This window comes from Musca domestica, unplaced genomic scaffold (assembly GCF_030504385.1).
Source record: "Musca domestica strain aabys unplaced genomic scaffold, Musca_domestica.polishedcontigs.V.1.1 66, whole genome shotgun sequence".
NCBI classification, from domain to species: Eukaryota; Metazoa; Arthropoda; class Insecta; order Diptera; family Muscidae; genus Musca; species Musca domestica.
Genome location: NW_026712376.1, coordinates 1,052,158 through 1,196,336, shown reverse-complemented (window position 1 = coordinate 1,196,336; position 144,179 = coordinate 1,052,158). Strand labels below are relative to the sequence as shown.

At 34.5% G+C, this 144,179-nt stretch overlaps 6 protein-coding genes and 1 long non-coding RNA gene across 11 annotated transcripts; 6 read left to right on the top strand and 1 right to left on the bottom strand.

The window, feature by feature from the left end:
• Positions 1-50,532: 50,532 nt before the first annotated feature.
• Positions 50,533-60,376, top strand: LOC101891544 (solute carrier family 2, facilitated glucose transporter member 12). The gene is made up of 3 exons (XM_005188791.4): positions 50,533-50,803; positions 58,918-59,078; positions 59,142-60,376. The coding sequence occupies exons 1-3, from the start codon at positions 50,647-50,649 to the stop codon at positions 60,288-60,290; spliced, it is 1,467 nt and encodes a 488-aa protein (XP_005188848.2). The 5' UTR covers positions 50,533-50,646; the 3' UTR covers positions 60,291-60,376.
• A 2,401-nt stretch (positions 60,377-62,777) lies between these two features.
• Positions 62,778-70,625, top strand: LOC101892407 (uncharacterized). Its single transcript, XM_005188796.4, has 4 exons — positions 62,778-62,999; positions 65,033-65,193; positions 65,255-66,266; positions 70,594-70,625. Exons 1-4 carry the CDS (start codon positions 62,846-62,848, stop codon positions 70,623-70,625), a joined length of 1,359 nt encoding a protein of 452 aa, XP_005188853.3. The 5' UTR covers positions 62,778-62,845.
• Positions 70,626-70,956: 331 nt separating this feature from the next.
• Positions 70,957-75,771, top strand: LOC131800583 (uncharacterized). Its single transcript, XM_059129728.1, has 2 exons — positions 70,957-71,232; positions 74,308-75,771. The coding sequence occupies exons 1-2, from the start codon at positions 70,957-70,959 to the stop codon at positions 75,454-75,456; spliced, it is 1,425 nt and encodes a 474-aa protein (XP_058985711.1). The 3' UTR covers positions 75,457-75,771.
• A 9,095-nt stretch (positions 75,772-84,866) lies between these two features.
• Positions 84,867-93,131, bottom strand: LOC131805938 (coiled-coil domain-containing protein 102A-like). Of its 3 annotated transcripts, XM_059129730.1 has the most exons (11): positions 92,710-93,130; positions 92,524-92,634; positions 92,222-92,415; positions 91,969-92,165; positions 91,544-91,682; positions 91,393-91,486; positions 90,987-91,325; positions 90,816-90,923; positions 86,525-86,691; positions 85,588-86,356; positions 84,867-85,320 (listed from the first exon to the last, which is right to left on the bottom strand). In XM_059129730.1, exons 1-11 carry the CDS (start codon positions 92,764-92,766, stop codon positions 85,312-85,314), a joined length of 2,184 nt encoding a protein of 727 aa, XP_058985713.1. In that variant the 5' UTR covers positions 92,767-93,130; the 3' UTR covers positions 84,867-85,311. The 3 variants fall into 3 exon arrangements, with proteins under 3 accessions (XP_058985713.1, XP_058985715.1, XP_058985712.1); XM_059129732.1 differs by lacking the exon at positions 85,588-86,356 and having other exon boundaries at positions 84,869-85,320; positions 92,710-93,097; XM_059129729.1 differs by lacking the exon at positions 84,867-85,320 and having other exon boundaries at positions 85,342-86,356; positions 92,710-93,131.
• LOC101891889 (glutaryl-CoA dehydrogenase, mitochondrial) lies at positions 88,259-90,115 on the top strand. Its single transcript, XM_005188793.4, has 2 exons — positions 88,259-88,930; positions 89,082-90,115. Exons 1-2 carry the CDS (start codon positions 88,465-88,467, stop codon positions 89,873-89,875), a joined length of 1,260 nt encoding a protein of 419 aa, XP_005188850.1. The 5' UTR covers positions 88,259-88,464; the 3' UTR covers positions 89,876-90,115.
• Positions 93,132-96,408: 3,277 nt separating the features above from the next.
• Positions 96,409-106,411, top strand: LOC101892236 (small ribosomal subunit protein eS1). 3 transcript variants are annotated; one of them, XM_059129734.1, is made up of 14 exons: positions 96,409-96,815; positions 97,181-98,056; positions 98,244-98,322; positions 98,523-98,569; positions 98,757-98,809; positions 99,486-99,527; positions 100,607-100,697; positions 101,022-101,089; positions 101,285-101,346; positions 101,548-101,601; positions 101,851-101,893; positions 102,102-102,154; positions 102,335-102,479; positions 104,298-106,411. In XM_059129734.1, the coding sequence occupies exons 1-2, from the start codon at positions 96,475-96,477 to the stop codon at positions 97,644-97,646; spliced, it is 807 nt and encodes a 268-aa protein (XP_058985717.1). In that variant the 5' UTR covers positions 96,409-96,474; the 3' UTR covers positions 97,647-98,056; positions 98,244-98,322; positions 98,523-98,569; positions 98,757-98,809; positions 99,486-99,527; positions 100,607-100,697; positions 101,022-101,089; positions 101,285-101,346; positions 101,548-101,601; positions 101,851-101,893; positions 102,102-102,154; positions 102,335-102,479; positions 104,298-106,411. The 3 variants fall into 3 exon arrangements, with proteins under 3 accessions (XP_058985717.1, XP_058985716.1, XP_005188852.1); XM_059129733.1 differs by lacking the exon at positions 104,298-106,411 and having other exon boundaries at positions 102,335-102,616; XM_005188795.4 differs by lacking the exons at positions 102,102-102,154; positions 104,298-106,411 and having other exon boundaries at positions 102,335-102,616.
• Positions 106,412-113,856: 7,445 nt separating this feature from the next.
• On the top strand, positions 113,857-123,154 carry LOC131805941 (uncharacterized). Its single transcript, XR_009343905.1, has 3 exons — positions 113,857-114,325; positions 117,580-118,043; positions 118,099-123,154. It is a non-coding gene; the product is annotated as an uncharacterized LOC131805941 (long non-coding RNA).
• The last annotated feature ends 21,025 nt before the right edge of the window (positions 123,155-144,179 follow it).

The window sequence follows — 144,179 nt, the reverse complement described above, 5'->3', positions numbered from 1 at the left end:
CTTCCTCATATGAATTTAACATTGTATTTCCCTCCTACCATAGACATATCATTAAAGAAACCAGTCTAGCGGAATCAGATCTGAAAGTCATATTAAAGAGATACTTAAATCCTACAGTAGTCAACGGCATCAAGACCTCAGAGCCAGTTATGCTTATGATTCAAGCACTGTACCCTCATCACTTCAGAAACATTAAAGTACGTTTCGCTCGAACAATGGTTGAAGATGTTACTGATGAGGAGAGACAAAAACAAATCATTATTGAGACTCACAACAGAGCACATAGGAATAATGCCGAGAATAGGAGACAAATTTTAGAGAGCTATTACTTCCCTTCCATGACTAGGAAAATAAAGAATGTGATCAATATCTGTAAAGTATGTAAAGAAAATAAGTATGAGCGACATCCGAACGCTCCCAAACTTAATAAGACACCTATGCCAACTTATCCTGGGCATACAATCCACATAGATATCTTCTCTACAGACAAGTTTCGAGTTTTAACCGCAATAGACAAATTTACAAAATTCGCAGTAACCAGAATGATAAATGGCAAAGGCATTGAAGACATTAGGAAACCATTGAGAGAAATAATTTTCTACTTTGGGGTCCCGAAGTCAATTGTATTTGATAACGAGCGATCTTTCAATTCTCAGACCATTCGGTTTATGTTGGAAGACGAACTTGGCATGGAAATTTTTACGGCACCGCCTTATAAGAGCGAGGTTAATGGGCAAATAGAGAGATTCCATTCGACCTTATCGGAAATTATGCGTTGCAGTAAGTGTGAGCGACCCGATTACTCTTTTGAGGAGCTATTGCAAGATAGCGTTAACAAGTACAATCACACAATACATTCGTCAATTGGAAAGAAACCCGTAGATCTATTTTTTGGACGACCAACGACCTTTGGACCAGAGGACTACGAAAGGACTCGCCTTAACAACTACGAAAGACTCTTGAGGAAACAGGAAAATGATTTGGCAAATCATAATCGTGTTAGGGAAGAACCAAAAGAATATCAAGAAGGTCAGAAAATATTTGTCAAACAGAACAAGAGATTAGGAACCAAATTATCTAAACGTTTCAAAGAAGAAGTTGTAAAGGAGAATAGGCACCCAACTGTCCTGACTCAATCAGGGAGAATAGTCCATAAGAGTCATATCAGAAACTGACTTACTTATTTACCGGGTTTCCAGTTCTTAATTACAGGTTGCTTAGGGGTCACAGAAATATTGGACTACTCTCAATCAGAAGTGGTTCTTATAGAGAGTGGAATAGGAAAAATACAAACAGGGACATTCAAAATTTTGCATGTTATTAACATCAAGGAATATCATGACACTCTAGAGAGGATCAAGGACGACTTGGCCAAAGGAATTCCAGACAACCACCCACTACTCCCCTTCCTACATAATGACATCACTACCCTATCTCACCTTATAAATCGGCTAATGCCTGAAGAGAGATCTAAAAGATCTCTTGATGAGATTGGAACGGCGTGGAAATGGCTGGCAGGTAGTCCAGACCATGATGACCTTATGCTTTTGAAAAACAAAATCAATGAGTTAACAGACAACAGCAATAACCAGTTAATAATCAACAGAGATCTAATAGAAAGAATGCAGGAGATAACGAATGCGACAAATAGTATTTCAAAAATTTTAAAGACTAGTGAGGACTTCCGTAATACCCTCATATTGCAGGCAAAGTACAAAGTTGAAATTTTAAAGGAGGAAATAACGAATATTAATTCGGCCATTCATTTAACAAAATCCAACATTGTAAACACATTTATTTTATCGGAAATAGAAATTAGAAAAATAGAAGAAATATTTAATCAAGATGAAATCCCGTTTCAAAACATTGAACAAGCTTTAAATTTCGCACGAATAAAAATTGTAAACAATAGTACTAATATAATTTACATTATAAGCATTCCCAAAACTGTAAAAGAAATTTGTAATGTCATAACCATAAGACCTGTAAAAATCAAAATACTGTTTTAAATCTTGATTATAAGAAAATTGTAAAATGTGAAAGAGCAACATTTGGAATTAAAAGTCCTTGTCAAAAAATAAATGATATTGAATTATGTCTAGAATCTAATGTAGCCAATATAACAAACAATACATGTATTCCTAAATTAGTAACTAATAGCCCACATAATTGTTCAATAGTAAATGCAGATCACATTAATAATTTAGAGGAAATAGAACCTGGATTAATTTTGATAAATAACATAAAAGAAAATATTGTCATAAATGGAAACGAAAAAAATGTAACAGGAACTTATCTAATAAGATTTAGTAATTCTACAATTAGGATAGGCAACAAAAATTTCACCGTCGAAGAAGCTGCTTACTCCAAACCGTTGCCTGCGCTACTAAAACACTCAGCTAGAAACAACTACACCGAAGAAATACTATCTCTACAACTACTAAAAACGTTGCACGTGAAAAGTAATAAAAGAATCGAGCGTCTAAATACTGAATTCAAGACCAGTTTATGTTTTAACATCAGTCTCATATTAGCATTGGTCATCCTCCTGATGGCAGTAAAAATGAGGCAAAGGCGCAAAACTAGTATGAAAATTATAAAAATGACCCCACATGAAGGAATGTCTAGACCTCAAATAGAAATGACTGTGTCAGAAAGCCAATTGGCAGCCGGCACAACAGAATCTGTTATCAAAACAAAACAACTAGCAAACCACAATATTAACTTGAATCAACGCGGCAGTCTTTATAATCTGCCATATTTCTAAACACATCAATCGAGACGCTTGATAATTCGAGAGGGAGGAGTTAACGGCTCACCCTAATAAACATCAAACTAAATATGCAAACCAACTAGTAAACATTCCCATCATTATGCTGCGCAAGCAGTCCGACAAATCAACAGGAATATGACACCAGGGCAGTCATCCGCCACAAACACGCGCACTAATACCAGCGCACCGCAAGTGATGACTCAGCGTAATAACGAGCACGACCAGGCTGCAGTATAATATTAGTTTTAAGTTGAAAGCAATCATAATTGTAAATCCAACAAGAGAGGTGCATAGCACCGCAACATAAATGTTAGTAACAAAATAAAGAAACACCATAGCAGTGTGAAATAAACTTTAACTTCTAACATTAACTTATATATATATATATATATATATATATATATATATATATATATATATATATATATATATATATATAGGAGATATAGCTATATCTGGACCGATTTTCATGAAATTTAAAGTATTAACTTCTTGAATGAGTTCGCTTGGATGTGCAACATTTCACTCACTTTGGGCTGAAATTAGCCATTTGGTGCATAAGAAACCTAAAATCGGATGAAGATATATTATGGAGCTATATCCAAATCTGAACCGAACTTGATAAAATGTGATCTATGAATTGCTAGGCAGTATCTGATATCTGGTGCTAAATATCAGTCTTGTGGAGTGCATATAACGAATGTAAAGGACTTAAACACCAAAATCGGATGAAACATATACACGGTTGCCCATATTCGACGGACCCATGACTCTTTGGGCCCATTCCAATCGACGAGGCTTGTCCGCAGGCAACATTCTTTGCGTCAATTGAATTTTGTACGGGAACAAATGCAAATCAATGCGAATAATCCGTTGTAAAGTGGACCGAGCCATGCCCAACTGCTGAGAACGGCGTTTTTGGGATGTTATTGGGGACCTCTCAACACTGGCACGTACGGCAGCGATGTTCTCGGCTGATCGCCTTGGCACGTTAAGTTTTCACAATTGACTTCTTCTGTTGAATGTAAATTTCAACTATTTCAGAGCGCTCGCGTGGCGTGTATTGGTTCATGGTAAAAATTTGCTTGGACTGACGCTTCAAACGCGGTATATCATTAAGCGATGTGACATATGTGTCAAAAGTTATGGCGTTGTCAAATGGGTCCGTCGAATATGGGCAACCCTGTATATGGGAGCTATAGTTATATCTAAACCGATTTTCACCAAATTCGAAGCACATGCTTGTAGGCTGAATTGGGTCGGATGTAGCAAATTTCACACCATTTGGACAGATATTAGCCATTTGGTGCACAATAAAATGCAAATCGGACGATGTTATATATGGGGGCTATATCTAAATTTTTGGCCGATTTTCACAAATTTCAATACCAAAAAAAAGACGAACCTTTGAGCCAAACAAATGTTATTTAGAAAATGTCATCTCAATCGAATAAAAAATGCGACCTGCATTTTGTTTACAAAAATACATGGGCAGACCGACAGACAGACGGACATGCATAAATCGACTCAAAATATGACTCTATGCTGATCACCAAAAGGACCTATGGGACTATCTCGTTTCCTTCTCCATGTTACAAACAAATGCACAAAGATTTTTTTTAAAACACATACATAAATGGAGAATAATAATATAATAATTATATGGTACTCAAGAAAATGTTCGCATACAACATCAGCGTATCCAGGTCACAAGGTGAACGTGTTTGTATAATCAATATTTTCTTAATATTCATTTGGAATTCCTAATGAAAGGTACTTGCGTTCAATCTTTTGTGGAGTATCAAATCTCACCAAATTCAAATTTCAAGTAACAACACACATACATACATACATACAATCATACATTCCTACAGTTGTGTGTGTAGGTACTTGCAAGCAGCCACACAGTTTCAAACCAAACAGAAATGGTCTGCGTTTTTCATTCGCCGCTCGGAGGCATCCTTCAAGAATGGCCATAAGGAAGAAATAAACAAAGTTTATAGAAATAATTATTTAACATGTGTAAGAGTTGTTTTACTGTGTGTCAGCACACGAGCGCATGTTTGTGTGCGCACACACAAACACAAATAAATAAATGTATGAGAGTATGTTAGAGTTAAACAACATTTAACTTATAGCCTAAAGGATATGTTTGTTTTGGGGCGTTGATGGTTAGGACATAGATATGTGCCTGTGCAAGCTTTATATTAATGGCTGTGGAGGAGGATGTAGTCTTAATAAACTGTGAGAGGCTTTTGTTATGAGTCTAATATGGTCAGCAATGTATCTAATTGTTTCTACGCCACAAGCGTTACAAGACAATGTCCCGTGAGCCTATTTTTTGGCTAAAGATTAAACATTTATGAAAACCACTACCAATATTGACAGAATTGAAATGCTAATGTATATGAAACTGAAAAGTGTCCATTACTGGTAATTATTTTGAAAATAAAACAATTAAAAAGTATCAGTCGGTATTACCGACAGAGATAAACCTTCAGCCAATGTTCGATTATTAAAATTTATTTTAACTTCTATTATGATTTTTCAAATCCTTGACCCTCTATGGAGTAGGTTAAATATTGCGATACTGCGAAATATGATATAAATATTGCGATGTGCCGGGTTTGGACTATATTGGCTACTTCCTTCACTTTATATGAAACTTATGATAATTTTTATACCCTACACCACAAGGTGGTCAGGGTATTATGTCTTTGTGCATTTGTTTGTAACAGGCAAAAGGAAACGAGATAGACCCATAGTTCCTTTTGATGATCTGCATAAAATCACATTCTGAGTCGATTTATGCATGTCCGTCCGTCCGTTAGTATGTCTGTCTGTCTGTCCATGTATTTTTGTAAACTAAGTACAGTTCGCATTTATTGCCCTATCTAAATGAAATTTTGCACAGATCATTTGTTTGGCCCCCCAAGGACACACCTTATTGAAATTGGAGATAATCGGTCATAATTTAGATATAGCTCCCATATATATCTTCGTTCGATTTGCCTTATATTGTGCACCAAACGTGTAATATCAGCCCGAATAGTATGGAATACAACACAATTAGAATAGTATGGAATACAACACAATTAGGCCTGAAAATAAGTATGCCAAGTTTGAAATTAAAATCGGTTCAGATATAGCTATAGCTCCCATATATATTGTTCATCCGATTTGTTATAGTTGTTACCCACAACCGTAATATGCACTCCGTAACAACGATATTCAGGGAAATATATGAAATACAACTCAGAAATACCTTTGCTAAATTTTATCGAGATCGGTTCAGATTTGGATATAGCTCCCATACATAACTTCGTCCGATTTACCTTTAATTGTGCACAAAACGTCTAATATATGTCCAAATGGGATGATATTTGGCACTTACGACCGAATTGAGTCTAGAAACTAGTATGCCAAATTTGGTGAAGATGGGTTCAGATATAGCTATAGCTCCCATATATATTGTTCATCCGATTTGTTATAGTTGTCACCCACAACCGTAATATGCACTTCGTAACAACGATATTCAGGGAAATATATTAAATACAGCTCAGAAATATCTTTGCCCAATTTAATCGATATCGGTTCAGATTTGGATATATCTCCCATATATATCTTTATCCGATTTCAAATTAGTCCTTTGAACTTTAAATTATAATTATAATCAAAGCGTGTATGATTAAATTCTCCCATAAAAACTTTTAATTGTTATGTGGAGTTCTACTAAATTAGCAAAGTGGTGTAGGGTATCATAAAGTCGGCCCCGCCCCAATTTTGACACTTTCTTTACTGGTTAGAAAATGATAAAATGTGCGTCAAGTACCAGATATAATCGACAGAAGTATTTCATTTTCATACTTTATTTAATACAGATAAAACCAGTAAGGAGAGCTCAAAAGTCGGGCGGGCCGACTATATGACACCCTACACCACTATGCATATTTAGTAGAGCTCTCGTAAAAGAAAGGTTTATATTGGGAATTTCTGAGCTCTATGCGGTATCTGGTACAAAATATGATTATGGTAGAGTGCATATTCCGAAAGTTGTAGATTTAAACACCAAATCGGATGAAACATGTATATGGGAGCAAATTTGAAATGCTTGCTTCTATGCTAAATTCGTTTGAAGTGCGAAAATTTGGTCACAATAAACCTAAAATCGGACGAAGATATATAGGGAAGCTATATCCAAAATTTGAATCATGTATTGCTAGGCTGAATCTAATATCTGGTACCAAATATCATTTTATGGGGTCTATATTACGAATGTAAGTAACTTAAACACCAAAATCGGATGAAACATATATATATATATATATATATATATATATATATATATATATATATATATATATAGGAGATATAGCTATATCTGGACCGATTTTCATGAAATTTAAAGTATTAACTTCTTGAATGAGTTCGCTTGGATGTGCAACATTTCACTCACTTTGGGCTGAAATTAGCCATTTGGTGCATAAGAAACCTAAAATCGGATGAAGATATATTATGGAGCTATATCCAAATCTGAACCGAACTTGATAAAATGTGATCTATGAATTGCTAGGCTGTATCTGATATCTGGTGCTAAATATCAGTCTTGTGGAGTGCATATAACGAATGTAAAGGACTTAAACACCAAAATCGGATGAAACATATACACGGTTGCCCATATTCGACGGACCCATGACTCTTTGGGCCCATTCCAATCGACGAGGCTTGTCCGCAGGCAACATTCTTTGCGTCAATTGAATTTTGTACGGGAACAAATGCAAATCAATGCGAATAATCCGTTGTAAAGTGGACCGAGCCATGCCCAACTGCTGAGAACGGCGTTTTTGGGATGTTATTGGGGACCTCTCAACACTGGCTCGTACGGCAGCGATGTTCTCGGCTGATCGCCTTGGCACGTTAAGTTTTCACAATTGACTTCTTCTGTTGAATGTAAATTTCAACTATTTCAGAGCGCTCGCGTGGCGTGTATTGGTTCATGGTAAAAATTTGCTTGGACTGACGCTTCAAACGCGGTATATCATTAAGCGATGTGACATATGTGTCAAAAGTTATGGCGTTGTCAAATGGGTCCGTCGAATATGGGCAACCCTGTATATGGGAGCTATAGTTATATCTAAACCGATTTTCACCAAATTCGAAGCACATGCTTGTAGGCTGAATTGGGTCGGATGTAGCAAATTTCACACCATTTGGACAGATATTAGCCATTTGGTGCACAATAAAATGCAAATCGGACGATGTTATATATGGGGGCTATATCTAAATTTTTGGCCGATTTTCACAAATTTCAATACCAAAAAAAAGACGAACCTTTGAGCCAAACAAATGTTATTTAGAAAATGTCATCTCAATCGAATAAAAAATGCGACCTGCATTTTGTTTACAAAAATACATGGGCAGACCGACAGACAGACGGACATGCATAAATCGACTCAAAATATGACTCTATGCTGATCACCAAAAGGACCTATGGGACTATCTCGTTTCCTTCTCCATGTTACAAACAAATGCACAAAGACATAATACCTTTTGCACTATGTGATATAGGGTATAAATATTGTTATGGGCAAAATTACAAGAAAATCGAACATTTATATCTAATTTTATGCGAATATTCATCCCAGATTTCTGGTTGATAGAAATATTTAGATATAGCAAATTGTAAAGAATCGCTGTATTTTTTCGCAAGTTATGACAGAAAAGTATTGAAAATTGTGAACCTTGTGGGTGAGGGGTTCGCAGATATATAAATCATCTTCACAACAGATCTTGTGTTTGTGAAATTTGAAGGGAGTTGGATGCTCATTTCGCTTTATTTAAGCTTTTTGTTTTTCAAAATCTTGAACCCTATGTGGAGGAGGTACCAGAATAAATGTTTTGATCTCTACGATCTTTATAACAGATCTTGCGTTGATGGAAATATTGAGAAGTCTGAATGAAATCAGATATTAATTTCGTATTTTATGAGCTTCATAGATATTCAAAATATTGACCCTATGTGTGGGGGGGGGGGTTACCAGAAGGAGTGGACCGATATATCCCATCTTCACAGCAGATCTTTAGTTAGTAGAAATAAAAGGATGTGTGAAATATGAAGAGAACCGGATGCTTATTTCGGATTTGATAATCGTTTTAGTTATTCAAAACTTTGACCTTTGTGGGGAAGGTACCAGAAGATATGGTCGGACTTCTACCATCTTTATAACATATCTTATGTCAATGGAAATATTGAATGGTATCAGATGCTAATTTTGCGTTTTATGAGCTTCATGGATATTCAAAATTTTGACCCTTTTGGGGGGAAAGGAGTGGACCAATATTGTCCATTTTCGCACCTGACATAGTCCTAAAGCAAATATTAGGATTTGCAAAGTTAAAGCAAAATCGGAATATCCTTTCCCTTTCTGTGTAGTAAATTATGTTATTTGAAAATGTTGACATTTTTTGGGGGAGGTATCAGTAGGAGTGTTCACGGATAAGTGAACATGTTTTTATAATACAAGAGTATAGCGGGGCTACCTAGTGTAGATGAGAGGGATTTGTTAAACCGGGATCTTCTTAATACAGTCCACATTGAATAAGATAAGAAAATGTGATGAGCAGTTCGAAATAAATAATATTCGAGTTAGAAATAAATAATATAGAATTTTCAACCGCTGCAGGTGTTATGGTGGAGTTATATTACGGGATGTAGTCTTTACTCAGACTGATAAGCAAGTGCAGCATGTTTGTTTGCCACATGTGAGATAGCTTCGCAAGTTTATGACCTCCGCCTAAGATACTTCCTTCGAGAGTTATCGTGTGCACCAGCCAGACAGACAGACGGACGGCCGGACATCGCTAGATCGACTCCAAATGTTCTGAAACGGATATGGTCCAAAGAGACCTGGTGTCTAAAACTGTTATTTTGGTTAGGCACGTTTTGGCAGTATAAAATGATATACAGGGAAAGATGAAAACACTGCAACCAACTTCAGATTGTTGTCATTTCTAAGCGACACGTCCGAAAGCTGTTAAAATTATTTCAGTGAGCTCATTATATTGTTTACAAGCGTACAAAAGCATTTTGGTGAGAATTTTCCAGAAAAAAAGTTATTCGTGATAGAATTCAAGCGTGACAGTGTGATTTCTTTATATTTGGCTGTAAAACCACAAGTTGCTATCGTTAGAGCACTCCAACATTTAAAGGTGAATAAATCTTTTGTGTCTCGAACCATCGCTCGTTACCGTGATACTTGTGAGCATAGTCCGACGTCAAGGAAGTGAACGGAAGAAAACAGCAACATCAGCAGAAATGGTACGAAAAGTAAAGAAGCGACTTGATCGAAATCCGCGTCACAGTGGCTGAAAAATTGCTCGTGAGCAGAACATATCGCAATATTCCATTCGGAAAATATTGAAAAAAGAGCTCAGAGTAAAGCCATTGAAATTCCAAAAAGTGCAAGAACTTACATCGCAACAGAAAGAAAATTGACTCAAACAAGCTAAAGAGTTGCTTTGCTTGACCGAAAGTGGTGAACTGCCGAATTTTGTTTTCTTCGATGAGAAAACATTCGTTGTCCAGCAGTTTGTTAACAAACGAAATGATCGTGTTTACTTGCCAAAGAGGTCATCTGAAAATGTGCACCTTCGGCTGGTCACCAGAACTCAAGCGCCGGCCATGGTGATGGTGTGGGCCGCCATAACAGCCGATGGTCGCTCTCCGCTCGTATTAATCGACCGTGGCATCAGAATAAATGCCGAATATTATCGCGAAAATATTCAGGAGGGTGTATTAAAACCTTGGCACGCAAACATTTGGCCGCAGACCTTTTACATTCCAACAGGACTCAGCACCATCGCACTCAGCACGCACCACCCTAAGAATGGTTACAAAATAAGGTTCCTCGCTTCATTTCCAGCGCACAATGGCCACCAAAATCTCCCGAAACCAATCTGTTGGACTATTGTGTCTGGAGTATTTTGGAAAGCAAAGTTGGCACTAGAAAATACCAAAGTGTCGATCACCTCAAGCAAGCACTTCGCCGGGAATGGGCCAAAATACCGCAGAGCAACATTCGGGCAGCGTGTGACGGTTTCATTGGCCGTTTGAAGGCCATAATTCGTGCCAAAGGTTACCAATTCGAACAAATCTAAACTTATTTTAGAATTTGATGCCATTTCTGATATTTTTTTTTGCTTTCATTCAATAAAATTAAAAAAAAATGTAAAAATTATGGCTTTTGACTGTGTTGCAGTTTTTTTCTCGCCCTGTGTTATTTTATGTGGCTCATTAGTTGGTATTGTGTCTAGAATGATTGGAATTGAAAGTGGTCTTTATCGGCCCACTCTTTCTAACAACTACACTCAGAATCGGACTGAATTAAAAGAATTATTAATGCTGCCACGTATTACATCTCCTCGAGATTTAAATGTCTTTATTTTAAAAATCACTTGTTTTTCAATTTTCTTTATTTTGTGGTAAATGTGTATAAGTGTGTGAGTTGAAGTGTATGAAAAGTATTTGTTTCGTTTCCATTACACTGAACTGTATTAATCAACAACAACTTAAATAGGGCCACTCATATCCTTGTGCCATTGCAATTGTTGCATGCAGCAACGATCTTTGAGTTGAACTAGTTATGGTGCAATTTGTACAAATCGTTTGTGCGGCTTCACGTATGAACAAACATATGTACCGATGTATGTATGCATATGATTGTACTTGCCTTTAAATACGCACAGGCTGAGTTGGGGTTCGTAACGGATTCAAGTGAAAAAATTCAAATGTTTTTGAGTCAATAAAAAATCATATTATCAGACGCCGGCGCGATAGGGCTTTACAGTAGCTGGCATTTAAATTTTTTGTTTAGCTAATCAATTTTAGATTTTGTACCGACATTACTCATAACTTGATAATGAGGAAAGAAAGCTAATTTTCTTTGAAGTTTTTCAAGAAAATATACATTATTTTTATCCTACTTTTAATGCATTACCTTACCTTCGGCTCATACAGTCTTAAGATTTTGCTGGTATATTGTGTGAGCACTAAGAGTTTAAATATTGGAAGACCGTTAACCTTAGGAATCCTTTAATATCTCAACGTCTTCCCCTAGAATGTACTACTAAAATAGATTTTCTGGAGGAACTATCCGAAATCTGCGAATTAATTCTTCTCCGTCGAAGCATATCAACGACACACAATCAATCCATACATCGCGGTTGTCAAAGCCTTTACATAAAATATACACAATATCGGCGTGCAATAATTATTACTGGTTCTGAAGAAAAGCTAGTGGATGTCACTACCGTATGGCTAGATGTAGGTGGTAGTAACTACTACTGATTATATGCCTTATGAAGACCCGGTCCCAGTACATAAATATGTCCTGGATGTCCTACTAAAGGAAATGAGCAGTACATGGGACATCATCCTAGGATGTGAGGCAAACGCCCATCATTTTTACTGGGGAAGCAGTGATGCGAAGTTAGAGGTGAGTCAGTATACTATCAAACTTAAATCGCGTACGGAGATAAGTAATATCGAACTTCCCCACAAAACGTCAACATTTTCAAAAAAAAAAAAAAAACAAGTAAATTATGGGGGCTATACGAAGACGTGAACCTGCACAGACAATTTGCTGTCATAGGCTGTAGCACCCATTACGAGCATCAAATACCAAATTTGAAAGAATTCCGTTGAATTATGCCGCTAAAATCATCAAAATACCGAATATCGGGGGGTACTCTTATATGGGGGCTATAAGAAGACCTGGACAATTTTCTGTCATGGACTGTAGTATTCATTATACCCTACAACACTATGTGTTGAGGGTATTATAAGTTTGATTGGCCCAAAAATTATGTAACACCTCGAAATATTGATTTCCCATATAGGAAAGTATATATGGATCTTCCTAGCTCGCCGAGCTGAGTCGATCTAGCTATGTATGTCCGTCCGTCCGTCTGTCCGTCTGTCCGTCTGTCCATGTTAATTTGTAATCACTCTACAGGTCGCAATTATGGCCCGATCTTCACGAAATTTAAAATGGAGGTGGGACTGAGGTCAGAATAGAACCCTATTTCTTTTGGAGATGATCGCCAAATGTTTAGGGGTTGAAGTGGACCAAATACTGAAAAATTGTCGGATTTTGCAGTAGCTATACAGGTCGCAATTATAGACCAATCGACGCGGAATTTCGCATGTAGCTAGAGTTTAGGGCGGGGAAGAAGCCTACCAATTTGGATGGTCTTCGGATAATATTTAGCGGGTAAAATAGACCATATCTTTTGTGTTGAAAAAAATCAAAATTTTTCATTAAACCGCGAATATTTTAAATCACGGCGAAATCACAAAGCCATCACAAGGTTACTTCTGACCTTTGCATTGATGTTATTATCCAACAAATCGGATATATAGCAAAATATGTGCGATATATATGTCTATCAAAGGAGATATGCTTGAAAGATCTCTTACATGTCGAGAACGGCTGAACTGATTTCGACAGTTCTCATTAATTCAGAATGGCCTTTTGGCAGGAAAGAAAAAACGTTAAAAAAATCTCATAAAAATATCTCTCTAAAGATGAAAATATTGATTTTTTAAAATTTTCTCATATTTTTTCAATTTTGTCATATTTTTGGCATATTTTCATTTTGAATTAAACATTTGGTAATATTTCTACAGCTAACAAAACTAAGTAGTTAGGATATCAGGATGTCATATACAGATCGCATTTTTGGCCCGATCCTTACGAAATTTTGCATGGAGATAAGATGAGGGTCAGAATAGAAACCTACTCTTTTTGGAGATGATCGCCATATATTTGGGGGTTGAAATGGACCAAAAAACTGCAAAATTGTCTGCAGGTCGTAATTATCGCCCGATCCTCACGCACATTTGAATGGGGGTTACCGGACATTTCAAAAGCCAAGCAGTTTTGGATGGCCATCCAAAAATATTCAATGTGTGAACGAGTTTGCCAACTTTTGTAGACAAAATACGAAAATGTCCATTCCAGTGACTTTTTGGAGAATTCACAAATACAGGAAAGACGCACTTTTGACTATTTCGTTAACGCCGATTTCGTTGAAGAATATAGTCAAATGTCTGTATCTCATATAGATGCGTTTCAGTCAAAAACCAATAATAAATGTTAATCTTTTGCCACTTCTGAGAGATTATAGGTCTTTGGGAAATATTGGTTCCAGATCTAGGAAGACCATTTCAGTGCAACATCTACCAATAAATTGGAAATGAGCAAATTATTTTAAGTTGCTATTATTCGAAAATTAGAGAACGAAACCTGATGGTTTTCTTTTATTATTTGTCACAATATCTTGTGGAATTCTTTCGAGTATCTCGCCTATATAAACTGTATCGTTTATTATAGTGTTGTAGGGTATTCAACGGTCGGCCCCGCTCGACTGTAGCCTTTGCTTACTTGTTTTAAACTTCAAATACCAAATTTGAAGGAATTCCGTTAAATATTGTCGCTAAAATCAACAAAGAACCGAATATCCGGAGGTACCGTTATATGGGGGCTATACGAAGACGTGAACCTGCACAGAAAATTTTCTGTCTCAGGCTGCAGCATCTATTTCGAACTTCAAATACCAAATTTGAAACAGTCTCGATGAATATTGTCGCAAAAATCATCAAAATACCGAATATCGGGAGGTACCTTTTATATGGGGGCTATACCAAAACATGGACCTACATGGCCCATTTTCAATACTAAAAGTCCTTCAGACATAAAATACATTTGAGTAACATTTTATTAATCTACTTCAATTCGTTCGGAAGCTAGAGTGATTTCCACAGACGGATAGACGGACGGACATCACTAAATCGACATAGAATTTTATGCTGATCAAAAATATATATTCTTTGTGGGGTCTAGAATGTATATTTCGAAGTGGTTCAAACGGAATGACAAACTTAATATACCCTCCATACTATGGTGGAGGGTATAATAAATATTTTACTGTACAGAAAGAGAAAGGATAATCTGATTTTGCTCCAACTTTGCAAATCCTAATATTTGAATCAGTGCCATGTAAGGTGCGAAAATTCGGTTCACTCCATCAAGTACCTCCCCCACAAAGGGTCAACATTTTGAATAATTATAACTCTTATCAAATATGATGTAAGAGTCCGATTGTCGTCAAATTACATACAATATTTTTACTAACCCAAGGTCTGGCGTGAAGATGGACAGTATCGGTCCACTCCGTTCTGGCACTTAACCCACAAAGCGTCTAAATTTTGAATATCCCTGAATCTCATAAAACGCGAAATTAGCATCCGATTCCCTTCAGACTTGGTTCATTTCAATATTTCCATTAACACAAGATAGTTATAAAGATGGTAGAGATCGGACCCCTCTTTCTGGTACCGTCCCTACAAAGGTTTAAGTAACCGAAACGAGCATAAAATCCGAAATATGCATCCAAACATCTTGTTGTTCTTCGTCTTCTTCTAGCTTTAATATCTCTGCTATCCCCAAAAATATTATTCCTTCTTAGGATAAACACAATGGACGAAAGGTCTCTGAGTGTAGCAGTTGTTGAATTTGTGTAACTGCGTATCCTTTATCCAACCAATCAAGACAAATAAACAAATACACTCCTTTCAAGTTGGTTCCAATCGAACAACGAACTTAGTGTATATTACACTGAATTTATAGTGCACCACAACACTTCTAGAGTATAATGTGGTTTCTGGGGTTATTGCAATGGTAAATACGCGTTTCACACATGTATGTACATTTGTAGGAGTGCATTTGTGCGAACAACAATAACCAACCGCTGTGCTATACATCATGCAATTGCTCACCTGTAAAATTGAAAAGAAAAACACACAAAGAGATTTCTTCATCAAAAGGTCGAACAGGGGTAACACTCATAAAGGGGCGATTTTTAAAAAGTTCTTACTCCCTATTTTATTGCTAAATCATGATCATATGGATTTTAAATATATACTTCAGATATTTTATGATTAATAGATATTCTCCTAAAAATGCCAATTCATATAGCGTTTGTTTACCTAGAGGTCATTTTAAAAATTGATCGGATCGATTTGATTTTTTGAGCAGAGAATTGCATTAATAGGTAAAAACCCAAAATAAATTTCAGAATAGGTTCATGTTTTGAGTAAATTCCAGTTAAAGAAGTTAAAAAATATTATTTGATTTTGCCGACCTTTGTATACCCTCAGCAATTGTCCGTTCATTTATATATATTTTTACATCCATTATGATTATTGAAAATGTCGAGCATTGTGGGTGAGTTTCCGAAGTGTTTACCAATATTTTCCATTTCCAGTTTTTTACATCAAGCCGAGAGTGTGATGTGTAAATGGCCGCCGCCACAGTTTATTGTCATTTCAGCCCTTTTTATGGTATTTTCCATCACTTTGGCCAGAACTTCCGACAATGGGTCCTCACATTGTTGACGCATATTGTCTTTAAGAGCTGAAAGAGTCTGAGGTTTGTTGAGCTCCACAAAAAAAAGTCTGGAGTGGTCAAATCAGGTGAACTTGCTGCAAATCGCCAAAACGGGAGATTAGGCGCCCGGGAAATGCATTCTTCAGCATATTGATTGTGCCGTTGTACCGTCCTGTTGGTGGAATCACATGTTTTCCAATCCCAACTCCCAACTAGCTTCCGAACGAAATGAAATAGTTTGATAAAACTTCGCTCAAATGTATATTATGTCTAAAGGACTTTTGGTATTGAAAATGGACCGCATAGGTCCACGTTCTTGGTATAGCTCCCATATAACGGTACCTACCGATATTCGGTACTTTGTTGATTTTAGCGACATTATTCACCGGAATTTTTCAAATTTGGTATTTGAAGTTCGTAATGGATACTACAGCCTAAGACACAAAATTGTCTGTGCAGGTCCACGTCTTCGTATAGCACCCATATAACGATACCTCCCGATATTCGGTATTTCGATGATTTTATCTACATTATTACCGATTTTTTTAAGTTTCGCATTTGAATATTGTTATGGCTTATGACAAACGTTACATATGCAGGACCATGTCGTCATATAGATACTAGACCCTAATATGACAGCTACATTCGGTATTTTTAAGATTTTAGCAGCATTTTTAACGGATTTAATTGTTTTTGAGAATTGCCAAATTCGTTCCAAATGGTGGAGGGTATTCAAAGTTCGGCCCGGCCGAAAAAAGCTTATAGCTTTTTTACTTGTTTATTTTAATTTTAACAGAATTTTTAAGAAGAATTTTTTTTTTTTTTTTTTTTTTTTGAAAATTCCCAAATTCGTATTCAAAGTTCGGCCAGGCCGAAAGTACAGCTTTTATACTTGTTATACCCTACAACACTATGTGTTGGGGGTATTATAAGTTTGATTGGGCCAGAATTTATGTAACACCTCGAAATATTGGTTTCCCATATAGGAAAGTATATATGGATCTTCTTAGCTCGCCGAGCTGAGTCGATCTAGCTATGTATGTCCGTCCGTCCGTCTGTCCGTCTGTCCATGTTAATTTGTAATCACGCTATAGGTCGCAATTATGGCCCGATCCTAACGAAATTTTGCACGAAGGTGGGGTTAGGGTCAGAATAGAAGCCTATTTCTTTTGAAGATGATCGCCAAATGTTTAGGGGTTGAAATGGACAAAATACTGAAAAAATGTAGGATTTTGCAGTAGCTATAGAGGTCGCAATTATAGACCAATCGACGCGGAATTTCGTATGTAGCTAGAGTTTAGGGAAGAAGCCTACCAATTTGGGTGGTCATCGGATAATATTTAGCGGGTAAAATAGGCCATATTTTTTGTGTTGAAAAAATTCAAAATTTTTCATTAAACCGTGAATATTTTAAATCCCCGCGAAATCACAAAGCCATGACAAGGTTACTCTTGACCTTTACGTTGATGTTAACATCCAACAAATCGGATATGTAGCAAAATATGTGCGATATATATGTCTATCAAAGAAGATATGCTTGAAAGATCTCTTATATGTCGAGAACGGCTGAACTGATTTCGACAGTTCTCATTAATTCTCTCTCGGCAGGAAAGAAAAACGTCTAAAAAAATCGCATAAAAATATCTCTCTAAAGGTGAAAATATTGATTTTGTAAAATTTTCTCATATTTTTTCAATTTTGTCATATTTTTGGGATATTTTCATTTTGAATTAAACATTTGGTAATATTCCTACGGCTAACAAAACTAACTAGTTAGGATATCAGGATATCATTTACAGATCGCATTTATGGCCCGATTCTTACGAAATTTTGCATGGGGATAAGATGAGGGTCAGAATAGAAGCCTTCTCTTTTTGGAGATGATCGCCATATATTTAGGGGTTGAAATGGACCAAAAAACTGCAAAATTGTCAGCAGGTCGTAATTATCTCCCGATCCTAACGAACATTTGAATGGGGGTTACCGGACATTGCAAAAGCCAAGCAGTTTTGGATGGCCATCCAAAAATATTCAATGTGTGAAATAGTTAGCCAACTTTTGTAGACAAAATAAGAAAATGTCCATTCCATTGACTTTTTGGAGAATTCACAAATACAGGAAAGACGCACTCCTGACTATTTCGTTAACGCTGATTTCAATGTCTGTATCTCATATAGATGCATTTCAGTCAAAAACCAATAATAAATGTTAATCTCCTGCCACTTTTGAGAGATTATAGGTCTTTGGGAAATATTGGTTCCAGATCTAGGAAGACCATTTAAGTGCAACATCTACCAATAAATTAGAAATGAGCAAATTAGTTTAAGTTGCTATTATTCGAAAATTAGAGAACGAAACCTGATGGTTTTCTTTTATTATTTGTCACAATATCTTGTGGAATTCTTTCGAGTATCTCGCCTATATAAACTGTATCGTTTATTATAGTGTTGTAGGGTATTTAACGGTCGGCCCCGCTCGACTGCAGCATTTGCTTACTTGTTTTTTTTTATGAAAAATCATCTTCTTCTTCGTCTTCTTCCATGTCTTCCTCGGCTATAGCAGCAATATTGCCAAGCCTGCCAGCATCTTTGTTGTGCCAGTCTCTTCGAGGCGAGCGGTTAAACGTGGCAGTGTTTCACCAGTAGGCGTTGGACGGCCAGGAAATCTGCGACGAATTTCACGTTGTGCCAAAGACAAATAAATATTCCGTGTTCTGGAGCAGTGTACCGTAACATTGTTTATTAGCGTTTATTTCGCTTGTGTTCACTACAAAAATGTCAAAATATAACTGACATTTGGGGCCAATCGTAAAATTTATAGCAGTTTCTTATAAAAGGATCACTTTTGGGGTGATCCGACACATACAATTTTCACACCTAGTATTCTGTTTATAGAAATATGGCGATGTACCAAGTTGTGAAATAATCGGATGCTTATTTTATTTATATTTTTTCATATTTTTAATCGCATGCGATTTTTTCAATTTGACTTATAATATTGAAGTGTATATTTTGTAAAACTTTTTCACCTTACAACACAGGTTGGGGTTATTATATACAGATTGCAATTATCGTCCAATCCTCACGAAAAATTTCATAAGTACAGGGATAGGCTCAAAAGGGCTAGGCCTATTGGTTTTAAAGATGCCCGCAATATATTTGGGGGTTGAAATGGACCAACAACTAAAAATGTTCCTGTTATAAAGGTCACAAATAGAAACCAAAGAACACGAAATCTCGCATGAAGTTAGAGTTTAGGACAGTGAGTAGAATGGACCACTACTTTTGTGTGAAACCAGTAAGGAAAGCTCAAAAGTCGGGCGGGACCGACTATATGATACCCTACACCACTATGCATATTTAGTAGAGCTCTCGTAAAAAGGTTTATACAGAGCATTTCAGAGCTCTATGAGATATTTGGTACAAAATCAAAATCTATCTAATTCTATCGTGCATTTTACGAACTATAGCTATATCTGAACCGATTTTCACCAAGTTTGATGTATTTGATTCTATGCTGAATTCGGTCAGATGTGCCAAAACCCAGGACATTTGGGCTGATATTGGACATTTGGTGCGCAATCAACACGAAATTGGATGAAGATATATATAGGAGGTATATTCAAATCTGAACCGATATTTGTAAAACTGAAAAAGAAGATATTTCTTGTCTGCATCTGATACCAAATATTATTCTTGTATCGTACATTTTTCGAATTTGAGGGACTTAAAGTACAAATCGGATGAAAGGTATATATAGAAGCTATAGCTGTATCCGTCCGATTTTCACTAAATTTTATGTACTTGCTTCTAGACTACCAAAAGTCAGGTCATTTGAGCCGATATTAGCCATTTGCTGGATTGGATGAAGATTTATTTGGGAGCTATAGCTTTATCTGAAACGACTTTTACTAAAATTGGTGTCCTTGCTTCTAGGCTGAATTTGGGCAGATATGCCAAAATTCATGCCATTTCGGTTGATATTGGCCATTTGTTGCACAATTAACACGAAATCGGATGAAGATACATATGGGTGCTATATCCAAATCTGAACAGATTTTGATAAAATTAAAATCGACTACTTTTGGGCTTTATCTGATATCTGGTACCAAATATCATTCCTGTGAAGAGTATGCTTCGCTATACTATATCCAAATCTGAACAGATTTTTATAAAATTAAAATCGACTATTTTTGGGCTTTATCTGATATCTGGTACCAAATATCATTACTGTGAAGAGTATATTACGAATGTAAGGGACTTAAAGAGCAAATCGGATGAAACATATATATGGGAGCTAGAGCTATATCTGAACCGATTTTTACTAAAATGTGTGTACTTGCTTATAGGCTAGTTTCGGTCGGATTTGCCAAAATTCATGCCATTTGGGCTGATATTGGCCATTTGATGCACAATTAACACAAATCGGATGAAGATATATATGGGAGGCATATCCAAATCGAAACAGATTTTAATAAAATTAAAATCAAATATTTTTGGGCTTTATCTGATATCTGGTACCAAATATCATTCCTGTGGAGTGCATATTACGAATGTAAGGGATTTAAAGACGAAATCGGATGAAACATATATATGGGAGCTATAGCTATATCTGAACCGATTTTTACTAAAATTGGTGTATTGATGCTATTTGGTGGTCAATCACACGAAATCGGATGAAGATATATATGGAAGCTATATCCAAATCTGAACCAATTTTCTCCAAATTTGTTGTATTTGCTTTAAGGCTAATCTCGGTCACATGTGCCAAAATTCGGGCCATTTGGGCTGATATTGGCCATTTGGTGGTCAATTAACCCGAAATCGGATGAAGATATATATGGTAGCTATATCCAAATCGGAACCGATTTCGATAAAATTTAAAACAGCTTTTCCTGTGCTCCATCTAATACCTGGTACCAAATATCACGGTTGTGGAGTGAATATTACGAATGTAAAGGACTAAAACACTAAATCGGATGAAACGTATATATGGTTGCTATATCTATATCTGAACCGATTTTCACTAAATTTGATATACTTGCTTCTAGGCTGAATTTGGTCCGATGTACTAAAATTCAGTCCATTTGGACTTATATCGGCCATTTGGAGCACAATTAACCCGAAATCGGATGAAGATATATATGGGAGCTATATTCGAATCTGAACCGATTTTCTCAAAATTCGTTGTATTTGCTTTACGGCTAATCTCGGTCACATGTGCCAAAATTCGGGCCATTTGGGTGGATATTGGCCATTTGGTGGTCAATTAACTCGAAATCGGATGAAGATATATATGGGAGCTATATCCAAATCTGAACCGATTTCGATAAAATTTAAAACAGCTATTTCTGTGCTCCATCTAATACCTGGTACCAAATATCACGGTTGTGCAGTGCATAGTAGGAATGTGAGGGACTTAAAGATCAAATCGGATGAAAGATATATATGGGAGCTATAGCTATATCTGAACCGATTTTCTCCAAATTTGATATTCTTGCTTCTAGGCCGAACTCGGTTGGGTGTGCCAAAATTCAGGTAATTTGGACTGACAGTGGACATTTGGTGCACATTTAACACGAAATCGGATGAAGATATATATGGGAGCTATATCTAAATTTGATCCGATTCTCACCAATTTCAATAGGGTTCGTCCTTGGGCCAAAAATATATTGTTTGGAAAGTTTCATCTCAATCGGATAATAAATGCGACTTTCACAAGAATACATGGACAGACGGACGGACAGACGGACTGACATGCATAAATCGACTCAGAAAGTGATTCTATGAAGGTTCTCAAAAGTAACTATGGGTCTATCTCGTTTCCTTCTCCATGTTACAAACAAATGCACAAAGACATAATACCCTTACCACTATGTGGTGTAGGGTATAAAAATGCCAGGATTACTTACAGGCGATATCCGAAATACACAAAAGCCGAACTTCCGACTTTTTCATGCTGATTTCGTTGACGAATATAGCCAAATATCGTAGACAATTATATAGATGTGTCTAAATTTGGGGATACCGAGGGGCCTCTTCCTTTTGGAGATGATCGCAAAATATTTAGGGGTTCAAATGAAACAAAAACAGAAAAAAACTTCCTGATCACACAATTGAAGCCAATCGACACGCCTGAGAAGAGAGTTAAGGACAGGGAATTATTCTAACATTTTGGATGAAAAATGGACCACAACAACTAACAGCATGATGGAGTGCTTAAATATTGGGCCAATTTCTCTGGTCAATGTCTCGTGACATAATTTCAAAAGCGAAATCTTCCAAAGTCGATCTGGATATAAGGGGGCTTGTAACATATTGTAGTGTTGTAGGGTATCACATGGTCGGCCCCGCACGACTATAGCCTTTGCTTACTTGTTTTTATTTTATGATTGATTCTTCCAATTTACAGTCTCTATTTATATTTATCATAATAATTTATATTTTTGTACATAATTTCCAAATATTAGCAAAATTTTATGTGTGTAAGCTTGTGCGTTTTGACGCTTATATATTGCAACGAAGCTGAAACCGAAACAGCAATGGTGGTTTAGAGTGCAAATCCAAATCAACCACGTGAGCTATTCGGAGTAACTGCCCAGCGGCAAAATCAATAAATGAATCTAATGACACAGCACAGTGGTGTCAAACCTTGACAAAAATCAAAAATCCTGAATACAAAAAATTTCAACTTTAGCGCTGCAAACATTTTCTTAAGATATCAAATTCTAATAGTGTTGGGGGTATTATAAGTTAGATTGGGCCAAAAATTATGTAACACCACGATGTACAGGACCAGCACGCGGGGATGGATATATATAGACGGCCTATCTCACCGAGCTGAGTCAATATAGCTACATAAAAACGCCGAAAACTCAATATTTAAGGAGTTATGGCCATTTAAAAATATTCAATAATTCATGCCAAAGCAACTGATACATATAACAGCTAAAAACGCCGAAAACTCAGTATTTAATGAGTTATGGCCATTAAAAAATATTCAATAATTCATGCCTGAAAAAGTGATCACAAATAATAGCCGAAAACTTAAAATTTAAGGAGTTATGGCCATTTTAAAATATTCAATAATTCATGCCTGAAAAAGTGATCAGAAATAATAGCTTAAAACGTCGAAAACTCAATATTTAAGGAGTTATGGCCATTTTAAAATATTCAATAATTCATGCCTGAAAAAGTGATCACAAATAATAGCTAAAAACGCCGAAAACTCAATATTTAAGGAGTTATGGCCATTTTAAAATATTCAATAAATCATGCCTGAAAAAGTGAACGCAAATAATAGCTAAAAACGCCGAAAACTCAATATTTAAGGAGTTACGGCCATTTTAAAATATTCATGCTTGAAAAAGTCATCACAAATAATAGCTTAAAACGTCGAAAACTCAATATTTAAGGAGTTATGGCCATTTTAAAATATTCAATAATTCATGCCTGAAAAAGTGATCACAAATAATAGCTAAAAAACGCCGAAAACTCAATATTTAAGGAGTTATGGCCATTTTAAAATATTCAATAATTCATTCCTGAAAAAGTGATCACAAATAATAGCTAAAAACGTCGAAAACTTAATATTTAAGGAGTTATGGCCATTTTAAAATATTCAATAATTTATGCCTGAAAAATGATCAAAAAAATAGGTAAAAACGTCGAAAACTTAATATTTAAGGAGTTAAGGCCATTTTAAAATATTCAATAATTTATGCCTGAAAAAGTGATCACAAATAATAGCTAAAAACGCCGAAAACTCAATATTTAAGGAGTTATGGCCATTTTAAAATATTCAATAATTCATGCCTCAAAAAGTGATCACAAATAATAGTTAAAAACGCCGAAAACTCAATATTTAACGAGTTATGGCCATTTTAAAGTATTCAATAATTCATGCCTGATAAAGTGATCACAAATAATAGCTAAAAACGTCGAAAACTCAATATTTAAGGAGTTATGGCCATTTAAAAATATTCAATAATTCATGCCAAAGCAACTGATACATATAACAGCTAAAAACGCCGAAAACTCAGTATTTAATGAGTTATGGCCATTTTAAAATATTCAATAATTTATGCCTGAAAAAGTGATCACAAATAATAGCCAAAAACGCCGAAAACTTAAAACTTCAGGAGTTATGGCCATTTTAAAATATTCAATAATTCATGCCTGAAAAAGTGATCACAAATAATAGCTAAAAACGCCGAAAACTCAATATTTAAGGAGTTATGGCCATTTTAAAATATTCAATAATTTTTGCCTGAAAAAATGATCAAAATAATAGCTAAAAACGCCGAAAACTTAATATTTCATTCGTTATGGCCATTTTAAAATATTCAATAATTCATGCCTGAAAAAGTGATCACAAATAATAGCTAAAAACGCCGAAAACTCAATATTTAAGGAGTTATGGCCATTTTAAAATATTAAATAATTCATGCCTCAAAAAGTGATCACAAATAAAAGCTAAAAACGCCGAAAACTCAATATTTAACGAGTTATGGCCATTTTAAAATATTCATGCTTGAAAAAGTCATCACAAATAATAGCTTAAAACGCCGAAAACTCAATATTTAAGGAGTTATGGCCATTTCAAAATATTCAATAATTCATGCCTGAAAAAGTGATCACAAATAATAGCTAAAAACGCCGAAAACTCAATATTTAAGGAGTTATGGCCATTTTAAAATATTCAATAATTCATGCCTGAAAAAGTGATCACAAATAATAGCTAAAAACGTCGAAAACTTAATATTTAAGGAGTTATGGCCATTTTAAAATATTCAATAATTTATGCCTGAGAAAGTGATCACAAATAATAGCTAAAAACGTCGAAAACTTAATATTTAAGGAGTTATGGCCATTTTAAAATATTCAATAATTTATGCCTGAAAATATGACCACAAATAATAGCTAAAAACGCCGAAAATTTAATATTTCATTAGTTATGGCCATTTTAAAATATTCAATAATTCATGCCTCAAAAAGTGATCACAAATAATAGCTAAAAACGCCGAAAACTCAATATATCTGGAGTTATGGCCATTTTAAAATATTCAATAATTAATGCCTGAAAAAGTGATCACAAATAATAGCTAAAAACGCCGAAAACTCAATATTTCTGGAGTTATGGCCATTTTAAAATATTCAATTATTCATGCCTGAAAAAGTGATCACAAATAATAGTTAAAAACGTCGAAAACTCAATATTTAAGGAGTTATGGCCATTTTAAAATATTCAATAATTCATGCCTCAAAAAGTGATCACAAATAATAGCTAAAAACGCCGAAAACTGAATATTTAAGGAGTTATTGGCATTTTAAAATATTCAATAATTCATGCCTGAAAAAGTGATCACAAATAATAGCTAAAAACGCAGAAAACTCAATATTTAAGGAGTTATGGCCATTTTAAAATATTCAATAATTCATGCCTAAAAAAGTGATCACAAATAATAGCTAAAAACGCCGAAAACTCAATATTTAACGAGTTATGGCCATTTTAAAATTTTCAATAATTCATGACTCAAAAAGTGATCACAAATAATAGCTAAAAACGCCGAAAACTCAATATTTAAGGAGTTATGGCCATTTTAAAATTTTCAATAATTAATGCCTGAAAAAGTGATCACAAATAATATCTAACAAGTAAAAAAACATTAAGTTCGGCCGGGCCAAACTTTTAATACCCTCCACCCTAGGGTAAAAGAACATTAGAAGAAATGTGGCAAAAAACATTAAAATTCCGAATATCGGGAGGTACCGTTATATAGGGGCTACAACAACACGTGCACCTATAATTACAATGTTTCGCCACACGAACTAGGACCCATTATGACCCACAAATACCAACTTTTACACAAATCAGTGAAAAAATGTGGCATAAATCATAAAAATACCGAATATCGGGAGGTACGGTTATATGGGGACTATACCAGAACGTGGACCTATACATGCAATGTTTTGCCACACGCTCAGGGACCCGTTGTGACCTACAAATACCAATTTTCAGACAAATCCGTGAAAAAATGTGGCATAAATCATCAAAATACCGAATATCGGTAGGTACCGTTATATGGGGGCTATACCAAAACGTGGACCTATACATGCAATGTTTTGCCACACGCTCAGGGACGCGTCATGACCTACAAATACCAATTTTCAGATAAATCCGTAAAAAAATGTGGCATAAATCATCAAAATACCGAATATCGGGAGGTACCGTTATATGGGGACTATACCAGAACGTGGACCGATATATCTCATTTTCAATACCAACCATCCTAGGGACAATACACACACTTGTGCCAAATTTCAAAGGTCTACGTCAATTAATGTGGGCTCTATCGTGATTTCAACAGACAGACAGACAGACGGACAGACAGACAGACAGACAGACAGACGGACAGACAGACAGACGGACATCGCTAAATCGTCTTAGAATTTTATGCTGATTATGAATATATATACTTTATGGGGTCTACGACGAATATTTAGAGGTGTTACAAACGGAATTACAAAGTTAATATACCCTCCTACCCATGGTGGAGGGTATAAAAACGCCGAAAACTCAATATTTAAGGAGTTATGGCCATTTTAAAATATTCAATAATTCATACCTCAAAAAGTGTTCACAAATAATAGTTAAAAACGCCAAAAACTCAATATTTAAGGAGTTATGGCCATTTTAAAATATTCAATAATTCATGTCTGAAAAAGTGATCACAAATAATAGCTAAAAACGCTGAAAACTCAATATTTAAGGAGTTACGGCCATTCTAAAATATTCAATATTTCATGCCTAAAAAAGTGATCACAAATAATAGCTAAAAACGCCGAAAACTCAATATTTAAGGAGTTATGACAATTTTAAAATATTCAATAATTCATGCCTGAAAGAGTGATCACAAAACGCCGAAATCTCAATATTTAAGGAGTTACGGCCATTCTAAAAAAGTGATCACAAATAATACGTCGAACCTAATATAAAATAAAATAAAAAATAAAAACGTCGAAAACTTAATATTTAAGGAGTTATGGCCATTTTAAAATATTCAATAATTTATGCCTGAAAAAATGATCAAAAATAATAGCTAAAAACGCCGAAAACTTAATATTTTATTCGTTATGGCCATTTTAAAATATTCAATAATTCATTCCTGAGAAAGTGATCACAAATAATAGCTAAAAACGTCGAAAACTTAATATTTAAGGAGTTATGGCCATTTTAAAATATTCAATAATTTATGCTTGAAAATATGACCACAAATAATAGCTAAAAACGCCGAAAATTTAATATTTCATTAGTTATGGCCATTTTAAAATATTCAATAATTCATGCCTCAAAAAGTGATCACAAATAATAGCTAAAAACGCCGAAAACTCAATATTTCTGGAGTTATGGCCATTTTAAAATATTCAATAATTAATGCCTGAAAAAGTGATCACAAATAATAGCTAAAAACGCCGAAAACTCAATATTTCTGGAGTTATGGCCATTTTAAAATATTCAATTATTCATGCCTGAAAAAGTGATCACAAATAACAGCTAAAAACGTCGAAAACTCAATATTTAAGGAGTTATGGCCATTTTAAATATTCAATAATTCATGCCTCAAAAAGTGATCACAAATAATAGCTAAAAACGTCGAAAACTTAATATTTAAGGAGTTATGGCCATTTTAAAATATTCAATAATTAATGCCTGAAAAAGTGATCACAAATAATAGCTAAAAACGCCGAAAACTCAATATTTCTGGAGTTATGGCCATTTTAAAATATTCAATTATTCATGCCTGAAAAAGTGATCACAAATAATAGCTAAAAACGCCGAAAACTCAATATTTAAGGAGTTATGGCCATTTTAAAATATTCAATAATTCATTCCTGAAAAAGTGATCACAAATAATAGCTAAAAACGTCGAAAACTTAATATTTAAGGAGTTATGGCCATTTTAAAATATTCAATAATTTATGCCTGAAAAAATGATCAAAAAAATAGGTAAAAACGTCGAAAACTTAATATTTAAGGAGTTAAGGCCATTTTAAAATATTCAATAATTTATGCCTGAAAAAGTGATCACAAATAATAGTTAAAAACGCCGAAAACTCAATATTTAACGAGTTATGGCCATTTTAAAGTATTCAATAATTCATGCCTGATAAAGTGATCACAAATAATAGCTAAAAACGTCGAAAACTCAATATTTAAGGAGTTATGGCCATTTAAAAATATTCAATAATTCATGCCAAAGCAACTGATACATATAACAGCTAAAAACGCCGAAAACTCAGTATTTAATGAGTTATGGCCATTTTAAAATATTCAATAATTTATGCCTGAAAAAGTGATCACAAATAATAGCCAAAAACGCCGAAAACTTAAAACTTCAGGAGTTATGGCCATTTTAAAATATTCAATAATTTATGCCTGAAAATATGATCACAAATAATAGCTAAAAACGCCGAAAATTTAATATTTCATTCGCTATGGCCATTTTAAAATATTCAATAATTCATGCCTGAAAAAGTGATCACAAATAATATTTAAAAACGCCGAAAACTCAATATTTAAGGAGTTATGGCCATTTTAAAATATTCAATAATTCATGCCTGAGAAAGTGATCACAAATAATAGCTAAAAACGTCGAAAACTTAATATTTAAGGAGTTAAGGCCATTTTAAAATATTCAATAATTCATGCCTGAAAAAGTGATCACAAATAATAGCTAAAAACGCCGAAAACTCAATATTTAAGGAGTTATGGCCATTTTAAAATATTCAATAATTCATGCCTCAAAAAGTGATCACAAATAAAAGCTAAAAACGCCGAAAACTCAATATTTAAAGAGTTATGGCCATTTTAAAATATTCAATAAATCATGCCTGAAAAAGTGATCACAAATAATAGCTAAAAACGCCGAAAACTCAATATTTAAGGAGTTATGGCCATTTTAAAATATTCAATAATTCATGCCTATAAAAGTGATCACAAATAACAGCTAAAAACGTCGAAAACTCAATATTTAAGGAGTTATGGCCATTTTAAAATATTCAATAAATCATGCCTGAAAAAGTGATCACAAAATATAGCTAAAAATGCCGAAAACTCAATATTTAAGGAGTTATGGCCATTTTAAAATATTCAATAATTCATGACTGAAAAGGTGATCAAAAATAATAGCTAAAAACGCCGAAAACGTAATATTTCAGGAGTTATGGCCATTTTAAAATATTCAATAATTCATGTCTGAAAGACTGATCACAAATAATAGCTAAAAACGCCGAAAACTCAATATTTCAGAAGTTATGGCCATTTTAAAATATTCAATAATTCATGCCTGAAAAAGTGATCACAAATAATTGTTAAAAACGCCGAAAACTCAATATTTAAGGAGTTATGGCCGTGTAAAAATATGCAATAATTAATGCCTGAAAAAGTGATTACAAATAATAGCTTAAAACGTCGACAACTAAATATTTAAGGAGTTATGGCCATTTTAAAATATTCAATAATTCACGCCTAAAAAAGTGATCACAAATAATAGCTAAAAACGTCGAAAACTCAATATTTAAGGATTTATGGCCATTTTAAAATATTCAATAATTCATGCCTGAAAGAGTGATCACAAATAATAGCTAAAAACGCCGAAAACTCAGTATTTAAGGAGTTACGGCCATTCTAAAAAAGTGATCACAAATAATAGCTAAAAACGCCGAAAACGTAATATTTCAGGAGTTATGGCCATTTTAAAATATTCAATAATTCATGCCTGAAAAGTGATCACAAATAATAGCTAAAAACGTCGAAAACTCAATATTTAAGGAGTTATAGCCATTTTAAAATATTCAATAATTCATGCCTCAAAAAGTGTTCACAAATAATAGTTAAAAACGCCAAAAAATTCAATATTTAAGGAGTTATGGCCATTTTAAAATATTCAATAATTCATCCCTCAAAGAGTGTTCACAAATAATAGTTAAAAACGCCAAAAACTCAATATTTAAGGAGTTATGGCCATTTTAAAATATTCAATAATTCATGCCTGTAAAAGTGATCACAAACAATAACTAAAAACGCCGAAAACTCAATATTTAAGGAGTTATGGCCATTTTAAAATATTCAATAATTCATGACTGAAAAGGTGATCAAAAATAATAGCTAAAAACGCCGAAAACGTAATATTTCAGGAGTTATGGCCATTTTAAAATATTCAATAATTCATGTCTGAAAGACTGATCACAAATAATAGCTAAAAACGCCGAAAACTCAATATTTCAGAAGTTATGGCCATTTTAAAATATTCAATAATTCATGCCTGAAAAAGTGATCACAAATAATTGTTAAAAACGCCGAAAACTCAATATTTAAGGAGTTATGGCCGTGTTAAAATATGCAATAATTAATGCCTGAAAAAGTGATTACAAATAATAGCTTAAAACGTCGACAACTAAATATTTAAGGAGTTATGGCCATTTTAAAATATTCAATAATTCACGCCTAAAAAAGTGATCACAAATAATAGCTAAAAACGTCGAAAACTCAATATTTAAGGAGTTATGGCCATTTTAAAATATTCAATAATTCATGCCTGAAAGAGTGATCACAAATAATAGCTAAAACGCCGAAAACTCAGTATTTAAGGAGTTACGGCCATTCTAAAAAAGTGATCACAAATAATAGCTAAAAACGCCGAAAACGTAATATTTCAGGAGTTATGGCCATTTTAAAATATTCAATAATTCATGCCTGAAAAGTGATCACAAATAATAGCTAAAAACGCCGAAAACGTAATATTTAAGGAGTTATGGCCATTTTAAAATATTCAATAATTCATGCCTCAAAAAGTTATCACAAATAATAGTTAAAAACGCCGAAAACTCAATATTTAAGGAGTTATGGCCTTTTTAAAATATTCAATAATTCATGCCTCAAAAAGTGATCACAAATAATAGCTAAAAACGCCGAAAACTCAATATTTATGGAGTTATGGCCATTTTAAAATATTCAATAATTCATGTCTCCAAAAGTGATCACAAATAATGGCTAAAAACGCCGAAAACTCAGTATTTAAGGAGTTATGGCCATTTTAAAATATTCAATAATTCATGCTTGAAAAAGTGACCACAAATAACAGCTAAAAACGTCGTAAACTCAATATTTGAGGAGTTATGGCCATTTTAAAATATTCAATAATTCATGCCTGATAAAGTGATCACAAATAATAGCTAAAAACGCCGAAAACTCAATATTTAAGGAGTTATGGCCATTTTAAAATATTCAATAATTCATGCCTCAAAAAGTGATCACAAATAATAGTTAATATTATATCAATATTTAACGAGTTATGGCCATTTTAAAATATTCAATAATTCATGCCTGATAAAGTGATCACAAATAATAGCTAAAAACGTCGAAAACTCAATATTTAAGGAGTTATGGCCATTTTAAAATATTCAATAATTCATGCCTGAAAAAGTGACACAAATAATAGCTAAAAACGCCGAAAACTCAATATTTAAGGAGTTACGGCCATTTTAAAATATTCATGCTTGAAAAAGTCATCACAAATAATAGCTTAAAACGTCGAAAACTCAATATTTAAGGAGTTATTGCCATTTTAAAATATTCAATAATTCATGCCTGAAAAAGTGTTCACAAATAATAGCTAAAAACGCCGAAAACTCAATATTTAAGGAGTTATGGCCATTTTAAAATATTCAATAAATCATGCCTGAAAAAGTGATCACAAAATATAGCTAAAAATGCCGAAAACTCAATATTTAAGGAGTTACGGCCATTTTAAAATATTCATGCTTGAAAAAGTCATCACAAATAATAGCTAAAAACGTCGAAAACTCAATATTTAAGGAGTTATGGCCATTTTAAAATATTCGATAATTCATGCCTGAAAAAGTGATCACAAATAATAGCTAAAAACGCCGAAAACTCAATATTTAAGGAGTTACGGCCATTTTAAAATATTCATGCTTGAAAAAGTCATCACAAATAATAGCTTAAAACGTCGAAAACTCAATATTTAAGGAGTTATTGCCATTTTAAAATATTCAATAATTCATACCTGAAAAAGTGATCACAAATAATAGCCGAAAACGCCGAAAACTCAATATTTAAGGAGTTATGGCCATTTTAAAATATTCAATAATTCATGCCTGAAAAAGTGATCACAAATAATAGCTAAAAACGCCGAAAACTCAATATTTAAGGAGTTATGGCCATTTTAAAATATTCAATAATTCATGCCTGAAAAAATGATCACAAATAATAGCTAAAAACGTCAAAAACTTAATATTTAAGGAGTTATGGCCATTTTAAAATATTCAATAATTTATGCCTGAAAAAATGATCAAAAATAATAGCTAAAAACGCCAAAAACTTAATATTTCATTCGTTATGGCCATTTTAAAATATTCAATAATTCATGCCTGAGAAAGTGATCACAAATAATAGCTAAAAACGTCGAGAACTTAATATTTAAGGAGTTATGGCCATTTTAAAATATTCAATAATTTATGCCTGAAAATATGATCACAAATAATAGCTAAAAACGCCGAAAATTTAATATTTCATTCGCTATGGCCATTTTAAAATATTCAATAATTTATGCCTGAAAAAATGATCAAAAATAATAGCTAAAAACGCCAAAAACTTAATATTTCATTCGTTATGGCCATTTTAAAATATTCAATAATTCATGCCTGATAAAGTGATCACAAATAATAGCTAAAAACGTCGAAAACTCAATATTTAAGGAGTTATGGCCATTTTAAAATATTCAATAATTCATGCCTCAAAAAGTGATCATAAATAATAGCTACAAACGCAAAAAACTCAATATTTAAGGAGTTATGGCCATTTTAAAATATTCAATAATTCATGCCTGAAAAAGTGATCACAAATAATAGCTAAAAACGCCGAAAACTCAATATTTAAAGAGTTATGGCCATTTTAAAATATTCAATAAATCATGCCTGAAAAAGTGATCACAAATAATAGCTAAAAACGCCGAAAACTCAATATTTAAGGAGTTATGGCCATTTTAAAATATTCAATAATTCATGCCTATAAAAGTGATCACAAATAATAGTTAAAAACGTCGACAACTCAATATTTAAGGAGTTATGGCCATTTTAAAATATTCAATAATTCATGCCTGAAAAAGTGATCACAAATAACAGCTAAAAACGTCGAAAACTCAATATTTAAGGAGTTATAGCCATTTTAAAATATTCAATAATTCATGCCTCAAAAAGTGTTCACAAATAATAGTTAAAAACGCCAAAAAATTCAATATTTAAGGAGTTATGGCCATTTTAAAATATTCAATAATTCATGCCTGAAAAAGTGATCACAAATAATAGCTAAAAACGCCGAAAACTCAATATTTAAAGAGTTATGGCCATTTTAAAATATTCAATAAATCATGCCTGAAAAAGTGATCACAAATAATAGCTAAAAACGCCGAAAACTCAATATTTAAGGAGTTATGGCCATTTTAAAATATTCAATAATTCATGCCTATAAAAGTGATCACAAATAATAGTTAAAAACGTCGACAACTCAATATTTAAGGAGTTATGGCCATTTTAAAATATTCAATAATTCATGCCTGAAAAAGTGATCACAAATAACAGCTAAAAACGTCGAAAACTCAATATTTAAGGAGTTATAGCCATTTTAAAATATTCAATAATTCATGCCTGGAAAAGTGATCACAAACAATAACTAAAAACGCCGAAAACTCAATATTTAAGGAGTTATGGCCATTTTAAAATATTCAATAATTCATGACTGAAAAGGTGATCAAAATAATAGCTAAAAACGCCGAAAACGTAATATTTCAGGAGTTATGGCCATTTTAAAATATTCAATAATTCATGTCTGAAAGACTGATCACAAATAATAGCTAAAAACGCCGAAAACTCAATATTTCAGAAGTTATGGCCATTTTAAAATATTCAATAATTCATGCCTGAAAAAGTGATCACAAATAATTGTTAAAAACGCCGAAAACTCAATATTTAAGGAGTTATAGCCATTTTAAAATATTCAATAAATCATGCCTGAAAAAGTGATCACAAATAATAGCTAAAAACGCCGAAAACTCAATATTTAAGGAGTTATGGCCATTTTAAAATATTCAATAATTCATGCCTATAAAAGTGATCACAAATAATAGTTAAAAACGTCGACAACTCAATATTTAAGGAGTTATGGCCATTTTAAAATATTCAATAATTCATGCCTGGAAAAGTGATCACAAACAATAACTAAAAACGCCGAAAACTCAATATTTAAGGAGTTATGGCCATTTTAAAATATTCAATAATTCATGACTGAAAAGGTGATCAAAAATAATAGCTAAAAACGCCGAAAACGTAATATTTCAGGTGTTATGGCCATTTTAAAATATTCAATAATTCATGTCTGAAAGACTGATCACAAATAATAGCTAAAAACGCCGAAAACTCAATATTTCAGAAGTTATGGCCATTTTAAAATATTCAATAATTCATGCCTGAAAAAGTGATCACAAATAATTGTTAAAAACGCCGAAAACTCAATATTTAAGGAGTTATGGCCGTGTTAAAATATGCAATAATTAATGCCTGAAAAAGTGATTACAAATAATAGCTTAAAACGTCGACAACTAAATATTTAAGGAGTTATGGCCATTTTAAAATATTCAATAATTCACGCCTAAAAAAGTGATCACAAATAATAGCTAAAAACGCCGAAAACTCAGTATTTAAGGAGTTACGGCCATTCTAAAAAAGTGATCACAAATAATAGCTAAAAACGCCGAAAACGTAATATTTCAGGAGTTATGGCCATTTTAAAATATTCAATAATTCATGCCTGAAAAGTGATCACAAATAATAGCTAAAAACGCCGAAAACGTAATATTTAAGGAGTTATGGCCATTTTAAAATATTCAATAATTCATGCCTCAAAAAGTTATCACAAATAATAGTTAAAAACGCCGAAAACTCAATATTTAAGGAGTTATGGCCTTTTTAAAATATTCAATAATTCATGCCTCAAAAAGTGATCACAAATAATAGCTAAAAACGCGGAAAACTCAATATTTATGGAGTTATGGCCATTTTAAAATATTCAATAATTCATGTCTCCAAAAGTGATCACAAATAATGGCTAGATACGCCGAAAACTCAGTATTTAAGGAGTTATGGCCATTTTAAAATATTCAATAATTCATGCTTGAAAAAGTGACCACAAATAACAGCTAAAAACGTCGTAAACTCAATATTTGAGGAGTTATGGCCATTTTAAAATATTCAATAATTCATGCCTGATAAAGTGATCACAAATAATAGCTAAAAACGTCGAAAACTCAATATTTAAGGAGTTATGGCCATTTTAAAATATTCAATAAATCATGCCTGAAAAAGTGATCACAAATAATTGCTAAAAACGCCAAAAAGTCAATATATAATGAGTTATGGCCATTTTAAAATATTCAATAATTCATGCCTGAAAAGGTGATCACAAATAATAGCTAAAAACGTCGAAAACTAAATATTTCAGGAGTTATGGCCATTTTAAAATATTCGATAATTCATGCCTGAAAAAGTGATCAAAATAATAGCTAAAAACACCGAAAACTTAATATTTCAGGAGTTATGGCCATTTTAAAATATTCAATAATTCATGCCTGAAAAAGTGGCTACTAATAATAGCTAAAAACGCCGAAAACTCAATATTTCAGTAGTTATGACCATTTTAAAATATTCAATTATTCATGCCTGAAAAACTGATCACAAATAATAGCTAAAGCCGCCGAAAACTCAATGTATAAGGAGTTATGGTCATTTTAAAATATTCAATAATTCATGCCTGAAAAGGTGAGCAGAAATAATAGCTAAAAACGCCGAAAACTCAATATTTAAGGAGTTATGGCCTGACCAGTAAGGAAATTTCAAAAGTCGGGCGGAGCCCCATACCCCACACCACTATGCGTATTCGTTACAAACAAAAATATATATTTGGAATTTATGTGAAGTGGATTATACAAACTACGAACCAAACAACATTCAGGATCAGGATTATATAAAAAAAAAAAATTGGAGCTGTAGATATTTCGGACCGAATTGCTATGAATGGTAAAATTCGGTTTGGGCTGATATTAAATATATGGTGGGCAATAACCGTTAAATCCGATTAACTTGTATATCGAAGCTATATGAAATTCTATCCCGATCTCGATAAATTTTGCTGAGGTATTTTCAAGCAGTATTTGATGCCCTGATGCTCCCATATATTAGTTTACAACTCGCTTTACTTTCAGCTGACTGGAAACCCCTGCAAATTTAGCGTCTTCACCTACATATGGAAAAACTTTATTTTATTCGGTAATAAATAAACAATACCAAATTTACCTAAACTATCCCATAAATTTGATGTGTGTGTGGGAATGCATGTACCCCGACTTCTACTGTTTTCTTGAATACGCTACGTGATCGCTGGCCATCTATTCGGGAGAAATGGTTTAGCAACGACATAATTTCTTATTCATTCATTTGACTTAAAGCCAAAATGTTAACCAGCAAATCAAATTTTGTTAAATGACTTTCAAAAGGGCTGGAGTGGGTGGTGATGGTGGTGGAATGAGTAGTGACATGAGAAACAAAAATAAACCAATTTTCAAGTTGGTCACGGAAACGGAAACACAACACGTAAAAATACATAAGTTGTAGTGTCATTCTTAAGAAGACTCAAGTACTGCTTGGCACGAGTAACGTGGCCAACACAGTGACAATGGTTTGTTGCCATTGGCCAAACACTGTGCTCGCCAGTCATTCGTTCTCTCCTTCCTCTCTCATTTGACATGTTTGTTGATGAATGGGCTTTTCACAATGTCTACAAATTAGACACTGATATTAAATATTGACAGGACACTCTGTCATTTTTAGGCCAACGATAGTCGAACATGAGATAAATATAATTAAAATATGAATAAATCAACAAGCGAATACTCGGTGAATGTCTAATTACAGGGACACAGGCTCGGGGAAATAACGTCAGCAAGTCAAATTCCACGTGTCAAAGGTCAAATGGAATTGAGTTATGCAAATGTTTGCTCCTAATTGAATTCTTAAGTAAACCGTTCAAAAATTTAAAGGTTCCTTTGTGGAGAAAGTTTGCTTTGTATGTTACAATTAATTAATTGCTGATTAAAGATTACATGGAAATGGCGGCGATAAGTTTTCCCAGATATGACACCTTATTTACAATGGCGAACAGTTTTTTCGTCACCTCTGAAATGTTTCACATAAATTAATTTTGGCTGGCATTTCTTAGGTAAATATGTAAACCTGCTTAACTTTGCTACGCCCTCCACCACCCACCATAGGATAGAAGGAAAACACGTGGGCAAGATAAAACCGAAGAGATTCAAAACCACAAATAAAACCAGTAAGGAAAAGTCAAAAGTCGGGCAGGACCGACTATATGATACCCTACACCACCGTACATATTTAGTAGATCTTCCGTAACAAAAGAATTTATTTGAAGTAGATCATACCACCTATTCAAAGGGAACTAATATATGGGAGGCATATCCAATTCTGAATCGATTTTCACTAAATTTTGACGGAGAAATTTTAATCTTTTATACCAAATAGCATTGCTATAGAGTGAATGACATCACTTCGAGAGAGGTTAAATTAAATAAAGTATATATCGAAGCCGAGTTCCACAAAATGGAAATGTACGTCACGAAATTCACTTCATTTGGGCTGATATTAAGCATTATTTGAAAAAAAACCTGAAATCGGATTAAGGATATATATGGGAGCTATACATTTGGCAAATGTATTTCCGACCTACAAATCGGATAAAACATATGTATGGGAGCTATAGCTTTATCTGAACCGATTTACACCAAATTTAAAGTACTGATTTCTAGGATAAATTCAGTCGTAATTGCTAAAGTTCAGACCATTTGTTCTGATATTAGCAATTTGGTGCACAATAAACCTGATATCGGATATATGGGAGCTATATTCAAATCCGAACCGATCTCGACAAAATTTAAATTTTAATTTCTACGTAGCTTAAATGCAAAATTCGTTTCGAGTAGTTTAAATACCAAATCGATTAGGAAATGTGGTCAAGACCCTCAAAATAGGTAAAATCAGGAGGTGCCTTTATATGGGCGCTACTCCAAAACATTAGCCCACATTGAAAACTTTCTGCGAAAAGGTTTTCTGCCAAATAAGGACCAAATCAATTGAAAAATGTGACCAAGAGCCCAAAAATAGCTGAAATCAAGGGATACCTTTATATGAGAGCCTATATTCCGGCATGTGGGCCAATATTCATAAGAATTAAAATTACCAAAATTGGTATAAACAAGTTAAAAAGTGCCCGTCGGTTTTGCCGACAGATTTATATCCCCAGCCGATGTCAGTTTATTAAAATATATTTTGACGTAGCTTGTGATTATTCAAAAATTTCCCTATATATACAAAGTGCCCGATTTGGACTATATTAACTTCACTTTATACGAGATATGTGATACAATTTTGAAAATGTTGAAATATACCTGAGGTACCAGATATAGGGGACCAGATATACGGATAAATGTGCAAAAGTTAAAGAAAACAAGTTGGAAAGTATCAGTCGGTTTTGTCGACAGAAGTATACCCTCAGCCAATGTTCGATTATTGAAATATAGATGTTGACGTCTGTTATGATTATTCGAAATATTTTTGACCCTCTATGGAGTAAGTTCCGAAGGAATGGTCTAATATTGTCCATTTCGTATCGGACCTAAATAAATATGATATAAATTTTGCGACGTGCCAGGTTTGGACTATAATGTTTACTTCCTTCGCTTTATATAAAATATGTTTGAACTACCACATATAGTTGACCGAAGTATTCCATGTTCATACTTCTTCTAATACATATAATAATATTGGTATAGGCAAAATTACAAGAAAATCGAACATTTATATCCAATGTTCTGCGAAATCATAAAGTCCGTAGTCATCTCGGGAGTCACTGACTTGTTTCGCAAATTATGACAGATGAAATTATGACAGATGAAAGTATTGAAAATTGTGATCCTTTGTGGGTGTGGTACAAGAAGGATTTGGTCGATAAATCCCATCTTCACAGCAGATCTTGTGTTTGTAGAAATAATGGGATGTGTGTAATATGAAGAGAACCGGATGCTTATTTCGGATTTTATGATCGTTTTGGTTATTCAAAACTTTGACCATTTTTGGGGGAGGTACCACAAGGAATGGTCCGATCTCCACCACATTTATATCAGATTTTTTCCTGATAGAAATATTGAGATGTGGCAAGTCTGAATGGAATCGGATGTTAATTTCGCGATTTATGAGCTTCATGGATATTCAAATTTTTTACTCTTTGTGGGCGAGATACCAGAAGAAGTGGATTGCTATATTCCATCTTCACACCAGACCTCGGTTTAATGAAAATATTATGATGTGTGTAATTTTAATACAATTGGACTCGTTCACACATTTTATAAGAATTATAATTATTCAAAATGTTTACCCTTGGTGGGGGAGGTACTTGATGGAGTGGAACGATATTGTCCATTCTCGCACAGCAGCAAAATATTTTCTTTAAAAAGTTCGACCTTTTGTGGGGGAGGTACCAGAAGGAGTCGACCTATATTGTTCATTCCCAAACTCGATCTAAGTTTGATAATAATATTACGATGTACCAAGTTTGAAATAAATCCAATACTCCCTTCTGGAGTTATCGTGCGCAACAGGCAGACAAACAGACATACGGACGGATATCGCTAGATCGACTTTAAATGTTGACTTTGGTCCAAAGAGGCCTGGGGTCTAAAACCGTTATTTCGATGAGTCACGTTTTGGCCATATCAAATGATATATACCCTCTCTAGCCATATGGCTGAGGGTATAATCAGGCATCTATTACCAATTAAATAGAAAAATAACGTTTAACTTTTGCGGGGAAGGTACGAAAAGGAGTGAGCCGGGAAACTCCATATTCACTTCAGATCTATAGTTGAGAGAAGTATTTTGATATACCAAGTTTCAATACAATCGCTGACTAGCTTCCCATGTTAAGAGACATATAAATATTTAAGATTTGTTCAGAAGGAGTAGGTCTATATCTACAATCTTCACTCCAGATCTTATGTTGATAGAAATCCTGGAATGTATTTTTATATCATTTATATCACTCAATATAATTTTTCAAAATGTTGACCCGTTGTTGGGAAGTTACCCGAATATCGAATGGACATTTCGCGTTGTATGAGCTTTATGGTAGTTCAAAATTGTATCACTTTGTTCGGGAGGACTAGAAGGAGTGGACCGATATATCCCATCTTCATAGTTCTTGTATTACTAAAAATATTTCGATATGTGAATTTTGAGAAGCATCCGATTTTTATATTGCATTTTAAAAGAGTAACGATTATTCAAAATTTTGACCCTTTGTGGGTCAAATATTGGGATTTGTGAAGTTTGAACAAAATCGGATGATCCTTTCTTGTTCTATACGTAAATTATTCTCTGTAAAAAAATGAATTTTTGTGGGGAGGTTCCAAAAAGGAGTGGACCGATATTACTTATCTAAGTTTGACAATAAAATTGCGATGTACCAAGTAGTGATCAAATCGAATACCCTCTTCGAGAGTTATCGTACGCTCCAGACGGGCAGACAAACAGACGAAAAAATCAACTCCAAATGTCCTAAAACCGATTTGGACCAAAGTCGAAAATCGTTATTTCGATGAGGCACGTTTTGGCCGTATCAAATGATATATACCGTCAGTAGCCATATGGCTGAGGATATGAAAATTTCGCTAAAATGTAAAAAATTCTTGAAATCGGCGTATATCCTTATATGGGGGCCATACCAAACAGTGACCCATATTTTGCACACATGATTCTGCATTCAACCCATAAGTCTATATTAAATTTAAAGGCCTATATTAAATTTTGTGAAGCATAGAGTAAAATATTTAAGGTCCTTTCTGTATGGTTATATAGTGGTACCTAAAAAAAGTTTGGCCTGAAAACCCGAAAACCTTTTGGGATTATGATCCACTAACCGAATACTATCACCTCCACGCAGAATGTCGCATCTTTTGTGGGTGGTTGGGAGGTGTAACAAAGTTAACCAGGAAAGTTAAGGGAAGTGATGAGAAAAGGATAAGGCAGAGTTGTGTTAATCAAGTTCATAGTTTAGTACACCTGGTCCAGAACGTATGAGTGTTTTAATAAATTTTATATATTTCATATTACTCATACGAAGAGTTTTCAAACAAACGACCGGAGTCCACGGAACTAGTGCGTTCGATCGAACTAGATTGACACAACTCTAGGTTAGAGTTACATAATTGTAACAACTATGGTACCATTAGTATTGACTGATTGGAGGCGTACTTATAGTGTACGAAAAGTACAAAAAGATACCAAATATTGTACCATTGGTATTACAATTTAGGGCCTGTTTATGTAATGTGCTTCATCGTTGGTCTGGCTGGCGTCTCTCTCTCAAAGGCAGCATCCAATTTGGTCTAAACATGGTATATCGGAATAATACTGTCAAACTTAGTTTGAGTTCGGATATAAGGAACATCGATCCATTACTTCCGGCACCGCCTCCACAAAAGGTCAACATTTTCACAGAAAATAAATTTCCTTAAAAAAAGCAAACATTGTTAAACCTAATAGTTTTATCTGTGCTAGATAAGGTGCGACATTGGATATTATCGGTAGACTCTATCAAGTCCTTCCCATCAGAAGGGTCACAATTTTGAATATTTATAAATCTTGTAAAATGTGAAATGAGAGTCCGATTGTAATACCAAATGTAGTGTGTATATATAGGTATAGGTTCACTGCTTCAGGTACATCCCCCACAAAGGTCAAAATTTTGAATAATCGTTTCTCTTATAAAATGTAAAATAAGTGTCCCATGATTTTCAAATTTCACACATTTCAATTATTTTACAAACACAAGAGCTGGTATCAAGGACGAATAGAAACGGACCATTCGTTATGGTACCTCCCCCACAAAGGGTCAAATTTATGAATAACCAAGAAGCTCATAAAAGGCAAAATCAGCATTCGATTTTTTTCAAACGTGGCACATCTTAATATTTCCACCAACACAAGATCTAGCACGGAGATGGGATATATCCGCCTACTCTTTCAGGTACCTCCCCCACAAAGGGTCAAAGCTTTGACAAATTTTAACTCCTATAAAATGTGATATAAGAGTCCGATTATCTTCAAGTTTTGCACATCTCAATGCTATTACTAACATAACATCTGTTGCAAATATCGCGATATCGGCGCAATCCTTCTGGTGTCTATACGACCCTCACAAAGGGTCAACATTTTGAATAACAAAAACGCTCAAAAAAGCGAAATAAGCCCTTGGTTCTCCTCAAATTTTACACACCCCCTTTTTATACCCTCACCGTACATAGTATGGAGGATATATTAAGTTCGTCATTCCGTTTGTAACTCATCGAAATAATCATTTTAGACCCAACAAAGTATATATATTCTTGATCAGCGTAAAATTCTAGGACGATTTAGCCCTGTCCGTCCGTCTGTCCGTCTGTTGTAATCACGCTACAGTCTAAACGAATTAAGATAGGAAGCTAAAATTTTGCACAGATCTTTCTTTTGTCTGCAGGCAGGTCGAGATCGATGGGCTATATCGGTCCACGATATCATATAGCGATAGATATTCGGTATTTTGATGATTTTAGCCACTTTTTATTATCCCCCCATATATTGGCACCTTCCTATATTAGATATTTTAAAGATTTTGAAAGAATTTTTAATAGATTTTATTTTTTTGAAATTTTCCTATTTCGTTCCAAATGGTGGAGGGTATTCAAAGTTCGGCCCGGCTGATCTTACTGCCTTTTTACTTGTTTCTACTAACACAAGATCTGATGTGAAGATGGATATCAGTTCACTCCTTCTGGTACCCCTTATAAAACGTGATGTAAGAGTCGGATTGTCTTCAAATTACACACATTACAATATTTTTATTAACTCAAGGTCTGGTGTGAATATGGAATATATCGCTGGACTCCTCCGGTACCTCCCCCACAACGGGTCAACATTTTGAATAACCATGACGCTCATAAAGGGCGAAATGAGCATCCGATTCTTTTCAAACGTGGCTCTTATTAATATTTCCATCAAGACAAAATGGTAGAGATCGGACCATTTCTTCTGGTACTTCCCCCACAAAGGATTAATGTTTTAAAGAAGAAAACGCCCAACGAAAGCGAAATAAGCATCCAAATCTCTTCAAATTTCATACATACAAACATTTTTGCTAACACAAGATCTGTTGTAAAGATGTTATATATCTGCGAATCCCTTCTGGTACTCCACAAAAAATTTGCAATGCTTTTATCTGTCATAACTTGGGAAACAAGTCAGCGATTCTTTACAACCTTCTATATTGAAATATTTCTCTCAACCAGAAACCTGAATTTGTGGAAATTTATAATTTCGAATAAAATTGGACATAAAAGTTCGATTTTCTTATAATTTTGTCCATATCCGGTATTTTTATGATTTAAGACACATTTTTTAATGGTATTGTCCGAAATTCTACGCAAGGAGTCCTTTGTAAGTACTTTATCCCCAGGAAGAGGATTGTCTTTATGGGTCCACGATATCGTATGTCCCCCATGTAACGGTACTCCCGATATTCGGTCTTTTTACTTTACCCCTGGACTAGAATTGATCGGTATTGTTTCAAATTTCGTGTTTAAAGTTTGAAGCTCGTAATGAGTACTACAACCTATGAGGGAAATTTGTCAATGCAGGTCCACGTCTTCGTATAGCCCACATATAACGGTACCTCCTCTTAATCGATATTTTGATGTTATTAGCGACATTATTCAACGGAATTGTTTCAAATTTTGTATTTAAAGTTCGGACTCGCTACTACAGCCTATGAAATTACTTATGCATGTCCACGTCTTCGTATAGCCCCCATTTTTCATTTAAGTGGTACTTTTTCGACGGATTTTTTGAAAATTTTGAAGATCTTTCAAAATGGTGGAGAGTTTTAAAAGTTCGGTCGGATGTACCAAAATTCAGGTCATTAGGATTGATATTGGCCATTTGGCGCACAATTAACCCGAAATCGGTTGAAGATATATATGACAGCTATATCCATATCTGATGCAATCTTGATAAAAATTGACAGAGTTATTTCCGAGCTCTATAAGATATCTGGTACAATATATTATTGTTGTCGAATGCATATTACGCATATGAGGGATTAAAAACCAAATCGGATGAAATATATACATGGGAGCTATGGCTATATCTGAACCGATTTTCACCAAATTTTGTGTACTTACTTCTAGACTGAATTTAGTCGGATGTGGTCAAATTCACACCATTTGGACTGATATTAGCCATTTGGTGCACAAGAAACCTAAAATCGGATGAATCGGTTTTTTCATCTCACCCTCTATATATGGGACCTATATCTTAATTTTGACCGATTTTCACCAATTTCAATAAGGTTCGTCCTTGAGCCAAACAAGTGTTATTAAAAAAATTTCAACTCAATCGAATAATAAATGCGACCTGCATTTTGTTTACAAAAATGTGTGGACAGACGGACGGAGACGGATAAATCGTCTCAAAATGTGATTCTATGCAGATCACCAAAAGGAACTTTCTTTCTCCATGTTACAAACAAATGTACAAAGACACAATACCCTTACCACTATGTGGTGTAGGGTATAATTATTAAATTATAGCTGATTGAAAATACCGATATAACCTTTTTGAAATACTAAACATCTTGGATATAATTTAAACATTTATGCCAAATTGCATTTATTTATATTAAAAGACTGGAGGACATTGTTAATCTTGTTTCGAATTGATGAATAAATAACATGTTGCATCTCCAAAGAATATATCGAGGTGTTGCAATCGGAATGACATAGTCAATATAGTTTCCATCTTGTGTTGGGATATAATGAATATACCCTCCATGCTATTTCAGGAAAATAACTTCAATTTATGTATACCCCATAAATTGAAATTATTTTCCTGAGTTTACATTAAGACATAATACCCACAATATTTAATGGATACTTGTACATTTCATATGTACCTATGTACATCGTATGTATGTATTGAAACATAGCCACAACATTTGCACTTCTTTTGTTTACACTGCAAATTTTTGCAAGTGAACAACAAATTTCCTTTTGTGTTTCATCGGTGGGTGCTTAACATTCAAAGGCGTTTTTGGATACAACTACTTCTAGCTATTTTGTGGAATTAATGTTTGTAGGCGTTTCAAACTTTGACATCGCTTAGGACGATATGTCTTTGTTTGTATGCGACTTAAATACTGCAATGCAGTATTTGGATATTTCAACAAGATATGTGGATTGCCACAAGCATAGGGAAGGCAGGCGGGCGGCGGGCAGACGATGTAGTGTGAAATGGCTTTATTTTCTTAAACCAACAAAATGTGGCAAATATATTTACATGGGGAATACTTAAACAGAAAATTTATTGTCCAAGTTTTTCTTTGTTTTGGTTGGATCAACAAATTGACTTGTTCTCTTCACCTTGGGGTTTGCCATACTCGAAGATCTCTAATTTTAGCAAACGTTGAACATATAATGAGTTCTTCAAAAAAAGTTATTGTGGAATTAAAACCAGTAAAGAAAGTCCTAAAGCCGGGCGGGGCCGATTTTATGATACCCTACACCACTTTGCTAATTTAGTTGAGCTCCACATAACAATTAAAAGTTTTTATGGGAGAATTCAATCATACACGCTATGATTATAATTATAATTTAAAATTTAAAGGACTAAATACGCCGAACCATTTGTATCTTTTAAATTCGGACTTGTATTGTCCATTTGGTGCAAAATTAATTCTAAATCAGATAAAGATATATATGGGAGCTAAATCCAAATCTGAACCGATCTCGATAAAATTTGGCAAATATATTTCTGAGCTGTATTTGATATGTTTCCCTGAATATCGTTGTTACGGAGTGCATATTACGGCTGTGGGTAACAAATACAACAAATCGGATGAACAATATATATGGGAGCTATAGCTATATCTGAACCGATCTTCATACTACCTTCTAGACTCAATTCGGTCCATCCCATTTGGGCAAATATTAGACGTTTAGTGCACAATAATAGGTAAATCGGACGAAGTTATATATGGGAGTTATATACAAATCTAAACCGATCTCGATAAAATTTAGCAAAGGTATTTCTGAGCTGCATTTAATATATTTCCCCAAATATTGTTACTAGAGAATGCAAATTACGGCTGCGGAGGACAAAAATAACAAATCGGATGAACAATATATATGGGAGCTATAGCTATATCTGAACCGATTTCCATCAAATTTGGCATGCTTATTTTTAGGTCTAATTTGGTTGCATATGCAAAATTCCATACTATTCGGGCTGATATTACACGTTTGGTGCACAACAAAAGGCAAATCGGACGAAGATATATATGGGAGCTATATCTAAATTTTTACCGATTATCTCCAATTTCAATAGGGTTCGTCCTTGGGCCAAACAAATGTTGTTTGGAAAATTTCATCTCAATCGGATAATAAATGCGACCTGCATTTTGTTCACAAAAATACATGGACAGACGGACGGACGGACGGACGGACAGACGGACTGACATGCATAAATCAACTCAGAAAGTGATTCTATGCAGATCATCAAAAGGAACTATGGGTCTATCTCGTTTCCTTTTGCCTGTTACAAACAAATGCACAAAGACATAATACCCTGACCACCTTGTGGTGTAGGGTATAAAAATTATAGCAATTTTTCTGAAAAATACTGTTATTTCGAAATTTTCATATTTTGAAAACGGTTGAAGCAATGGAGAAAAAATAAAGGGCACTAGTTATCACAAATCAAGCACAACCCAGCACAACTCTTAGTTTTTCGAAATTCGAAAATTACAATTCTGGTATACTTTCGAAATTGTCGTTTTTTTCGAAATTGGTAAAACATATAGAAAAAAATTAAACGGCACAAACCGAGTACAATTCAGCACAACTGTTATTTTTTCGAAATTCGAAAATTGCAATTCTCTCAGATTTCTTCGAAAAAAATCTTTTTTTCGAATATCTCAGAAATTTTTTCGAATTTCAAAAAATAATGGCACAAATGAGCACAAACCTAGCACAATTCAGCACAACTTCCCTTTTTATACCCTATACCACAAGGTAGTCAGGGTATTATGTCTTTGTGCATTTGTTTGTAACAGGCCCCGTCCGACTTTAAGACTTTCTTTACTGTATTTTTTTTTTTTTTTTTTGAAAATTGTCATTCCTACGAACACCACATCTCCAGCTCAACAAGAGAGACAAAGCCACATACTGATCTATTTTCAAATCACTCAAATCGATTTAATACAACCAGTAAGGAAAGCTCAAAAGTCGGACGGGGCCGACTATATGATACCCTACACCACTATGCATATTTAGTAGAGCTCTCGTAAAAAGGTTTATACAGGGCATTTCAGAGCTCTATGAGATATTTGGTACAAAATCAAAATCTATCTAATCCTATCGTGCATTTTACGAACTATAGCTATCTCTGAACCGGGTTTCTCTAAATTTGACGTATTAGCTTCTAGACTGAATTCGGTCTTATGTACGAAAATTAAGGTGATTTGGGCTGATATTGGCCATTTGGTGCACAATTAACACGAAATCGGATGAAGATATATATGGGAGCTATATCCAAATCTGAACCGATTTCGATAAAATTTAAAACAGCTATTCCTGTGCTCCATCTAATACCTGGTACCAAATATCACGGTTGTGGAGTGAATATTACGAATGTAAGGGACCAAAACACTAAATCGGATGAAACATATATATGGGAGCTATAGCTGTTTCTGAACCGATTTTCTCCAAATTTGTTGTATTTGCTTAAGGCTAATCTCGGTCATATGTGCCAAAATTCGGGCCATTTGGGCTGATATTGGCCATTTGGTGGTCAATGAACCCGAAATCGGATGAAGATATATATGGGAGCTATATCCAAATCTGAACCGATTTCGATAAAATTTAAAACAGCTATTTCTGTGCTCCATCTAATACCTGGTAACAAATATCACGGTTGTGGAGTGCATAGTAGGAATATGAGGGACTTAAAGATCAAATCGGATGAAAGATATATATGGGAGCTATAGCTATATCTGAACCGATTTTCTCCAAATTTGATAAACTTGCTTCTAGGCCGAACTCGGTTGTTTGTGCCAAAATTCAGGTAATTTGGACTGATAGTGGACATTTTGTGCACATTTAACCCGAAATCGGATGAAGATATATATGGGAGCTATATCCAAATCTGAACCGATTTCGATAAAATTTAAAACAGCTATTTCTGTGCTCCATCTAATACCTGGTACCAAATATCACGGTTGTGGAGTGCATAGTAGGAATGTGAGGGACTTAAAGATCAAATCGGATGAAAGATATATATGGGAGCTATAGCTATATCTGAACCGATTTTCTCCAAATTTGTTGTATTTGCTTTAAGGCTAATCTCGGTCACATGTGCCAAAATTCGGGCCATTTGGGCTGATATTGGCCATTTGGTGGTCAATTAACGCGAAATCGGATGAAGATATATATGGGAGCTATATCCAAATCTGAACCGATTTCGATAAAATTTAAAACAGCTATTTCTGTGCTCCATCTAATACCTGGTACCAAATATCACGGTTGTGGAGTGCATAGTAGGAATGTGAGGGACTTAAAGATCAAATCAGATGAAAGATATATATGGGAGCTATAGCTATATCTGAACCGATTTTCTCCAAATTTGATATACTTGCTTCTAGGCCGAACTCGGTTGGGTGTGCCAAAATTCAGGTAATTTGGACTGATAGAGGACATTTGGTGCACATTTAACCCGAAATCGGATGAAGATATATATGGGAGCTATATCCAAATCTGAACCGATTTCGATAAAATTTAAAACAGCTATTTCTGTGCTCCATCTAATACCTGGTACCAAATATCACGGTTGTGGAGTGCATAGTAGGAATGTGAGGGACTTAAAGATCAAATCGGATGAAAGATATATATGGGAGCTATAGCTATATCTGAACCGATTTTATCCAAATTTGATATACTTGCTTCTAGGCCGAACTCGGTTGGGTGTGCCAAAATTCAGGTAATTTGGACTGATAGTGGACATTTGGTGCACATTTAACCCGAAATCGGATGAAGATATATATGGGAGCTATATCTAAATTTGATCCGATTCTCACCAATTTCAATAGGGTTCGTCCTTGTTTGGAAAATTTCATCTCAATCGGATAATAAATGCGACCTGCATTTTGTTCACAAGAATACATGGACAGACGGACGGACATGCATAAATCGACTCAGAAAGTGATTCTATGAAGGTTCTCAAAAGTAACTATGGGTCTATCTCGTTTCCTTCTCCATGTTACAAACAAATGCACAAAGACATAATACCCTTACCACTATGTGGTGTAGGGTATAAAAATCAAAACATTTCCCCTCTTTGTTATGTTTGTTATGCTTATCGTGTGCATTCGGACCGCGTGTGTATGTGTGTGAATATGCGAAAAACTTCGTCACTTACGCGAATCGTTTAGCAGACCCTGAATCGGAGCATGGTCGGCCAAAAAAAGATCAAGCACGCCACCGACTATTTCGTCATGCATAGGTTAGTGAGATTATTTCGTCATGCAGGGAAAGATATTTTGTTTATAGGGAGCTAGAATATATAAATATAGACTTTTGTTACGGCGGTAAACAAATTAATTTAACACCCTTCAAAAAACGCAAAAAAATAAGCGGCGATGTTATGGGGTTAAGGAAGTACCTGTATTGGGCCAATTTGTACTGGAGGCGTACCCTCATTATTTGAAAAATATTTTTTGGTAAAATATAAAATGGCCTTAGTTTGCTCTCAACGATTACGTGGAGATGCAGAGCATCTAAATTTCGCGGAGACTGACCCCAACACAATTTGTAACTCACTCGGCTATTTTAAGATATCCGTATGAATATGTATGGACGAGTATGTGTGTGTTTTTGTTTATGATGGATGCATTAATAATTTTACCATGTGATAAGAATCCATGTACATATCTACATTTATTTATTGGACGGTAACAAGCCGAAATGACTGACACATTCGAACAATGAAATAATTGCTTGTCAACGCAACAACAATACCTCGAATTTAATCAGTTATAATTCAAGCGTTGTTGCGACACGGTGTAGCGCGTCAATACTCTTCGTAACGAGAAATACTATGCAATAAAAATAAGAGAAGCGAAACAAAAAAAAAACATATGATGTGGACTACTTCATCGAAAAAAGACGAAATTCCCAACTACCCACCACAGTCTGCTGTACCAACATTTCCTGCACTGACACGGGCTGAAGAACCGGAAGGATGGTGCAGAAGAAATCACAAGAATAAACCGCAATCGAACTCGTCTGGAGCAGGTGCGAGTAAAAACAACAGCATACAAATGCTGGCTGAGGAAAAATCGAAAATTTAAGATTGACGAGATTCTTTAGTTAACAAGATAGTAGCAGCGTTAAAAAAATATGTCGGTCCCATTTCGTCGACAGCTGTAAAACTCTCAGTCTATGAAAGTTTTGGACTATTTCGGACTATATACATTAATTTCGGATGTTTGTGGTGATTTTTACCTTGACTTCATGAGAGTATGAAATATATAAGAGTTTTTTTTTTGCATATATTTACCAGAAGGAGTGGTCCGATATTGGCCATCTTCGAATTCGATCTCAGATTAATCGATCTGAGATGGGTAAAATGTGAAAAAAATCATACAGGCGAAGCGACAGATGAACACGGATTGTTCGACTCCGAATATCGTCTAAAGATACATGGGCTCGAAACCCCTTATTTTAATCGGAACTTTAATATAACGCAACTAATTTGGGTTAATTTGCAAAAAAAAAAGTTTCAAAGTGTCATTCGGTTTACCGATGTATAAACACACTTTGCATATGGTTCCACATAAGTTTGTTTTTATTGCAATTTATAAATTTTGGGCTAAATCAGTCATGGTCAAAAAAACACAAATTTGCAGATTATAAATTGTGCAAGTGTGGGTGGCAAAAAACCCGAAAGACCTCCATTTGAATTACACTCAAAAATTAAAGCTGGTCAGACTTAAACGAATTTTATTAAAATAATGCTATATCAGAAATAACATTTAACAAGTAAAAACCAGTAAGGAAAGCTCAAAAGTCCAGCAGGGCCGACTATTTGATACCCTACACCACTAAGCATATTAGAGCTCTCGTAAAAGAAAGGTTTATGTTGGGCATTTCTCTATGAGATATCTGGTACAAAAAATTATTATGGTTGAGGGCATATTCCGAAAGTTGGAGATTTAAACACCAAATCGGGAGAAACATATACATGGAGATAGAGCTATATCTGAACCGATTTTCACCAAGTTTAATTCACTCGGAAGTGCAACTTTTCACTCATTTTGGGGTGAAATTAGCTATTTGGTGCACAAGAAACCTAAAATCGGAAGTTATATCCAAATCTGATGCGAGCTTGATAAAATTTGAATCATGTATTGCTAGGCTGAATTTAATATCTGGTACCAAATATCAATTTTAATGGGGTATATATTACGAATGTAAGGGACTTAAACACCAAAATCGGATGAAACATATATATGGGAGCTATAGCTATATCTGAAGCGATGTTCACTAAATTTTAAGCATTAACTTCTTGAATGAATTCGCTTGGCAGTGCAACATTTCACTCACTTTGGGCTGAAACTAGCCATTTGGTGCACAAGAAACCTAAAATCTGATGAAGATATATATGGGAGCTATATCCAAATCTGAACCGAACTTGATAAAATTCGATCTATGAATAAAAAAAACCGACCTGGCCGAACTTTTCTTACTCTCCACCATTGGGTAAAACAAAAAAAACATTTTTATATAAAAGTATCTGAATTCAAATGTGTTGCACTTTAAACTCCAAATACCAGTAGGACCGTTTGGTCTTTCAAAAAAAAAAAAAACAAAAAAGTGGCTAAGGCCCTTATATGGGCGCCATACCAAAATGGGAGCCTCTATAGACAAGGATTGTCATGTACCAAATCTTCTTAAATACCAAACAATTTTGTGGCTAAATATGACCCGGCTTATCAAAATACAGAATATCGGTGGGTATCATTATGCCTGTGCTATAGGAAAACGTGGACCTAAATGTTCAATGTTCTGCCACTGAAGCTAGAACCTATTATGACCTACAAATACGAATTTTTAGACCAATCCGAGGAAAAAAGTGGCAAAAATCATCAAAATACCGAATATCAGGAATTTCCGTTATATGGGGGCTATACAAAAACGTGGACCTAAATATTCAATGTTTCGCCACCGTAGCTACAACCCATTATGACCAATACCAATTTTAAGACAAATCCGTGGAAAAATGTGGGACAATCGGTATATGGACCGATGTATATCATTTTCAATACCAACAATCCTAGACACATTACAAATTGTTTTGCCGAATTTTGAAGCTCTGCGTCAAAATAACAACAGACAGACAGACTTAAATTGTACGCCTATCAAGTATATACAGGGTGAGATAAAAACTTTTAATACCCTCCACCTTAGTGTAATGGAAACACTAGAATTCATTATGACCAACAAATTCCAATTTTTAGACAAATCCGTGATAAAATGTGACAAAAACCCATCAAAATACCGAATATCGGAATATACCGTTATATGGAGGCTATACCAAAGCGTGGATCTATACATAAAATGTTTCGGCGCACGACTAGGACCCATTATGACCTACAAATACCAATTTTCAGACAAATCCGTGAAAACATGTGGTAAACATCGTCAAAATACTGAAAATCGGGAGGTACCGTTATATGGGAGCTATACCAAAACGTGGACCTATACATGCAAAGTTTCGCCACCGGAGCTAGAACCCATTATGACCTACAAATACCAATTTTCAGACGAATCCATGAAATAATGTGGCAAAAATCATCAAAATGTTCAATGTTTTGCCGCACGAACTAGTACCCATTATGACCTACAAATACCAATTTTCAGACAAATCCTTGAAAAAGTGTGGCAAAAATCATCAAAATGCCGAATATCGGGATGTACCGTTATATTTTCAATACCAACCATCCTAGACACAGTACAAATTATTCTGCTAAATTTTGACGCTCTACGTCAAATAATGTGGGCTGTTTAGATTTGTTCGAATTGATCACCTTTGGCACGAATTACAGCCTTCAAACTGCCAATGAAACCGTCACACGCTGCCCGAATGTTGCTCTGCAGTATTTTAGTCCATTCCAGGCGAAGCGCTTGCTTGAGATGATCGACACTGTGGTATTTATTAGTGCCAACTTTGCTTTCCAAAATACTCCAGACACAATAGTCCAACGGATTGGTATCTGGAGATATTGGTGGCGAGGGACCTCATTTTGTAACCATTCTTGGGTGACACGTGCTGATGGCGATGGTGCTGAGTCCTGTTGAAATGTCCAAGGTCTGCGGCCAAAATGTTTGCGGGCCCAAGGCTTTAATACACCCTCCAGAATATTTTCGTGATAATATTCGGCATTTATTCTGATGCCACGGTCGATTAATACGAGCGGAGAGCGACCATCGGTTGTTATGGCGGCCCATACCATCACTATGGCCGGTGCTTGAGTTCAGCTGACCTCTTTGACAAGTAAACACGATCATTTTGTTTGTTTACAAACTGCTGGACAACGAATGTTTTCTCATCGGAGAAAACCAAATTCGACAGTTCACCACTTTCGGCCAAGCGAAGCAACTCTTTAGCTCTTTTGAGTCTATTTTCTTTCTGTTGTGGTGTAAGTTCTTACACTTTTTGGAATTTCAACGGCTTTACCCCGACCTCATTTTAAAATATTTGCCGAATGGAATATTGCGATATGTTCAGCTCACAAGCCTTTTTTCTTCTTTTCGAACCTTCTTTACTTTTGGAACCATTTCTGCTGTTGTTGCTGTTTTCTTCCGTTCATTTCCTTGACAAAATTTTGAATATCCATGAAGTTCATAAAAAGCGAAATCAACATCCAATTCCATTCCAAATATGGTACATCTCAATATTTCCATCAACACAAGATCTGTTATAAAGAAGGTATAGATCGGACCATTTTTTTGCTTCCTGCCCCACATAGGGTTCAAAATTTTGAAAACCATAACGCTGAAAAAAACAAATATGAATCCAACCCTCTTCAAATTTCACACATACAAACATTCCTGCTAACACAAGATCTGTTGTGAAGATGCTATATATCTGCGAACCCCTTTTGGTTCCTCACACGCAAAGGGACAAAATGTTCAATATTTTTTGTCTGTCATAAATTGCGAAACAACTCAGCGATTCTTTACAACTTGCTATATCTAAATAAATGTCTCTCATCCAGAATCCTGAGATTAATATGGAAATCATGATTTCCCATAAATTGGGTATAAATGTTCGATTTTATTATATATATGCCATATTTATTTAGGTCAGATACGAAATGGACAATATTGACCCATTCTTTCAAAACCCACTCCATTGAGGGTCAAGAGTTTGAAAATTCATAACAGAAGACAAAATATTTTAAAATAATCGAACATTGGCTGAGGGTATACATCTGCCGGCAAAACCGACCGATATTTTTTTATTTGTTTCTTAAATATATTATAACCATAAATTATCGAAACTTTATAATCAACTGATTTCTTTCATGGGATTGTTTTTGTTAAAACAATCCATTTGGCTGAATCGAACATATATACATTTTGTAAGGATCGAATACAGAAAAACAAACAAAGAACGCAATATATATACCAACTCAGATTAGATTAAATTTGCGGGAATTACTCTGCTATTGCTTTCGCATTTTGTAGCAAACAATCAATTGTAAACTCTTTCTAATCAAAAAATGAGCAAATCATAAATATTAATAATTTTAACATTTAAATAGAGACATATAAACAATCAGCGGAAATTTGAGTCAAATTAATCCGGCCCATGATATGAAATTATTTGTTTCTCTTAAAAGCCCTAAACATCAAGTTTTCCGCTTATTTTTAATGGGAATTGAGAGATTGAGTTTGAGCTTTAATTTGAAAACAGTTTTAAGAATGGTTCACTTAAGGCCCCGTATAACTTAACCGCTGTTTTGGTATTTACAGGCTTTAAGACTTTATTCTACACCAAATGGCTAAAATCAACCCTAATTGACTGAATCTTGGCAATTCCGACTGAATTCCCTGGAAACAAGAACTTAAAATTTGGTGAAAATAGGTTCAGATATATAACTTTATCGCTGTTTTGGTATTAACAGGCTTTCAGATGAAAAGTTCAAAGGCATTCTGTATTTATCATAAAGTTTGCAAAATATTCTTTGATTTTTAATTATTTAAACCTTAATTTTTTTTTTGCATTTGTTATTTTGGCGCTGGAATCTTTTTATATTTTTCGAAAAATACTTATTACTAATTTTATTACCAACTCATTGTCATAACGGGGACATTTTGTATAAAAAAGTAGTTATTTTCCGACCACCATAAGTCGATAAGAAATAAGGCTGGGTTTTTTGGAAATTCGAACTAGAGTTGTACTAAAAATACTGAAAAACACTTAATTTCATACTTTTTGGTATATCGCGAACGGATACAATTAAAATCTTGATATTTGGTAAAGCTGTCAGTTCGGTCAGGCCGAACTTTGAATACCCTTCACCATTCGGAACGAATTTGGCAATTTTCAAAAAAATAAAAATAAACTCAGTGAAACAAGACTGTTGCTTTTCTTAATAAAAAAATTTTCCCTGAAGATGACTGTCGAAGACAGTCGAAATATCGGAAAATAAAAATCAAAATTATAAAAACAAAACACTTATGTTTTTCCTTGACCTTTGACCATAAGCCCCAAATAAAGTTATTAGGAATTATTAAGAAAAAATAAAATCCGTTAAAAATTCTGTAAAAATCTTAAAAGTACCGAATGTAGCCATTATATTGGGGTCTATACGTCGACGTGGGCCTGCATAGGCAAATTTTGTCATAAGCCATTATAATATTCAAATGAGAGACTTAAAAAAAATCGGTGAATAATGTAACTAAAATCATCAAAATATTGAATATAGGGAGATACCATTATATGGGGGCTATACCAAAACGTAGATCTGCACAGACAATTTTCTGTCATAGGCTGTAGTATATATTACGAAATGCCAAATTTGAAACAATTCCGGTGAACAATATCTCTAAAATCATCAAAATACCGAATATCGGGAGGTGGCGTTTATGGGGGCTATACCAAAATGTGGACCTACATGGCCCATTTTGAATACCAAAAAGCAGCAGAGATAATATACATTTAAGTAAAATTTTATCAACCTACTTTAATTCGTTCGGAAGCTAAAGTGATTTTCACAGACATACAGTCGGACGGACATTACTCAATCGACATAGAATTTTATGCTGATCAAGAACATATATATACTTTGTGAGGTCTAAAATGTATATTTCGAGGTGTTACAAACGAAATGACAAACATAATTCACCCTTCATACTTTGGTGGAGGGTATAAAAATTAAGTTTGGGAAGTAGTCTTGATATAAGTATTATGTGTTTGTGCATTTGTTTGTAACATGGATAAAGAAGCTAGATAGACCCAAAGTTCATTTTGATTCTTCATAGAGTCACTTTCTGATTTATGCATGTCAGTCCCCCCTCCGTCCGTCTGTCCATGTACTTTTGTAAAAAAACTCAGGTCGCATTTATTATCCAATTAAGATGAAATTTTCCAAACAATATTTGTTTGGCCCAAGGACGAACCCTAATAAAATTTTTGAGAATCGATTCAAATTTAGAAATAGCTCCTATAGATATCTTCAACCGATTTCGGGTTAATTGTGCACCAAATGGCCAATATCAGTCCAAATGACCTAAATTTTGTCACATCCGACCAAATTTAGTTTAGAAGCAAGTACATCGAATTTGCTGAAAATCGTTTCAGATATAGCTATAGCTCCCATATACAGGGTGAGATAAAAAACTACAACAAAGTCAAACACCATAATTTTTAATTTTTTTTTTAATTTTATTGAATGAAAACAAAAAATGTCGGAAATAGCATCAAATTTTAGAATAAGTTTAGATTTGTTCGAATTGGTCACCTTTGGCATCAAACGGCGAATGAAACTGTCACACGCTGCCCGAATGTTGCTCTGCGGTATTTTGGCCCATTCCAGGCGAAGCGCTTGCTTGAGATGATCGACACTTTGGTATTTTTTAGTGCCAACCTTGCTTTCCAAAATACTCCAGACACAATAGTCCAACGGATTGGTATCCGGAGATTTTGGTGGCCATTGTGCGCTGGAGTGAAGCGGGGAATCTCACTTTGTAACCATTCTTGGGTGGCGCGTGCTGAGTGCGATGGTTCTGAGTCCTGTTGGAATGTCCAAGGTATGCGGCCAAAATGTCTGTGTGCTCAAGGCTTTAATACACCCGCCAGAATATTTTCGCGATAATATTTGGCAATTATTCTGATGCCATGGTCGATTAATACGAGCTAAGAGCGACCATCGGCTGTTATGGCGGCCCACACCATCACCATGGCCGGCGCTTGACTTCTGGTGGCCAACCGAAGGTGCACATTTTCAGCTGACCTCTTTGGCAAGTAAACACGATCATTTTGTTAGTTTACAAACTGCTGGACAACCAATGTTTTCTCATGGGAGAAAAACAAGTTCAGCAGTTCACCACTTTCGGCCAAGCGAAGCAACTCTTTAGGCCTTTTGAGTATATTTTCTTTCCGTTGCAGTGTAAGTTCTTGCACTTTTTGGCTTTACCCCGAACTCATTTTTCAATATTTGCCGAATGGAATATTGCGATATGTTCAGCTCACGAGCCATTCTTCGGCCACTGCGAAGCGGGTTTCGATCAAGTCGCTTCTTTACTTTTCGAACCATTTCTGTCCACTTCCTTGACGTCGGGCTAAGCTACCAGCATCACGGTACGAGACACTATAGATTTATTAAAATTAAAATGCTGGAGTGATCTAACGATAGCCATTGTGGTTTTCCAGCCAAATATAAAGAACCCTATCACTCTTGAATTCCATCACGAATAACTTTTTTTCTGGAAAATTCTCACCAAAATGCTTTTGTACGCTTGTAAACAATATAATGAGCTGTCACTGGAATAATTTTAACAGCTGTCGGAAGAGTGGCATAGAAATGACAGCGGTCTGAAGTTGGTTGCAGTTTTTTCATCTCACCCTGTATTAAAGAAATGTATTTTCAACTTTCAATGACCCAATGGTAGTGTTGTAAAAGTTAAGCCAAGTATGTTTTTGAATGAGTGTCGAAAAAAAATCACACTTGCTCCTTAAGAATGGACTGACCGAAATACCTCCAAAAGTGAAACTCACATTATTTGTTAATAATATCGGCAATGTGTTTTTTTTTTGTTCGATATTCTTATAGTAGGTTTACACACTAATATTTATCCGCGTTAAATCTTAATAATAATTTTTGTGTCTTTTGTTCTAGCGGCTTTAATATTCACCTCTGGTGGTATGTTCTTGGGTGATCCAGGTCCAAAAGCTTACTTTACCAACAAACACTTGCCAATGAGTTGGTTCATTGGAGCAATAGTTGGTGTTATTTTCGGTGCCATTATTTGTAACCGAATACCTAAGAAACTAATAACGGTAAGCTTCGCAGTTCCAATACATTTCTGTCGCATTTATTCAAACAAATTTTGATTTTTCCAGTGTTTCGCTTCGTTGTTGGTAACCGTCTCGGGCATACTGTTGGTGGCAGATCCACGCTCATTGGATGCCCTTTTGGCAGCACGTTACATCAATGGCTGTGCCTTGGGTCTGGTATTTCCCCTGACATTTGTTCTGGTGGGCGAACAATGTGTGAAAAGTTTGCGTGGCATGAATGCCGCCGCCGTCGGTTCGATGTGCCTTCAGTTGGGTGTATTTCTGCAGATCATCTATTCGTATATTTGGCCACAGGATGCCTCATTCGATGGCGCTCAAATGATGGGTATTCTTTCGATTTTCTGGGGATTCTTAAGTTTTTTCATGGCCTTTTTCCTGCAATTGGAATCACCGATTTTCTATTTAGCACGTGGTCAGGAAGAGATGGCAATCGACATATTAAGACGGCTACAGCGACCATTTACAGTCACCCACGAGACCTATGAACAGCTAATGGAACACAAACATTATTTGGCCGAAAGTAGGGAAAAGACACTGTTGCAAAGCGCCATTATCGGATTTCCTGCACTTCTGAAGTTATCATTTTACCGCGTATTTTCGGCTGCTAGTTCTTGCTTCTACACCTACTTTGCATTTTCCTATGCCGTATCGATTGCCTTTAAATACGACGCCACATGGGCCTATAATGTATATGGTTTCTTGGCATGGATCGGAACCATGATCGTTACCTTTACAATCGACTCAAAGGGTCGTAAAACTCCAATGATTTTTGGATTCTTTTGTTGTTCCTGCCTATGCTTCAGTCTTGCTGGTGTCCTTAATGACGAATTTAGTGTAAGAGACAGCGGCACAATGACAGTTGTGATGTTCCTAATGATGGCGTATCAGTTATTTTCCGGCATTTCGACAGCATCATCTTCGGTTTATCTAACGGAGGCATTTCCATTGGCCGTAAAACCCTATTATGTGGCCATTACCTTCATTGCGGAGATGTCTATTCACATCTTAGTCATAGCCGTACATTCTGAGCCTTGGAGTTACAATGTTTACGATTTGCCGCCATACTTCTACACTTTGGGTGGGCTGTCAGTGGTGTTTTTTGTCGTGGCCATAGCCGCATTGCCGGAAACAAAGAAAAACACCTTGCGTGAATGTTTGGCAAAGTTTCGAAAACTTGTCAATTGTCAATATTAACTTATCCCCAAATACTGCATTTTTAATTAATCTCTTAAGTGTAAATACATAAATACGTATAAATAAATATATAACATATGGCAGCATTTTTTGGTATTATAAAGATTAATGTATATAAGGGGACTCTTACCTGTTAATCCTTTGATATATACTATAAATACGCTCGAGGAAATTTTTTTCATTTTTATATTTATTTGAACATGAATGTTTCGCATTTTAAATTAAAACAAATTAATAATCAAAGTTGAATAAATCGGAAAAATATTTGTACATTAATAATCGCAAGAATAATATTTTTATAATATTTCCATATTTTTTAATAGCAATAAAAACCAGTAAAAAAAGTCCAAAAGTCGGGCGGGCCGACTTTATGATACCCTACACCTCTCTGCATATTTAGTAGAGCTTCATATAACAAAAAACAAGTTAGAAATCAGTAAGTCGAACTTTGAATACCCTCCACCATTTGGAACGAATTTGGAAATTTTCAAAAAATAGAATCCGTTAAAAATTCTGTTACAACCTTAAAAATATTGAATATGGCCGTTATATTGGTTTATATTGGCTTACCATACCATATTCAAATTCGAAACTTGAAATAAACGGTGAGTAATGTAGCTAAAATCATCAAAATACCATATATAGGGAGGTACAGTTATATACGAAGACCTGGACCTGCATAGAAAATTTTCTGTCACAGGCTGAAGCATCCATTACGAACTTAAAATACGATATCTCAAACAATTTCGGTGAGTATTGTGCCTAAATTCGTCAAAATACCGAATATAGGGAGGTACTGATATATGGGGCCTATACGAAGACCTAGACCTGCATACACAATTTTCTCTCACAGACTGTAGTTCCCATTACGAACTCTAAATACGTTAATTGAAACTACTCCGGTGGATAATGACTCTAAAATCATCAAAATACCGAATATTGGGAGATACCGTTATATAGGGGCTATACGAAGACCTGGACCTGCATACACAATTTTCTGTAACAGACTGTAGTTCCCATTTCGAACTTCAAATGCCAAATTGGAAACAATTCCGGTGAATAATGTCGCTAAAATCATCAAAATACCGAATATTGGGAGGTACCGTTATGTGGGGGCTATATGAAAACGTGGACCTACATGGCCCATTTACGAACTTAACCTGCCTACTGGCAAAAGAAACATGTGTGCAAAATTTTAGCCTTCCATCTCAATTTGTTCGTAAAATAGCGTGATTACAACAGACAGACGGACCTCGCTAAATCGACTTAGAATTTTACGCTAATCAAGAAGGGTCTGACATGAATATTTCGAGGAGTTACAAACGGTATGACAAAGTTAATATACCCTCCATAGTATGATGGAGGGTATAAAAACATCGAGCGTACGTCAAGTAATAAGTAGGCGTGTGAGGATCAATAGAAACCATTAAAGCCAGTAAAGAGGACGTTCAGTACATATTTTTATACCCTCCACCAAAAAAAAAGTATGGAGGGTATATTAAGATCGTCATTCCGTTTGTAACTCATCGAAATAATCATTTTAGACCCAACAAAGTATATATATTGTTGATCAGCTTAAAATTCTAAGACGATTAAACTCTGTCCGTCCATCTGTCCGTCTCTCCGTCCGTCCGTCTGTTGTAATCACGCTACAGTCTAAACGAATTAAGATAGGAAGCTAAAATTTTGCACAGATCATTCTTTTGTCTGCATGCAGGTCAAGTTCGGTCCACGATATCCTATAGCCCTCATATAACGGTACCCCCGATATTCGGTATTTTGATGATGTTAGCCACATTTTTCAATGGAATTGTCGGAAAATCCACACAAGTAGTTCCTTGTGGGTACTTTATACCTCGACAGAGAATTATCTATATAGGTCCACAATATCGTATAGCCTCCATATAACGGTACCACCTGGTATTCGGCATTTGGATGATTTTAGCCACATTTTTCAATGGAATTGTCTGAAATTCCACAAAAGGAGTCCCTTGTGAGCACTTTACCCCTGAAACGGAATTATATATATAGGTCCACAATATCGTATATCCCCCATATAACGGTACTCCCCTACATTAGGTATTTTGATGATTTTAGCCACTGTTTCCAATTGAATTATCTGAAAATCCACACAAGGAGTTCCTTTTGAGTACTATACACGCAGACATAGATTTATCTTTATAGGTCCACAATATCGTATACCCCCCCGTCCCGGCCGAACTTACTGCTTTTTTATTTGTTGAAACTCAGATTTATACAACCCTTATTCTTGGTTTTGATCAACTTTATGTTTTTTTATGCACATAGCATGTGTATTTGTATATAACCGTTACAGTTATAAAGTTAACTTATGATAATATTTATTTATCAATACTTTTGTTGATAACGTTCACATGTGACAAACATATTATTGCATTGAAACAACGGCTTGTCAAAACAACAACAATATCTATAAGGCAATCAGTCACAATTCTTGCATTGCTGTGATACGGTACTACGCTTGGATACTTTTTTCATAACAAGTCAGAACATGCCATAAGTATTGTCGAGAAAAAATGCAGGATACCTCAGCAAAACGACACACAGTTCCTAATTATCCACCACAGTCTGCTGTGCCCGCATTTCCGGCATTGGCAACAATAGAAAAACCAGAAGGATGTTTCAAAAGAAATAGCAAAAATAAACCACAATCGAACTCTTCTGGAGCAGGTGGGTGCAAGAACAACATACAAATAGAAAATTCCGCAATTGTAGTTTTAACAAACAAGTTCTTAAAAAACAAGTAAAAAACCGTAAGTTCGGCCGGTTCGGACGATTTCGGCAATTTTCAAAAATCAGTTAAAAATTCTGTGGACCTGCACAGACAATTTTCTGTCTTAGGCTGTAGTATCCATTACGAATTTCAAATACCAAATCATCAAAATACCGAATATCGGGAGGTGCCGTTATATGAGGGCTATAAAGACGTGAACCTGTGCGAACAATTTTCTGTCATAGACTGTAGAATTCATTGTGAACTTCAAATACTAAATTTAAAACATTTCCGGTGAATAATGTCGCTTAAATCACCAAAATACCGAAAATAGGGAGATACCATTATATGAGGGCTATACCAAAACGTGGGCATACATGACCTAGTTTTAATACCTGCAAAGTGAAGGAAGTAACCAATATAGTCATATGTATTTAGGTCCGATACGAAATGGACAATATTAGCCCATTCCCTCGGAACCTACGCCATGAAGGTTGAACAATAATCATAACAAAAGTCAAAAAATATTTAAAAAATCGAATATTGGCTGAGGGTATACATCGGTCGGCAAAAGCGACAAATACTTTTTAAATTGTTTTCAAACAAATAAAGATTTTTCTACCAAAATTGTGGAGGAACAACAGAATACTTTCTTTAAAATTGTATCTGTTTTTGGGATCTCACCAAACTCCACCTAACTGTTGTACTGGCGATTTGTGGAGTTCTTTGAAAAGACAAAATAGAAAAAAATATTAATTTGTTGGGGAACTATGTCTAAGACCTCCAAAATACAAGAAATACAGAGGAAACGTTAAGTGTTATTTGGGCCAATATCAAATTTTGGACACAACTGCACAATTTCTGGCAAAGAAGTATTATAAGTACACAGAATTTGATATTTCAAGTCATAAATGAATTGATTTGAAAATATGGACGAAAGCTTTAAAGAACCGAAATCAGGAGGTACCGTTATATAGAGCCCACATCTCTCTGCTCTTAACTTAAAATTATAAACGATTTGCTCTGAAGTTGTGGTCTAAACATTAAAATCAAGTAAAAAAAAAACAGAAAGTTCAGCGGGGCCGAACTTTGAATTCACTCCACCATTTGGAAGGAATTTGAAAATTTTTAATAAAAAAATCCGTTAAAAAATACTGCTAAAATCATCAAAATACCAAATATAGGGAGGTACCGTTATATGGGGCTATGCGGCTACCTGGACCTGCATAGACTATTTTCTGTAACAGACTGTAGCACCCATTACGAACTTAATATACGAAATTTGAAACAATTCCGGTGGATAATGTCACTAAAATTATCAAAATACTAAATATAGGGAGGTACCATTATATAGGGACTATACGAAAACGTGGACCTCTATAGCCAATTATGCCAGGGAAGATGTGGTCATATTACGAACTCCAATTACCAAGTTTAAGGTCATTCAGTTGAAAATGTAACTAAAATCCTTAAAATACCGAATATCTGGAGGCACAGTCATATGGGGACTATACCAAAAATTGGACCTATATAGACAGTCCTGTGAAAGGATGTTTCCTACATACTGGTAACACAAGCTATCAATCTACAAATTTGGCCAAAAATTATGATAAAAACAACCAAAACACCTTAAATCTGGCGGTACAGTTATATAAGGGCCATACCATAAGGTCCATACCTACTTGGCCCATTTTAATACCAAAAGTCCTGTATAATACGCATCTGAGTAAAACTTTATCAACCTACATCATTATGATCGGAAGCTAGAGCGATTTTCACAGACGGACATATGGACAGACGGACGGACATCTCTAAATCGACATGGGGCCTTAAATGTATATTTCGAGGCGTTACAAACTGAATATACCCTACTAGGGTGGAGGGTATAAAAAGCTAGGGAATACAAAAACAATAACGCGTAATCGGACCTAGAGTTTAATTAATAAAATTGTTTATTTCAATTAATAATATCGTTTTTTCTTTCTACTAGCCGCTTTAATATTTATCTCTGCTGGTATGTTCCTGGGAGATCCAGGCCCAAGAGTTTACTTCACCAACAAACACTGGCCAATGAGTTGGTTCATTGGAGCAATAGTCGGTGTTATTTTGGGCGCCAATATTTGTAACAGAATACCAAAGAAACTGATAACGGTAAGCTTCGCAGTTCCAAAAGATTTCTCGCATTTATTCAAACAAATTTTGATGTTTCCAGTGTTTTGCTGCATTGTTGGTAACCGTTTCGGGCATATTGTTGGTGGCAGATCCACGCTCAGAGGATGCCCTGTTGGCAGCACGTTACATCAATGGCTGTGCCTTGGGTCTGGTATTCCCCCTGACATTTGTTCTGGTGGGTGAAGAATGTGTGAAAAGTTTACGTGGTATGAATGCCGCCGCCGTCGGTTCGATGTGCCTACAGTTGGGCTCATTTATACAGTCCATTTATTCGTTTAGTTGGCCACAGGATGCCTTATTCGATGGCGCCCAAAAGATGGGTATACTTTCGATTTTCTGCGGATTCTTAAGTTTTATTATGGCATACACTATGCAATTGGAATCACCGATTTTATATTTAGCACATGGTCAGGAGGAAAAAGCAATCGATATATTAAGACGCCTACTGCGGCCATTTACAGTAACACACGAGACCTATGAACAGCTATCGGAACATAAACAATATTTGGCCGAAAGTTGTGATATCATCGGACTGCCGGCTCTTTTGAAATTATCTTTCTATAGGGCATTTTCGGCTGCTAGTACCTGTTTCTACAGCTACTTTGCTTTTTCCTATGCCGTATCAATTGCCTTTCGATACAATGATGTATGGGCTTATAATGTGTATAGTTTCTTGGCATGGATTGGAACACTGATGGTCACCTTTATAATCGATTCACAGGGTCGTAGAACACCAACGATTATTGGATTCTTTTGTTGTTCCTGTTTTAGTTTTGCCATTGGCGGTATTTTTAATGACAAATTAAATATCAGAAATCGTGAGACAATGGCGGTAGTGGTGTTCCTCCTGATGGCGTATCAATTGTTTGCCTGTATTTCAACAGCATCATCATCTGTATATCTTTCGGAGGCATTTCCATTGGCCGTAAAACCTTACTATGTTGCCATTACCTTTATTGTGGAGATGTGTATTCACCTCTTGAGTATTGTCATTTGTTCGAGGCCGTTGCGTTCCAACGTTTACGATTTGCCAGAATACTTCAACACTATGGGTGGGTTATCAATCGCATTATTGATCATGGCTATAGTTGCATTGCCAGAAACCAAGAAAAATACATTGCGAGAATGTTTAGCTAAATTTCGAAAATTTATAAATTATCAATTTTGATTGATCATTTCAATTAAATTTTCAAATAATCTATAAAAATATATATATACAATTAATAAATATGTATCAGCCTCTCGTGATATTTTAAAAATGTATGTTTTCTTTCAAATTTATAAGGTGTCACAGTTTTCACCGGAATTTTCAAGTTTCACGTTTGCTACTTAGTGTTGGTAATGGGTACAACTTTCTGTGACGGAAAACCTCCTGTACACGTCCACATCGTCGTATAGCCCCCTTATAATGGTACCACCCAATATTTAATATTTTTATGGTTTTAGCTACATATTTCAACAGAATTATCGTAAACTTGGTGTTTGGAATTTGTAATAGGCACCTCCTTTTCTGGCAAATTATTGGCTGTAAAGGTCCACGTTTTTGTATATCCCCATGTAAATGTGACACCTGATAATCGGATTTTTCATACCCTCCACTATACATAGTATGGAGGGCATATTGAGTTCGTCATTCCGATTGTATCTCATCGAAATAATAATTTTAGACATAACCACGTATATATTCTTGATCAGCGTAAAATTCTAAGACGATCTAGCCCTGTCCCTCCGCCCATCTGTTGTAATGGCGCTAGATTCAAAATGAATAAATATAGAAATTTAACATTTAGCACAGATGAGTCTTTTGTCTGCGGTTCTGCAGGTCAAGTTCACCCCCTATAATAGAACTTTCTTTTTAAGCACTTTACTACCTGGAAGAGAAATTTCTATATATCTAGTATTTGAAGTTATTAATAGGTACTACAGACTGTGACAGAAAGTTGTCTATGCAGGTCCAGGTCTTCGTATACCTCCCTATATTGGGTTTTTTTTGGCGATTTTAGCTACTTTATTCCCGGATTTTCGTATTTGAATATTGTAATGGCTTAGACCCCAATTTGATGGCTATATTCGGTATTTTTAAGATTTTAACAGAATTTTTAACGGATTTTAATTTTTTTTAAGTTTCCAAATTTGTTTCAAATGGTGCATTTAAATTTCGGCCCGGCCGAACTTACTGCTTTTTTACTTGTTAAAATTATAGCTGCATTTTCAATTTCCAATTGATTGAAATTGACCGGACCGGCGAATTTGTTCGAATTGATCACCTTTGGCACGAATTAGGGCCTTCAAACGGCCAATGAAACCGTCACACGCTGCCCGAATGTTGCTCTGAGGTACATTGAACCGTTCCCGGCAAAGCGCTTGCTTGAGGTGATCGACACTTTGGTATTTTTTAGTGCCAACCTTGCTTTCCAAAATAGTCCAGACACAATAGTCCAACGGATTGGTATCCGTAGATTTTGTTGGCCATTGTGCGCTGGAAATGAAGCGCGGAACCTCATTTAGTAACCATTCTTGGGTGCCTCGTGTTGAGTCCTGTTGGAATGTCCAAGGTCTGCGGCAAAAATGTTTTCGTGCCCAAGGCTTTAATACACCCTAATATTCGGCATTTATTCTGATGCCACGGTCGATTAATACCAGCGGAGAGCGACCATCGGCTGTAATGGCGGCCAACACCATCACCATGGCCGGCGCTTGAGTTGTGGTGGCCAACCGAAGGTGCACATTTTCAGCTGACCTCCTCCTTGGCAAGTAAACACGATAATTTTGTTTGTTTACAAACTGCTGGACAACGAATGTTTTCTCATCGGAGAAAACCAAATTCGGCAGTTCACCACTTTCGGCCAAGCGAAGCAACTCTTAACTCTTTTGAGTCTATTTTCTTCTATTTGCGGTGCAAGTTCTTGCACTTTTTGGAATTTCAATGGCTTTACCACGAGCTAATTTTTCAATATTTGCCGAATGGAATATTGCGATATGTTCAGCTCACGAGCCATTTTTCAGCCACTACGACCCGGGTTTCGATCAAGTTGCTTCTTTACTTTCCGAATCATTTCGTCCGTCCCCTTCCTTGACATCGGACTACGCTACCAGTATCACGGCAACGAGCGATGGTACGAGACACAAACAATTAATTCACATTTAAATGCTGGAGTGCTCTAACCATAGCCACTGGTGGTTTTCCAGCCAAAAATAAAGAAAACACACTATCACGCTTGAATTCCATCACGAATATCTTTTTTTTTTTTCGGGAAAATTCTCACCAAAATGCTTTTGTACGCTTGTAAACAATATAATGAGCTGTCACTGGAATAATTTTAACAGCTATCGGACGAGTGGCTCAGAAATGACAGCAGTCTGAAGTTGATTGCAGCATTTTTATCTCACCCTGTATAGATTTGCATTTTGTCCTAATTCCTTTTAAGCATAACTACCTTTATCACAACCATAAAGGTAGTTATGCTCAGATAATATGGCCGTAATATTCCAAATGTGACACTGAAAATATGGTTGATGTTACAATGTGTTTGTATATGTTATCTTCAAATATTAACATTATTTTTATACGGAGGGTATATTAACTTTGTCATTCCGTTTGTAACTCCTCGAAATACTCATGCCAGACCCAACAAAGTACATATATTCTTGATCAGCGTAAAATTCTAAGTCGATTCAGCCAAGTCCGTCTGTCTGTCAGTCTATCCGTCTGTATCACGAACGAATTGAGATAGAAGGCTAAAATTTTGCACACATGTTTATTTTTTCAGTAGGCAGGTTAAGTTCGTAAATTGGCAATGTGGGTCCACGTTTTCATATAGCCTCCATATAACGGTACCTCCCGATATTCGGTATTTTGATGATTTTAGCGACATTATTAACAGGATTTGTTTCAAATTTGGTGTTTGAAGTTCGAAATGCATACTACAGCCTAAGACAGAAAACTGTCTGTGCAGGTGCACGTCTTAGTATAGCCCCCATATAACGGTACCTCCCGATATTCGGTATTTTGATGATTTTAGCAACGTTATTAACCAGATTTTTTTTCAAATTTGGTATTTGAAGTTCGAAATGGATACTACAGCCTTAGACAGAAAACTGTATGTGCAGGTCCCCGTCTTCGTATAGCCCCCATATAACGGTACCTCCCTATATTCGGTATTTTGATGATTTTGGCGACATTGTTAACCGGAATTGTTTCAAATTTGGTGTTTGAAGTTCGAAATGCATACTACAGCCTAAGACAGAAAACTGTCTGTGCAGGTTCACGTCTTGGTATAGCCCCCATATAACCTCCCCATATTCAGTATATTCAGTATTCAGATGATGATGATATTGATGATGATATTTAGAGTTCGTAATGGGAACTACAGTCTGTGACAGAAAATTGTGTATGCAGGTCCAGGTCTTCGTGTAAGCCCCACATACCAATACCTCCCTATATTGGGTATTTTGACGAGTTTAGCTACAATACCCAACGAAATTGTTTGAGACGCGTATTTGAAGTTCGTAATAAATGCTACAGCCTATGGCAGAATGGTTATGATGATTTTTGCTACAATATTCAACGTTTATTTCAAGTTTCGAATTTGAATATGGTAATGACTTATGGCAAATGCCTATGTAGGCCCACGTCGTATAGACACCAATATAAAAGCTATATTCAGTATTTTTAAAATGTTAACATTTTTTTTAAGGATTTTATATCCAAATTCATTCCAAATGGTGGAGGGTGTTCAAAGTTCGGCCCGGCCGAACTTACTGCTTTTTAACTTGTTACAAATGTATTAAAACAATTTATTTAAAATGTATAAAAAATTTTATGCGATATAGGGGAGCTGCAAATCATTTTCATGGATCCTCTAAAGGCAATTCAAAGCAAATGTTTATTCAATTTAAATTGCCATAACGTCATAAGCAACAAAGGCAAATATACATAAATTTATCCAACACATTTTATTCCCTGCAATCGATATTTTGTTTATGGGCCACACTTCTGATAAGAAGTCCAAACATGGTTATCTTATCACTTAATATAAAAACAAATGTACTCAGGGAACACTGTACAGTGGCTTTAAAACGTTGAAAATTTGAAATTCATTAACATAGATAAACGGAATGTAGAATAGTAATATATTATGGATCAGTGAAAAAGCAATAGGTAACAATAAAATAATTCAATAGGATTTTAATGTGAGGTACCAAACTTTATTGGCAATCTCTAGATTATGTGTTATCAAAATCGGCTATATTCCTGGAACAGTAATCAACCATATATCTAAATATGGAATTTATACCTTTTTCCACTGAAACATAACTAATCTCACGGATCGACGGATATTAGCCACTGTATATCGTGTATTTTTTTGTTACCAATAGATTATGCACACGCCTCAGCAAAAATGCGGTAAATTGTCTGGCAACATTGAGGGGATATCTGAAACCAGAATGGAAATGAAGGGAACTCAATAATCGTAAATCGTTAATATAAATCAATTAATTATTGATAGCAGTGTGTCACATTATCTTCGACCACAATTCGTACTAATCTAGCCAGAGTTTTAGTGAATCATTCGTGGTCGGTAGCTGGACGGCAGTGTTCAAAATTCTTTAAATCGCGTAACAATAAATGGCAAAACTAAAAAAATGTGCCACTGTTAACATCATCACAAAATTGGCGAAAACCAATATTTCAAATTCTTAAAAAAAATACAAAAAAAACTGAGTTTCCCACAAAGAAAAATGCCCATATTACCCACAATCAAAGAGGAGGAGAGCCAAACATGGTTTCAACAAGTATGGCATGGTCGCATCCAACTGCTGCTGACAATACCAGCTTCGTTAATTCTCTTTGCGGGCGGCCTGAAGCTGGCTTGGACGGTGTATGAGGCTCCGCCAAATCGCTTTGACTACGACTATGACAGCAGTCTTTTAATTGTGGCGTTATTTGTTGGTGGTATTTTGGGATGCATTGCGGCCTCAACATTCGTTGGACGTGTAACAAAAAATATTGCTCATGTAAGTAATGAGAAGGAAAATGTTGAACTAATCGGCTGGGCGGCCTATATGTCTCCCTACACCACACCACAGTGGTGCAAATTTGTGTATAATAAATCGTATTGAATTCCGTTTTACAACTTTAGGACGACTGAAGTTTGAAATCAAATGAAACGAACATGTGGGAGTTACATATCTGGAACTAATTCCACTTAATTTGACAAAGGAATATTCATACCCTCCACCTTGAAAAGGAGGGTATATTAACTTTGTGATTTCGTGTGTAACACCCCCATATATTCGTCGTGGACCCCATAAAGTATATATATATTCATGATCAGCATAAAATTCTATGTCGATTTAGCGATGTCCGTCCGTCCATCCGTCTGTCCGTCTGTGGAAATCACTCTAGCTTCCGAACGAAATAAAGTAGGTTGCTAAAATTTTACTCCAATACATATTATGTCTGCAGGTCTTTTGGTTTTGAAAATGGGCCATGTGGGTCCACGTTTTGGTATAGCCCGCATATAATGGTACCTCAATATTTTCGGTATTTTGGTGATTTTAGCGACAGTATTCACCGGAAATGTTTCAAATTCGATATTTGAAATTATTAACGGATGTATAGCCTATGACAGAAAATTGTCTGCTCTAGTAATATTTTGTCATAGCTGTAGTAGCCACTACAAACTTTAAATACGGAATTTGAAACAATTCCGGTAAAAGTGTCGCTAATATCATCAAAATTCCGAATAAATGGAGGTGCAATTATATGTGGACCTAAGAAGACAATTTTCCATCAAAAGTTTTAGTACACATTACGGGCATCACGAAATTTGAAACAATTCCTGTGAATAATGTACCTAAAATCATCCAAATACCAAATACTGGGATATATCGTCATTTTGGGGCTATACGAAAACGTGGATCTTCATACGCAATTTTTTGCTATAGACTGTAGTACCCATTACGAACTTTGAATATGGAATTTAAAACGATTCGGGTGAATAATGTCGCTAATATCATCATAATACCGACATATTGGGTCTACACCACATTGTGGACCTATATAGACAATTCTCTTGCTTCTTTTGCTTTTTTTAGGCCATTCCATTGAAAATTGTGGCTATAATCATCAAATTGCCGAATATCCGGAGGTACTGTTACATGGGGACTACACGATATCGTGTACCTAAATAGACAATTCTCTTGCAGGGTGGAAAATACTGACAAAGAACTCCCTGTGTAGAATTTCAGACAATTCCATTGAAAAATGTGCCCAAAAGCATAAAAATACAGAATATCGGGAGGTACCGTTATATGGAAGCTATACGATATCGTAGACCAATATAGGCCTTCTTCAAACTTGACTTGCATGCAGACAAAATACTGATCTGTGCAAAATTATAGCTTCCTATCTTGATTCGTTTTGACTCTAGTGTGATTACAACAGACAGACGTCAAGGATGTGGACGGAAGAAAACAGCAACATCAGCAGGAATAGTTCGAAAAGTAAAGAAGCGACTTGATCGAAACCCGCGTCGCAGTGGCCGAAAAATGACTGGTGAGCTGAACATATCGCAATATTCCATTCGGCAAATGTGAAAAATTAGCTCGGGGTAAAGCCATTGAAATTCCAAAAAGTGTAAAAACTAGCACTGCAACAGAAAGAAAATAGACTCAAAAGAGCTAAATAGTTGCTTCGCTTGGCCGAAAGTGGTGAACTGCCGAATTTGGATTTCTCCGATGAGAAAACATTCGTTGTCCAGCAGTTTGTAAACAAACAAAATGATCGTGTTTGCTTGCCACAGAGGTCAGCTGAAATTGTGCACCTTCGGTTTGCCACCAGAACTCAAGCGCCGGCCATGGCGATGGTGTGGGCCGCCATAACAGCCGATGGTCGCTCTTAGCTCGTATTAATCGACCGTGGCATCAGATTAAATGCCGAATATTATCACGAAAATATTCTGGAGGGTGTATTAAAGCCTTGGGCACGTAAACATTTTGGCCGCAGATCTTGGACATTCCAACACGACACAGCACCATCGCACTCAGCACGCGCCACCCAACAATGGTTACAAAATGAGGTTCCTCGCTTCATTTCCAGCGCACAATTGCTACCAAAATCTCGGGATACCAATCCGTTGGACTATTGTGTCTGGAGTATTTTGGAAAGCAAGGTTGGCACTAAAAAATACCAAAGTGTCGATCACCTCTTGCAAGCGCTTCGCCGGGAATGGGCCAAAATACCATTGAGCAACATTCGGGCAGCGGTGACCAATTCTAACAAATCTAAACTTATTCTAAAATTTGAAGCTATTTCCAACATTTTTTGCTTTCATTCGATAGAATTTTGACTTTGTTGCAGTTTTTTATCTCACCCTATATGGGAGCTATATCTAAATCTGATCCGATTATTACCAATTTCAATAGGGTTCGTCCTTGGATCAAACAAATATTGTTTGCAAATTTTAATCTCTATCGGGTAATAAATGCGACCTGCATTTTGTTCACAAGAGTGCATGCACGGGCGGACAGACGGACTGACATGTATACATCGACTTAGAAAGTGATTCTATAAAGATCCTCTAAAGTAACTATGGGTCTATCACGCTTCCTTCTCCATGTTGCAAACAAATGCACAAAGACAAAATACCCTTACCACTATGTGGTGTAGGGTATAAAAATTGTGTGTAGTGCCTAAAATTATGCTACAAAAATGCTACAGATAATTTTTCAATTGACATTAATATACTCTAAAATCGTATGTAGTCTAGCCTTTAAGGCTATCCGATTTTTTTCGGTTGAAAAATATAGATAACCAGAGACAAAATTTTACCAAAGATAAATTTTTAAATGCTTTCTCTGAGCTCTATTTTTAAACGATACTAATATTAAAATATTTCCATTTTCAATTTAAATGTTAGGAACGACAATCTTGTTTCAGTAAAATCCATAGGTCATGATGATTAAAATCGTTAGTTGTTGTAATCTATGTACAGCCTTGCTACTCATTATCGAAGATTCTATGAAAAACAAATTCAACCAATTTTTACTTGCTTTCGTCTAATTACCACATTTATTTCCTCTTCACAGATACCTAGTGGTTCCCTACTTGTTTTTGGTGGGATACTATTCGTGATATTACCAAACTCTTTCATTGGCATGGCATTCAGTTGTGTGTTTGAAGGCATGGCCATGGGCTTGACACAGGTGCAGACGTTCGTTGTGGGTCCCGAAATGTGCAGCAAGGAAATGCGGGGTTTTGTGATGGCAACAGAACGATGCTCTCTCTGGTTCGGTATACTCATGCAACTGACATTCACATATTTGTGGTACGCACTCGAACCACCATCCGGCTACCGCAGCCTGCAACCCGATCAGATTCACGGCATTGTGGTGGCATGCTTAGGATTAGCAGCCATCGTTGCGGCTATTAAACAACGCATCGAATCGCCACTACTGCTCATCCAACAGCAACGTGAACATGCAGCAAGCAGTGTCCTGAAACAGCTCATCGGCACCCAATTGACCACAACGGAAGTGATGCGCGTGCGTGAGGACTGTGTCCAATTAATGGCAATCGATGCCGACCAGAGTGGGTGGTATGTCTTTCGGAGATTCAACGCCGGCCCATTATTCAAATTGTTTATTTTACGTGGCTTTGTTACGCTAACAATGTCGCAGCCATTCAATCGCGTGTATTTGTCCGCCAGTTGGTTAGGCTTCAATTGTGACACCAATTGTTTGTACACCATGGCGGCCACTGGAGCATGTGGCAGTTTATTGGGTTGCCTGCTAATCGACAGATACGGCCGGCGTAGAATGTGTGTAGCTACAATGCTGCCGGCCACAATATTTATGCTCATAACTGGTGGCATCATGGAATATTTGGTAAATACCAATGCAGCCATTGTTCAGCTAGATTTGGAAATTATTGCCCTCCTAATGCTGCTCTTCCAATTTATCATTTGCGTTGGGGTTTCCATAGCGGCCAGTGTCTATTTGTCAGAGGCATTCACCGTCACGCAAAAGGCTAAGTGCGTGGCAGCGGTATTGATTGGCGAGCACACACTCCAATTGGCACTAGCCTTAGTGTCGGCCTTGACGACCATCAATGGAACGGTTTTCTTCTTCATCATGGGATTTCTCTGCATGCTACTGGGATTGTGTGTATTCTTTTTGATGCCCGAAACAAAGTGTTTGACTTTATATGAATGTTTGCAAAAGTTCAAAAGAGCCTAGTTTGAACTGCTACACTATCGCGTACTCACTAACCCACTCACACATACGCACGCATAACTTAGAGCAGGCATTGAATTAGCCTTAATTAGAAAAATTTGCATTGGCATCGAGCGAATGGGGAGTCGTCGCATACCCCGCAAATGATTGATTAAATAATGGATGGCACTTGATGAAGATGTGACACAATGGCGGCCACAACGTACATGCATGTGTATATTATTCTGAGTCGATAGATTGATAGATAAACCTGTACATAACTATGTCTGTATGCATACGTATGTATGTTTTTTTACGTCGAATAAAGAATTGAATATCTATCTTCTTCTATATATATAAAAATCAATTGTTGTTCGTTGGTAATGGAATCAGTTGAGAACGGCTGAACCGATTTGCATGATTTTTTGTACAAACGTTCGTCATACCCCAAGTTAGGTTTTTAAAGAAAAAAAATATTGACCACGCCTCCTTTTACGCCCACTATTTCGATTTATCTAAAATCCTTATATTTCCCAAATAATGTCTTCATTATTCGGTTCGCCCACTATTTCGATTTACCTAAAATCCTTATATTTCCCAAATAATGTCTTCATATATCGGTTTAAAAATTTTTTCACGAGGTACTGTTGACTTTCCCTCCAACCCTAAGTATTTATTTGGGGGCTGAGAAACTGACCACACCTACTTTTTAATCTATCCATACATCTATATATATATAAAAGAAAGTTCTGTTAGTTACTACGCTTATAACTCAAGAACCGCCGGTCTGATGTTAACGATTCAGACAATTTCGGGGTTGCCTCTTGGCAGAAAAGGATAAAATCCAAGCAAATCGCGGAAAATGTGAAATTAGAACATTTTCATTTTGACTCTTAAAATGTACAATAGTAATGTTTTATATTGCATGATTTTTTTCATTTTGACTTACTATTTTCAAATGTACATTTGTAGTGTTTTTTCTTTTCGAAAATTTCGAAAGTTTTTGAAAATTAATATGATATGTAGTTTTTTTACGGTAGTATAAAGCGACAACGGACAAAAATGCTATTTATAGATTTAAGGTATTCAGAGGGGGATACAAAATAAAGAATTATTTCCACCATATAAAAGAAAGTAATGTTAATTACTACGCTTGTTCACGGATAAGTGAACATGTTTTTATAATAAAAGAGAATAGCGGGGCTAACTAGTGTAGATGAGAGGGATTTGTTAAACAGGGTGAACAGACCTTTGAGTTAGAAATAAATAATTCAATTGCTGCATGTGGTATGTTTGAGTTAGATTACTGGATGAAATCTTAACTCATACTGATAAGGAAGTGCAGCATGTTTGCTTGCCACAAGTGAGATAGCTACGCATGTTTTATGACCTCCCCTAGAATTTATGGCGGCATGGTGCACAGGCATGTGTAGATTTGTATCTCTCTATTTCTCTCTCTCTCTCTCTCTTACACTTTATGCTAGACTAGGTTAAGAAAAATTATCATAAGTAGAACTTAAGAATTATTTTAAATGAATAAAAACAGTGTAGTAACAAAAGTAAAACGGTGCATACAATTTCTTCCGCGAACAACGCTTAAAACGCAAAAACGGCTTGACGGACTTTAACAATTCATACAATTTTGAAATGGTGAAAATTTGCCAATAAAAATGCGACTGGCGATCGATCATGTATAAAAGTGGCATTTAGCTTTCAATTCCAGGACCTACATCGTGCTTCAGCTGGAAGATGCGAACATATTTTAAGAAACAAAATTGACCGACATAGCGTTATGGGACTCATTTCAAAACATGGACCTACTTCTTTCACATGACAATAATCCGTCCAATGAGAACTCAAAATGCAAAATTCATTGGGACTGCAATCAGTGAAATACGGAATATAAAGGATGCAAAATAGTAGAGCGGATTGGACATTTAGTCAAAAATGGATTTCTTCCTAAACTTTCAATATACCTTAAATCGCTTTTGCAGGTCATCATATGGGTCATAACCCCCGGATACTTTCCAGGTCTTGGCCACTTTTTTCATTTTTTGCCCTTATTTGAATTTATTAAAAATAGGTATATGCCAGGAGCAAGCGTATTATTAGCCAGAATAACATTTTAATGTACATTCTTTCTCAATGTATAGGGTGAGATAAAAAAAACTGCAACAAAGTCAAACACCATAATTTTTACATTTGTTTTTTATTTAATTTTATTGAATGATTTCAAAAAATGTCAGAAATAGCATCAACTTTCAGAATAAGTTAAGATATGTTCGAATTGGTCACCTTTGGCACGAATTACGGCCTTCAAATGGCCAATGAAACCGTCACACGCTGCCCGAATATTGCTCTGTGGTATTTTGGCCCATTCCCGGCGAAGCGCTTGCTTGATGTGATCGACGCTTGGGTATTTTTTAGTGCCATCCTTGCTTTCCAAAATATATAAAATACTCCAGATACAATAGTTCAACGGAATGGTATTAGGAAATTTTGGTGGCCATTGTGCGCTGGAAATGAAGCGAGGAACCTCATTTTGTATCCATTCTTGGGTGGCGCGTGCCGCGGCCAAAATATTTGCGTATCCAAGGCTTTAATACACCCTCCAGAATATTTTCGCGAAATATTCCGCATTTATTCTGATGCCACGGTCGATTAATACGAGCAGAGAGCGACCATCGACTGTTATGGCGGCCCACACAATCACCATGGCCGGCGCTTGAGTTCTGGTGGCCAACCGAAAGTTCACATTTTAAGCTGACCTCTTTGGCAAGTAAACACGATCATTTTGTTTGTTTAGTTTGAGTTTGATTTGTTTCTGTTGCGGTTTAAGTTCTTGCACCTTTTAGAATTTCATTGGCTCTACCCCGAGCTCCCCGATTTTTCAATATTTGCCGAATAAAATATTGCGATACATTGAACTCACGAACTATTTTTCGGCCACTGTGACGCGGGTTTCGATCAAGTCGCTTCTTTACTTTTCGAACCATTTCTGCTGATGTTGCTGTTTTCTTCCGTCCACTTCCTTGACGTCGATCTACGCTACCAGTATCATGGTAACGAGCGATGGTATGAGACACAAAAGAATTATTCACATTTAAATGCTGGAGTGGTCTAACGATAGCCACTTGTGGTTTTCCAGCCAAATATTAAGAAATCACATTATCACGCTTGAATTCCATCACGAATAACTTTTTTCTGCAAAATTCTCACCAAAATGCTTTTGAACGCTTGTAAACAATATAATGTGCTGTCACTGGAATAATTTGAACAGCTGTCGGACGTGTGGCTTAGAAATGACAGCAGTCTGAAGTTGGTTGCAGTTTCTTCATTTCACCCTGTTTTCACCCTAGATTATATTAAAAATATATATATCGGAGCCGAACCGATATCGGGAGCTATAACCAAATCTGAACCGATCTTGATAAAATTTGGCGGAGGTATTTGTAGGCTGTACCTGATATCTGGTACCAAATATCATTGTCGAAAGCATATTACGAATGAGAGGGATTTAAATATCAAATCAGATGAAACATATATATGGGAGCCATAGCTATATCTGAACCGATTTCCCCAAATGTTATGTACTTACTTCTAGACTGAATTCGGTCGGATGTGCCAAAATTCATTTGGACTGATATTGGCCATTTGGTGCACAATTAACCAGAAATCGGTTGAAGATATATGGGAGCTGATCCTGATCCGATTATCGCCAATTTCAATAGGGTTCGTCCTTGGGCCAAACAAATATTGTTTGGAAAATTTCATCTCAATCGGATAATAAATGCGACCTGCATTTTGTTCACAAGAATATACAGAACGGACGATATGCATAAATCGACTTAGAAAACAAGTAAGCAAAGGCTACAGTCGAGCGGGGCCGACCGTTGAATACCCTACAACACTGTAATAAACGATACAGTTTATATAGGCAAGATACTCGAAAGAATTCCACAAGATATTGTAACAAATAATAAAAGAAAACCATCAGGTTTCGTTCTCTAATTTTCGAATAATAGCAACTTAAACTAATTTGCTCATTTCCAATTAATTGGTAGATGTTGCACTTAAATGGTCTTCCTAGATCTGGAACCAATATTTCCCAAAGACCTATAATCTCTCAGAAGTGGCAGGAGATTAACATTTATTATTGGTTTTTGACTGAAATGCATCTATATGAGATACAGACATTGAAATCAGCGTTAACGAAATAGTCAGGAGTGCGTCTTTCCTGTATTTGTGAATTCTCCAAAAAGTCAATGGAATGGACATTTTCTTATTTTGTCTACAAAAGTTGGCTAACTATTTCACACATTGAATATTTTTGGATGGCCATCCAAAACTGCTTGGCTTTTGCAATGTCCGGTAACCCCCATTCAAATGTTCGTTAGGATCGGGAGATAATTACGACCTGCTGACAATTTTGCAGTTTTTTTGGTCTCTTTCAACCCCTAAATATATGGCGATCATCTCCAAAAAGAGAAGGCTTCTATTCTGACCCTCATCTTATCCCCATGCAAAATTTCGTAAGGATCGGGCCATAAATGCGATCTGTAAATGATATCCTGATATCCTAACTAGTTAGTTTTGTTAGCTGTAGGAATATTACCAAATGTTTAATTAAAAATGAAAATATGCCAAAAATATGACAAAATGGAAAAAATATGAGAAAATATTACAAAATCAATATTTTCATCTTTAGAGAGATATTTGTATGCGCATTTTAGACGTTTTTCCTTTCCTGCCAAGAGGCCATTCTGAATTAATGAGAACTGTCGAAATCAGTTCAGCCGTTCTCGACATATATGAGATCTTTCAAGCATATCTTCTTTGATAGACATATATATCGCACATATTTTGCTATATATTCGATTTTTTGGATCTTAACATCAATGTAAAGATCAGAAGTAACCTTGTCATGGCTTTGTGATTTCGCCGGGATTTAAAATATTCGCGGTTTAATGAAAAATTTTGAATTTTTTCAACAAAAAAGATATGGCCTATTTTACCCGCTAAATATTATCCGATTACCACCCAAATTGTTAGGCTTCTTCCCCGCCCTAAACTCTAGCTACGTGCGAAATTCCGCGTCGATTGGTCTATAATTGCGACCTGTATAGCTACTGGAAAATCCGACATTTTTTCAGTATTTGGTCCATTTCAACCCCTAAACATTTGGCGAACATCTCCAAAAGAAATAGGGTTCTATTCTGACCCTAGCCCCACCTCCATTCTAAATTTCGTGAAGATCGGGCCATAATTGCGACCTGTAGAGTGATTACAAATTAACATGGACAGACGGACAGACGGACGGACGGACATACATAGCTAGATCGACTCAGCTCGGCGAGATAGGAAGATCCATATATACTTTCCTATGTGGGAAATCAATATTTCGTGGTGTTACATAATTTTTGGCCCAATCAAACTTATAATACCCCCAACACATAGTGTTGTAGGGTATAACCAGTAAAGCAAGTCCTAACCACTTTACTAATTTTGTAGAGCTCCACATAACAATTAAAAGATTTTATGGAGAATTTAATCATACACGCTATGATTATAATTATAATTTAATGTTCAAAGGACTAAATATGCCGAAGCATTTGTATCTTTTAAATTCGGACTTGTATTGCCCATTTGGTGCAAAATTAATTTGAAATCAGATAAAGATATATATGGGAGCTAAATCCAAATCTGAACCGATCTCGATAAAATTTGGCAAAGATATTTCTGAGCTGTATTTGATATATTTCCCTGAATATCGTTGTTACGGAGTGCATATTACGGCTGTGGGTAACAAATACAACAAATCGGATGAACAATATATATGGGAGCTATAGCTATATCTGAACCGATCTTCAGCAAATTTTGCATACTACCTTCTAGACTCAATTCGGTCGTATGTGCCAAATTCCATCCCATTTGGGCAAATATTAGACGTTTGGTGCACAATAATAGGTAAATCGGACGAAGTTATATATGGGAGTTATATCCAAATCTAAACCGATCTCGATAAAATTTGGCAAAGGTATTTCTGAGCTGCATTTGATATATTTCCCCAAATATTGTTACTAGAGAGTGCATATTACGGCTGCGGAGGACAAAAACAACAAATCGGATGAACAATATATATGGGAGCTATAGCTATATCTGAACCGATTTCGATCAAATTTGGCATACTTATTTTCAGGCTTAATTTGGTTGTATGTGCAAAATTCCATACTATTCGGGCTGATATTACACGTTTGGTGCACAATAAAAGGCAAATCGGACGAAGATATATATGGGAGCTATATCTAATTTTTTACTAATTATATCCAATTTCAATACACATGGCATATTTTCTGTTTTATGCTGTAGTATCTGTTACGAACTTCAAATACCAAATTTGAAATAGTTCCGGTAAATGTCGCTAAAATCATCAAAATACCGAATATGTTATACCGTTATATGGGTGCTATACGAAGACGTAGACCTACATGGACCATTTTCTGTCTTAAGCCATAGTATCTATTACGAACTTCGAATCTAACATTGAAATAAAGGCGTGACTTCTTACTTCTGTGTTAAGTAAGGCAGACCCTTCTGTTTCATGAGTCATTATGGTCTTGTTAGTGACAAGTATCAGTCTTTTTTCGAATTCATCATAATACTTAAATTTCTTTGACTAACCATCTCCAATTTTTTCGAAGTGTTTGCAGGGAACTTCTGCCTGCATATATGCAGTCTAACTTAGCTATTATAAGTTGTGTTCCAGAACCTGCAAATTAGTACTAATTAGCACTAATTCTGCTACAACGCGTTCCCGTACTCCAAAAACTAGCAAAACTTGCAGCTCTCTCGAGAAAAAAATGGCGCTGAGTGGTGCACATAGGTGTGTCTGGTTACCCTAAAGTTTGTAACAATTGTTACAAATTGTTACTGGAAGTCGTCTGTTAACTCAAAAGTTCTGCAAAAGAGAGCGGTTGGAGAGAGAAATTTTGACAGTTCTTTCAGTGAGAGTTTGCAAATTCTTGCTGGAAAAATTTCTTCTTGCAATCACTTGCAACTCTTCTTCTTCTCATTCATCGACATTCAATCAGATGTTTTCTATTGTTTGTTTATTTCTTTTTGTGCTTTCAATTTGAAAATATTTTTTTGGAATTAGCAAGACTAATAGTTTTTGGAGAACAACTTTACAAAATGTGAAAAACGTAAATGTTAATATGCAATAAGAAAATAAACGACTATATCCAACATTTTTATTTAAAAAAACTTGTAAAATTAGTATTGCTTCCTTTGTTTTAATTCTCCTTATGGGGGACAAATTGGTTTGTTTTGACAAATCAGCTGATTAGTTGCAAGCTTCTGCAGGAATACCGTCTGTTTACTTTTCGCATTTTCCTTGCAAAAGAGAATAAAACTACCTTACTCTCTCAGAAAGAAGTTACTGGACAATTCCTGCTGGAAAAGTAACCAGACACACCTCATTTCTGCTTGTTTTAGCTACATGAATTTGGCCGAGCAGAAATGTGCATATTGTAAATTTGACATTTAATTGGCAGGGCTAACAAGGTTGAAAAATGTATTGATACATTTCAATAAAGAAAATGATCAACTTGAAAACTAAAGGAAAAACTAATATTTGTCGTGCAAAAAACAAAAAGAGAAAATATGGAGCAACTGATGTATTCACTTTTGGATGATTCCAGCAGTGAAGAGGACTGGCTGAATGAGGAATCAGATGATAAATTATAATTATAAATTATTAATTTTAACTTATCGTCTTCAATATTAATTTTTTAAATGTTGGCGCTCTTTTCAGTAAGGTTTCACCAGTCCGATTTAGGCTGTTTACTTTTGGAATTTTGAATTTTGACATTTTATCGCATTTCTGCTAATTTTCCGTTCCCTTATTTTTTGAGCAAACCTAAATGAGAATGACATTTCGAACTGTTCTCTCTTCTGCTAGTTTTACTACTAAAAAAGTACTGGAATACAACTATAACATCGAAGTTGAGAACTGTATTATGTGACAGTTATAAAGCTCTGACCTTTCCTCGAATTTTATTTCTAATTATTGTCACTGTTTGACAGTGACCTCCAATGCAAACGTACGGTTTAAATATGTCATATGAATATTGAATTCCCTAGGACTAATTGTAATATACTCGAATGTTTTCACATTCGGAGCATCTACTTTTAATTCAGAAATTTTTTGATTGAGCTTATCAAGTTGCTCTTGCAACTTTCTTTCTAATTTGTCCTTCCGGCTCACGCAGTGCATTACTAACAACACACGCTGCACGAATGTTGCTCTGCGGTATTTTGACCCATTAACGGCGAAACGCTTGCTTTAGGTGATCGACACTTTGATATTTTTTAGTGTCAATCTTGCCTCATTTTGTAACCATTCTTGGGTGGCGCGTGCTGAGTGGAAAGGTCTGCAGCCAAAATATTTGCGTATTCAAGGCTTAATACACCCTCCAGAATATTTTCGCGAAATATTCCGCATTTATTCTGATGCCGCGGTCGATTAATACGAGCAGAGAGCGAGCATCGACTGTTATGGCGGCCCACACCATCACCATGGCCGACGCATGACTTCTGGTGGCCAATCGAAGGTTCACATTTTCCGCTGGACTCTTTGGTAAGTAAATACGATCATTTTGTTTGTTTACAAACTGCTGGACAACTAATGTTTTCTTTAACCTCTTTACCTATTTTGAGTCTATTTCTTTTTGTTCTTGCACTTTTTGGAATTTCAATGGCTTACTCTGAGCTCTTTTTTCAATATTTTCCGAATGGAATATTGCGATATGTTCAGCTCACGAGCCATATTTCGGCCACTGCAACGCGGTTTTCGATTTAGTCGCTTCTTTACTTTTCGAACCATTTATGCTGATGTTGCTGTTTTCTTCCGTCCACTTCCTTGACGTCGGGCTACGCTACCAGTATCACGGTAACGAGCGATGGTATGAGACACAAAATATTTATTCACATTTAAATGCTGGAGTACTCTAACGATAGCCACTTGTGGTTTTCCAGCCAATAGAAATCACACTATCACGCTTGAATTCCATAACGAATAACTTTTTTCTAGAAAATGCTCACCACCAAAATGCTTTTGTACACTTGTAAACAATATGATGAGCTGTCAGTGGAATAATTTTAACAGCTGTCGTACGAGTGGATTAGAAATGACAGCAGTCTGAAGTTGGTTGCAGTTTTTTCATCTCACCCTGTATCTTTAAACATGTAAACATTATTTCTGTACTTACGTACCCCCATCTATTATTAAAAATGCGACGATGTTGTAAAAACGAGAAAGCTCATAAAAGCTCACAAGCTGGAGCATTCAAAGTTTTAACCCAGATCAACACACTAGAATTTCAAGAATTGTAATAAACCATTTGAAAATCTCATGCATATAAAAAGTAATTAATGTGGATAGTTAATATTTTATTGTATATTCATAATTCGAATTGGTTCCAATACACACATATTTTTAATATGTTTATTTTAATGTAAATTGCAGTTGTATAATGTATTTATAATTGTGTGAATAGTTATGAATAAATTAGAATAGGATGTAATGAGTTTCAAATGATTAATGGTAAATAAAATGCACACAGTTTTCTTCTATGTCAAATGGAAATGTTACGATTTACAAACTAATTTTGTAATACTTAAAGGTAGAAAAGGAAACGTATTCGGTAGTTGTGGTGGTCATTAAAATAATACTTAATAGCTGTTTACTTATATTTCTGAATATGTAATAGAATGGTTACACGCCATCGGTTAAGGAATGGTTATGCTTATGCTTCTAAGTAGCTTTATTCACTGTTTCCTTCCGTTTCTTCGTCGAGTAATAAACTTGTTGATCCATAATTACGGAGTCTATGAAAATGAAAAAGCAAAAAGAGTTATTGTATTTAAATATGGTTAAAAGCTTTGCTTTTAGTGAGTTAAGGTTACTAAAATGCTTACACATACTTACAAATATATCAGAAAGCATATTATTGTTAAAAATAAAAAAAACGTAAAAACATAACCATATATAACAACAAAAACAGGCATAATAATAAATGAAACATTTCAAAACTTACTAATCTTATATGCACTAAGTTAATGTGCATGGGCACTGGGTATATGTAAACTACTTACCTCGTCGTCCGATACCTTAAGCCCATCTAGATTTATACTGTTTCTGGAATAATTCCCAGATGGAGCCGAGTTTGTGTTTTCTTTGGCATACAATTTGGAATCAGCATTTCCACCACCAATACCGCTACCACCAACCGTCGAAGAACGTGAATGATCCTCAAATAATTGACGATTTATGTCGTCTTTTGAGAGATTTGATGAGTTCGTATTCAGATTCGGAGAATTTGAACTACCCATGCTGTTGCCTCCAATAGCTGTGCTAGATTTCAATGGCAATACTAAATTGGCTCGATTATTTGGAGCACTGGTATTTGAATTAGAAGCATTGCTATTGGTAGTGGATTGCCCACCATGCCTTCCAGATGACCGTTCACGTTGTTCGCGCTGGCGGTGATGATGTTGGTGATGCAAATGCGATGGATTATCAAATTTCTGTTTTGCCCTTTCAAATTCCAAATTACGACTTTTCGACTCAAATATATTCTCCTCAACGTGTGATGTTTTAGCATCAAAAAAATTACTCGATTGTTGCTGTTGCAGCAGAGTACGTTCAGTGTGACTGGAACGTTTCGCTGATGATGCCTCATTGGCACCACCCGTAGAATGACGCAGACCCACAACATTACTCTGTGCTGGTCCATCGTCGAATATTTGTCGCAAATCATTAATATTTGGTAGGCAATCGCTTGGTATTTCAACAGCAATTTTACTACGTAACTGAACCCCATTATAGCTCCCTCCACCGCGTAACTGAGGACTGGGCAAACGCCTAATATAAGGTGTAAGTATATATGGGTTATTTTAAATAAATAATGTTAGCAATAGCATTATAAGAATAGAAACCAGCAGCATTCCAAAATGTAAAAAAAGTTAAATTGATTTAGTCACATGTTTAGTCCACAATCCAAGTATAGTATAAAAATAGTGAATTTCAAACCTTGTTTGTAAGTGTTGTATTTGAACCTGTAAACCTTCATTTTGTCCAACCAGCTCATCATTCGATCTTTGTAAACGGCGCACTTGATTAACAGCAGAATCCAATTCATCTTCGGCTGACGCCAATTCGCGTTTTAGCTCTTCAACGCGTTGTCGTAAACGTTTAACCTGTAAAATAATAAAATCAAATTATTCTTCGCTGTATTGAGGTAAATATATGGTTTGTTCCAGAACTATTAGAACGTAAAAAATTAGACTACGATAACCAATTTTCCCTTTATTATATCGAAGAAAATTGCAAAACAAGTAGATTCTTGCAGGTACTGAAACAGATAATTGGTCTAAAAACATGTAGTAGATGTCAGGGCTAATGTGTCAGTGTAGGACTTTTGCATAAATATGTCGTTTCGGATGGTTTTCTGTATGATATTTCTGCATTTTCGTCCAGGGACCAAATTACAAGATTAGACATGAGATTTCAATAGAAATAAATTTGAATAGGCTCATGTAAGCATGATTTAATTGAACACTTTGGTAAAAACAAGTACAAAAGCTGTTAGTTCGACCGGCCGAACTTTGAATACCCTCCAACATTTGGAACGAATTTGGCAATTCTCAAAATCAATAAAATCCGTTAAAAATTATGTTAAAATCTTAAAAATATCGAATGTAAAAAAAAATAAATAAACCACTAGTTCTAGCATAGAAAATAAATACAATGTTTTTTGCGATTTCGAAGTGTATTTGTAAAAAATCGTTACATTTTGTATATAAAATCTTGTCGATTATATGGATGCAGAGTCAATATTGTCAAAAGACGACTGTATTTTTCATAACCCTTGGTAGGCATAAAGTAGTTCCATATTATTTGGCAGGGATCCTACAAATTTCAGGGCTAAAGGAATCTTAACATATGTGGAATCAAAAATGTAATTTGTAATAACGACCCTAAAACATACAGTGTGTTAGGTTAAATTTTCTTCATGGGAAGCAGTTTTTCTTTTAAAGCGCAAAACAGGTCTAAATCTGGCTTATGTGTATGTCCATAAGGACTTTAGGTGAATATTTCGCCCCTCTTTTCAGCCTAACCTAATCTATGGTAAATTTTAATAAACAAAATTTTTAATGTCATTCTAGGATCTTGTCAAGTAACTGAAAATTTTCCTAATACGATGAATTATAAACAAACAATCAAATCCAACTAAATGTTATGCGCCTTAAGAAATACTTAATTTCAAAAATGTTTCTTTAAAAACATTTCCTGTTTGGACATAGAACGCATTCCTTATGTTGTTTTGGAAATTTGCAAATTTGCCAACTTTTAGTCTAAATCCAATTTCAAAATAAAAAAGGACACTTGGAATTCAAGGTGTCATAATGCCCTTTTAATGCTCTTCTTGAAAACAATAAGAAATCCTAAAAAAAAAAACAAAACATAGCAATCTTAAATAAATTTATTCAAAACCACGTTTCACACATTTTTTTGTGGTGCTTTTCTTTTTAATTTCCGAATTCCGACTATATAAAAGTCTAAAATAATATGAAATAACTTATATATTTCAATTGTTATTAAAAAGAATTGACTGTACAACAAAAACAATCTAGCATGTGCCAGCATATCAAGTAAAAATTAGAATACCAAGAGCGAATACTGATAAGGTTAGTATTTTTATCAAGAGAGCTGGAAACACGCCATTGGTGTTTTGTGTGGTTGTATCGTCTTGTGTCTCCGTATCAACGCACAGCATAGACCCCCTCATTCAGTCAAGTGAGAACACTCTGGGTACGCGGATGATAGAGACTTAAGCAGCTGATTTTGTGTCATTGTGTGTGCCTGACTACTCGTCGTCATTGTCGTTGTTGTTGTGCGTGTTAAAATAAATAAATTAAACTTATCTAACGTAGATTTGTTCTTGTGCAAAATATAAAAATTAATTCATAATGATTGCCCAGAACTTGTTAACAAAATTGCGTCCATTAGTGCCCAGGGCAACATTTGCCACAAAATCTTCTGAAGCACCCAAATACAACTGGCAAGATCCATTAAATTTGGAATCGCAATTGACCGAAGATGAAATTGCCATACGCGATTCGTTTCACAGCTACTGTCAAACTACTCTACTACCCAGAGTGACCAAAGGAAACAGAGAAGAATTTTTCCATAAGGAAATAATGGAAGAAATTGGAAGTCTAGGTGCCTTGGGTTGCACCCTGACTGGTTACGGTTGTGCCGGTGTCTCCAATGTGGCCTATGGCTTATTGACACGAGAAATCGAACGTGTTGACTCTGCCTATAGATCGGCCATGAGCGTGCAAAGTTCTTTGGCTATGGGTGCCATTTATGATTATGGTACAGATGCACAAAAGGAAAAATATCTACCCCGCATGGCTCAGGGAAAATTAATTGGTGAGTTAAATGTGTATGCATGCTTTACTTTTTGCGAACCAAGTATCATCTGAAACATTAGAGTGTTAACAAATATTGAAGTGTTAAAAATAATCTAAGACAGATAAGAGATAACATTTATATTGTTTTTTTTTTTTTTTTTTTTTTTCAGGTGCTTTTGGTTTAACTGAACCTAATCACGGCAGCGATCCAGCTGGCATGGAAACTAGAGCTAAATACGATAGCAAATCAAAATGTTATATTTTAAATGGTTCAAAAACATGGATTACAAGTTCACCAATTGCTGATGTTATAATTGTGTGGGCCAAGGGAGAAGATGATAAGGTTCGTGGTTTCATTGTTGATCGTGAACAATCTTCAAAAGGTTTAGAGACACCCAAAATTCAGGGTAAATTTTCTCTAAGAGCCTCCCCAACTGGCATGATTCTTATGGACGATTTGCATGTTCCTGAGGAAAATCTTTTGCCCAATGTTGTGGGCTTCAAGGGACCTTTTGGTTGTCTGAATAATGCTCGTTATGGCATTGCTTGGGGTGCATTAGGCGCTGCCGAAGCCTGCCTTGAAATTGCCCGACAATATACTTTGGATCGCAAACAATTTAAACGTCCTCTGGCAGCTAATCAATTGATACAAAAGAAATTTGCCGATGCCAGCACTGATATTGCACTTGGTTTGCAAGCTTGTCTTCAAGTTGGCCGTCTAAAGGACAAGAAATTACATACCCCCGAAATGATTTCGATGATTAAACGCAACAATGCCGGCAAGGCTTTAGAAATTGCCCGTATAATGCGAGACATGTTGGGTGGCAATGGTATCTCTGATGAATATCATATAATACGTCATGTCATGAACCTGGAAGCTGTGAATACCTACGAAGGTACACATGATATTCATGCTCTAATTTTGGGTCGTGCTATCACCGGCATCGCTGCATTTGCAAATTAAGAAATCTATGATATTAAGTACCAGAGTACGTTTCCTATGCATTTATACAACCAATGTTTTTGAGTTCGTTGAATAAGATTCGAAAATAAGTGTGTCCATTTTAAGTGACAAAATAAAGTTTGAGAAATCTGACTTAATTAAAAGATGTAAAACCAAAACCTTTAAAAATTGTATTAAAATAACATCAATTGTGAACTGTAAATATATTATTTCAAAAATAAATAACCTCTTTTAAAAATATATCGTTGAACGAATTGCATTATTTAAACTTTTGGAAATCAAAGTTGAGTGAGATTTATTTATATAACTATAATGTCCAGGGTTTTGATCATTTTTGACTGTATAGTACAGTTTAATATTAAAAAAACACTCACTTTAGTAAATGTTTGCATGAAAAATATACGTATTTGGAAGTATCTGTCAGAAGCAACTTTTAAGGGATAGAAACTACGCAGTTTGATTCATGATGAATTTAGCTGTTTTAAGAAAAAAATATATTCAAATCTATTTTGTTATATTTTCCATTTCTATATACCCATTAAAATATTTGCATGTCTAATCTACTCCTACAGGAATTCTAACTTCACAAATTCCTCAATTTATATTGTACGACTTAAATGCTCCTAACCTGGACTAATAACAAATTCATCATCAAGGACTTAATGTTGTCTTCAGGACCCACTTAGAGATTCGCATATTTTTAATAATATTTCGCACATACGCTGTGATTACTGTCCTATTTGGACAGATCGAGCTTCTTTAGGCTTGTTTCATGATTGATGGTATGCATGTATTTTCTGCTCATTACCTCAATCGATATTTTTTGTCCCTTACAGATTTATAGTCATATATATGAACGCTGGAGGCACAAAAGTCTCTATAGCTGGCATATTTGTATTAACAATCCAAATCAGCTTGTTGTTGCTTAGCTAGAACTTACCTCAGCTTCATATTGTTCAGCCCGTCTCACAGCATGGCCCAACTCAGTATTAGTCTCAGCTAGCAATTTTTTTAACTTGGAATGTGATATTTTCATTTCACTTAATTCCTAAAATAAACACAAAATTTTAAATAATTATAGGCTTCGATATATAAATTTCACAAATAGTACCTTTGTTTTTTCAGACAATTCTTGTTGTAAAGCCCGAACTTCAACATCAGTAGCTGGCAGTGGACGACCCTTTCGATCAGATCGATCTTGCAAGTCACGGATTTCACTACGCAATTTTTTGTTATCCCTTTCCAGTCCTAGTTTTTCAGTTTCCAAGCGTTCACGTTTACCCCACTCTGATGCATTTTCTGCTTGAAGTCTTTCCAGTTCTGTACGTAGCTCTCCCAAGCGTCTTTCAAGATTTTCACGAGATGATACCTCTTCGGCCAATGAATTGTTAATAATACGCATTTCGGCTCTATGAGATTCTTGAAGAGTTAGCAATTCTCGAACAGCTTCCTATTTGTTTTTCATTTCACATTGATGTTAATTTTTTATGGTAGCGAAAAATTACTTATACGAATACCTGTTTAGCTGTTCTCAACTCTTCTTGCCGATCTCGTACCTCCTGTATTTCCAAAGTAAGCTTTTCAATGCTTTTATGTAAAATATGCTTTTCGCTACATACAAAAATACATGATTAAAATGTAGTTATGTGAAATGCTTTTTGGTCTTACTCTCTTTCCGCTTGAACTGTCTTCTGGGCTTCATCTAGGCGCAACTGCAACATAGAAATTTTTTGTAGCAAATAATCTTCGTCAAATTCATCCTTAGATAGTTGTTGTATTAAGCGTTTTTCTTCGGCAGAAACTTCATCTAAAACATGACGGGGAAATATTATTTTATGTAGAGTTTTAAGAACATAATATCTAAATATATAAGTGCCTTCAAAACATTTTACTTTATGTCCCATAAAACCAATGGTTATTTTGAAGATTATTGTCGTACATATTCTTTCATATCAATGTCCTCGCTGAATAAGCCTTTTTTTGGGCAGTAATTTCAGTACTTCTTTATAAGAATCTTTTTTGTTATATGAGTCGTAATATTAATGACAATCAAGTAATGCCTATAATTAAAATTCTTTATATAAAAAGTTTACCCATATCTGTTAAGTTTTTCGGCATTGCCCCCTTCAAAATAAATTCTTCGATGTCCAGATCTTTCAAATCGCCTCCAGCAGATTTCGTAACCAAACCATCTTCGCTATTAACATTTTTCAGACCATCGGAAGACATGTCTGGCGAATTGTTAGTATCTCGTACATTCCCTTCAGCTTCTTCACCTGTGTCAGCCACCCTAAATGAAAAACACAAGCATGAATTTGCTTTTCAAATTATTATTTTCAAACTTACCCGGTCTTATGAAATTGTCCTGCATGCTTCATCATAAGCGAGTGCACCTTCTCCATTTCTTTCTTAAGCTGAGAGATTTGAATTTCCAGATCATTTTTCTCGCGTTTGTAAGAGTTGGCCTCCTTCATTGCCATTTCCAAGCTTGATCTTAATTGTTTAGCTTCTTCTCTAGCTTTGTTGCGTTCATTGCGCACCTATACTCAAAATGCAAGGATTTATTTGTGTGTTTGTATTGACATAACAAAATCGTGGTAACCACAGAAATGCGGTTTGCGTTGCTGTGCTGTGCTAAAAGAACGTACCTTACTCCACTTTTCACGCCAGTTTGCAGTACAATCTGACCACCACTTCATGGTTTTCTCCATTTGAGCTGCCCGAGCTCGAGCTTCTTCCAACTCGCGCTGTCGCTGAGACTGCATTAAGAAAAACACAATTGTAGTAAATATAAATGTAATAAATGTATATCCTGGATAGTTGTTGACTCATACTTCGCGAGCCTCCCACTCGGTGTCTCCATATCGGGTGTTGTTTACTTGCTCCATCATACTTTAGTATACACTTTTCCAATTCCACTATTCGAATATTTATATAGTTATTTTTATTTTTTGAAACAGACCATTAGTACTCCTCATAAAAAGTCCGTGTTTAATGTTTACCACAGGCTAGATCGACTTGGTTGTTTAAGGTGAGAAAATGCTCCTATGCATGCTGCGGGCTCTCGGAAAAGATATCCCATATATACTACCATATACAAATAAGATGATGGAAAACCAAAATGAAAGACGTCCCCAACGAAACAAATATGAAGGACAAAAAGCAATAACCGATGAAAAATAAACAGAAAGCAAAATCCCGTGGTACTCTGCTGTTTACGAATGAGACATGAGAAAAACGCAATCAGGCTGAACACATTCTTTAAATGAGCTGCGGGACTAGCTTATAGAATACAACCCACGCCGAAATGATGACTCAATTAGCAAAATACCCAGGCCCAGCATTTTTCAATTCACTTAATTAATAATTAATTTATCCATTTTATTTGTATTATTCGTTTCTATTTTCAAATAGACATGTTCAACAAAACAATCTTCTTCTTCTATATGGCATGGCATTCAGTTTCAGTGATAGCGTGGTAGAAGAATACAGGTAGTCGCATCCACATAGCTGTTGGGACAATGAACTGTCAAACCGATTTTGGAATTGAAAATCTTGAATGAAAATTTATTGAAATTTGGGAAAATTGTTGAAAAATGCTTATTATAACAGACTCCGATTTGCGTCGTATAAGTGGTTTTCTCCCAAAGATTTATTATATAATTAATTTTACAATTTCCATTTATGTTTGCAACTTTTTATGTAAATGTTGACATTTTGAACATATTTTTGTATTTTTCTGTTTTTAAATTCTGCTGGAGAGACAGTTGTCAAACATTTTTCCAAAATGCGTACCTCGAATGAGAGAGAAAACAAAATTTACTTTCGTTTGAATGCACATTCGCCATTCAACATTGTAGTTTTCATTCATAATTTTCAGTCTTCCCGAAAATATTTAAAATTTCATTAAATTTTTCTATTTTTAAATTTCAAATGTTATAATTTATTTTTTTCGATAAATGCTCTCACTTGTTAGAGATGGCACACATTTTATCTCAGTTCTGAGAGGGTTTGAATGGAACAAAGAACAAAAATCTTTGTTCGCTCAGCAAATTTTTTGTGCGGAATTAAGTAGATATTTCTTAATAATGGTCGAACAAGGAATAGAGAGCGAATCACATGCCATGCGAACTTAGTAATAGTCACCTCCTATCGCTGTTAAGGCTCTATCAGACGTAATGTTTTTGTACCCTCCACCATATTACGGTTCATGGGACAATTACTAAGGTAATCTTATGCAATAAAACAATTCATTTTTTATTTAATGTACATCAATTGTTATTTTTTATATTTTGTCGTTCTTCCTTAAATGTTAGAGTACAGATAGCAAGAAATTTAGATTTATTTCCCACCAAATATTCTTAAATTTTCACGCCTTTTAACGTGTATAAAAGTCAAGGAAGAATATTAAGATAAAAATAGTCATGTAAGGTTTGATTAAACAATGGTTGAATTTTGCGTCAGCTGGGATAAATATGGGAACAAATAATAGAGCGGCCCACTTTCTATTATACTAGTAGAAGATTGTCAACCCAACATTTCAGTTCAATTGAACTTGATTGACTTAATTGCGTTGCAACAAATTGTCAGCTCGAGATTGCGTTTTAGTTCAGAATCCATATTACAGGTGAATATATTGCTAACATTTTCCAGCTGATTTTCCTGGGATCTGATCCTTAAATAGTGACCTAAAATAAAATGTCTTTCGAGGACTACACAGAATCTAACTACACCCAGAAAGTTTCCTTAACATCATGGCACAATTACAGAAGGTAGAACAAAGCTACCCCCTAAATACAGTTTTTCATCTTTTGGTGCCCTTATTCTGTCAAAAAATATACACATTTTGTGCATGTGTGTGTATTGTATGTGTATTTCAAATTCGGTTGCAAAATAAACGCATATTGCGTTAATGGGCAACACATTGTACAATTTTTGGGTAAAACTGCATTGTCCTACTCATGGTAGAACTAAGAAGGTAAAGTCATGTAATCATATATTTGCAACATTTTCAAATTTATACAGTTGACAATGAAATAGAGGTAACCTCATTTTAAATAAGCATTCCCAGCTCTGCATTTTCTGTAACTTACCTTGTCAAATTTTAATGCATAAAAAACAGTTCAAATCTCTGATTTTGTGTGTATACAATGGATTTATGAATATAGATTTTGACAATGAGATGTTGTCAAATGTACAAATTTGAAAAATTGTAAACCTATGATTACATGTTCTTAGATCTACCATGATATTATCATGAGATTACCTTATATTATATCCAACATTCCATTTGTTTTGTTGTTTTTTTTTTTTTTCAATTTAAAAAACTTGTGAGAATATTGTAAAATAAACAAATCCAATTGTCGCATACTTTAAGGGCCAATTTGACACAAAGTATCATTTTTCCGACTTCCATTGACATGGTTATGCCTTGTGCACAGCGAGATGGGACAGGTTAAAAGTATTTTAAAAATTCATCTCTAGAAGGTTTTGTACGTCCGTTTTACCCAAATACATCAGGTCTATATCTTAAAATCTAATAAATAATAACGTCTTAAAATTTGATACTTTTATATTTTTGTATTATTTATTTATATTTTCAACACACAATAAAAGAAATTGTTCAATTGTTAATGTTGAACATGTTCAACTTTGAAAAACGTTCAAAATTTGGGTAACTCTCATATAAATACATGTGTTTAAATTTTATGATGAGCAACGTCGACTGAGTAATTCGAATTTTAGGTAACGCGGTCAAACACACAAGAAAAGACATTGTTCAATTGTCAATGTTGAAAATGTTCAAATTTGAAATTTTGTGCGCCCTACGCATTTGAGTAGCTCCCGTAAGTACCCCGAATTTTAGGTAGCGCTGTCAAATGCAACCAGTTCTTTCGTCCATTTCACACTCTTTCATATATTTATAAATAAAAAACTCCAATTAAATTTTTTTTTTTTAAATTTCGAGAATTCCTTAAAACTTCTTAAAACTGCGAAATTTCTTCACCATGATTGTTGTTTATATGCATTTCTCTGTAAACTAAACTTGAAAATGTTCGAAATAGTTGTATCTGTATTTAAAACTATATAAACATTAGAACATAATGTCCTAACTTATAGTTATTGTATTATGCATTCCATTTAATAAGGTAAACGAACAAAGCCATTAAAATAATCAATGAGATGCCAGATTTTATGTATACACATAAACTCTCTACGCTAGCAGGGTTGTATTTTTGTACACATGTTGGGAAATGTTCAGAAAATATTCGTTAAAACTTTTGTTCGGGGTAGCCATATTGATTAATTTTCGTGCAAAATAAAATGAGTTATACTGAAAATATGAATCTCTTCCAACAAAAATAAGTAACCTTTGTAACCACAAACAAATTTCGAAGCTTTTGGTGTTCTTTAACTTTCTATTTATATATAATTTAGAAAATTCTTTCGTTTTGATATGGTAACACTACTGAAATGTGGCCGCAAACGCTGTCAAAACTTGACGAAAAATTACTGTTCAGTTGCCATTTTTCGGTTTCCTTTCTTTTTTGATATCGCAATCAACGTGACTCGTTCTTTTTCCGCTTTGAACTTTGAAGATGGCGGTCGGTAAAAATAAGGGACTCTCCAAAGGAGGCAAAAAAGGTGGCAAGAAGAAGGTCGTAGATCCCTTCTCCCGTAAGGATTGGTACGATGTTAAAGCCCCCAACATGTTTGTTGTCCGCCAGGTTGGCAAAACCTTGGTCAACCGCACCCAGGGTCAGAAAATCGCCTCTGACTACTTGAAGGGCCGTGTCTTCGAAGTCGCTTTGGGCGATTTGCAAAAGGACAACGATTCCGAACGTTCTTTCCGTAAATTCCGTCTCATCGCCGAAGATGTGCAAGACCGTAACATTTTGTGCAACTTCCACGGTATGGATTTGACCACCGATAAATACAGGTACGCGTGCTAAAGAAAAATGTGTTCAGTGTGATAAAAAAAACGTGTTTGCCATGGTGAATGCATGAGGAAAACACAATAAACAACACGCAGAAAAAGTGTAATCAAAAGTGCAATAATTATAATAAACAACAAATACATTAAATACTAATGCCAAGACGTTTTGTCCATCAAGAAGAAACCAATGGTGCGTCGTCGGGGCTTTTGGCATCATTGTCAATATAAATTGCATGTGTGTGTGTGTGTGTGGCGTTGCACTATGCGGTGTTTTCTTTGATTTGTTTATAGTGTAGACGCATGTTGTAGTTTCGCCAAAAGTGTTTTTGTTGTTACTAATCTATTGCCATCTACTTATTCCATTCCAGATCAATGGTCAAGAAATGGCAAACCCTCATCGAAGGTATTGTTGAGGCCAAGACCACCGACGGTTACTTGCTCCGTGTTTTCTGCATTGGCTTCACCGCCAAGGATCAACAATCCCAGCGCAAGACCTGCTATGCCCAACACTCTCAAGTCCGTAAGATTCGCGTTAAGATGCACGAAATCATCACCGAAGAAGTCACCAAGTCTGACTTGAAACAATTGGTTGGCAAATTGGCTTTGGACTCTATTGCCAAGGATATTGAGAAGAAATGCCAACGTATCTACCCATTGCACGATGTCTACATCCGCAAAGTTAAGGTATTGAAGAAGCCCCGTTTCGACTTGTCCAAATTGTTGGAATTGCACGGTGATGGCGGAAGCAAGAGTACCGAAGCCGTTGTCTCGGCTGAAGGTGCCGTCATTGACAGACCCGAAGGTTATGAACCTCCAGTACAAGAGTCTGTTTAAGAATTATTATTTTAAATGAATACCCCAGGAAGTAACATTCGTTATAGAAAATGATTTTTTCTAATTTTGAAGAAAAGAGAATGAAGGACAGAACTTTTGCAAAGTTTTGATTAAAAAAAAAAACATATTTTTTTTGTTATTTCAACAGTATTATGGGGGGACATGGTCATGCTGCCGCATAAATTTTTGTTGTTGTTTATTTTCTGAGAACAAACATAGCTATAGATAAGAGAGTGCACAATAGGGGTGACGGCGTACTCTTCGATGCAGTTGTGGCTTGTCATAGGTTAGAAGGGAAGTCGTTCTGCTTTCTTATTTTCTTTACAGATTTTCAGTTGGGCTAGACGCTTTGAAGAGAACACACGCATTAACCGGAGGAAAAACCAACCACATTTCAGACACATAAAGTGGTGAGTAATTTTGTCTTTTTAAAATTGTTGTAGATTTTAAATGATGTTCTATTATTTTTCGTCGCTGAAACTTTTTTGAAAACAAAGAAGAAATGAATGACAATTTTTGGCTGATAGTTAAACTAATTTAATTTTAAAATCCCCTTACTTAAACAAGATCTAATGGATATATATTTTTTCATTTTAGATACCAAATGGTTTTGAAATGTGTTGGTGCTTTTGTTTAAATATGACGTCACCACCCAAAGGAAACATTTTTGTGAAAGGTAAGCATTGTTGGGAATTATACTTTAGATAAATACTTCTTAAATTAAATTCCAACATGATGTTGATTCTTTCGAATTATTTGCTACTCTTGAAGCAGAATGATGAAAAACTATAGCTGATAATTTTGTTTACAATTTTTTTACTTTTACATAATTGTATTGATTAGAGGCAATATTAATAACAGTCTTTGTTTTTTTAGGTGTAAAGGGGCGCCGATTTGTTTTCAGATAATTCCTTTTAAATAAGGTAAGATTTAAAATGATTTAAACCTGCTTTACGATTTGATTTCTAAATGATGTTCATTCGAATTATTTGCTACTCTTGAAGCAGCTTGATGAAAAAATTTAATCTGAAATAAAAATTTTATATATTATTTTATAATCCATGTAAAATAGAGAATAAACTGATATTTTTCTTTTATCTTGTTTTGCAGACTATTCATATTTGGAATACTACTGATGCAACATAATTTCTCTATACACAAAGGTATGTATATGTACTGGTATTTTTATTTTTGTTGTTGTTGTGAAACATAGGAAGATGGCGCAATCGAATCCCATTGCTTTGTTTGAAAAATCTATTTTTATTTGCTTGTTTGTGTAGCATTCTCAATGTGTTTTAATAATTTGTGCAGTTCCTTATATTCTCTTACAACTTGTATAAGAGAGTTTTATGTGTATCCAATTTTTTGAACAAAAAATGCAATCAACTGTTGACCATCTCTTGAAGGAAGGACAATGCAAAAATCAATATTTCACAATAGCTAAGAGAATCCTGTTTTATGGCAATGCTTTATCTTCCCTTATTTCTAAAAGAATAATTATTGTGGTAGACAATGACAAAGAAGATGAAGCGCAGTCATTCTTTCTTAATCTCGACTGAAGGAGGCAGACTTAAAAATGTTAATTTTATAAATTTGGCTTTGGATGAGAAATAATGAAGTAACTCGCAAGCAATTTAATCTCTATAAAAATCGATTTGGCCATCTATCCTTTCACCAATTCTTTGGTTTTTAATGATGTATTTTTTTTGAAACTTGAAACCTATAATGTGAGCTATTTCAAACTAGATAGTAGAACTGAGAACAAAATAAAATTATTTTGAGTTTTTATTATTATTTTCTTCAAAATAATTTAATAAGTTTTTTTTATTTTTTTTTCAGTTTTATGAACAAATAACATGGACTCTAAATCTTAGTAGAAAGGTAAGCAAAAAATATTGTAAATTTAATATCTACTTACCTGTACAGGGTGAGATAAAAAAAACTGCAACAATGTCAAACGCCATAATTTTTACATTTTTTTTTAATGTTATTGAATGAAATCTAAAAAATGTCGAAAATTGCATCACATTTTAGAAGAAGTTTAGATTTGTCCGAATTGGTCACCTTTGGCATGAATTATGGCCTTCTAACGTCACACGCAGCCCTAAACTTGCTCTGCGGTATTTTGGCCCCATTCCAGACGAAGCGCTTGCTTGAGGTGACCGAAGGTGCACATTTTCAGCTGACCTCTTTTTTGTTTGTTTACAAACTGCAGACATAGGAGAAAACCAAATTCTACAGTTCCCCACTTTCGGCCAAGCGAAGCAACACTTTAGCTCTTTTGAGTCTATTTTCTTTCTGTTGCGGTGTAAATTCTTGCACTTTTTTGAATTTCAATGGTTTTACCCCGAGTTCATATTTCAATATTTGCCGAATAGAATATTGGGATATGTTCAGCTCACGAGCCATTTTTCGGTCACTGCGAGGCCGGTTTCGATCAAGTCCACTTCCTTGACGTCGGGCTACGCTACCAGTATCACGGTAACGAGCGATGGTACGAGACACAAAAGATTTATTCACATTTATATGCTGGAGTGCTCTGTCTAACGATAGACACTTGTGGTTTTTCAGCCAAATATAAAGAAATCAAACTATCACGCTTGAACTCCATCGCGAATAACGTTTTTTTTTTTTTTTTTTTGAAAAATTCTCACCAAAAAGCTTTTATACGCTTGTAAATATATTGTCAATATATTGAACTGTCGCTGAAATAATTTTACCAGCTGTCGGACGAGTGGCTTAGAAATGACAGCAGTCTGAAGTTGGTTGCAGTTTTTTCATATCAACCAGTATAATTTATATGATGAAAACTTTAACCCAGCTCGCTTTGAAAAGCCATGAAGAGAATTTTCCCATTTCCAACGCAAATTTAAAGGCTGATCCTCAAAATTTAAAATGAATATGACTTAATTGATTTGAAATAAATTTTATTAAATTCAATTTTTTTCTCTCTTTTGCAGATCAATTCATAAACACTCTTTGGCCTTATTAGCTCAGAAGAACTGACAATTTTTACGTTGGAGAATTTTGATGTCGGCCTGAAAGGAAAAAGTAAGCATAATAAAATATTTAAATTGTACTTAAAATTCAAATTATTTTGTATTTTCTTCTTGGACTTACTCATTCTTGTGAAAAACAGTAGAAGGAATAAGATACAAAAAGAATTTCCAAAATGTTTGATGTCCGATAATGTGACACCATACACTATTTAACTATTATTTATGATGAAAACTTTAACCCAGCTCGCTTTGAAAAGCCATGAAGAAAACTCTCCCAATTCCAACGCAAAATAACTAGCTGATTTTTATAATTAAATTTAGAAAATGTAACCAAACAAAAACGCGTATTAATTCGTATTATTATTTTACTTTACAGAAGATGTAAAACATTCACTGCAAGATGTAAATACCATATATGTTGGTCCGATACGGTTTGGGAAAATGGTAAGAATAAATTGTGAATTCAATAAAATATTATATGAATACTCATGATGAAAACTTTAACCCAGCTCGCTTTGAAAAGCCATGAAGATAACAAACCCTTAACCAACGCAAAATAAATTGCTGATTATCTATACAATTTAAAAGATTTTTTTAAACAAAAACAATGGACTTACTTATATATGTTTTATTTTACAGTGAAACTTCATCGACAACGGCAAACCATTGCGAATCCTCCCTGTGTGCCATATATTACAAAGGTAATTAAAAACATTTTATTTTTTAAATTATACCAAAATATTACAATGATGAAAACTTTAACCCAGCTCGCTTTGAAAAGCCATGAAGAGAACTCTCCCATTTCCAACGCAAAAATTAATTGCTGATTTTTTGCTACTTTCTTTAAATCCTAACAAGTGTTTAAATACAAGTTTTAATTTATTATATATTTTCAATTGCAGATCGTGAAATGCCGACCTGACCTAAAAATCATGTGACAAGTGCCCAAATCCAAGGTAAATATTGAAAATAAAACTTGAGAGAAAGAAAATTTTCTTGTTTCATTTTGAATATTAAGAATTTTTCTTATGCCTTTTTCCAATCCTTATGATGAAAACACTAACCCAGCTCGCTTTGAGTAATCATGAAGAGAATTTTCCCATTTCCAACGCATAATTAATTGCTGACAACACAGACATTAACACATTAAAACTTTATAAAAGGAACAATCAATAATATCTGTTTTTTTACATTTTCGATTTTAGGATGATTTCATTCTGACCCCCCTGGTATACATTTGTTAAAAAGGTAAATAAATTGTTTAATATGTAAATTTTCATAACTTATGTATTTAATCACTTTTCTAAATGATGAATTTGTTTCGGATTCCCCATCATTTGACCGTTAAATGACAATAAATCCATTCTGAATTACTAACAAATGTATTTGTTGGAAAAAAAACTATGGTTTTAGAAAAAGAGACTTAATATAATTATTATTTTCTTTCATTTTATAGATTCCCATTGTGAGAACGGAACAGGATTTTGGAAAATTTTCATGATTCAATAGGTAAATATATAATTTATACAATTTATAAAAAGCAATATATAATGATGAATTTATTTCGGATTCCCCATCATTTGACTGATAAATGACACAAAATCCACACTGAAATTTTGGACCTAACATTTTATTTCTAAAAACTTTTCTATGAGATGTGCTAATTTTCCATTATTTTTTTCGTTTTAGAATTTCTCAATATTGGACTGTGGCAATACGCATTTCGGTGGAGACATATTCAGCATTTCAAAACAGTTGGTGCCTATTTCACATAATTCAAAGGACCTTTACTAAAGCCACACACCTTGACAATGATTGCAAACTAGCTTAAGTTGTAAGTCATTGCTAAATATTTTTAAAATGTGTGTGTTATTACCCAAGCATTATTTATTTAATGGAATGAAACCTAACAATTGAGCGCTTTTTTATATTCAATAAAGATTTTAACATGATTGATTTTTAAAGCACAAATATTTTTTTTGTTTATTTTTGTTTTTATATAACCTTTCCCGGTCTGTATATACAATACAATCCCCCACCAGTAGTGGAATTCCCTCATTTTCTGGGTTACCGACAAAAGTCGGTAAAATTGAAATGCTAATAATTTCGGTAATTAACGAAATTTGGCGGTATGTTAGCGACGAAATGAAAGTACTCGCTGAGACCTACTGATAAATGCCAATGATGTCAACTTTAACTTATTTTTATATCAAAATTTTGGGTTTCAAAATTACCGATTTTTGTCGGTAACTCAAAAAATTAGCGAAAGAATCCCACTACAGAAATATATACAAATACTTGTGTATGTGTGTTCAAAAATTTATTAACACTGACCAACATACCAAAATGTCTTGAGAATAGTATTATATATTTACGATCACAATCCTTAAGCTTCATAAAAGTTTGAGAATATATTGCAAACAGCTTGTTCATACACTAATTAATTTAAAGACGAAGGAATTGCTTTCACGGCTTATCATCGATGGATGGATAAGATGTGCCTAACTATTTTTTATACTCTTCACCATACTATGCAGGGTATATTAACTTTGTCATTCCGTTTGTAACTCCTCGAAATACCCATGTCAGACCCAACAAAGTATATATATTCATGATCAGCGTAAAATTCTAAGTCGATTTAGCTATGTCCGTCTGTCTGTCTGTTGTAATCACGCTATTTTTCGAACGAATTAAGATAGAAGGCTAAAGCACATGTTTATTTCTCCAGTAGGCAGTTTAAGTTCGTAAATGGGCCATGTAGGTCCACGTTTTCATATAGCCCCTATATAACGATACGTCTCGATAATTCGGTATTTTGATCACCTTAGCAATATTATTTACCTGAATTGTTTCAAATTTGGTATTTGAAGTTCGAAATGGAAACTACAGCCTATGGCAGAAAATTGTCTGTGCAGGTCCACGTCTTCATATAGCCACCAAATAACTGTACCTCCAAATATTCGGTATTTTGACGATTTTAGCGTCATTATTGACCGGAGTAGTTTCAAATTACGTATTTAGAGTTCGTAATGGGAACTACAGTCTGCGAGAGAAAATTGTCTATGCAGGTCCAGGTCTTCGTATAGGTCCCATATATCAGTACCTTCCTATATTCGGTATTTTTACTATTTTAGGTACAATACTCACCGACATTGAGATGTCGTATTTGAAGTTCGTAATGGATGCTACAGCCTGTGACAGAAAATTGTGTATGCAGATCCAGGTCTTCGTATAGCTCCGATATAACGGTACCTCCCTATATACGGTATTTTGATGATTTTAGCTACATTATTCACCGTTTATTTCAAGTTTCGAATTTGAATATAATAATGACTTATGACAACCAAAGCTTATGTTAGTCCCCGTCGTATAGACCAAAATATAACGGCTATATTCGGAATTTTTAAAACTTTAACAGAAATTTTAACGGATTTTATTCTTTGAAAATTTCCAAATTCGTTCCAAATTATTCAAAGCTCGGTCCGGCCGAACTTGCTGCTTTTTAACTTGTTAATATTGTTCGCAAGTTTGTAGATTTATTTTTGGTATGTTGGTCGTACCCGAGATTAGCAAATTGTTTTATAGCTTGTGTATACTGGCAGAATTATTTAAGGATTGAAACAAATATTGAATGGTAATCCTTTTTTTCTAGATATCCATGCAGAAAAATAAACATGGAGTTGCGTTTGAAATTCATCGCATTTACAATGAAAAGATAAGTCTTGTAACATGGATATGCAATTAATGGTTTGATGAAAGGAATAATTCATTTGAAAGTTAAAATTGACAATGTTACCATAAATAATTATTTTAATAAAATGTTAAAAAAATATATTGTATATAAAATGCGAGGATTTTTTTAATTATTATAGTCGAAATAGTTTAAAGGCATTGCTCAGGAACTTCAAGAATGTAAAAGTTCTTACAGCCTGTTTTTGTAAAAAAGTTTTTTCATCGAATCGTTCGTATTCAAACGTATTCGTTGTGACATGTGTTTTTATGTTTATAAACATTTTAAAAACTTTTCTTTCCGAAAAGCTTTGATATGTCAGAAAAAACATGTACTACAAAAACCCAAAATATATTTTCTTTCGCCAAGACTCCAAACGAATGAAAAAAAAACTGTTACAAAAACAGGTTGTTACTGCGTTAATCGATTTTCCCTTATGATATCAAAAAAATTGCAAACCTAGTAGATTCTTGAATTTTTTTTTTGTACAGAGCAAATATAGACTGGGAAAGTTTAGAGTTGTTAAAGGGTTATTTTTGTTAGGGTTATTAGGGAATCAAAGAATCTTCACATAATTGCACACACGGATTTGATAGGTTTCATAAAACATTGAATTCTGCTTTAATGACTGTTTAAAACATCAATTAATGTTTAAAAGGATATTTTAGCAAAAAAGATAAAACTATAACATCTAGACGAGACATAATATCAAAGCACAACTTTCAAATGAATATTTAAAGAAACTATACTTTGATAAATACAAAATGTAATGATGAAAAAACAACATATGATTATATCATGATATAACTTTCCTTGTAACCTGAAATTGCATATTTATTTAAAACGCATGGACAATAATTTTTGTTAGGGTTATTTTTGAACAGCACTAATTTTATTTCTTTGCATATTTGTTTCTTTATGTCTCTTCCTGACAAGTAGGTACGATGGCGAGGAATACGAAATGGAAGATCCCAAGTCCAAGGATAAAGATGAAGAATTCTAATTATAGTTACATGGCACCCGGAACGATATTGGAACACTCGATTATACGACAACACATTTTAAATATATAACGAGTTCTTACTAACATTAGTGTATAAGGAAAAGTAAAAAACGCAATTTAAGTATAAAGAATTAGTAGTGACATAAATTTCAAGTGGCTTATTACATGGAAACATGTAATTTTTTATTATATCTCAATGATTGTATGTTCTCCGATTTTCACATCTTTTTTCCAAACGATAGACATACACAACACTTGTTGTTTACCAACACTGTATGAATCTCAAATCTTAATAGATGCCAAATTTTCTCTACCTAAGGAATATGCAGGAATTTTTCAATGTGTCACTACTACCTGCCTTCTTGTTAGTTTTAAATATTTGAGTTGAAACTAACCCAATCTTTAAATTTTTCTGATATTTTTCAATTTGTTGTTTAAATTTAAAGTTTTTAGATGTTACATTTTATATGCACGGCAACATTTTACAGTTGAATTGTAGACCCTTCTATATCATTAAAGTCTCTTTGTGCTGACCTATTCGATTCTTTGCAAGATATTATCATATGCATATTATATTCTCATATGGGTCACATTCAGAGTTTCAACAATAACAATCCGTGGAGAACATACAAGTTTGTCGATTTTCGAAATTCTCTATCCAGTTGATTTTCTTCCCTGTTATCAATTGTAAACTTCATATTCTCTTAAAAAACTTTGCAATTTAGTTTTATATTTCTAAGATTACATGTATACCATTTAAAACTGTTATAAAAAGAGGTGTTGTGTTATAATTTTCTTAGCGGATAAAAAACTTATTGGCCCAGCTTGAAAATTATGAACACGAATAAACCGTTTTGCTACAAATATACCTTCTACAGTTATTAAATTTCTTCGGCAAATGGAATTTGTTGCACACCTCTATTCGTTGCCGTGCTTATAGTCTATTCTGAATATAAAAAAATTGTATCGAAAATTTCATTGTTACGAGTTTTTCAATTTTTAATAAAATTTGTTATTATAAATATGCATTAAATCATTTTTTTTATTTTTATTGAGGTATTGCTCTTATCTTCAATACAATGTTCAATAGTAATGCGATTGCTTTAAGGGATTATATACAGATCATTTTTTCATACATATTAAAATGTTTCACAAATTCAGAAAGAATATTGAAGTGTCGATTGAAACTATTAGTCTAGGCTCGAATGTCTCTGCTTTTGCCGAATTCTTGATTGAGTTGGTATCAATTAATGGAACTGATGACGGCTATTTCACGTCTAATGTTCTCACAAAAAATATAATTTTTAACGTAAATCTAAATATACGGCTGAATTTGACATGTTTTGAGAAAACACAGTGTTTGATATGTTTTGAGAAAACACAGATTTAGTTTGATTACGTGTAACTAAAAGTATAAGTAGTTACATATTCTCCATTTGGACCGGAATTAATTTTTTCTTTATGAAACCCTACACCACTATGCATATTTTGCAAAGCTACTCATAATAAATGTATGGGAGATATATCGTAATTTGAATTGATTTTCCCATACCAAATATCATTGATATAGAGTGTATTTTACGACTTAGAGAAGACTCAAACATAAAAAAGGGCTTGACATATACATGCGAGTAATAGCTATCCCTGAACCCATTATCGTTGTTATGCAGTGCATTTTACGGCATTGGGTAGCTAAATATTAAATCGGATAAAACATGTATATGGGAGCTATAGCCAAACTTTAAAGACATAGCTATGATTTTCGCTCACAATCAACGTGAAATTAGACGAAGATATATATATGAGAGCTTTATCTATACTTGTACCGATTATTATCAATATCAATTGAGTCCGTCGTAGGCCTTCATGTCCGAAGGACAGACGGCCATACATAAATTCACTAAAAGAAGTATATCATCAAAGAGACTATGAATATATCTTGTCTTCTTTCACTGTTTCAAAACCATTTGTGTCATGATATTTTTATGGAATGAAAAAAGTTACCAATGATATATTAAAAAATAATTTAAAAATAAATAATTCTTTTTGTTCCATATGTTTGCAGACGAATGTTATTATTTTTCTAGATGTCATCTAAGCGGAAACTGATGAATCTCATGCAGAATATTTACTACACATGTAGTTGGGCAATAATACAATTTAATAGTTATAATGAATAAAGATAATATACACATTTTTAACTCTGGAACAATAACACGTCTCCTAAAAACTGTTGTATCAAATTTACTGCATTTTGTTCTTCATCCAGGTAATATGCTTTTATTTAGTTTGAAATTTCAAAGGTAAGCTAATCCACGAATTATTAAAAGTAGTAATATTTATTTTGGACACATATTAACACGAATATATTATAATCTTAAGATTTAAAAATAAGTCTTGATGCAATGAATTCAAGGTACCTCAATTTAAGTAATAATAATCATGGGCTGGATTCTTGTTCTATAAAAATATGAAATGAAAAATATTTCCTTTATAAAATTTTTCATTTGACATTTCTTTCCTTTATATAAGTTTTCATTTCACATTTTCATTGAACAAGAATTGAGGCCCAGATCCGTAACCAAGTCCAAATGGTTCGCTCCGGAACTACAAGAATGTAAAATTATTTCCTACGATAATGGATTTTTCCATTATGATATCGAAAAAATTTTCAAAACTAGTGGATTCTTGCAGGTTCTGGAGCAGAGCAATCTCGACAAAGAAATGAAATAGAAGGTTTAATTAAGAAAATTGATCCATTATTTGGAACCGATCTTTTTACACCTTCCAACATTTGTTTAATAACTCATATATGTAGACAATAGCTAAACCCGGTGCGCATAGCTACTTTTTTATTTTATATGCATTCAAAATTGTATATACGAGTATTTTGTGATTTTAAATAAAAAAATGATTTCTAGAATCTAAAAAATGAATTTATAGTAATGCTCATGGTAGAATTATACAGATAACAGCAACAATCACATACAAATTTGTTTTTGTACGTAATAGAGGTGTCAGTTTATGTGTCCAAAAATGTAAACAAAATAATTAATTTTCAATAAATTATTTTAATTTCTAAAATATACCTTTTTGGAATTTGGATTATTAAATTGAAAAGGCAGAAGAATACTTCTTGAAATATTTAATTTTATTGCTTTGACATCATTACCCTGAATGTATAGTGGTTAGCTATTGGTCCTAATCTCTCAACACTTCAAGCAATCTCCAGAAATCGCGGAAAAGGCAACATCCCTTTCAAGATGAAACCAAACAGCATACATACATAAGGTATTCTACATTTTGCAATTTTAGGAAACATGAAATATACGAATATATTAACGTGGTGTCGCTGTTCCTTAACTGCAAAAAAGTTTCCGAACCATCGCCTTGACGTTTTGTTAAGTACAACGGCGATTTTTTTCTATTATTAGGCAAAAAATTTGTTCACATTGCCCTGCAGGGAAATTTTATATCAAAAAAGGGTATACCTACTGTATATCAAGAAATGGAATTAAATCACAAAACGTTTAATCGAGTTTGACACTAGTATTATTATAGAATCAAATCAGCTGGGACTTACTGTTACCAGTAATAATTATACCATGAGTAATACTTTAGGATATTCAATATTTTTATACCCATGGTATTACTAAGAAGGTGAAGTCATGCAATTTTTCAAATTTATATTTTTGTCAAAATTTATATTCATAAATTCATTGTATGCACACAAAATCAGAGATGGGATGTTTTTTATGCATTGAATATTGACAAGGTAAATTACAGAAAATGCAGAGCTGGGAATGCTAACTGGAAATGAGGTTACATTTTTTAATTGTACCATGTTCATACCCTTCACTCTGAAAAGGAGGTGTCTGTCTATTTGTCTCTTGAAATCGCGATACAGCACATATTAAAAAATAAAATAAAATGTTGCCAAACAATTACCTCCTGATATTCGGTATTTTGAAATTTGACACATTTTTATGATTTTGTCTTAAAATTGGTATTTGAAGGTCATAATGGGTTCTCCGGTAGTTCCGGTGGCGAAACATTGTATGCATGGGTCCACGTTTTCATATAGCCGCTATATAACGGTACCTCCCGATATTCTGTATTGTCTAAAAATTTGTATTTGTGGGTTATAATAGGCTCTAGCACCGGCGGCGGAACATTGTGTGTATAGGTCCAGGTATAGCCCCCCATATAATGGTATCTCCCAATATTCGGTAATTTGATGAGATTTGCCACATTTTTCTACGGATTTGTCTAAAAATTGGTATTTGAAGGTCATAATGGGTTCTCCGGAAGCTACGGTGACGGAACATTGTATGTAGAGGTACACGTTGTCGTGTAGCCCCCATATAAAGGTACCTCCCGATATTCGGTAGTTTGATGAGATTTGCCACATTTTTTAAGGATTTGCAAAAAAAAATTGGGATTTGTAGGTCATAATGGGTTCTCCGGTAGCTCCGGTGGTGGAACATTGTATGTAGAGGCCCACTTTGTCGTATAGCGATACACGATACCAACCGATATTCGGTATTTTGATGATTTTCGCAACATTTTTATGGATTTATCTAAAAATTGGTATTTGTAGTTCGCAATGGGTTCTAGCTCTGGTGGCGAAACATTGTATGTAGTGGTCCACGATTTCCTATAGCCCCCATATAACGGTACCTCCTGATATTCGATGTCTTTATGATTTTTCCCACATTTTCCAAGGATTTGCCTAGAAATTGGTAATGAAAATGGTACCTCCGGATATTCAGTATCACGATACAATTCTTTTTCAAGAATTGTTACAAATTTGAATAATTTTTTTATTCAAAATCGATTTGACAGTTCTTTGTCCCAGCGATGCGTCTACCTGTATTCTTGTACCATGTGTACCTAGTTGTATTTAAATCGCTAAATTTTCAATCAGCTGATGATACTGGAAAGTTCTTAGAGTATGTTCATATGCAAACTTTTTTCCGTGCTACTGGCCAATCACAATATAGGTAGACGCGTCGACACAGCTGCTGGGACAATGAACTGTCAAACCACTTTTGATATTGAAAATCGCAAATGAAACTTTATTTAAATTCGTAAAAATTTTTGAAAAACGCGAGTTATAATAGCCTCCGACTGACGTAGTATAAGAAAACAAGAAAAATCTACTTATATTTGAAAAAAAAAAAACATTTAATTTTTTGAGATATCAATGCTCCCAAGCGTTGATGCATCTACCTGTATTCTTCTGCCATGCAAAATATATTTGACTATGCATGATCAAAACCAATCACCGTTCATATCACATCGCTTTACAAATTTATGCATACGAACTCTTCGTAACTCGACTGTCCAAATTGCTCTCTCAACTCGTTCTTATGTACTGGATCTTTGGATTATTGAAAGACATTCGGTAATAATTTTTAAAAATAGTTTCAAACCCATGTTAGTCAAAAATAAGTAGATTTATAAATGTTTTCTTATACGATGCAAATCGAAGGTTGTTCAATACTTTTTCATTCAACATTTTCAATTCCAAAATCAGTTTGACAGTTCATTGTCCCAGCAGCTGTGTTGATTTGACTACCTGTATTCTTCTACCATGGTACACACACAAATCAGAGATGGAAACCTCTTTTTATGTAGTGAAATAAGACAAGGTAAATATCAGAAAATGCAGAGATGGGAATGCTTATTTGAAATGACCTTACCTTCTCATAAAAATATTTTCAATATAAACATAACCATATTATTTTGTCAAATGTTCTAACAGCATTCGATGTTTTATTCTTTTCAGATACTAATGTCTGTAGATGACCCCAAAATGAGTTTCAGCACTAAAGATAAGTGAATTTTAAATGTTATATAAATTTATAAAAATACAAATTATGATGATGATTATTATTTCAAAAAAAAAAAAAATGTTCACATACGTTTACGTAAGGGATTGTAGTTTCTTTAATTAATAATTGAATTCTAACATAACCTGTATTATATTGAAATTTTACATTGGTGAAATTTTTAAAATCCTATTATACAGAGAGATAATGTAGACCACACCCACCTTAATACTTCTTTAAATTTATGCTACGTTTACCTTGCGTTTGTACATGACAAACTACCTTACTCATCGTTTTTTCATATTGCAAACAAATTGTGGAGAAGATGGACTATTTGACATTAAAGGTTCTTGATATAAAGATTTTCACCGTAAAGGGTTAACGAGGCCTTGTTTTTTGAATAAAAAACAATCTATAAAAGGTCTATATTCACCTGTGTAAAGTTTGTAACATTTTCCACATTTAACATTCTTCTTTTCAATTAAATTCACTTTTCTTTTTCGTAAACTTTCCCGTCCGATTATCAATATATTTCAAATTTGTAAATATCCAGTATGTATTCAAAATATGTATGTTGAACATTTGTAATTTGTAGAAATAATACTGAAGCATGCTCATAATTATAAATATTTTCCTTAATTTGTTAATTATTTAACAAATTCTTTTCTGTTTTATTTATTTTCAGGACAATTGGCAAATAATTTTATGTTACAATAGTTTAGCATTCTTTAAAAATCTTATATTTTTATTTCATTTATTTACAACAACTCATTGGGTTTAGTATAAGCAAGTTCTCTATTACTCCGCATATGATCTGTTCGCAAAATGTTCTACCAAATTATAGCGCGTTTAGATACAAAATTTTATACGGATTTATTCAACCTGATTTATTTATTTTGAATCCGGTGCGGAATCTACATGGTATAGCATTAGTACTGCAAATGTTTCCACAAAGGCGTTCTTATACATATTTTTTTTGCTATTCTTGCACTCTCTTTTGGTTGTGTATGTATCCGTAAACAAACATCAGCTGAGCAGCATAGGTATCACCCTAGAGGTGCATATTAATATTAAACCCAATGGGTTAATCTTTAATAGTAAAAATGCGTTATAAGAGTCCAATTCAAAGGAGAAATATAATACGAAAACATCTTAAAAATCTTTCGTCATGGAATTTTTCTCCCAGGCTTTGCAGAAATTTTAAAGTAACTGAAATTGAATTATTAAAGTGTGATTCTATGACATACAAATCGGTTTATTATAAGCAAAGAAATACATCACAAAGCATACGGATATCGATATCGTAATATTTGTGTCTCGCTTAACTCTCCTTCCTCCAGAGGTCTTGATTTTGAATAATAATAGCTCGTATAAAATGTGAAACCTTCAAAGTTCGCACATCATATTGTTTCTTTTCGTACACTAAAAAAGGCCAACATTTGGAAAAATCATAAAAAAAAAAATTAAAATCAGTATAAACAAACTAATGTCAAACCATATGCTGAGTAAATTTATCTGTCGGCAAACCGACTGATACTTTTTTATTTTTTTCGCCTCATCGTCATAAGTGCCCAACTTATTTTAAGAAATGGAAATGTTCGGCCTGAAATATCATTTGAACATGAGACCGGTATTATTATTTTTTAAAGCAAGTATGGCATATTCATCATAGGTTCACATTTCTAATGATTTAAATGAAATAATAATTCATACATGAAATATAAGTGCATCCCCCCAAACAGAGTTTAGACATGTAAATAAATATCTTGATGGCACATGTGAACTCTGCTAAGGGGATATAGAGATAGACTTAATGTTGTCCATCATATGAATAATAAAATAAATATTAATACTCTTTAAATATATAATTTTGCTCGTAATGCCAAAATGGGAAATAACAATAATAAAAATAATAATAATAATTAATAATAATAATAAATTGTATCCTGTGATTTGAATTGTTTTTGTTTATTATAATTTGATGGACAATCCTAAAATTTTTATTATTTCGGACAATTTTCAACTTGGTTTAAAACACCTCCAATACAAGGCTCCTTGGACACCTGAATCCTCAATCGTTGCCGCTTAGATATTGGAAGCCAGATAAGTGATGTATTGCAGATAACCCAAAAATGACACATTTTATTAAAGTGTAAACGTGCTTAATTTTTTAATTTTAAACGAGGGGGATTAACATATGCAGTTGTCCAAATTTTCCCGCGCTAAAAATTGCTGACTGAACTCTTCTAAAATGGATTCTGTTGAAGAGACGCATGGTGTAAGGATTTATTTTTTGATGTCAGAGAGAGATGATACTGGATGACGAATACGGAGTGTAACATCGTTTTAGCTGATACGGTGAAACGAAATGTAACGTTTTTTATTATAATTTGCTAAAAACAACACGATATTAGATAAAAATTGAGATTATTTGTGCCGATGTGTAAAAATCAATTAGATTTCCCCATGGAATCGAGACTTATTATTTGGTCGGAATCAGCGACAGCGTCTGTATTATTTATGTTTCTCAAATCCACAGTATGAATTCATCAGTACAAGCTCCTTCATTGATGATTTCCGGCAAAATTTGGACCAATTTTAATTTTACATGGTACATGATTCTCCTACAAGATCGAAACGGTCCCGGAAACATAAATTAAATTTAAAAAAAAATTAAATTAAAATGTCTCATTTTGGTATCTACAAGCAAAACTATATTAAATAATTAAGATATACTTAACAGACGTAAATTTAGAAGTGTTCAAACATCAGACGAATTCAAAATCCAAACACACGATCTTGCATCTGGGCAATATCGATATGGGCAATATAAATATAATAATCAAGATGCAATTAAGATCCTAACTGTAAGTATAAATTGAATTCGTCACTTCGACAACGAATGATGAAATTTTTGGTGATATTTTCGTATGGATATAAGCGATTCGTGGGTATGGCAATATGGGTAAGAATTTATAGACAGAAATATGTACGTCAAAACATACGAAAATGGTGATATATAAAAATAATGTTCAAATGGTGATATCAAATTGGCGTTACAAAGAAGGAAGCAGAAATTCATGGAATCTACCCCCAGGTGGTATGTATAAAAGGTAATTGAGAAAGTATGTATGTGGAAAGTATGAGTAGATTTGATGACATATATACACTAGGGTTATGAGCAAAAAAAAAATATCCCTCAGTACCATGTTATGTCTTGATAACGAAAACTCGTTTTTACTAAAGTGCTTGCCAACTTTTCTTATTTTCCTTTATTATACCCTCCACCTTGGAAAGGATGGTATATTAACTCTGCCATTCCGCTCGCAACATCCCTAAATATTCGTCGTAAACCCCATAAAGTCTATATGATCAGCAACGAATAATCAGTATAAAATTCTAAGTCGATTCAAGGATGTCTATCCGTATGTCTGTCTGTCTGTCTGTGGAAATCACGATACAGCCCACATTATTTGACGTAGAGCGTCCAAATTTAGCAGAACAACTTGTATTGTGTCTAGGATGGTTGGTATTGAAAATATAACGGTACCTCCCGATATTCGGTATGTTGATGATTTTTGCCACATTTTTTCACGGATTTGTCTGAAAATTGGTATTTGTAGGTCTAGTTCGTGTGGCGAAATATTGTAGGTATGGGTCCACGCCTTGGTATAGCCCCCATATAACGGTACCTCCCGATTTTTGGTATTTTGATGATCTTTGCCAAATGTTTTCACGGATTTGTCAAAATTGGTATTTTTGTTCATAATGGGTTCTGGTTGCGGTGACGAAACATTGTATGTATAGGTTCACGTTTTTGTATAGCCCCATATAGCGGTACCTCCCGATATTCGATATTTTGATATGTCTAAAAATTGGAATTTGTGAGTCATAATGGGTCTACTGTTCCCTTTACCCTAAGGTGAATGGTATTAAAAGTTCGGTCTAAATTTGGTATTGGATGAAGGAATATAGAAATCCTCAAATTTGATACTGTGGTCTCTGTTGATATCTGGAATTGAGATATGGAGGTAGTTTCGGAAATGTCTTTCATAAATGTACGAAATGTAGTAACTTGAACTAAATTGAGTATTTGGTGAAGGGATAGATATGATATTGATCTCTCTATTGGTATCTGGGTATAGTATATAGGTATAGTTAGTACTAAATTTGGTCTTGATTGAAGGAATATAGATAAATTTCTGCAATTTGATATATAGATAACTGTAGGTATTTCAGGTTGAGATATAGAAATTGTTTTAAAAATGTATCCTATATTTGTACGAATAGTACTAAATGTCATAAAACGTGCCGTTGGCTGTTGGGATAGAGATAAATTTCTAAAATTTGGTATTGAGATCACTGTTGGTGTATAGGGTGGAGAAGGAGGAAGTGTGTACTATAGTTGTTCGGAAAGTACTGAATTGAACTAAGTTTAGTATTGGAAAAAGGGATAGAGCATAAATCGTAAAATTTTATATTGCGATAACTGTTGGTGTCTAGGATTGAGATATGGAACGGTTTTGCAAATGAGTACTAACATATGGCGACGTTGAAATAGTTTTGGAGAAAAAACAAGTTAAAAAGCAGTAAGTTCGGCCGGATCGAACTTTGAATACCCTCCACCATTTGGAACGAGTTTGGAAATTTTAAAATCCTTAAAAAATTATATTGGGGTCTATACGACATGGCCCTACATAGGCATTGTTTGTCATAAGCCAATACCATATTCAAATTCGAAACTTGAAATAAACGGTGAATAATGTAGCTATAATCATCAAAATATCGTATATAGACAATTCTCAAATACCAAATTTGAAACAATTCCGGTTAATAATGTCCCTAAAATCATCAAAATACCGAATATCGGGAGATACCATTATATGGGGAATATATGAAAACGTGGACCTACATGGCCTATTTACGAAACCTGCCTACTGGTATTTTTCCAAGTGTGCAAAATTTTAACCTTCTATCTCAATTCGTTGGAAAGATAGCGTGATTACAACAGACAGACAGACGGACGTGGCTAAATCAACTTTTTTTTTTGATTTTTCGCTGATCAAGAATATATATACTTTGTTGGGTCTGACATGAGTATTTCGAGGAGTTACAAACGCAATGACAAAGTTAATATACCCTCCATAGTATGGTGGATGGTATAAAAATTAATATGCAATGACACTATTAATATCATCCTCGGTAAACTTCAAAATTAACTCTTTTATGTTAATTGTAAATATTTGCCTTTTATTCTTTCCGAACAAGGAAAAACTTAAATAATATATAAAACTTTGAAAAGTTTAAATGTTTAGTACGAATCTTGAACGAATCTACATTTTTAAGGTAAACTTTTCGCTGACGAAGTTGCGGTCTCTTGCTAGTCGTAGTAATATTTTGAAATTTTGCAGGATCTGAAACAGAAGGTAGTTTGTAAGTTATTTTTCTGCACATATATATTACATTTGGTACCGCAAGTTGAGTAGTATATTGCATATATACTACTCAAATACTAGAGCTTATTACTCTAGTCTCTTGCATTTAAAAAAAAAGTAGCGCTTGGTGGAGGATATGAAAAGTTCGGCATTTTGCATGGTTCGTTACGCTTTTGCATATAAAAACTTTATCCGATTTAACCGTGATAACTGACCAATCACAAAATATATTAAACGCATGTCTTTTATCATAAAATTTAAACGGATTATGCCGTGTTTATATAGGAGCTTATTCATGGTAGAAGAATACAGGTAGTCGCATGGACACAGCTGCTGGGACAATGAAATGTCAAACCAATTTTGGAATTGAAAATGTTGAATGAAAATTTATTTAAATTTGTAAAGATTGTGGAAAAACGCGATTTTTAATGACCTACGAATTACGCCATGCAAGAAAAATATAAAAATCTACATATTTTTTAAATAATATTTAAATTTTGTTGACATATCAATGCTCCCAAGTGTTGATGCATCTACCTGTATTTTTCCACCATGACCTTATTGTAGAGGTAACCTACTTTAAGAGGATTTATATGTAATGGACATGATAATTTTAACCAAATACAGTGACAGTGTAAAGGGGTTAACTTTATGTGTAAACGTACTGTTAGTCAATTATGAGGAAGGTATTGGACTTAAAAATATTGTATGTAAACTTGTTATTACAGGCAAATATTTTGTTAATTATGCTATGTTTACGTTAGAACTTTTTGTAAGGTTAACCTACTTTGAGAGGATTTATTTGAAGTATAAATAATGGATATGACAATTTTAATCCAAATCCAGTCGGTTAACCCATTTATATATAAACGTACTGTTATAGATTTAATTTAATAAAGAAAACATAAATGTTATTTTTTTATTTTGAACAGGTTTCTATATATTATTGGATTTTTCGAATGTGAACCATTTACGTAGAGAGCAATGTTGGCAGAATATCGAAAGATAAGTATAATTATAGGGCAGGTGTATACAACAGCAGTTAATGTGTAAAATATGATGAAATTCGGAATAAGTCTATGTATGACTTTATATTGGATGAAATAAACATAAAACTGATTTTCTTCACAGCATCAACAGCACACATGTGTACCTCTAATGCTGTATTGTGAGAGAAATTTTTTAAGTTAAATTGAGCTTGAGTTAAGGTTGCACATATACACTATAATCATTGTATCTTTTAGATTCAAACCGGTGTAAGGGAATACTGCAAATAATTAATTTTGTACGAAATATGGTGCACCAAAAGGGGAAAAAAGATTTTTTATGATGCAGATCGAGAAATGATTTTCTAATCCATAGAAAACGATTAAAGTGTGGAGAACCATGTCATTTGGTAAATATGAAGGCAACATTTTTTTTTAATAATCCTTTTAATTTCTTCAAATTAGCAACACTTGGATTTAGATAGGTTTCAACATTTATGATCGGAACTAAAATGACGATGAACTCCTAATATCTAGCAGAGATAAGTGATCTGCTCGGACTATACAATGAAGACAAGGTAGACTAAGTTATGGCAAGTTGTAAGTAAAGAGGATTGCCTGTATGCACCGTTACGTCAGAATTACTGTCAAAACAAATGCAACAAGTGACTTTGTATAAAATAAACAAAATAACTTATTGCATTTACTTTGAATAAATAAAGAATAACGGCGAAAACTCAATGAATACATATCTTAAATGTATTGTAATTGAATAATTACAATTAAAAAAAATATATAAACGCGATATTACAAATCAGGTACTGGAGTTGTAGTAGATACTTGAAGGTTCTGCAACAAAACAATAATTTATATAGTTTTTCAGAAGCTATCATGATTATTTCCTACGTTCATCATTGATGGAAAAATTTTGGTACGTATTTACTAAATGAATAAAGCATACTTCGTTATTTTATCCCATAACATATACTTTATTGTCTTTTTATTTTATTTCCAGGAAGTTTTAAATATTTTCAAAGGCTACACATTTTCTACTAATGGCTAGTTAACACTACGTGTTAGAGTCATATGAACTGTCACTCTTACCATCTTTGAATGCTGTACGTAAAGTTCAACCCATGGTAGAAGAACAATGAACTATTAAACAATGCGTTGATGTATTTACTTGTATTCTTCTACCATGGTTCGACTCATACAACAAATATGGTACAATAAGAAGGTAGAACAGCTTCATAAACTACAGAAATACAGCTCTGTGGCTATGACCGCTTCCTGTCAAATCTTATTTATTAATATTTCTATGTTTTCAAAATCATTTAAACAGCGCCAAAAATGAATGAAATATGATCTAAATAGTTCGATCTTTGAATTACATGGCAAAACTGGGGAATATCTTTAATGCGCGTTCCGCAATGTTTCAATCATCAGTCAAAAATCAATCATTGATTTTGAAAATATTTTGTTTTTATTTTTCAAAACAATAAATACATACACAAGATTGGCAGAAGTCGGGCACACTTAGAAAAAAAATTGTGATCAGCTGGTAGCTCTACCATACCTTTTTATTGTACCATGCAAGAAAGTAAATCTATTTAAACAACATGGCAACACTCATGGCAACACAAACGTATTTTTCCCTTAAATTTTTGTATTCTTCTTTATACCCTACATCATATAGGGGAAAGGGTATTATGTCTTTGTTCATTTGTTTGTAACATGAAGAAGGAAGCGAGATAGACCCATAGTTACTTTCGAGGATTTTTATTGAATCACTTTCTTGGTCGATTATGCATGTCAGTCAGTCCGTCTGTCCATGTATTTTTGTGAATAAAATGCAGGTAGCATTTATTATCCAATTAAGATGAAATTTTCCAAATAATATTTGTTTGGTTCAAGAACGAATCCAATTGAAATATAAGAATGGTAAAAATCGGTTCAAATTTAGATATAGCTTCCATATAATCTTCAACCAATTTTGCATTAATTGTACACCAAATGGCCAATATCAGTCCAAATGACCTGAATTTTGCCACATCCAACCAAATTCAGTCGTAAAAGCAAGTACTTCAAATTTGGTTCAGATATAGCTATAGCCCTCTATATGTTTTTCATCCGATTTGGGGTTTTAAGTCCCTCACATGCGTAATATGCACTTCACAACAATTCCACAATCTTTGACCAGATATCAGATACAGCTCAAAAATATTTGTTAAAATCGGTTCAGATTTGGATATAGCTCCCATTTTTATCTTCAACCGATTTCCGCTTAATTGTGCACCAAATGGGTAATATCAGCCAAATCGACTGAATTTCGGCAAGTGTTTCATATTTTCGTGAAAGTCGGTTGAGATATAGCTATAGCTCCCATATATATGTTTCGTCCGATTTGGTGTTAAAGTTCCACACATGCGTAATATGCACTCCACAACAATGATATTTGACACCGGGCATCAGATACTGCTCGAAAATACCTCTGCCAAATTTTATTGAGATAGGTTTAGAGTTTTACATAGCTTCGATATACATCTTCGTCCGATTTTACGGTTATTGCTCACCATATATGTAATTTTAGCCCAAATTGAATAGATTTTTTCATATTTAATTATTTGGTTAAATTCGGTCCGGTGTATATATTGCTCCAATAAATATTTTTTGATATAGTCCTTATCGAAGTCATATCATGCACTATACAGCAATGTTATTTGGTTCATAGTTGATATAATCTACTTCACATAAGTTTTCAGTATAAACTTTTTTGTTTCGTCCGACTTTTGACCTTTCCTTACTGGGTTTATTGCATTCATGTTAGAATCAAGAAGGTAAAGTCATGCAAACATGTGATCACAATTTTTTTCAAAATATTTCATTTGGCAACATCTAGTTGTTAAAATATATATGTGGCAACCTTCAATTACAATTTACTGGTTATAGGCCGGTTATTACATCTTGCCGATAGATAAAAAAGTTATGTTGTCGTACACATAAATCGTTTTTCGTTATTACAAGTTTCATTTGAGTATGAACTGTCCGATAAGCAAAAGGTCAGACCATCTTCCCCATGGTAGAAGAATATAGGTAGACGCGTCGACACAGCTGCTGGGACAATGAACTGTCAATGAATGAAAAATTATTTAAATTTGTAAAAATTGTTGAAAAACGCGAATTATAATAGCCTCCGAATGACGTAGTATAAGAAAACATATAAAAATCTACTTATATTTGAAAAAAACATTTAATTTTTTTGACATATCAATGATCCCAAGCGTTGATGCATCCACCTGTATTCTTCTACCATGATCTTCCTTTTATCTTTTAACATAAAGTTTACTGAATTCATGTTGCCATATTTTTTATTGATAGTATGGTAATAACAGTAAAATGTATTTACATAAAAAATGAATAACGCTAATCGTTTATTTTATATTGAAGAACTGAATTATAGATTTATTTCACGAAATTAATTACAAACTCGTTTTGTTTATTTTTTTTTAAACTAAAATGAAGATGCCATTGTGAAAAAAAAAACTCAGCTACTACCAGTTACTTTTACAAAAACCTTGCCATATCTCTGTAAAAAATCATTTATTTTAAATGAAAGATATAATAATGAAAACTTGATAATGTGAACTTTATCGTTTACTTTACTTAAAGTAATGTGGCGTTTCCACTGCACTTGATTCACTCTCTATTCGTTGTTTGACCCTTAACTATGAAAAAACTACACAATTCTTCACACAAAATTTCCTGAGCGAACACTCATATTTGTACGTAATCAAATCACTCTCAGAACAACGAAAAAATATGTCCCATCCCTAACAAATGAGAGTATTTATCGAAAAAATAAATTATGACATTTAAAAATTAAAAATAGAAACATTTTATGAAATTTTTAAAAATTTTGGGAAGACTGAAAATTATGAATGAAAACTACAATGTTGAATGGCGTATGTACATTCAAACGAAAGTAAATTTCGTTCGAGATACTCATTTTGTCCACGAGTTAAAATTTCCACAGAAAACGCAAACAAAAGAGGCAACATTTTCAAAATATTTCTATCGGCAGAAAAAATGTTTGACAAGTGTCTCTCCAGCAGAATTTAAAAATGGTAAGACACAAAAATGTGTTCAAAATGTCAACATTTACACAAAAAGTTGAAATCGTGAATGAAAATTGTAAAATTAATGATATAATAAATCTTTGGGAGGAAAACAATAATTTCTTCAATTCATATTAGTGAGAATTTCATGTATTTTCGTATAAATTCCCATTAAAATCAACAAACAAAATTTTTGAAAAAAGGACTTAATTTACTATGAATTACGAATCGTGCCGTATGAACGGGTTAATTCATGTACCTAATTCTGAGAGCGAACAACGTTGTTCGGTTTCCAATGGAAACATGCTATAAGGGATAACAAAAGTGGACTATAAAGGAAAGAAGTAATAATGGGCCATAGGGGCCATTTTATAATCGGTATTGTTTCCACAGAGGCTTTATTTATTTCACATAGAAACAATAACAAAAAACTTAACATTTTATTTGCTTATGATAATACTTTATTTTCCTTGCAAAAGGCGGTTGAACACTTATTTTCCAACATCAATTATCTCTATTTTAGGTTTTCTCATACATCACGTTTGGCCATTTTTTGCACACCTTTTTGGTTGTGTATGTATATCAGCTGAGCGGTATTCATATCCTCCTAATGGTGTATTTAAACACACAAGGTTAACCCGCTGGATCTAATACTCTTCAATGGTATAAATGTTACCTTTCTAGGTAACAAATTATTCTCAAATATATATTTTTTTTATAATATTAAATATTAATTCTTCAAATCGCCTTTCTTCCATATGAAAAATAATATTTCAAAACAGAGTATATATAAAATAAATATTGGATTTCTGTTTTAATCAATGAAAATGATTTCTTGTTAACTATTTTTTTTATTTCCAGATAATGTTGAAAAATTATACGGTTAATAACAAGATATTGGTTATTCGAGACCTCAAGAAATTTGAACTGATAGCTGAAATTTACCGCGTAATTTACACACATACATATATAAGAAATACAAAACATTAAACAAAGTAAGAAAGTTGGAAAATAATTTACTATAAAAATGTTCAGTCATATTCAGGGTACGTATATATTATTATAGACAATACTGCTTAAGTCATAACCCGAATCAATGTGATTTATCATTCAGTGTACAATTAACAAGTTAAAGTATGTTTACATACAAAATCTCTATCTGTGTTATTTGACTAATAAACATGGTTATAACTTGTTAATTGTATAATAATATAATAATTAGCTTAAAAAACAGTGCTAAATTTGTAGAACTAAAACATAAAATAGGTATAAATTAAACAACACTTTATTCATATAACACATATATATATACATAAATAATTGAAAAATGTTTATATTACAATTGTTTATGTATTGATGAATTAACACAACTCATATTATTAATTGGCTATTAAATTGGACTGATACGACTGATGAAAAATTATATATTTAAAAATTCAAAAATATAAACAATAAAATCAAACAAAATTAATCATACCATTAAACTTTCTTTGTTTCAATAAAAATTATTCAATATTTTTTTTTTGTGGAAAAATAAATAGAATGTTTGACTATTATACAAAGGTAAGTATTCGTGTAAGTTAAAACACCCAAAAAATCAAATTTTAAAGATTCTAGGATGTGCATGCACCTTTGCAATTTACATTAACGTTGATGCCGATCTTTTTATGTGAAAAGTTGAGTTATGATCAAAATGGCATTCCTTTAAATCCCTAAAAGTTTCTTAAGGCTAGGATTCACATTATGGTATAAGAATACAGGTCGCATTGACACGGCTGCTGAGACAATGAACTGTCAAACCAATTAAGAAATTGAAAATTTTGAATGAAAAATTGTTCAAATTTGTAAAAGGTCTTGAAAAACGCATATTATAACAACCTCCGATTGGTGTCGTATAAGAACATTTTTAAAAATCTACTTATTTTTGAAAAAAAAAAATTTATAAAAATGTTGTATTTTTTTACCATAGACACACATAATGTTATAACCTTATGTAAAACTCCATTTTTCTATTGCTTTTAACTATTTTTATGCCCTACACCACATAGTGGTAAGAGTGTTATGTCTTTGTGAATTTGTCTGTAACATGGAGAAGGAAGCGCGATAGATCCATATTTACTTTTGAGGATCGTCATAGAATCACTTTCTGAGCCGATTTATGCATGTCAGTTCGTCTGTCCATGTATTCTTGTGAACAAAATGGCCAATACCAGTCCAAAAGTTCTTAATTTTGGCACCCTGTAATGTAAGTTTCTTCCAATCACTGATTTTAAAAATTTTCTGTTTCAGAATCTGCCAGAATCTACTAGTTTTGCAATTTTTCCGATATCATTATTATCGTAGTGAAAATTTTTATATTGTATATAGAGAAAATTATTATATTATACTAGCTGAACCCGATGCGCTTCGCTACCCTTTTTGGTATTATATGCATTCAAAATTTTATATACAAATATTTGTTAATTAAAAAAAAATTAAAACAAATTCAAAATTTTTTAAAACGTTACAACTGGAATACTTTTATGCGTAAACAAACAAATAGCTACCAACGCGTGAATATGCCAAGAATTGCTGATCATAAGAAAAGCAGGAACGCGCCAAATTTAGTCCGCATATACGAACGGTTTGTCCTTCGGGCTTATTAATTTCATAGCAAATTCCAAGCGTTCGGGAAACTGCAATCTTTTGAAATTGAATGGCATTTCTGCCACTTAGAGAATTCGAGGTAGCAAAATACTTCCCTATAATAATCGTATCATCAATTAAATTGTTGTGTAGTTTTTTACTGTTAAAGACGTTGCAAAGACGTTGTGGGTCAATCCCTCTTAATAAAATCATATCCCAATCTGAACCGATTTCAGTTTAATTTGCCAAAATTTACTTTTACTCCGAATTCCGTCACACTTTCATATTTCATACAAATTGGTGTGTCAAATACGTGAAATTATTATTGTTACCAAATTCCGCCACACATTTTGAATTTCACTAGAATCGGTTATATATATCGTGTTTGGTGCATAACATACATAAAATCGGCCGAAATATATATGTGGTGGCCATATCCAAACCTCAACCGATTTTAATGTAATATGGAAAATTTTTTTGGTACCAAATTCCGTCTCTCTGTCCGAATTTTTTTGGAATTAGACATACATATCGCGTTGGGTCCATCAAATATTTGAAACCGACCGAAAAAATATATTGGAGCTATATTCAAATCTGAACCGATTTCAATCTAATTTGACAAATTTATTTTCTGATCAAAATCCCGTCACACATTCCAAATTTCATTGGAATCGAACATACATATCGTGTTTGGTGCATCAAATACATGAAATCGGCTGAAAGTGTATGTGGGAGCTATATCTAAATCTGAACCGATTTCAATATAATTTGGCAAATTTATTTTTGTTTTAAATTCCGTTGCGCATTCCAAGTTTGGACACTGTATTTTTTAATCGATCAGTAGATATGTGCATATAAAATCTAAATTTTTGGGAGGTACTTCCGGAAAAAGTAAAAGATTTGCAAACGAGGTTGCATTCTCTTCCTAGCTACATAAATTTATTTAAATAATAATTGTTTACTATTTAGATTTAATAGAATGTGTTTAATTTTTTTCAAAATGTTTAATTTGACATCTCATTGTCTAAATACTTGTAAAATTTATACACAAATCAGAGATGAGAACCTGTTTTCAGTGCAGTGAAATTTTACATGGCAAATTACAGAAAATGCAGAGTTGGATATGTTTACTTGGAAAGACTTTACCTTCTTAGTTTTACCATGGGAACATGTAACGTTTTTTTTTTATTTGCAGATAAGAGGTTGGAATACATGGCAAATTACAGAAAATGCAGAGTTGGATATGTTTAATTTAAATGACTTTACCTTCTTAGTTTTACCATGGGAACTGGCAACGTTTTTTAATTGCATATAAGAGGTTGGAATACAGGTAGACCCATGGTAGAAGAATACAGGTAGATGCATCAACGCTTGGGAACATTAATATGTCAAGTTTTTTTTAATATTTCTTTAAAAATAAGTACATTTATATATGTTTTCCTACACGACGATAGTCGGAGGTTGTCATAATAGGAATTTTTAACGATTTTTTTATATTCTTCTACCATGGCTAGACCCAAAACTTATACTTCAATTTACACTTTCCACAGACTCGTTTATAATGTTTTCCATCCTGAAATGCTTCCATTCCATTTAAATCTGTTTATATTTTTCTTTTAAACATCGCACAGATACTATTCCCGAAAATGAAAGTGGTAGTGTACACGCTCCCAAGACATGGATGGATGGTTGTTTGTGTCGTGTACTTTATGACAGATCTCGACTGTTTTTAGTTAAGTACTTATGAATTGCTGATGAAATTGAATATTTAAAATAACATTATTTTAAATGACGAGTAACATGGATTTACCCATCGTTCATTTGTTAAATGATACGAGTCCATACTGATTTTTATAAAAACCCTAAATCGCAAGTATTGCCATCGTGTGCTACAAATTTACCCCCTACTGTTTGTGGCACATATTTTCTGTGGCTGATTAATAATGTGTTTTGAATAAGTTTAAATTATCTCGTCCGTCTGGTAAGATGAAACATAAGAATAAAACTTAACGCAATAAGCAATAAGTTAATTTATTTTTACTTCCAAAATATATGTTGGTAAAGTTATTCGAAATTGGGCGATGGTTCTCATTTCTGTATTTATATGGTGGTTGAAATCCCTTGCTGTCTATGTTTTCATTGCAAAAATATTAAAGTACTCTCTTTTAATTAAGAGCGAATTAGTATTTATCCAAGGCAATACACAAAAAAGCTTTATTTAATAAAAACAATTTATTTCTGACTTAGTAATGGTCAAATAGTGGTACTTTATTCAAAAATGTCTTTTTTACTTCTTCTTTTATCCATCACCATTAATGTGACATAAAATGTGGTAAAAATGCTTAAAACATATACAATGTAAACCTGACATTTGAGTGCAGAAACACAAATACAGTTTCATGAGAAATTTGGCACCAGTGTTTTTGAATGGAATGCCAATCGTTCTCCTCTCCTCTCTCGCACATTACTTTTCAATGCTTGCCCATCGACTCACCATTACTAGTCGATATGTTCTTCTTATAAATTGATAAAACTTGCGATTTCAGGTTATCGGTCGGTATTAATAGACCTTCACTTTTCTTCCGTTTTCCTTTTTTCTCCTTCTTTTCTTTCCGTTAATTCTTGCTCTTAGAAATTGAAAATACTTTTAACAAATGTTTTCTATGCTTTTCAAATGTTCCTATTCAGAGAAACACAGCCATACCAATAGAATACGTGTCGCAGTGGGATCAAATCAAGTCATTGGAATGTGGACAACCCGGAAAGTTTACATGACATGATTTTCTTTCAAACAAGTATTTTGCCACTGCTATTGAGAATGCAACAAGATGAGGCCAATGTTAAGGTAGTTGTTTTAAATCATTTAAATTAAGCCTGGTGTTAGGGTCAAGCATTGTATAATCTATGTAGGTATATAGTATGAATAAAGATCTTATAATATAATTTATTATTCAGTTTTTTTTTCTGATAATTTTTATTGAGATTATTTAAAGGTGAAAATACATAAAACTGGCTTAATTCATCGGCTGGCTTCTTGGTAGAGGAACAAAGGAGTTTTAGGTTCACTTAGATCACTTGGCCCTACGCTCCTTTGTTCTTTTCCGAAGAAGCCAGCCGATGACTTAAGCCAGTCAGAAAAGCGTTTTATGTATATTCACTTTTAAGCTGCGCACAATAATTTAAAAATGGAAATTATTGTAATACTTTAATGCGTAAACAAACAAATAGCTCGGTCTACCAACGCGTGAACATGCCAGGAACAGCTGATCATGAGAAAAGCAGGAACATGCCAATTTTAGTTCGCATACACGAGGGGTTTGTCCTTGGGATTTATTAATTTTATTGCAAATACATATCGCGTTGGTGCCATATCCATACGGAGGCATATCCAAATCTGATTTTAATATACAGGGTGAGATAAAAAAAAAACTGGAACAGAGTCAAACGTCATGATTTTTACATATTTTTAAGTTTTATTTAATGCATGCAAAAAATATCGGAAATAGCATCAAATTTTAGAATAAGTTTAGATTTGTTCGAATTGGTCACTTTTGGCACGAATTATGACCTTCAAACGGCCATTGAAACCGTCACACGCTGCCCGAATGTTGCTCTGCGGTATTTTAGCCCATTCCCGGCGAACTGCCACTGGAATAATTTTAACAGCTGTCGGATGAGTGGCTTAGAAATGACAGCAGTCTGAAGTTGGTTGAAGTTTTTTCATCTCACCCTGTATTAACTTTGTCATTTGGATTGTAACTCCTCGAAATACTCATGTTAAACCCAACAAATTATATATATTATTGATCAGCGCAAAATTCTAAGTCGATTTATGTCGGTCTGACTGTTGCAATCTTGCTATCTTCCTAACGCATTGAGATAGACGACTAAAGTTCTGCACACATGAGTATTTTGTTGAGTTCGCAAATGGATTTAAAGTTCGTAATGAGTACCACAGCCTATAACAAAAAATTGTATATGCAGGTCGCCGTTTTCGTATGGGCGCCATATAACGATATCTCCCTATATTTCGTGTTTTCATGTTTTTAGCGGCATTTTTCGAATTTCGTAATTGAAGTTCGTATTGTCTCTATATAAGGGGTGCCGTTTAATAGGTATTTTCTACGGTATTAATGTTCATCCAAATGGAGGAGGGTATAAAAAGTTCGACCCGGCCGATACTAGCTGCTTTTTATATGTTATATATTAAATAGCAAGTGTCCGCTACTTCGTCAGCGGATGGTACATCTTACTTTAAATTGAGTACTAACTCAAAATTTATAATTTGTTCAATTTGACAAAAATGTTTAATCAAAACATCATGCATCGTACCATGGTACAATGATATCAAGGTAGGGCTATGATACCATATGATTTTAATTTTTTTATTTTCTTGGCTTAATATGTCATCTTTATTTGTTTATGTATGTGTTTTCTTTTCAATAACAAAAAAGTTCTTCAGAAAATATTCAAATTCGGGTGTTTTCAAAATGTTTATTTCAACGTATGCATCGCCAAAATCTAGAGTTTTTGTAGCGAAATAATCCTTTAGAGATATATAGTACATGATTTTGAAAAGAAGTGTTGACCTTTCATTCAGTTATCGCGGTTTTCAATTATTTATTCAAAATAAATGCAACAAGTTGTTTGATTTTTTATTGTTTTGATACTAATTCTGACATTACAAGCCAAACAGGTAGACCTCTATACTTGGAATTTTTTCAAAGTTGACCTACCTTCTCTTCATTGTACCATGCATCGTACTAACTTTTTTAAAATTTTCATTTTTTTGGAAAGAGTAATATGACTTTTTTATCTTTCACATAAAGGTGAGAACACATAAAACGCTTTTTTGACTGGCTTAAGTCATTGGCTTGCTTCTTCGTGGAGGAATAAAGGAGTTTTAGGTTGACTTAGTTCGATTTTGGCCCCTACGCACATTTGTTCAGCTCATGATTTAAGCTAGTCAAAATAAACGTTTTATGTATTTTCACCTTAAGAAAATCTTGAAAATCGTTCCAATGCACAATGGACCCACATAGAGTTTTCCTGTACAAAACTATTTCAACGTCTCCGAATATATAGCCTAGAAACCAACAGTGGCCTCAATAATATCCCTTTAACCAATAACTAAATTTGGTAACATTTAGTACGCATGTCCAAAATAATTTACATCACTCCATCCTAGTGACCAAAATTAGCACGATTTAGCACTTTTTAAATAATTATTGTACACATTTCCAAAACCTCCTCCATATCTCAATTGCAGATACCAACAAGACCTCAATTACACATAATACATAATACTAAATGGTACCTTTTTAGAACTTTTCGTAACCTTAAAGTTCGAATTATCAAAAACCCTTTGGCACATCCATCCCGCACTCCATCAGTGACTTTCATTCCAAACTTCAAAGTACTAGCTAATTCCGTTTGACCTCGTTTGGCCCTCGTGCAAAATGTCAAGGTTCTAGCCAATTTAAAAAGAAAAATGTAACGGACGACACGCAATAACGGGTGCGTTTGTTTTTGTGTGCTTCCGTTAACGTATTTTCTTCTGGATTTCGTTTTAAATTAACGATACACGAACATAGTTGCCAATTTTGGCAAAAACTACGAATGTTGCATATTTAGGAGCAAAAAGCAGTGTTGTGTTCCAAGATACGTTGGATTTAAAATAAATCCAAATTTTAGTTTGATTTAATTATGTATGGTAAATCATCGTAAATTTGGGATGATTGAGCACACAAATCAACAAATTGTCCTTAATATCCGTTAAGGGTATAATCTAAATGGGCTTTTATTCGAAAAATTTTTCCAGTAAATGTTTTTAAGCTCAAATGGGTGTCTTTTTCAAAATAATTTTAAGAAAATTTGTTGAAATCTATTTCAGTTACCACATGGTATAATTATAAAAAGGTAGAAGCAAAACCAATCCTATACTACACACAGTTCAACAACAACCACATAAAAATTTGTTATTATAAGTAATGCTACGAGGGCGGTTCGGAAACTCCTTAGCCTATCAATGAAAGAGAATAGTTAGATTTTCAAAAATATTTTTATTTTTCAATATAAGCTCCTGAAACGTCAATACACTTAGTCCAACGCTTTTCTAGTAATTCTACCCCTTGATTAAAATAGTTTTTTTCAAGGTCTTTAAAATAGTGGTTTACAACTGTAATGTATCTTCATTTGAGATAAAACGCTTGCCAGCAAGGATTTTTTAGATTTGGGAACAAGTAAAATTCGCTGGGAGATAAATCAGGAGAATAACGTGGGTAGCCAAAGCAACTTGTACTTTAATTCCTTGATTTTAGCCATTGTTAAAACACTCTTGTGGGCTGGTGCATTGTCTTGATGAAAAATTATTTTTTTGTGTTGTAAGCCAGGACGTTTTTCTCGAATTTGTACATTTAATTGGTCCAAAAGGTTGCAATAGTACTCTGAATTTATTGTTTTACCCTTTTGCAGGTACTTAATCAATATAATACCTTTGAAGTCCAAAAAAGCCGTTGCTATAACCTTACCAGCCCATTGAATTGTTTTTGCCTTCTTTGCGGCACTTCCTCAGCTTCAATCCATTGTTTGGATTGTTGTTTTGTTTCTGGTGTAGTCGTATAGTGGTGGATCCATGTCACATCAATAGTTATGAAACGACGCTCAAAATCCATTTTATTTCGCTTAAAACGATCTAATCAAGCTTGAGAAATGTTCATTCTTACGCGTTTTTGATCGACTGGTAACAAATGTGGCACCCATCTTGCAGAAAGCTTTTTCATCTGCAGTTCTCCATGCAAAATTAAATGGACTCGATCATTTGAGATGCTCATGATATCAGCAATTTCATGCAATTCTATTCGTCGATTATTTAATACGAGTACCATATCATGCACTTTGGCTATAATTTCTTCAATGCTTCTACGACCACGTTTAAATTCAGCAACCCAATTTTTTACAGCTGCATATGAAGGAGAACTTTCGCCTCACATATTCACCATATCATTATGCATTTATATACCATTTCTATGTAAATATTTAATGACAGCACGCATTTCTTATTTGTTCGTCTTTTTTGAACACCTGTTTCAAATGAAGGAGTTGCCAGATCGAAACTAAATTTAACATGTGTTGAAAATAGAGATGGCAGCAAGGTAGATGTACTAGGTAATCGCATCAGCCCAGCTGACGGCACCATTAAATGTCAAAACAAATTGTTGTAATGAAGAATTCGCCCTAAATGAATGCAACAACAAATTTGTTTATGTTGTCTTCCCCAAAAGTACCTTTTTATAATATTTCAAATAATTTAAGAGCAAGTTAAGAGTGAAACCAGTAAAAAAAATTAAGAGAAAATGAAGGAAGGAGGTTAGAATGGAGTGCAGCTTTAAGAATTAGGTTAGCCTCTACATCTTAGATTCCCAAAGCACATCATGGGAAGTAGTGCCAGAATTCGACTCTTGTCATTTGCAGTTCCGGAAAACTTTCGGTTTAAACCAGTAAAATATAGTCATTATAAGTTTCTTGGTTTAAAAAATATCGCAATACTACAATTAATACTTATTTTACTCTTATTTGTTTTACAATAAAAACTTTTATTGCGACGTTCGTTTACGACGAGAAGCACACAAAATAAAATGTAAACAAACACCTCGTTTCTGATTGGTTGAAAAAAATTTGCCGCAACCTTTAAATGTCATGGCGAATCTATGTTTTTCGCCTTAGATGCCAATTTTGACATTTGAGGGGACCACAAAAGTTGCTTTGTTGTAGCAATTCGCCGTTGCGGTTACCTGTTAGATCTACCTTGGATGGCAGTTTCCAAAACACTTAACTTTTTTCTGTTTATACCGCGCTATGTATGAAACACTTGGATTTTTCTTTCAGAAATATAATCCAAACTATTTAATATTTCAATTCTATAGCAAAACTGGTTAAGGTACTGGGTACTAAGCAGCCCTTTTTTTATTTGCAAAATAATTGAAAGACTTTATTTCAAATGATTGATAGCCAATTTAAGGCATTTTTTAAAATACATTTAATCAAATGAAGCTTAATATTGAGATAAATAAACCCATACACCAGGCTCAAATCATCAGAAGTATATATATTTTACATTAACATATTACTCTTTTGCTTCTAGGATAAAACCTAGATCTATAAACGCACGCTGGACAAAATGATTTGATCCTGCAACTATTTAAAAACTTATTTAACTTTAAGTAAAATGTTATGGAAACAAACTTCGAGTCATGCAAAAAATATCTAAAATATAAATGTAATCATTCGTAATCAAAATTACTATAACTTCGATTAATATAACGTCACAACTTTGCATTTTGTTAAGGCATCTTCAATGTTATAACAATGAGAAATATATTAACTTGCATATTTAAAATAAAATCTAAAATTAAAAAGTATTAAATAATCTCTAACATTATAGTTTATTAATATACAAATTATGATATAATATATTATATAACAATAATCAAAAATTAACAATACACTATTAAAAACGTAAAAGTACGTTCACATACAACTCTTTCCCGGCTTCACATACAATCTTTCTGAAGCGATTGACCGTTAAAATTGACCAACCACAATAAATTTAACGCATATTTTTCTTTGTTGAATTTATTGTGATTGGTCAATTATTACTTTTAACCCGGAAAAGCATTTAAATGTTAACGTACTTTAATGTCAGTGAGAACAACATGTAGTGTTTATCAATATAAATGTGCGGTACTCAATAGGTATGTCTTTCTGCGTTTACACGACAAACAAAAACCAGACCTCCAAAAAACTCTCTCAAATTCGAGTAAAGGATGAAACTCGCTCGCGGGAGCACTCCTGGGAGTAGAAAACACAAAACGAGCAAACTCTGTTTTTCAGTTTCGCCCAAAGAAGACTTTTAGTTTCAGAGTGGGAGAAAAATTCGTTCAAAAACAGAGCAGAATATATTCTTGGCGAGCACTCTTTTAATTTTGGTCATATCGTTGTTGCGGGTCTATATATGTGTATTTTCTCGCAAACTAAGCAAAATCAAACATGTTGAATCAATTATTGCCAAAATCGAACTACGTTAACCTAAAACTCCTTTGTTCCTCTACGAAGAAGCCAGCCGATGACTTAAGCCAGCCAAATAAGCGCTTTATGTATTCCCACCCTAAGCCCCTTTGTTGTGATAGCCTATCCAATATGTCAACCGAGAAGACCAGATGATTTCACGCGAATTGTCAAAATTAATGCCAATTATGAGGCTCTTTGGATCTCAATTGTAGCTATTATACCATCAGCTATATGGCTAGTTATACACATCATTTGATACGGTCAAAACGAGACTAGTCGAAATACCGGTTTTAGACCCTAGGTCTCTTTGAACCAAATTCGTTTCCGGACATTTGGAGTCGATTTAGCGATGCCCGTCCGTCTGTCTGTCTGGCTGGCTGGTGCGCACGATAACTCTCGAAGGGAGTATCCGATTTGGTCCAAACTAGGTACATCGTAATATTTTTTATCAAACTTAAATCGAGTTCTGGTACCATCCCCACAAAAGGTCGAAATTTTCAACAAAAAAATTCTGCGCAGAAAGAGAAAGGACCATCCGATTTTGCCCCAACTTTGCAAATCCTAATATTTGCATCAGTGCTAGGTCAGGTGCGAAAATGGAGAATATCAGTCCACTCCATCAAGTACCTCCCCAAAAAGGGTCAAAATTTTGAAAAATGTTAATGCTTATAAAATGTGATGTAATAGTCCTATTGTCTTTAAATTTGACATAATCCAATATTTTTATTAACCCAAAGTCTGGTGTGAAGATGGAATATATCGGTACACTCCTTCTGGTACCTCCCCCCATAAGGGGTCAAATTCTTGAATATCCGATTCCATGCAGACTTGGTACATCTCAATATTTCTATCAACACAAGATCTGTTATAAAGATGGTAGAGATCAGATCATTTCTTTTGATACCTCCTCCATAAAATGTCAAAGTTTTTAAAAACCAATACGAAATAAGCATCCGGTTCTCTTTTTATATTTCACACATCCCCTTATTTCTACTAACACTACTTCTGATGCGAAGATGGAATGTATTGGACCACTCCTTCTGATACCTCCCCCGCAAAGGGTCAAAATTTTGAATACCCATGAAGCTCATAAAAAGCCAAATTAACATCCGATTCCATTTAGACTTGTTACATTTCAATATTTCCATCAACACAAGATCTGTTATAAAGATGGTAGAGATCAGATCATTTCTTCTGCTACCACAATGGGTTCAAGATTTCAAAAAACAAAACGCTCAAGGATGCAGAATAATCAGAAACCTGAGATGAATGTGGAATTTAGGATTTCGCATAAAATTAGATCTAAATGTTAGATTTTCTTGAAATTTTGCCCATACCAATATTTTTATCTGTATTAGGTGAAGTATGAAAATGAAATACTTCGGTCCTGGTACCTCAGTCACATTTTCAAAATTTTCTAATATTTTCTAAAAATTATCACATATCAAACCTGACACGACGCAATATTTATATCAAATTTATTTAAGTCCGATTCGAAATGGAGAATTTTGGCTCATTCCATCGGAACCTACTCCATTTGAATGATCATAACACGAGTCAAAATATGTTTAAATAATCGAACATTGACGGAGGGTAACTTTTTTATTGTGATTTACACTACTGTGATTTGAGGAGTTTAAGGTTGACTTAGTTCGATTTTGCGCTTTGTTCTTTTACGAAGAAGCCAACAACTTACACCAGTCGAAAAAGCGTTTCATGTATTCTCACCTTTATGCCAGAGAGAGAATCCTTCTATGTATCCTACTATTGAAGGTACAAAATATTTAATGGTTTAATCATCATAATTGACCAATCACAATAAGTTTAACTTACGTCTTCTATAATTAAATTTATTGTGATTGGTAAATTGTCAGGTTTTACCCAGATAAAGATTTGTGTCTAAACGAACTTAATGACAAATACAAAAATAATGTAATTAACTGTTTGGAGGAAGAAGTTATACAATAACCGCTATTTTTAAAATCTCCTACAATCTACTAGTTTTGACACTTGAGATCTAAAGCCTCTCGAATTCACAATATTTAAAATTAAAATAAATCTAAAAATGTTCAATGAGCAAATTGAGAGAATGCTATTATGAATATTGGAGAGAAACAAAACTACTGCATTTTTTAGCACAGCACACACATTGCAATGTTATTTCTCACATACATATAATTCATTTTCTAAAAAAAATAAATATTGGTATATATAATCGATGAAAAAAATATTTATGAAATATGTATACTTACAAATAAATGAAAATTAAATCATGTATCTCAACAATATTAAAAAACACAATATAAAAAATACTAATATTATAATATAAACTCTGTAGACTTATACTAAAAAGCTTAAATTAAATAAAATATCTGCTAGTTTTGAATTAGAATTCAAATATCGAAATGTACAGTGTTTTCTAATTGTCTAATGGTGGGCACTTTTAAAAAACTGATAAGTAATTAAACAAAATTGTTTATATAAATTAAATGCACTATACATAAAGGGGCAAGTACGCAAGGAGCTTTTTTACTGGTTTCTTCGTAAAAGAATAAAAGAGCGTAGAACATATAAATATAATCTATGGGCTGAAATTGAACTAAATGAGCCTGAAGCTACTTTATTCAAAGACCTAAAATTGTAAAGACTAGACAATATGCATTCTGAGAATAGGGTATTTACACCGGGTGACAATATTTCAACTTTGTCTTGTCCCATCTTAATATTTCTATGTCTTTGCTTTATTCTTTCACGAAGAATCTAGCCAATGACTTAAGCCAGAAAAAACCATTTTATGTAACTAAACCTTTTCACAAAAAATAAATCTTTCCCAATATCTTCAGCGGATAAGAAGAACAAATATATCATCAGTAGCAGAATTATCGGTCAATAACAACTGGAGCGGTGGAGTTTTCACATCAAGGTCATTATCGATACGACCAGTTGTATAACATACCTATGGTAAGTTAATTTTATAATTTTATTTCAAACTTATTATTATATTTTATTTTTTAATCTTCCGATATCGGACGTTGAAATTTTTAATGAGAAATTTTGAAGTTTTTTTGAAGTATTCAAATAATACTCTCTTGTTCAAAAATATAAATATAAGTCACGGTAGAAGAATACAGGTAGTCGCATCGACACAGCTGCTAGGACAATGAACTGTCAAACTAATTTTGAAATTGAAAATGTTGAATGAAAAGTTATTGAAATTTGTAAAACTTGTTGAAAAATGAATATTATAACAACCTCCTATTGCCGTCGTTAGGAAAACATGTACAAATCTACTTATATTTGAAGAAACATTTTGCAATTTTTGACATATCAATGTTCCCAAACGTTGATACAATGACCTGTTTTCTCCTACAATGATAAAAATATAAATATTTAAAAGGTTTACATAGATGAAAAACCATATGCGACCGGTTTGGAATGTGGTAGACGAAAATAGGTAGATGCATCAACGCTTGGGAAGATTGATATGTCAAAAACTTTTCAATGCTTTTTCAAATATGTACATTTATATTTATTTTTCTGTACGATGCCAATCGGAGATTGTTTAGATATGGATTTTTTAATATTTTTTACAAATTTGAATAATTTTTCATTTAAAAATTTAAATTTCAAAATAGATTTGACAGTTCATTGTCCCAGCAGCTGTGTCGACGCGACTACCTGTATTCTTCTACCATGGTTTGGAGGAGAAATTGTCATTAACATATGAAATATTTTAAATCGAATGGAATAATACCACTGATGTTCCTTATTATCATCACTTTTAATTAAAAGTCTGTTTACAAATGTTGTCATAATATTTTTAATGCAAGATGTAAGGTTTTATTATAATTATTAGTCAGCTTCATATTATAATATTAATGTATACATATGTTTATCAATTCTATTATGTGATTACATACAAAATGTTTTGTGCTTCAATATTTGTTAAATGAAATAATACAATTAGGTTTTGATAATAAAAATTAAATGTAGAACCCTCCATTCTCAACTTTGTTGTAGTTGTGAAGGCACGGAAGGTTGAAAATATTTACAAGGTTTACATCGAGGTATCAAATTTTGCTTTTGCTGTGCCTTCTCAGAGCCGTTATTATGACTATGGAAACGGCCAAAAAGAAAAACAACTGAAAGAGAAAAAGAAAACATGAATATTTGAAATGTTAGAGCAACTGTATCAATAATAAGGAAGTTTGTATGTAGGTATGCGAGATTTGTATGCCCTCCACATACATAGTATGGAGGGTATAATAAGTGAAAATACCAGGGATTCGTCGGTAATTTTCCTGTAGAAAATGAAGGCGCTTAGAAACCGAACCAAAGAAATATTGGTGGAAACACAATATTTCTCCCAGATGGATTTCAGGATGTATAGGAAAAAAAAGAATGGAATAAAAACACAAAAGGATTAGAGTTTTGAATTAAACAATATAGAAATATCCTTTATTGAAAGAAAATTTGTAGTTTTTTTTTGAAACGAATTCTTACCGCTTGTAACAATGGTTGAATTGAAAAGTAAGTAAAAGAGAAAAAAAAGGAAAAAGTCCGTGAAAGCACAGACGACATGTTTCGAAAATGAAAGCAGCACGCATACATATAAGAATAAGTAAGCGGCAATGTCAAAGTGTATGTGAGGAAAATAAAAGAAAAAGAATCAGGAAAACCTGAGATGCCAGAAGGAGAAAAGAAAATATCCTAGTTTTCCTTTCTCCCACGATTTTGGCATTAACATCGCCGCCCACCTTGCAGTTACACTGCAATGAAAGAAATAAAAACAAGCTCATGTCGTGTGTACTTTTCCGGATTACAACGCAATCTGAATGGAATTTACGTTATCAGAAAAAAAACGTTGAAGGAAAGAATATATGTAGCTGAAAAGGAAAGTTTGTGTTTCGTTCACAAGAATAAAAATAAATACAAAATAGTGCAAATTTTTCAATGTAATTCAGTTTTGGTTTATTTTAGAAGATAGGATGTTTGTTTCAGGATAGAAACTAGGACGAATAAGGTCCATAAATGGCCCAGCCAAATATGGTGTTGATGGCAGTTGGCAGTCCTGGTCTTGAAATGGTACCTTCTATGACTATTTTAGTATACAAGTCAGCTCCAATAATTATGTCGATGGTAGAACGCTCATAGAATTTTGAGTCGGCCAGGCATAAGTTGACATAATTGTCCTTGAAGTTTGCAGGCAAGTCTTTGGAAGGAGTTTTAATGTTTACCCGACTATCTACCTTCATCATCGCTTCGACTTTCCGTGCAGAATCAAACCGGGATGTCAGGGTTAGAGGGCACAACGATTCCTTGTCCAAGGTGAGCGTCGTCAAATTCTTGGAGTCGGTCAACCTTTTTAATACTCTGCTGACAGTTGAACCTGAATCCAGCAGGCATCGTGCTGTCAACTTCACTTTCCCATCCGAAATCCGAACGACCACTGTCGGGACCAAAACAATGGTATTTTGGCGTATCAGCGATGATAGTGTTTTGGCACTAATGCCGTTGGTAGCTGAAGGTGTAGCTTCGGGATGCGCGCGATCTGTGGGCTGGGCATGACCTTCGGGTTCAGGACGTCGTTGTTGTTGAGTGCGTTCAGTAGATGGGTGAAGTAAGGTGTGGTGCCGCTTGTGGCACTTCTTGCAACCCTGCGATGAAAAGCAGCTGCCGTGGGAATGCTCGTGTGCGAGACAATTTTTGCAATATTTGTATTTCTCCACGACACTGAGACGACCAGATGTACTCATCCCCATAAATTTCCGGCATAGGCGCAATGGATGTCGGGTGTGACAAATATGGCAAGAATATGCCAGACGCTGTTTCTCCACGCTGGAGCGGATGATTGAACGAGCACGGGATGGCGATCGGTTAGACATATTGTTCTACTTGGCGTAGAAGGAACGAATATAACGGATTGTTACAGATTAGACATCAGGAACAGATTGGATGGAAGAAAGTATTAGTTTTGGGCGGATAATACGACGAGTTTCGTGACTGGTCGGGTGATAGTTCCTCGTTGGGTAACTATATCCGCGACTCGTACACGTTCGTCTGAACCCAGATATACTTTTGAAATGCGTCCTAGACGCCACGCGTTCGGTGGAAGATTGTCATCGAATACGGCTACTAACGAATCGACGGTGACGTTAGGTTCAGAAGTTTGCCATTTGTAGCGTTTCTGAAGCTCACGCAAATATTCGTTTTTCCATCGTGAGCAGAACGTCTGGTGAATTGCCTTCAGTTTTTCCCAACGATTGAGAATGGAAGTGGAAGAAGTATCAATTTGAGGATCGACGGGAACTAGAATAGGAGTCCCAATCAGGAAATGCCCGGGAGTTAAGGCAGCAAAGTCAGAAGGATCCTGCGAAATTGGTGACAATGGCCTAGAGTTAAGGCAAGCTTCTATACGGGACAACAAAGTGGAAAATTCTTCGAATGTAAACTTCATTGAACCTGCGAACTTACGGAAGTGAGCCTTGAAGCTCTTAACTCCGGCTTCCCACAATCCACCCATATGGGGAGCACCCGGAGGTATAAAATGCCAAGTTAGTCCTTGGAGAGCATAATAGGCGGTGACTCCGTCACGAGAGGCTTGCAAGAAGTTTCGGGCTAAGATCTTCGAAGCCCCTACGAATGTTGTCCCATTGTCGGAATACAAATGCAACGGACAACCTCTGCGTGAAACAAAGCGATGGAACGCTGAAAGAAACGTGGATGTGGAAAGATCCGAAGTGAGTTCTAAATGGATGGCCTTCGTTGCGAAACACACGAAAAGGCATACGTATCCTTTAGTGATACGACAAGACCGACCGTTGTATGTTTTTAAATCGAATGGTCCAGCAAAATCTAGACCAGTTCGTGCGAATGGGCGAGAAAGCTCGGTCCTTTCTGGAGGAAGGGCAGCCATTAGTTGCTTCTGACAACGTTTTTTGTAAAGGATGCAAACTTTACACTTGTTAATTGTGGCCTTGATGAGGTTTTTCACCTTGGGAATCCAATATTGAGAGCGTATTACTCTCAGAACTAGCTGGTTACCACCATGGAGAGTAACCGAATGAACGAAAGAAACCAGCAACTTTGAGAAATGGCAATTGGACGGAAGAATTATGGGATGTTTCTCGTTATAAGATAGGCCCGGAGAGGATGAAAGGCGGCCACATGAACGAATTATTCCATCAGCATCTAGGAAAGGATTTAAATTACGGATACAACTGGAAGCAAGAATTGGGAGTTTGGCAAATAGTGCGTGGTATTCATTTGGATAGAATGCCTTTTGGCACAACCGAATCCACCGATTTCTAGCTAGATTCAGCTCATCGCTAGTCAATGGGCCCGATACGCGAACAGAATTGGTACGAAATCCATGATGCGTGCGAAAGATGAATCTATAGACCAGGGCGAGGGCACGAAGAGCTTTACTGAAGCATGAAAACACATCTAAGACGTCTTGGAAATCAGAAAAATAGGCAAAGTTGACGTGAATGGACCTCTTTTCGAGATTTGTGTCCGGAATTGAAACAGCGGTTGCACCCCACACGCTCGATTTTTCGCGCAGCCAATGAGGTCCCCGCCACCATAAGTCATTACCGACAAGGTCTGACGGGAAAACGCCTCTGCTTGCCAGGTCTGCTGGATTTGTCTCAGAAGAAACATGATGCCATTTGGATGAATCAACAATTTGAGTAATGTTGGAAACTCTATTCGCCACAAAAGTTTTCCAGAAGCAAGGTGCTTTAGCCAACCACGAAAGAACAATTGTGGAGTCCGTCCAGCAGAATATGGAATAGGACGGGACATCCAATGACGGAAGAAGACTATCGATCATCTCAGCTAGAAGTACAGCACCACATAACTCAAGTCTCGGAATGGAAAGAGTTTTTAATGGAGCTACTTTCGTCTTGGAATATAGGAGGTGCGTCGAAACAGATGCGCCAGAGGATATACGAATGTACAAGGCCGCTGCATACGCGCTCTCTGACGCGTCACAGAAGCCATGAAATTGTATATCGCTTGTAGGCGTGAAATCTATCCAGCGCGGAATTCGAATTTTATCAATGGACGGAAAATCATTTTGGAATTGCAACCAATCGGAAACGATATCACGAGACAATAAATCATCCCATCCGATACCAGAGGCCCAAATCTTCTGCATCATAACTTTTGCCAAAACCACACATGGAGATAACCAACCGGCTGGATCGAACAATTTCGCTATATGCGACAGAAGTACACGTTTGGTATATGTGGACGGATTAGAAAATGGTTTGGCAGTAAAAAAGAAAGAATCTGAATGAGCATCCCATCGTATGCCTAACATTTTGGCCGTACTACTTTCTTCGAACTCAAGAAAGTCCTGTCGAAGGAGATGCTCAGGCGGAATATCGGCCAGAATTGTTTTCAAATTGGATGTCCACTTTCGTAAAGAAAATCCAGCGGACTTCAAAGCTGATTGCAACTCCTGAATAGAACGTAGGGCTAAAGGAATAGAATGAGCCCCACCGAGTACATCGTCAACGTACATAAAATTGCGAAGAATGTCGCTAGCTCTAGGAAGTTCTGAACGAACATCCTCAGCTAGCTGATGAAGTACTCGAATCGCCAGATAAGGTGCGGAATTGACCCCAAATGTCACTGTCTGTAATTGAAAGTCTTGAATTTCCTCATCTGGACTTGAACGATATAAGATCATCTGGAATTTAGCATGATCTGGATGAATTAATATTTGCCTATACATTTTCTCAATGTCGGCATTGAAAACGAAGCGAAAGAATCTCCACCTTAAAATTAACAAGGTTAGGTCTGATTGCAGAATTGGGCCCGTATGAAGAATATCATTGAGACTTAACCCGCTGGAAGTCGGAGAGGAGGCATTAAATACTACCCGAACCTTTGTAGATACGCTCTCAGGTTTGATGACGGCATGGTGAGGTAAATAATAACTAGGACCGGATGAAACGTTGGAATGGGGAATACAGCGCATATGGCCTAGATCACAGTATTCCCGAACGACTCGATCATATTCCTTCTTTAAATCGGGAGTACGCATGAGTCGAGCTTCGTTCCTATAGAACTGGGCCATAGCACTGGATCTTGAATGTCCTAAACCTTCGCCATTAAAATTAGTCTCCTTAAAAGGCAAACGAACCATGTATTTACCGTCATTAGTTCTTGTTGTAGTTGATTTGAATAGTTCTTCGCAAAATTTATCGGGTGGGGACAAGAAGTTCTTCCTTGGAAGATTCTCCACCTCCCAAAAGCGTGAAATCTCTTTATGCAAAGAGATTTCGCAAAAATTAGAGATTATGTTGACGACCCTGGACGAATTCTTACCTATGGGGCCCGTCAAGATCCATCCGAAGACTGTCTCTTGGGCCAGAAGAGCGCCGCATATACCTGATCTTGAATTGGAAAGCATTAGGGCTGGCAGCACATCGCTGCCAAAAAGTAGGTCAACTTGTGAGCTCTTGTAGAAGTTAGGGTCAGCCAACGAAATATTTGGAAGATCTTTGAACGAAGCAGTCGGAATAGAATGACTTGGCAGATTCCCCGAAAGTTTAGGAATTACGAAGGCAGTAATCGTTAATTCAAAGTTGTGGTCAAATTGCGAAGAAAGAATGAAAGAGCACTGTTTACGTACGCTGGCAGAATTAGAATCATTCAAACCTGAAATTTGAGCTCTCGTGCGCTTATGAGGCAATTTAAGTTTATGAAACAATGATTCTGAAATAAAAGTTCCTTCGGAACCAGAATCGAAGAGCGCGCGAGCCGAATATGTCACACCATTATGAACAATTTGTACCATCGCCGTGCCTAGCAATACCCCCTGAACACTGGCAGAAAAATAATTTTGTACAGTTCCCACTCCGCTGCTAGTGGACTGTAATCCAGAATGTGAAAATGGAGCGGAGCTGGGATTGAGGTTCGAATTTGGAGCAGTGCTAGATGTAGATGGTGCTGAGGAGGAAGAAGAATGAACAGAGTTTCTATGCAGAAGAGTATTATGCCGCTTATTGCATGTATAGCAACTATGTTTGCTAGGACAATTTTTCACGGAATGCGTTTTTGAAAAGCAGTTGAGACACAGTCCTTGCCGTTTGATCTCAGAAATGCGCGCTTCATAATTCATTTTTAAAAACTTCGGACATTTGCGGATTATGTGAGCCTCGTTTGGACACAACGGACATTTGGGATCAGAGACCTTACTCTGGAACGAACTAAACTTTTTGGAAACTTTGGACTTTATATCGACCGAACTTTCCTTTTGACTTGAACCTGAAACACCTTTTCGCATCTCTGAAACAGACTCTAGAGTGCGATATCTATTTGTTAGGAATGTGTCCAATTCCGCCCACCGTGGAATACTGGACTTGTCCGAGAGGGTATGCTCCCAAAGAGTAAGTGTGGAATCAGGTAGACGATTAGAACAGAGATAGATAAAAATGGGATCCCAGCTCGCCACGTCAATATCGTAGGTCTTGAGAACAGAGATGCATGAATTAATGTCTCTTTGGAGGCGTTTTAAACTCTGAGCAGATTCAGAAGGAACTGAAGGAAGGTTGAATAAAACTTTAAGCTGGCCATTTACGAGAATTCGCTTATTTTCGTAGCGATCGCACAGGCTGGACCAGGCTTGGCTGAAACCACTATTAGTAAGAGGACTCTTCTGAACTATCTCTTTTGCTTCGCCTTTGGTCTTGTGAACTAAATGAAATAATTTCTCAACTGGAC

Bases quoted from the DNA above. Each gene is read 5' to 3' on its own strand.
- LOC101891544 (XM_005188791.4), top strand. From the start codon at position 50,647: ATGATGTGGACTACTTCATCGAAAAAAGACGAAATTCCCAACTACCCA. The intron at 50,804-58,917 runs GTGCGAGTAAAA...CTTTTGTTCTAG, and splicing joins ATCGAACTCGTCTGGAGCAG to CGGCTTTAATATTCACCTCT. The intron at 59,079-59,141 runs GTAAGCTTCGCA...TGATTTTTCCAG, and splicing joins TACCTAAGAAACTAATAACG to TGTTTCGCTTCGTTGTTGGT.
- LOC101892407 (XM_005188796.4), top strand. From the start codon at position 62,846: ATGCAGGATACCTCAGCAAAACGACACACAGTTCCTAATTATCCACCA. The intron at 65,194-65,254 runs GTAAGCTTCGCA...TGATGTTTCCAG, and splicing joins TACCAAAGAAACTGATAACG to TGTTTTGCTGCATTGTTGGT. The intron at 66,267-70,593 runs GTGGGTTATCAA...TGTTACCAATAG, and splicing joins AGAATACTTCAACACTATGG to ATTATGCACACGCCTCAGCA.
- LOC131805938 (XM_059129729.1), bottom strand. From the start codon at position 92,766: ATGATGGAGCAAGTAAACAACACCCGATATGGAGACACCGAGTGGGAG. The intron at 86,692-90,815 runs GTAAGTTCTAGC...ATTATTTTACAG, and splicing joins CTGAACAATATGAAGCTGAG to GTTAAACGTTTACGACAACG. The intron at 86,357-86,524 runs GTTTGAAATTCA...ACCTTATATTAG, and splicing joins ATACAACACTTACAAACAAG to GCGTTTGCCCAGTCCTCAGT.
- LOC101892236 (XM_059129734.1), top strand. From the start codon at position 96,475: ATGGCGGTCGGTAAAAATAAGGGACTCTCCAAAGGAGGCAAAAAAGGT. The intron at 96,816-97,180 runs GTACGCGTGCTA...ATTCCATTCCAG, and splicing joins TTGACCACCGATAAATACAG to ATCAATGGTCAAGAAATGGC.
- LOC131800583 (XM_059129728.1), top strand. From the start codon at position 70,957: ATGCCCATATTACCCACAATCAAAGAGGAGGAGAGCCAAACATGGTTT. The intron at 71,233-74,307 runs GTAAGTAATGAG...TCCTCTTCACAG, and splicing joins TAACAAAAAATATTGCTCAT to ATACCTAGTGGTTCCCTACT.
- LOC101891889 (XM_005188793.4), top strand. From the start codon at position 88,465: ATGATTGCCCAGAACTTGTTAACAAAATTGCGTCCATTAGTGCCCAGG. The intron at 88,931-89,081 runs GTGAGTTAAATG...TTTTTTTTTCAG, and splicing joins GGCTCAGGGAAAATTAATTG to GTGCTTTTGGTTTAACTGAA.